Source organism: Vipera berus, assembly GCF_964194415.1.
Source record: "Vipera berus genome assembly, chromosome: 4".
NCBI lineage: Eukaryota > Metazoa > Chordata > Lepidosauria > Squamata > Viperidae > Vipera > Vipera berus.
The window spans coordinates 121,735,514-121,857,619 of record NC_138206.1 but is presented as its reverse complement, the minus strand read 5'-3'; the positions used below and the strand labels follow the sequence as shown (position 1 = coordinate 121,857,619).

At 45.1% G+C, this 122,106-nt stretch overlaps 4 protein-coding genes across 7 annotated transcripts; 2 read left to right on the top strand and 2 right to left on the bottom strand.

The window, feature by feature from the left end:
* Positions 1–7,833: 7,833 nt before the first annotated feature.
* On the top strand, positions 7,834–40,619 carry ATOH8 (atonal bHLH transcription factor 8; the record flags this gene model as incomplete). The annotated part of the gene is made up of 3 exons (XM_081328026.1): positions 7,834–8,334; positions 22,725–22,916; positions 38,861–40,619. 3 exons carry the CDS (start codon positions 7,834–7,836, stop codon positions 38,864–38,866), a joined length of 699 nt encoding a protein of 232 aa, XP_081184152.1. The 3' UTR covers positions 38,867–40,619.
* Positions 40,620–49,862: 9,243 nt separating this feature from the next.
* Positions 49,863–74,320, bottom strand: ST3GAL5 (ST3 beta-galactoside alpha-2,3-sialyltransferase 5). 2 transcript variants are annotated; one of them, XM_081328016.1, is made up of 7 exons: positions 74,243–74,320; positions 65,942–66,063; positions 59,020–59,134; positions 57,833–58,176; positions 56,374–56,560; positions 53,663–53,821; positions 49,863–51,900 (listed from the first exon to the last, which is right to left on the bottom strand). In XM_081328016.1, exons 2-7 carry the CDS (start codon positions 65,983–65,985, stop codon positions 51,637–51,639), a joined length of 1,113 nt encoding a protein of 370 aa, XP_081184142.1. In that variant the 5' UTR covers positions 65,986–66,063; positions 74,243–74,320; the 3' UTR covers positions 49,863–51,636. The 2 variants fall into 2 exon arrangements, with proteins under 2 accessions (XP_081184142.1, XP_081184141.1); XM_081328015.1 differs by lacking the exons at positions 65,942–66,063; positions 74,243–74,320 and adding an exon at positions 59,517–59,671.
* An 8,141-nt stretch (positions 74,321–82,461) lies between these two features.
* Positions 82,462–110,534, bottom strand: SLC25A30 (solute carrier family 25 member 30). Of its 3 annotated transcripts, XM_081328021.1 has the most exons (11): positions 109,526–110,534; positions 107,255–107,350; positions 102,080–102,167; positions 99,529–99,676; positions 97,244–97,338; positions 95,910–95,995; positions 88,707–88,806; positions 87,786–87,906; positions 86,718–86,856; positions 85,918–85,998; positions 82,462–85,255 (listed from the first exon to the last, which is right to left on the bottom strand). In XM_081328021.1, exons 3-11 carry the CDS (start codon positions 102,141–102,143, stop codon positions 85,214–85,216), a joined length of 876 nt encoding a protein of 291 aa, XP_081184147.1. In that variant the 5' UTR covers positions 102,144–102,167; positions 107,255–107,350; positions 109,526–110,534; the 3' UTR covers positions 82,462–85,213. The 3 variants fall into 3 exon arrangements, with proteins under 3 accessions (XP_081184147.1, XP_081184148.1, XP_081184149.1); XM_081328022.1 differs by lacking the exon at positions 107,255–107,350; XM_081328023.1 differs by lacking the exons at positions 107,255–107,350; positions 109,526–110,534 and adding an exon at positions 106,311–106,375.
* On the top strand, positions 109,162–116,498 carry TPT1 (tumor protein, translationally-controlled 1). The gene is made up of 6 exons (XM_081328029.1): positions 109,162–109,389; positions 111,103–111,176; positions 112,568–112,758; positions 113,384–113,489; positions 114,648–114,764; positions 116,191–116,498. The coding sequence occupies exons 1-6, from the start codon at positions 109,362–109,364 to the stop codon at positions 116,191–116,193; spliced, it is 519 nt and encodes a 172-aa protein (XP_081184155.1). The 5' UTR covers positions 109,162–109,361; the 3' UTR covers positions 116,194–116,498.
* The last annotated feature ends 5,608 nt before the right edge of the window (positions 116,499–122,106 follow it).

Genomic DNA, 122,106 nt, shown 5'->3' with positions numbered 1-122,106 from the left:
GGCCCCTTCCAACTCTGTTATTCTGCAATTCTGCACATGATAGCAGTCCTCCGATATTTGAGGGGCTGCCCCAAAGAAGAGGGGGGTCACCCTATCCTCCAAAGCACCAGAAGGCAGAACAAGAAACAACGGATAGAAAGGACTCAAGGAGAGAAGCAACCTGGAACTAAGGAGAAACTTCCTGACAGGGAGGACAATCAACCAGTGGAACAGCTTTGCCTTCAGAAATCGTGGCCGCTCCATCACTGGAGGTTTTTAAGCAGAGACTGCACAGCTGTTTGTCTGACATGGTAGAGGGTCTCCTGCTTGAGCACGGGGCTGGACTAGAAGACCTCCAGGGTCCCTTCCAGCTCTATTCTGATTTATGGATTCCCTGAAGGAATTCCACACAAAAAATAACCAGCCCTGACACTTCAATTCCAGACAAGGTCAGCCTAATGGTGTCACCTGCTGAGACGTTGTCCAGTTGCTGCCTGCTAAAGACCCATTCCCCAGTTCCTCTTGTGCGGCTACGACAGTATGTCTCTTCTGGGTACTAATCAATGGAGCCGTCTTTGTGCACAAAAGAAGAGACCTCACACTGTGCAAGGCTGAGAATGGAGGGAGGAAAAACAGCCGTCACCTTATCCCAGCAACTCTGTCCATGGCCCAGCTTCCCAGTTTCAAGTAGCTTTTCAACCATTCATTTTCCAGTTTCTAGCAACATTTCCTGTAAGTGTTGTTTTTTTTTATGAGCGTCAAAGCAAGACTACAGAGCTCTTCCTAATGCAGGAAAACTTTTATTTTCACTCATAGCAGACACGGTTTTCCCTGATTCTTTATACGTACGATATGCTTGTTTTTTAAAATAAAGTTTTTATGGAACATCGCTGGCCCTGAGGCTGAGAAATTATTCATACCCTGAGCTGCCAATTTTTTTAAAGGTTGCCTCTCCGTGGTGCTGTAAAACTGCTCTTACAAGAATGAAAGGCTTCCTCTATCGCATGTGGTTTCCACCGCATGCCTTTGCACAGCGCAATATCCATACGCAAGTTACATTTGGAAGGTAATGGTGAACAAGACAGACTGTACTGTACAGCGTGTCTTTTATATGCTTAGATAAACACAAAAAAGCCAACATGTAGGCTGGGTCTTTAATCTTTCCCATGGATGTGTTACACACTGATGTACTAAGAGAAGAGAAAAATTGTAGCTCAGAGTTGAACCATGGGGTCCTTGGTGCTCTCCGAGCTGGGTGGTTTCCCTGCAGACGTTTCATGACCTAACTAGGTAACATCATCAGTGCTAGAAGGGAGTGGAGTTGGAGGAGGAGGAGGGAGGGAGGGAGGGAGGAGGAGGAGGGGGAGGGAGGAGGAAGGGGGAGGGGGAGGGAGGAGGAAGGAGGAGGGGAAGGGAGGAGGAAGGAGGAGGGGGAGGACTGAAGGTCCTTGGTGCTCTCCAAGCTGGGTGTTTTCCCTGCAGACATTTCATGACCTAACTAGGTAACATCATCAGTGCTAGAAGGGAGTGGAGTTGGAGGAGGAGGAGGAGGGGGAGGGAGGGAGGGAGGGAGGAGGAGGAGGGGGAGGAGGAAGGAGGAGGGGGAGGGAGGAGGGAGGAGGAGGAGGAGGACTGAGAGGTCCTTGGTGCTTTCTGAGCTGGGCGTTTTCCTTGCAGACATTTAATTACCCATGAACAATATTTAAGTCCAACTGGACTGAACCATAGTTTCAACTGAGAAAGTGCACATCCTAGACCAAGCCAGGTTTAAAAACACTGGAGAAGTCCTGGAAGCCTGGCATTCAGACAAATTGGCCGTCCACAGGCACACAGAGATAAACAGCATCTACACACCATTCAAAGTTGTAGCAAATGACCAGGCTGAGCCCAAGGGTGGGAACAAACACATCAACTCCGGCAATAGTTTAGAAAAAAGATTTACAACCTTCAAAGTTTCTAAGGTGGAAAGAAAAACAACGAAAAATAATGACACACAAGAAATAATTAATTAGAGCAGGGAACTGGTGACCCTCTTGGTCTTAACCAAACCAAGCCTCTCTCCTCCTCATCTTTACCTCCTTTGAGTAGACCCAACCTCTTCATCTTCATTGACTAAGGCTTGTTTCCAGGCTCCCAAGCAACCCAGGGCCACCTCATCCATCGCCTCCCCTAAGGAGCACAAGAGTGGCAGAAATTCCCAGAAGGCAATGCTGCTTGGAAGGGACCAATCAATCAATCCACATTTCAAGAACCCACCAGGTGGATTGAGAGGAGACGTTACGCCATCACTGCCAATCTATGGCTGTTCCTAAGAGGCTGCATTCAACCCATTATTTCTCAACATTGCTTCTTGTCTGCCTTCGGGTGCTTTGGAGAAAAGGTTGACCAGTTTTTCCAGAGCCATCTTTCTGTCTGGCTCTCCTCTTCAATAAACTGCAACTTTTTTTCTAAAGCAGCCTCCATTTTGTTTATTCCCAGTTTGGACTGGACCCTGATGAAGATTTTTCTTTCAACAGTAGAAGGGGGAAAGACGCAGTGTCAGATAAGGAATTTTGAAAACGGACAACTCTGCAAAAGGGCAAAAATAGGGGGGGGGTTTCATCTGATCCCCATTAGCTCACCTGATGCTTTTTTCTCCTGCTATGTATCCTCCTGCTGTATATCCTCCCAGCCCCCTGAAGCTTTTTGGTCATATTTCCCAAGAAAGGAGAGAGAGAGAGAGAGAGAGAGAGAGAGAGAGAGAGAGAGAGAGAGAGAGAGAGAGAGAGAGAGAGGATAGATAGATGATAGATAGATAGATAGATAGATAGATAGATAGATAGATAGATAGATAGATAGATAGATAGATGATAGATAGATAGATAAATAGATAGATAAACAGAGACACAAACATAAAGACAGAGGAAAGAAAGAAAGAAAGAAAGAAAGAAAGAAAGAAAGAAAGAAAGAAAGAAAGAAAGAAAGAAAGAAAGAAAGAAAGAAAGAAAGAAAGAAAGAAAGAAAGGCAAATGTTCTTACTCCCCCACCCCCTTGGAATTTAACCAAAACGAGGAAGCTACTTCAGCAGCAGCAGCAGCAGCCGACTACACAATGCAAGGAAGGAGAAATCCCTCCCGTCCCTCCCTCCAGCTGATAAGCCAGATAAGAACAGGAGCTCCACAGTCTGACTCTGTGCATCTGGAGGAGGGGGTTGCTGGGGGGGTTCAACGGGGAGGAAAATGTTGAAAATTTCTTAGGGCAAGAAAAAAAAGTGGTGGTTTTTTTTTGCTCAGGAGAAAACTTTTGGGGAAATTGAAAACAGACTTTCGCGTTGTGTCACTTTAATGCATGGAGTAGAGATCGGAAAAGGAAAGCATCTGATGGAGTACATAAGAAGGAAAGGGAAGGCAGAATCTGAAGCCACTGGGCCTGTTTCCTTTCCTTTCCTTTCTCCACCAGGAGAACTTTCTGCCAGCCCAAAACCAGGCTGGAGAAACCTGGGCACGGCCCTCCCACCATCTCCAGCGGACACCCAGGGCCACAAACAGGCTGCCCAAATGTTGGGCGTTTGTTTCGAATGGTTGACACGAGTTAGCCAAAGTGTTCCCCGCAATCTGCCAGCCAAACCAGGAAGACCCCAGGCAGAATGTGATGGAAATGAAGAACCTCGGAAGAACCGGCTGGCTTGCAAAGATCTCATTAGTTAGGAGAAGCAAGGTTTCCACAGAAGCCTCTCTCTCTCTCTCTCTCTCTCTCTCTCTCTCCCTTTTTTCTCTCTCTCATTCTCTCTCTCTCTCCCTCTCTCCCTTTTTTCTCTCTCTCATTCTCTCTCTCCCCCTTTCTCATTCTCTCTCCCACTCTCTTCTCTTTCTTTCTCCCTCCCTCTTTCTCTCTCCCTCTTCCCCTTTCTCTCTCTCCATCTTTCTTTTTCTCTCATTCTCTCTCTCTCCCTCTCCCTCTCTCCCTTTTTTCTCTCTCGCATTCTCTCTCTCCCCCTTTCTCATTCTCTCTCCCACTCTCTTCTCTTTCTTTCTCTCTCCCTCCCTCTTTCTCTCTCCCTCTTCCCCTTTCTCTCTCTCCATCTTTCTTTTTCTCTCATTCTCTCTCTCTCCCTCTCCCTCTCTCTCCCTCTCTCCCTTTTTTCTCTCTCTCATTCTCTCTCTCCCCCCTTTCTCATTCTCTCTCCCACTCTCTTCTCTTTCTTTCTCTCTCCCTCCCTTTTTCTTTCTCCCTCTCTTCCCCTTTCTCTCTCTCCATCTTACTTTTTCTCTCATTCTCTCTCTCTCTCTCTCTCTCTCTCTCTCTCTCTCTCTCTCTCATTCTCTCTCTCTCTCTCTCTCTCTCTCTCTCTCTCTCTCTCTCTCTCTCTCTCTCTCTCTCTCTCCAAGAAGACCTCACTACAGCCTGCCCCAATCCTGGAGTCCACGTTGAGGTGTATCTGTTTGACATTGTCCCCTAAGAACCTTGCAAACCTTGCCAGCAGCTAACTGTTCCAGCTCCACCCCACCTTTTTGGCAAAGAAGATAGGCAAGAATGAAAAACAAGGCTAGCCGATTATATTTCCGCCGTAATGAGAGCGGAGGAATGTCTTCTGCCTCTCTTTCCTTCACCACAGCGAAATAATCTCCAAGTGCTCAGCCGGGCTTCACCTCCCACGTTTCTCTCCTGCTGCTTCAACGGCTGTCCATTTGTCTTCCTTCTTCTCCATTCCTGATGCATCCTAGCAACCTCGGGAGGGAGGCAGGGATTTAACAATTTTTGGTGAAGGTGGGTAGAAGGGGAACCCATCAAATTCGCAAACAACACCAAGGTGGCGGGAATAGCCAACCTTTTAGAACAGGGCTCTTCCAACTGGACTTCAACTCCCAGAATTCCTCAGCCAGCGTGAGGGAACTGTGACCCTTTGATGACTCGTGGACTTCAACTCCCAGAATTCCTCAGCCAGTGTGAGGGAACTGACCCTTTTATGATGTGGACTTCAACTCCCAGAATTCCTCAGCCAGCGTGAGGGAACTGTGATCCTTTGATGACTCGTGGACTTCAACTCCCAGAATTCCTCAGCCAGCATGAGGGAACTAAGATCCTTTTATGACTTGTGGACTTCAACTCCCAGAATTCCTCAGCCAGCATGAGGGAACTAAGATCCTTTTATGACCTGTGGACTTCAACTCCCAGAATTCCTCAGCCAGCATGAGGGAACTAAGATCCTTTTATGACTTGTGGACTTCAACTCCCAGAATTCCTCAGCCAGTGTGAGGGAACTGTGACCCTTTGATGACTCGTGGACTTCAACTCCCAGAATTCCTCAGCCAGTGTGAGGGAAATGTGACCCGTTGATGACTCGTGGACTTCAACTCCCAGAATTCCTCAGCCAGTGTGAGGGAACTGTGACCCTTTGATGACTCATGGACTTCAACTCCCAGAATTCCTCAGCCAGCGTGAGGGAACTGTGACCCTTTGATGACTCGTGGACCAACTCCCAGAATTCTTCAGCCAGTGTGAGGGAACTGTGACCCTTTTATGACTTGTGAACTTCAACTCCCAGAATTCGTGCCTGGCTGAGGAATTCTGGGAGTTGAAGTCCACAAGTCATCAAAGGGCCAAGTTGGAAGACCCCTGGTTTAGAAGATAGACGGAAGATCCAGAAGGATCCTGAATCCTGGAAAGGCAGTTCAGTGGGGAGAAAAATAAGGTCCTGCACTTGGGCGGGAAGAACCAAATCCACCAGTGGAGAATAGGTGGGGTCTTGCTGACGCCTGTCAGGGGGATCTAGGAGTCCTGGTGGACCACCGCTTAAATAGGAGCTGCCAGCGTGCTTCAGCTGCCAGAAAGGCCAACGCGATCCAAGGCTGCAGAGGGATAGTATCAAGATGATCAGAAGCGACAGTATCACTTTCTACTGCATTGGTGAAGTCACGTTTTGAATATTGTGTCCAGTTTCGGTCATCATAATACGAAAAAGATGTTTGGACTCTAGAAAGAGCTCAGAGAAGAGCAACGAAGATGACCAGGGGCCTGAAAGCTAAAAGCACATACTGAACGGTTGCTGGAATTCAGTATGTCCAGTTTAATGAAAATGAGGATTAGGCTGGGACATGACAGCAGTCTTCCAGTAAACCATATGATGAACAATTTACAGGAACGTCTAGTCTAGTGAAGAGAAGGACCAGGGGTGACAGGATAGCCGTCTTCCAATATCTGAGGGGCTGCCACAAAGAAGGGGGGTGGGTCAAGCTATTCTCCAGAGCACCTGAAGGCAGGGCAAGAAGCAACGGAGGGAAACTTACCAAGGAGAGAAGCAATCTGGTTGAGCAGGGGGCTGGACTAGAAGACCTCCAAGGTCCCTTCCAACTCTGATATTCTATGATTCCGTAATTGTCTCCTGTTTGAGCAGGGGGCTGGACAAGAAGACCTCCAAGGTCCCTTCCCAATATTCTTCTATGATTTTGTAAGGCTCTCCTGCTTGAGCAGGGGGTTGGACTAGAAGACCTCCAGGGTCCCTTTCCATTGATTCTCTAACTGTCTCGTGCTTGACCAGGGGGCTGGACTAGAAGACCTCCAAGGTCCCTTTCCCGATTCTCTGTCTTGTGCTTGAGCAGGGGGTTGGACTAGAAGACCTCCAGGGTCCCTTTCCATTGATTCTCTAACTGTCTCGTGCTTGAGCAGGGGGCTGGACTGGAAGACCTCCAAGGTCCCTTTCCTGATTCTCTGTCTTGTGCTTGAGCAGGGGGCTGGACTAGAAGACCTCCAAGGTCCCTTTCCTGATTCTCTCTCTTGTGCTTGAGCAGGGGGTTGGACTAGAAGACCTCCAAGGTCCCTTTCCCAATTCTCTAACTGTCTCGTGCTTGAGCAGAGGGCTGGACTAGAAGACCTCCAAGGTCCCTTCCAACTCTGTTATTTTATGATTCTGAAAGGATCTGCTTTTTGAGCAGGGGGTTGGACAAGAAGACCTCCAAGGTCCCTTCCCACTATTCTTCTATGATTTTGTAAGGCTCTCCTGCTTGAGCAGGCGGTTGGACTAGAAGACCTCCAGGGTCCCTTTCCCGATTCTCTGTCTTGTGCTTGAGCAGGGAGTTGGACTAGAAGACCTCCAGGGTCCCTTTCCACTGATTCTCTAACTGTCTCGTGCTTGAGCAGGGGGTTGGACTAGAAGACCTCCAAGGTCCCTTCCCAATCTGTATTCTCAACCGCTTCGCCTCTCAGGATGAGCCCAGAGGCGCGCAGCAGGAGGTGGCCGGGAAGAGGCTGCCAAAAAAAAAGCCCCTTGGCAGTCGGCGCCTGCGGGACGACCCCCGAGTGGGCCCTAAGACCGTAGACCCCCCCCTTCCCTCTCCCTTCCCCTCCTTCTCGGGATGGGGGCTGATTGCCCAGCCAAGGCAAGCCGGGCGGGGTGCTGGGCAGGGGGGCGGTTGTGTGTGTGTGTGTGTGTGTGTGTGTGTGTGTGTGTGGGGGGGTCGACCCAGCAGCTGCGCCAAGGCTTCCGCCGCGCGCTCTGCAGAAGCGCCTACCCGGCGGATCGCGCCCCAAGGGGCGGGGGGGGGGGTCCTGGGCCAAACGGCGGCTTAAGCAAACCCAGATGGCTGGCTGGGCTGGGCTGGGCGCCCCCCCTTTCCCCCCCCCGCTCTGCCGCAGCGGCAACAGCAGCAGCAGCGGCGCTTCAGCTGACAGCCTCCCCCGCCCGTCCGCGCCGCTTGCGCGAAGCGGGGCTTGGCCAGGCGAGCGGCGGCAGCTGCTCCTCCGCAAAGGCGCCGCCAAAGCAGCAGCCGCCGCCGCCGGGGGGTGGGAGGCGCCGCGTCCGGGTGTGTGTGTGTGTGTGTGTGGTGTGTGTGTTGGGGGGGTGGAAAGCTGGCCAGCCCAGCCCGCCCGGCGCCCGGCATGAAGAACTTGCAGCTGATGGAGGCGGAGGCGCGCTGGAAGCGCTTCTGCCTGAAGGAGCTGCGCGGCATCCAGAAGCTGAAGCGCAGGAGCCGGGCGGGGCTGCGCGGCGGCGGCGGCGGGGGGCAGCCGGGGCTCCCGGAGCACGTGCGCCCGCCGGGCTTCCCGCAGGCCGGCCGCCGGGCGCGGGGGGCTCCGGCCGGGGCCGAGGGTCCCTTGCCGGCGCTGCGCTGCCCGGGGCCGCCCTGCCCGGAGGAGGCGCCGGCCGGGGGGGACCCCGAGAGCCCCTCGGCCCCCCTCCCGCCCCGGCTCCTCTACGCCGGCCCCGGACACCCCGAGGCCGACGCTTCGCCTCGCAGGCGGCCCGGCGACCCGGCCGGCGGTGGCGGCGCCGGCTCGGAGATCAAAGCGCTGCAGCAAACCCGGCGCCTGCTGGCCAACGCCCGCGAGCGGACCCGGGTGCACACCATCAGCGCCGCCTTCGAGGCGCTCCGCAAGCAGGTAAGCCGGAGCCCCTCGCCCTCCCCCCCCGGCCCCGTGGGGAAGGGGCTTGCCGAGGTCGGAAACCCCCTCCCCCTATCCCGCACGCGGACCCCAGAGTAGCGCATTCCCACCACCACCACCACCGCGGATCAAAAATAGACTGGACAGCTTGAGGGGGTGGAATCGGGTCTCTTCTTTTCAGCAGGGAGGGCGGGGTGGACTAGAAGACCTCCCGAGGTCCCTTCCGGCTCTGTTATTCTGTATAAGGCTCCTGCCTCGAGCAGCGGGGTGGACTAGAAGACCTCCCCAGGTCCCTCCCAGCTCTGTCATTCTGTATAAGGCTCTTGCCTTGAGCAGCGGGGTGGACTAGAAGACCTCCCCAGGTCCCTTCTGGCTCTGTCATCCTGTATATGGCTTCTGCCTCGAGCAGCGGGGTGGACTAGAAGACCTCCCCAGGTCCCTCCCAGCTCTGTCATCCTGTATACGGCTCCATCCTCGAGCAGCGGGGTGGACTAGAAGACCTCCGGAGGTCCCTTCCGGCTCTGTTATTCTGTATACGGCTCCATCCTCGAGCAGCGGGGTGGACTAGAAGACCTCCGGAGGTCCCTTCCGGCTCTGTCATCCTGTATACGGCTCCATCCTCGAGCAGCGGGGTGGACTAGAAGACCTCCGGAGGTCCCTTCCGGCTCTGTCATTCTGCATAAGGCTCCTGCCTCAAGCAGCGGGGTGGACTAGAGGGCCTCCGAGGTCCCTCCCAACTCAATTACAGGTAGTCCTCAACGTACGGCCACAATTGAGCCCAAAATTTATCTTGCTACATGAGACATTTGTTAAGTGGGCTTTGCCCTGTTTTATGACCTTTCCCACCACAGTTGTTAAGTGAAACATTGCGGTTGTTAAGTGAGTAACGTAGGCACAGAGAGGGGGACCCATGAAGAGGCCAATTAAACGATGCACAGCAGGGGGCTAATGGCTTGACACTGTGTGATTTGGGTGGGGGGGGCTATCAGCCCTGTACACACACACACACACACACACACACACACACACACACACACACACAGACGAAGAAGGGACTCTGCATGAATCACCCTGTTATCTGGAAAGTTCACACGGATCTCTCTCGCGGGGTGTAAATTATACCTTCCTGTTAATCAAGGGCGCTTTCCTGCCGGCTATCCGGCGGCTTTGCGCTGCTGGCACGTTTTCCCAGACCTGCTCCGTGCGTGAGAAGCACAGGCTACGAAGTTGAACCGTTTGTCCAGAAATTAATCGCAGTTGCACGTGTTGCTATCCGGGTTTATGCCTTGTTATAAACACGGTTATACCAAGGTAGGACTGGATCAGAGGCCCGGCAGGTTTAGCTTCCGCTCTGAAAGGGCTGCGAGCACCCCAGTGGCTTCCAACTCCCAGTTGAGAGCGACTGGAAGTTTGCTTTGGTCCAAGCTAAGTTAGATTGCTTTAAACGGAACAAACTAGGATTGCTTAAAGATGGCTTTAATCCTAAAGTTTAAACCTTGCAAATAATTCCGAGAAGCGTCATTCAGAATCTCCCATCGGTGACTCCGGGCCACCAAAAATGCCAGGCTGGGGGAGGGTGTTGATTGAGAAGAAATAATAACAAGAGCAAGAATACAGGTAGTCCTCTACTTATGACTTTGCCCCATTAAACGACCTTTCTTGACGTGGACGTTAAGTGAATCACAGCACTTCTTACATTAGTAACACGGTTGTTAAGCGAATCCGGCTTTCCCCCATTGACTTTGCTTGTAAGACGGTCACAAAAGGGGATCATGTGTCCCCGGGGCACCGCAACCGTCATAAACACGAGTCAGTTGCCAAGGGTCCAGATTTTAACCACATGGCCCACGGGGGGAGGCTGCAACGGTCATAAGTGTGGAAAACAGTCATAAGTCACTTTTCCCAGTGCCGTTGCAACTTCGAACCATTACTAAATGAACTGCTGTAAGTCGAGGACTAACCTGCATTGCATCTAAGCAACATTCCCATGACATACAAGCCACAAGCTAGCCAACCCACATTTTAATGGTGGTCTAGCTAAGGGGTTTAGTGTGAACCTGGAAAACTGGAATTACTGTAGTAAGGTTATCGTGATACGCATAACCATGAATTTGGATAAATCAATTCCTAACGTAAGATGTTGGTCTCCTGGTAACATGGTTATTCTCAATATGACTGGACTCATCTGTCAGAAATAATGTAGGGTGTCCTGCTTGGCTGTGGGGTTGGACTAGAAGACCTCCAAGGTCCCTTCCAACTCTGCTATTCTATTCTGTTCTGTTCTATATTCTATATTCTGTTCTATTCTACATTCTCCTCTATTCTATTCTATTTTCTATTCTATTCTATTCTGTTCTATTCTATTCTATTTTCTATTCTACTTTTTTCTATTCTATTCTGTTCTGTTCTATTCTACATTCTACATTCTCTATTCTATTTTCTATTCTATTCTATTGTATTCTATTGTATTCTGTATTTTATTATTCTATTCTATTCTATTCTATTCTATTCTATTCTATTCTATTCTATTCTGTATTTTACTATTCTATTCTGTTTTTCACTATTCTCTTCTATATTATGTTCTCCTATTCTATTCTACTCTACTCTACTCTACTCTACTCTACTCTACTCTACTCTACTCTACTCTATTCTATTCTATTCTATTCTATTCTATTCTATTCTATTCTATTCTATTCTATTCTATTCTATTCTATTCTATTCTATTCTATTCTATTCTATTCTATTCTATTCTATTGTAATATTGAGGGTTTGCTATTTGGGGATATTTAATTCCGAACCCCTGGAGATGTTAAATGGCAGGACATGTCTGGAAGGGTCCTCTGAGCCGTCTTTCCTGGCCTCGCCTGGGTTGCAATTCCAGCATCTTCAGGCCACAAGCTCATAGATGCACTTCCAGGAGTTTACCTTCATGCATCTCATTGAGAAGGGCTGATATAAGCCATACTTGCTGCTTCTTCTAGAAATAGGAGGATATAAATAGAAACAATTAAAGCTAGCAACATGGCATCATTTGGTGGCATCATTTGTCCTTATTCAGCCATTAGCTGGAGACTAGGAAGAAATTATAGCAAAATGCATTATGAAACATAAAAGGCCACAGAAGTAAACAGCTCAAGATCCCCCTCTACCCTTCCCCCCCCCCTTTTTTTGCATTTTGGGCGAACTGGGTTGTGTTAAGAAATCACACCGCACACTTTTTCAGTTCAGATGTGGCAGTGTTAATGTAATTAGTGTTTGTTCTCTAGGGAGACTCTCCATCATCCAGGTCACGGTTGTCCCAAAAAGGTGCTTTTTCAAGAGGCACCTTTGTTTGTTTGTTTTTCTCTGAAGACATTTTGCTTCTCATCCAAGAAGCTTCTTCAGTTCTGACTGAATAGTGAGGAATGGAAAGATTTATGGGTTTTTTTTTTCATAGTCATCTGGTCGTTAGCGCTCTCTCTGAGAGTCATTGAGAAGAAAGCCCAGTTGCCTCTTGAAAAAGCACCTGGTTAGCTGGTTGGTTAGTTGGCTGGCTGGCTACCTATTTGGTTAGTTGGTTGATAAGGTTCCCTCAAGCCATGTTCAACTCCCAGTGATCCAGTTGATCAATTTAATCCGTAGTGATCTGCACTAACCTGGCCCCCTAACAGATCCAATGTAGGTAGCCCTCAGCGTGCCACCACAAGGGAGCCCAAAATTTACACACAGAGACACACACACACATCTGTGTTTGTGGAAAGTTGCAACTGTTCTGGCATTTTGGTCATTTCACTGAATCGAATTGATTCCCTGCGGTCTTTTCCCCAGGGCAAAATATAATATATTTGGCAGAGCTACGGAATGTCAGTTGGTCTTTTTTCAGCGCTCGGCCACATTGGGGGGGGGAGAGGGGGGGAAATAGCTTTGTATGTGAAAGCAATGTTATAAAGTTTTTATGAGTCTCCAGATATTTCAAGCAGTTGGTGAAAAAGCCAACACTGAAGTTGGCCGACTTTTTCCTACCCATTACGTATGGCCGAGGTCAGGTCAGCCCGCCATCAGCTGAGATACTTTGGTACAATACAAAGGTGTGACGCCTCCCAGAAATAACTTTACAGGATAACAGAATTAGAAGGGACTTTCTGAAAATGGATAAAATCTTAGCTCAATCTGCGACAGGTTTATCAAATCCCGATCAGCGATGTGATTTCACTTAGCAGTTTATATGTCCTTCCTGGTCTTTATTGTATACTTGTTTGAAGATCTGTTTTTCAACATATTCAGCCTGGCTAGAAAAAAGCGCTGCAAAGTCTTCCAAAGCTTCTGTGGAGAAAGTTCTCTTTGCCAAAATAATCCCAGGCTGCTCCTCATACTCAGAATGAAATGTACTTAATGCACATATTGCAAACGAAACTCCGGCGTTGTGCATGTCTTCCTTGAAGTGGTTAGTAAAAATAGCAATATTGAGAAAACCTCTGCAAAAGAAGTTGGATTATTACAATCTAAGTAATAATTTGAATTGGTTTTTTCTCTCTTTCATCGTGCAAAAAAAAAAAAGGAAGAATGCAGATCCGAGCGATGAGATGCCAATTTTGGCTTTGCTTTATTAGCTTCTGCAGTATTGTGTGATTGTTGGTCCGGTTGGTTTAAGTACTGGACTAGGGGCCAGGAAACCTGAGATCTAACTCTGCCTTAGACAAGTAAGCTGGTTAAGTAACAGAATAAGAGAGTTGGAAGGGACCTTGGAGGTCTTCTAGTCCAACCCACTGCTCAGGCAGGAAACCCTATACCATTTCAGACAAATGACTGTCCAGTCTCTTCTTAAAAACTTCCAGCGTTGGAGCTTTCACAACTTCTGGAGGCAGGCTGTTCCACTGGTGAATTGTTCTCACTGTCGGGAAGTTTCTCCTTAGTTCCAGGTTGCTTCTTTCCTTGATGAGTTTCCATCCGTTGCTCCTTGTCCTGCCTTCGGGCGCTTTGGAGAATAGCTTGGCTCCCTCTTCTTTGGGGCAGCCCCTCAAATATTGGAAGGCTGCTATCATGTCCCCCCTCGTCCTTCTCTTCATTAAACTAGACATCCCCAATTCCAGCAACCGTTCTTCGTATGTTTTAGCCTCCAGTCCCCTAATCATCTTTGTTGCTTTTTTCTGCACTCTTTCCAGAATCTCCACATCTTTTTTTTAATATGGTGACCAAAGCTGGAAAAAAACGGGTCCTTCTCTCTCTTTCTCTCTTTTCTCTCTTCTCTTCTCTCTTTCTCTCTTTTCTCTCTTCCTCTCTCTCTCTCTCTCTCTTCTCTCTTCTCTCTTTCTCTCTCTCTTTTCTCTCCTCTCTCCTCTCAATCTCTCTTCTCTCTCTTTTCTCTCTTCTCTCCTCTCATTCTCTCTCTCTTTTTTCTCTTCTCTCTTTCTCTCTCTCTTTTCTCTCTTCTCTCCTCTCATTCTCTCTCTCTTTTTTTCTTCTCTCTTTTCTCTCCTCTCCTCTCATTCTCTCTTCTCTCTCCTCTCTCTCTCTCTTCTCTCTTCTCTCATTCTCTCTTCTCTCTCTTCTCTCTTCTCTCTTTCTCTCTCTCTCTTCTCTCTTCTCTCTTTCTCTCTTTTCTCTCTTCCTCTCTCTCTCTCTCTTCTCTCTTTCTCTCTTTTCTCTCCTCTCTCCTCTCATTCTCTCTTCTCTCTCTTTTCTCTCTTCTCTCCTCTCATTCTCTCTCTCTTTTTTCTTCTCTCTTTCTCTCTCTTTTCTCTCTCTCTTTTCTCTTCTCTCCTCTCATTCTCTCTTCTCTCTCCTCTCTCTCCTCTCTCTCTTCTCTCATTCTCTCTTCTCTCTCTTCTCTTCCTCTCTTTCTTCTCTCTCTCTCTTCTCTCTCCTCTCTCTCTCTTCTCTCTTCTCTCATTCTCTCATTCTCTCTTCCCTCTCTTTCTTCTCTCTCTCTCTCTCTCTCTGCCAAATCTAGTCCCACGTCTGGCACAATGCCAGTTGGGTGACACTGGGGCAGTGCTTCATCTGCAGTCCTGGGACAATGGCAAAGGCAAACCTCTTTTTAAAACCCCCCTGTGGTTGCCAGGATTAAAATCTGATCAAAGGAAAAAAGCATGGGTGCTCTTTCCCCAAACGATTTGCATATTATAGTGGTACATCCTGTAACTAATTAAAAATAAACACAAGAAATGTATTTATGAGCAAGGAAGATAAGTAGGGTCGGTCCTGATCAGTTTTTGGATGGGAGTCCATCAGGAATCTCAGTTTCATAAATCGCTGAAGGAAACAAAATGGGAAGCCATTTCTGCATTTTCAGGAAGAAAATTACACGAACCTCTCCATGAAGTCACCAAAAGTTGAGTTTGACTCCAAGAAACCAAAGTCTTTGGTTGGACACAACTGGTTCTTAACATCATCCTTGCCATTATCTCTCTCCTTTGATTACCACCATGAAGAATTTGGAAAATATACTGAAATCATGCCTGCAATGATTTTTCCATAACAAATGGAGAGATTGGACAATCGCCATGAATCCCTACTGTGTGAATTATTACCCATCCATTCCGAATTATTGATTGGGGATCAAGGTTACTGAAAACAATGAAAAGTTTGCATTTCAATGGTGTGTTTTTTAAACTTTTGTTGCAGGGCAGTTCCCAGTGGATCCTTAAACTATTATAGCTCCTAGTAAAAACGATAAAGCAGTTTCCATAAACCGTCAGGATGTGGGTTTGGTTAGTCTAGAGAAAAGAAGGACTAGGTGGGACATGATAGCAGTCTTCCAGTATTTATAATAATAATAATAATAAGTTGGAAGGGACCTTGGAGGTCATCCAGTCCAACCCCCTGCTCAGGCAGGAAACCCTATACCATTTCAGACAAATGGCTGTCCAGTCTCTTCTTAAAAACTTCCAGTGTTGGAGCATTCACCGCTTCTGGAGGCAGGTTGTTCCACTGGTTAATTGTTCTAACTGTCAGGAAGTTTCTCCTTAGTTCTAGGTTGCTTCTCTCCTTTATTAGTTTCCATCTGTTGCTTCTTGTCCTGCTTTCAGGTGCTTTGGAGAATAGATTGACTCCCTCTTCTTTGGGGCAGCCCCTGAGATATTGGAAGGCTGCTATCATGTCACCCCTCTCCCTTCTCTTTGTTAAACTACACATACCAATTCCAGCAACCATTCCGTATATGTTTTAGCCTCCAGTCCCCCAATCATCTTTGTTGCTCTTCTCTGTACTCTTTCTAGAGTCTCAACATCTTTTTTACATCGTGGTGACCAAAACTGGATGCTGTATTCCAGATGTGGCCTTACCAAGGCATTGTAAAGTGGTATTAGTACTTCACGTGATCTTGATTCTATCCCTCTGTTAATGCAGCCTAGCACTGTGTTGGCTTTTTTGGCAGCTGCAGCACATGGCTGGCTCGTATTTAAGTGATTGTCTACTAGGACTCCGAGATCCCTCTCACAGTTACTACTATCGAGCAAGGTACCACCTATACTATACCTGTGCATTTGATTTTCCCTGCCTAAATGCAGAACCTTACTTTTTTCACCATTGAATTTCATTTTGTTAGATAGCGCCCAGTGTTCGGATCTGTCCAGATCCTCCTGTATCTTGTATTTCAGGGGCTGCCACAAAGAAGAGGGGGGTCAATTTATTTTCCAAAGCACCAGAAGGCTAGATGAGAAACAGCGGGTGGAAACTAATCAAGGAGACAAGCAACCTGGATTTAAGGAGCAACTTCCTGATAGGGAGGACAGTTAACCAGTGGAACAACCTGCCTCCAGAAGCGGTGGATGCTCCAACGCTGGAAGTTTTTAAGAAGAGACTGGACAGCCGTTTGTCTGAAATGGTATAGGGTTTCCTGCCCGAGCAGGGGGTTGGACTAGAAGATCTCCAAGGCCCCTTCCAACTCTATTCTGATGGATTGATTGAATGAATTGGCATGGTAGGAGTCCACCGGTGGCTTTCAGTTTGAGCACCTGTTTTAATCCGTGCACTGGGAATCTCACCTTTGCTTGGCTTAGTACTCCTCAACAAGCTGTGCGAAAGACAGCAGGTGGGCGCCCGACTAGTTCAAAGGATGGGGATCAAGTGATGCCCTTTGCTGAAACGCCGGGTGATCTGTGGCTTCAGCTTTCAGGGTTGTTGATCTTCCACTTTGGAGGAAAGGCTGAGCAGATGTGTGTCTGAAGTTCCACCTGTCTCTGTAGGAGCACTCTGATCTGCAGAGAACCCCTTTGGCAGATGTTCCCTAGTCAGAAGCGCATCCTTCTCAAATACAGAAGACGTCTTCTCTGCCCTGCGTTGCTCCTGGCAAGGAAATCTACTGTCTTGGAAGCTTCATTTCTCTGCCACCTTCTCCATGACTGAACTATCTGTAAAGGCGTCGTCTCTTTTAACCAGCTTCGAATTACCAATGGTAGAAAATATTTGTTTCCCAGGGTTGAACTGTGGGGTCCTTGGTGCTCTCTGAGGCTGGTTGTTTTCTTGCAGACGTTTCATGACCCAGCTAGGTAACGTCTTCCATATTTGAGCACTGAAGATGTTACCTAGTTAGGTAATGAAACATCTGCAAGAAAACAACCAGCCTCAGAGCGCAGCCAGGAGCTCCACAAGCTTTGAATTGCTCGTCGGTTTTAGCATCAATCTGAATGTTTTTATTTTTAAGGTTGCGTTAGCCATCTTCAATAGCTCCATGAGGGAAAAGTGGGACACAAATGGAATCAATCAATTAATCAATCAATCAATCAGTCAGAGGTGTACAGTCTGTAACCTCATCCATTCTCTTTGCGGCTCCTGGAATCCCTTTAGATCTTGATTTAGTCTAATTCAACAAAACATGATAATAGAATTACAGAGTTGGGAGGGACCTTGGAGGTCTTCTAGTCCAACCCCCTGCTCAGGCAGGAAACCCTACACCATTTCAGAGCAATGGCTGTCCAATCTCTTCTTAAAAACCTCCAGGGATGGAGCATATGCAAATTCTGGAGGGAAGCTGTTCCGCTGGTTAATTGTTCTCACTGTTTGGAAATGTCTCCTTTGTTCTAGATCAGGGGTCTTCAAACTTGGCCCTTTTATGACTTGTGGACTTCAACTCCCAGAATTCCTCAGCCAGCTTCGCTGGCTGAGGAATTCTGGGAATTGAAGTCCACAAGTCATAAAAGGGCCAAGTTTGAAGACCCCTGTCCTAGATTTTTGACAGTCTCTCTGTCTCTCCTTGTGAGTGTCTCTAAGGAGAAGCGTGAATCATGACAGCTTCGTTAAACTTCCTCCAGGCTTAATTATCTAGAAAAATCAAGGGCACTTCTGACAATGTGACGACACCTTAGCCTCCTTTCCAGACAATGGAGATTTCCTACAGGTCTACCGTCCCATTGGAATAGCTGTTTAATGCATTTTCTCAGACTAAATAATCAAGTGGACGTAATCCCTCCTGTTGCAGAATCAAGCAATTCCTTTCCTACCCTAGTTTAGCAAGACTTGACTCGGGCCTAAGCCTATTAAGCAACCAGGCCTGGAATGTTAAGTGTACCTCTGCCTGTAAAGGTCAGAATACAATAAATGGGATTGTAATCCAGCTTTCACTGCAATCACAAATGTTTTTTATACCTAGAGAAGGAAGGATAGGCTAGCATACTAGAATCCATGCCTTCTCAGCCTAAAGCTAGGATCCTAGTTTTCACCTGAGAAAAGAGCAAGCCGTAGAATGGTAAAGGAGATATTTAAGTCATCCTGTTTATTCCCAGCTTAGAGAAGGAAATCACTGGAGCATCCCAGCATATCCACAGCTCCTGGAGGGCAGGACAAGAAGTAATGGGTAGAAGATCATTAAAGAGAGTTGTCTGTGGAGATTCTCCATCATCCAGGTCACGGCTGTCCTGAAAGTGCTTCTTCAAGAGGCAACTAGGATTTCCTTGGTTTTTCCTTGAAGACGTTTCGCTTCTCATCCAAGAAGCTTCTTCAGTTTGTCTTCAGAACTGAAGAAGCTACTTGGATGAGAAGCAAAACGTTTCCAAAGGAGTGTCGGTGGAGATTCTCCATCATCCAGGTCATGGTTCTCCCAAAGATGTTTTTTTTTTCAAGAGGCAACAGAGATTTTCTTGGTTTTTCCTTGAAGACATTTCGCTTCTCATCCAAGAAGCTTCTTCAGTTCTTCAGCAGTTCCAAGAAGCTTCCACACCCATTTGCACTATTCAGGTGACACCCCCTTGCCCCCCCCCCCCCGAGGGCACAGATAAACCTCCAAGTGACCTCAGCGACTCTGAGAGAGAGGACAAAAGAGCAGATGACTGCAAGGAATATAAATCCTTCCATCCTCTCACCATTCAGTCGGAACTGAAGAAGCTTCTTGGATGAGAAGTGAAATGTCTTCCAAGAAAGACAAGAAAGTCTAGTTCGCTCTTGGGGGGAAAAGAAAGCACCTTGGGACATTAAAGAGAGACGCAGCCTAGAGCTAAGGAGAAGTTTCCTGACATCATTAAATGAACCGTTGTAAATTGAACACTTCTATGGATTAATAATAATAATAGTAATAATAACAACAAACAACAATAACAATAACAATAATAATAATAAAAGTTGGAAGGTACCTTGGAGGTCATCTAGTCCAACCCCCTGCTCAGGCAGGAAACCTTATACCATTTCAGGCAAATGGCTGTCCAGTCTCTTCTTAAAAACTTCCAGTGTTGGAGCATTCACCGCTTCTGGAGGCAGGTTGTTCCACTGGTTAGTTGTTCTAACTGTCAGGAAAATTTCTCCTTAGTTCTAGGTTGCTTCTCTCCTTGACTAGTTTCCATCCGTTGCTTCTTGTCCTGCTTTCAGGGGCTTTGGAGAATAGCTTGACTCCCTCTTCTTTGGGGCAGCCCCTGAGATATTGGAAGACTGCTATCATGTCACTGTCATGGTTCTGACAGATGAAACTCTTCAAAGAACATCGGATGTTCTTGCTTTGACAGTCACCCCTCGTCCTTCTCTTCATTAAACTAGACACACCCAGTTCCAGCAACCGTTCCTTATTTTAACCAATCTCAAAACTCAGGAAGATGGGGACTTTCAAACAGCTGAGTCCAACACATACAGGATCGTTGCCGGAAAAGTAGCATTTCCAAGTTCAGCTTTGCTCCTGTACACCACTGTCCTCTTGTGAGATTTTTTTTTAACTTCCCAATCTAGGCTATAGTTTTGAGGGTCCTTGATGGTCTTCCATCCATGTACAGTAGGCGAACAAGCCTGTTTACTTCTGAGTCCAGAAATATCTACCAGATACTATTTACCTTCTGAGGCCAAACCAGAACTGCAGACAGAACACCAAACAGAACACCAGAACACAAAACAGATGCAGAGATCCTAGAAAGTGTGCAGAGAAGAGCAACACAGATATTCAAGGATCTGGAGCAGAGGTCCCCGACCTTTTGGGCACCAGGGACCGGTTTCAAGGAAAACAATTTTTCCATGGACCCAGGGGTGGGTAGGGGGTGTTTCAGGATGATTCAAGCGCATTATTACATTGATTGAAAATTTCTAAATAAATAAATAACCAAAGAAATAAATAAATAATGCACAAATAAATAAGGCACTTAATTTCTATCATTCTTACGCTGTAATATAGAGTGAAATAATTACGCAGCTCACCATAACGCAGCATCCACGGGAGCCCTGAGCTTGCAACTGGAAGGTCCCATCTGGGGGCGATGGGAGACAGTGACACCCGAAGTGTGTAGTTTAACGTCCAATCTACTCCGTAACTGTGTTTCGGTTGCTGTCACTGCAGAAAACCCTGCTTCGCAAAGGTAGGAGGGTGGGTGTGGTGGCAGGCTTTTCAGTGCTTTTGTGGCCATCTCAGAATGTTCTGTCTTGACTTGAATCCAGAATGTATGGAGATTTTAAGTTGTCTCAAATAAGGCTTTTAAGGTCACCATCGTTGGCAATCTCAAGCAGTTGATCCTCTTCTAGGTGGAAGAATTGCCTTCATTGCACCTCCAACTGCGTGGCCCAGTTCCTAACTAGCCATGGACCGGTACCGGACCATAGCCCAGGGGTTGGTGACCCCCGGTCTGGAGGAGGATGAATGGTTGAAGGAACCAGGTTATGGCTGATCTAATGAAGAGAAGGACTAGGCCAAGGCAACCTTGGCACTTTTATGACAGGTGGACTTCATGGCTTGTGGACTTCAACTGCCAGAATTCCTGAGCCAACATGGGGGAAGTATGGCCCCCTCATGACTTGTGGACTTCAACTCCCAGAATTCCTGAGCCAGCATGGAGGAAACTTTGGCCCCTTCATGACTCGACTTCAACTCCCAGAATGCCTGAGCTAGCATGGGGAAAATATGGGCCCTTCATGACTCGTGGACGTCAACTCCCAGAATTCCTGAGCCAGCGTGGCTCAGCTTGGAAACCTCTCCCTTTCCCCTCAGCATGGCTGGCTGAGGAATTCTGGGAGTTGAAGTCCACAAGTCCTAAAAGAGCCAAGGTTGCCTACCCCTGGACTAGGGGTAGTATGATAGCTGCTTTCCAGTACTTAAAATCATAATCACAGAGCTGGAAGGGACCTCAAGAGGTCTTCTAGTCCAACCCCCTGCTCAAAGAAGATGCCTTAAATAGAATGAAAGAGGTGGAAGGGAACTCAGAGGCCTTCTAGTCCAACCCCCTTGGGGGGCTGTCACAGCGAAGGGGAGGGTCAACTTATTCTCCTTCTAAGTTGCTTTTTCTAGCCCTCAGGAATGGGTTACTTCAAGGCTCTGGCCTTGACATGAACCACTCTGAGCTCAAAAGTTGGAACCGTCCACTTTGAAGTTGGGCCATTTCCTGCACGTTCAGAACCGCCCTTTGAAACATTTGGCAAATCTCTTTTTAACGACCTGCATTCTGAATTCTGTCTGGAAGTGGATGAGCAGCCAGCAAGACCAGAAAAAAAAAGAGAAAGAGAGAGAGAGGGGGGGGGGCTAAAGTCTGCAGGATGATGCCCCCCCCCCATTCAGGTCTGCCTCATTTTGACTTACTGGATGCTTGGCACAGAAAAGCGCAGCATACAAAGCCCGCTCGCAGTTCAGTAGGTTTACTCTTATCGAGATCCGTATCAGTGCAAAGGGGCGCAGATTAGCTTCCAAGCGGGGGATATTCTGGATATTCAGAAGTGAGTTTAGGGAGAGGCTGAAATTGTAAACCTGAGTTTTCAGGGAATACGTAATTTTATCCGGTGCAAGTTGCATGCTTGTTTCCTGATTTTTTTCCAAGTTCCTCCTTTGATCTGGTTATAGGGGTAGGCAACCTTGGCTCTTTTATGACGCGTGGACTTCAACTCCCAGAATTCCTGAGCTCAGGAATTCTGGGAGTTGAAGTCCACGCGTCATAAAACAGCCGGGTTTGCCTAGTAACAGAAACCCACCTGACCAGGTTGGGCTGAAACAAGCTCAGCCCTGAATTTCTGAGTCCATCCAGGACTTCTAGTTGGCTATTCTTATATACAGGTAGTCCTCAACGTATAACAATCGAGACCAAAATTTAACTTGCGATGTGAGAAGTTCGTTAAGTGAGTTTGGGCCCCATTTTACGTCCTTCCTCACCACAGTTGTTAATCGCTGCGGTTGCTAAGTTAGTGACTCGGTTGTTAAGGGAATCTGGCTTGATTTTGCTTGTCAGGTGGTCGCAAAAGGGGGTCACGTGACCCCGGGACGCTGAAACTGCCATGAGTACATGCCAGTTGCCAAGCCTTTGGATTCTAATCACGTTACCCAAGGGGATGCTGCAACGGTCGTTAAGTGTGAAACATGATCCTGAGACACTTTTTTCAGTGCCATTGTAACTTGGAACAGCCGCTAAATGAACCGATGTCAGCTGAGGACTAGCTGCACTGCCATTTTAAATCTACCAGCTCTTTACTACAGGGCCTTTATTGTACACAATGCCTCTTCGTAACCTGGAGAACAATATGGGAAGGGATCTTGTGACAGGTGCAGGAATTGGGCATGTCTAGAGCTTAATGAGAAGGATGACTGGGGGTGGTGTGTGTGTGTGTGTGTGTGACATGATAGCAGTCTCGGGGGCTGCCCCAAAGAAGAGGGAGTCAAGCTATTCTCCAAAGCGCCCGAAGGCAGGACAAGAAGCAATGGATGGAAACTAGTCAAGGAGAGAAGCAACCTGGAACTAAGGAGGAATCTCCTGACAGTTAGAACAATCAACCAGTGGAACTACCTGCCTCCAGAAGCGGTGAATGCTCCAACCCTGGAGGTTTTTAAGAAGAGACTGGACAGCCATTGGTCTGAAATGGTTATAGGGTCTCCTGCCTGAGCAGGGGGTTGGACTAGATGGCCTCCCAGGTCCCTCCCAGCTCTGTTCTCGGACATTTGGGCCCCTGGACCTGGGCGGCTTCAGCTGGCTGTTCAAGGGGGGGCTGGGAAGATCTGACCTCCTGTGTCCGGCTGTCCTTTGCAGGTTCCCTGTTATTCCTACGGACAGAAGCTCTCCAAGCTGGCCATCCTGAGGATAGCCTGCAACTATATCCTCTCCTTGGCCAGGCTGGCCGACCTGGATTACAGCGCGGACCACAGCAACCTGAGCTTCTCCGAGTGCGTGGAGCAATGCACCAGGACCCTGCAGGCCGAAGGCCGGTCCAAAAAAAGGAAGGTACGTTTGGGATGGGAGGAGGGGACAGCCTCCTTCCTCCTTCCTTCCTTCCTTCCTTCCTTCCTTCCTTCCTTCCTTCCTTCCTTCCTTCCTTCCTTCCATTCTTTCTTTCTTTTTCTATCTCTCCCTCGTTTCCTTCCTTCCTCTTCCTCTCTTTCTTTTCTTTCTCTCCCTCTCCCTCCCTCCCCTCCTTTCTCTTCCTTCCATTCTTCCTCCCTTCTTCCCTTTCTCTTCCTCCTTCCTTTTCTTTCTCTCCCTTCCTTTCTTCCCCTCCCTCCTTTCTCTTCCTTGCTTCCTCCCTCCCTCTCCTTCTCTTCCTCCCTTCCTCCCTCCCTCTCTCCCTCCCTCCCTCTTTCTTTCTTTCTTTTTCTCTTTCTTTCTTTCTCTCCCTTCCTTCCCCTCCCTCCTTCCCTTTTCTCTTCCTTCCTTCCTTCCTTCCTCTTTCTTTCTTTCTTTCTTTCTTTCTTTCTTTCTTTCTTTCTTTCTTTCTTTCTTTCTTTCTTTCTTTCTTCATGGCACAACAGATATTGTGTGGAATACTGGTCTTCCCATGGTGACTTCCTAGGTCAGGGAAGATGGCCGCTCGGCAAATGCGGAGGGTCCTTCAAAGATAGGGAACATATAGGGAACGGTTGCTGGAATTGGGTATGTGTAGTTTAACGAAGAGAAGGACGAGGGGTGACATGATAGCAGCCTTCCAATATCTCAGGGGCTGCCCCAAAGAAGAGGGAGTCAAGCTTTTCTCCAAAGAAACCTGAAGGCAGGACAAGAAGCAACGGATGGAAACTAACCAAGGAGAGAAGCAACCTGGAACTAAGGAGAAACTTCCTGACAGTGAGAACAATTAACCAGTGGAACAACCTGCCTCCAGAAGCTGTGAATGCTCCAACACTGATGGTTTTGAAGAAGAGACTGGACAGCCATTTGCCTGAAATGGTATAGGGTTTCCTGCCTGAGCAGGGGGTTGGACTAGATGACCTCCAAGGTCCCTTCCAACTTATATTATTATTATTATTATTATTATTATTATTATTATTATTATTATTATTATTATTATTATTATTATTATTATTATTATTATTATTGATCAGCAGGATGTTCCCTCGCTCCTCTAGACTTTCTCACCGGAAGCTGTGGACAGAGGACACATCGTCCTCGACTTATGACCACAGTTAAGCCAAAAAATTCTGTTGCTCAGCCGAACCGTTGTTAAATGAGTTTTATCCCATTTTAGGACCGTTCTTGCCACCGCTGTTAAGTGAATGGCTGCAGCTGTTAAGTTCGCAACATAGTCGTATAACCATTTGTTACACATTTGTTATCCCCATTTGTTCAACACCTCCTCCTCCACCACCAACACCTGAGGAACCCCCGGCTCAGTAGTGGTTGTAAATGGAGGAGGTCAATCAAAATAGAACTGGAAGGGACCTTGGAGGTCTTCTAGTCCAGCCTCCTGCTCAAGCAGGAGTCCTTATACCATCTCAGACAAGTGGCTATCCAAATTCTTCTTAAAAACCTCCAGTGATGAAGCACCCACAACTTCTAGTGGCAAGCTGTTCCACTGGTTGATTGTTCTCAGTGTCAGGAAATTTATCCTTAGTTCTAGGTTGCTTCTCTCCTTGGATAGAACAGAACAGAACAGAATAGAATAGAAAATATGGAATGGAATAGAGTAGAGTAGAGTAGAGTAGAGTAGAGTAGAGTAGAGTAGAGTAGAATAGAGTAGAATAGAAATAGAAATAGAATAGAATAATAGAATAATAGAATAGAATAGAATAGAATAGAATAGAATAGAATAGAATAGAATAGAATAGGAATAGGAATAGGAATAGGAATAGGAATAGGAATAGAAATAGAAATAGAATAGAACTGGAAGGGACCCCGGAGGTCTTCTAGTCCAGCCCCCTGCTTGAGCAGGAGTCCTTATACCGCTTCAGACAAGTAGCTGTCCAGTCTCTTCTTGAAAACCTCCAGTGACGGAGCACCCACAACTTCTGGAGGCAGCTTCTGTTCCACTGGACTATCTGTATGCTTGTGTGAACCCTGTAACTCGCCTGTAAACTTGGTTTTTCAGCTGCAAGTCCGTTCAGGGCAGACTGAGCTCCTGGCTTTTCCTTCTGTCTTTTGAAGGATTCTGCGAAGCTGGTGCCCTGGGGGGGGTGTTCCGTGTGTCTCTCTCTCTCTCTCTTCCCCCCCCCCAGCCTTGTCCTTTCACCCCTGTGGCAAATGACTTTCCCCAGCCGTTGTGACTTTGTCCACCCATCCCCCAAATGGCTGGCTAGGGCCCTGTCCTGGCAAGCAGAGGCTCCAGATGTTACATTTTGCTGGCTTGTGACTCAGCGTTCGTTTGCCTTGCCTGACTTGCTATCTCCTTTTTGCTGCATGGAATTTGAGGTTTCGTTTTTTCCCCCTTCCCTTCCCATCTTCTATTTGTTTTTACAATAGGAAAGGAAGGAAGAATGTTGCCTGCCCAATTTCCTTTGATAAAATGCTGGATTCCTTCACGCTCTGGAAGGGGCCAGGAACGATTTAAGGAACGACAATAACCTCATCAACGTCTTAATTGCCCTCAATATGCTTTTAAAATAAACCTTTTTCTTTTAAGGAAGATATTTGACGTTTTCAGTGGGTCGTTTAGTGACTTTGACAAGTATAATTCTGCCTGAGAAGGAAAATGTTGCATTCCTCTCGCCTCCCCTAGTAACAGGGCCGTTCGTGAAAGCTGCCCAACTTAGCTTTTCTTATAATATGCATTTTTATTTACAGCCCAAAGGACCCCAAAATTAGTCTTTTATCTGTGAATTAAAATCAGATCTTCACTTAGTTAAGGCACCAGGCTAGAAAGCAGGAGACGGCGAGTTCTAGTCCTGCCTTAGGCATGAAAGCCAGCTGTGTTACTTTGGGCCAATCACTAGGAGGCTGGGAGTTCTAGTCCCACCTTAGCCATGAAAGGCGGTTGGGTCACTTTGAACCTATCACTAGGAGGCTGGGAGTTCTAGTCCTGCCTTAGCCATAAAAGGTGGCTGGGTGAATTTGGGCCAATCACTAGGAGGCTGGGAGTTCTAGTCCCACCTTAGCCGTGAAAGGCAGCTGGGTTACTTTGGGCCAATCACCAGGAGGCTGGGAGTTCTAGTCCTGCCCTAGCCGTGAAAGGCAGCCAGTTGTGAGTTAAGCCACACACATCCTGGGTGTTTACCGAAGCAAGGACACCTCTTTGCTACGTCTGTTCTTCGTTGTCTGGCCATGGAAATGAAACTTTTCCTACAGCCACACAGAGGTTGGATGTTTGCTGTCCAGCAAGGACAGTTAATCTTCCACTTACGACCATTCATTTAGGGACCGTTCGAAGTTACGATGTCACTGAGAAAATGACTTACGACCATTTTTCACAGGTGATCCAAATTCAGAGGCTTGGCAACTGGCATGTACTTATGACAGTTGCAGTGTCCCGGACCTTCCGACAAGCAAAGTCAGTGGGGAAAGCCAGATTCACTTCACAGCCGTGTTTAACAACTTAAGTCAAGGACTATCTGTATGGGCTTTTCTCTGCGGCCTTCCCAGTGTGACGGCTCTATCAGATTTTGAGCTTAGAGCAGGATCCAGAGATTTCCTATTGGGATCCCCGGGGGATGCTTGCTAATCTTTCCCTGGATTCCTGGATTCTTTCCAAGTGCTCCCTTAAGAGTGGTCCACTTGACCACCACCCTGTTATAAAAAAGATGTTGAGACTCTTGAAAGAGTGCAGAGAAGAGCAATAAAGATGATCAGGGGACTGGAGGCTAAAACATGTACAGTAAAGCAAGGGTCTTCAAACGTGTCCCTTTCATGACTTGTGAACTTCAACTCCCAGAATTCCTCAGCCAGGCACGTGTGCCTGGCTGAGGAATTCTGGGAGTTGAAGTCCACAAGTCATAAAAGGGCCACGTTTGAAGACCCCTGCAGTAAAGAAAGGTTGCAGGAATTGGGCAGGTCTAGTCTAATGCAAAGAGGGGTTAGGGGTGACATGATAGCAGCCTCCCAATATTTGAGGGGCTGCCCCAAAGAGGAGGAAGGAGTCAATTTATTCTCCAAAGCCCCTGAAAGCAGGACAAGAAACGAAGGATGGAAGCTAATCAAGGAGAGAAGCAACCTGGAACTGAGGACAGATTTCCTGACAGTGAGGACAATTAAGCAGTGGAAGAGAAGTCGCCTCCAGAGGTTGCGGGCGCTCCATCGCCGGAGCTTTTTTTTTTTTTAAAGAAGAGACTGGACGCTCACTTGTCTGAAATATTACAGGGTTGAGCAGGGGGTGGACTAGAAGACCTCCGAGGTCTCTCCCGACTCTGTTATTCTATTACCTCCACGTCCTACAGCCTTGCAGGCCCAGAACACAGAAGCCTAGTGTGGTCCTTCAAGACAGCCTCTCACGCAATTCCTTTTTTATCAGCTGGGAAATACCTCCAGAAGCACCGGGACACCCAGTTTCCCCCCCCCCACCCGTCCTCCTTCCCCTCCTCCGTACCCACCCCGCCACTCTGTCTCCAGCATTTGAAAGATAATATTCTTTGCTTCATTAGTTTTCCAAATGTAACAAGCCCTCCTCTCTTTCTCTCTCTCTCTCTCTCTCTCTCTCTCTCTCACACACACACACACACACACACACACACACACACACACCGTCATTGGTGGGGATGGGCGGCCGTCGACCTGTAGCTGGTTAGCTTGCAAGCCTCTTCGTGCAGCGGTGCGTATGCGGGGTCCGTGCACAGAGGCCTATTTGGTTTTGATTAGTTGTTTTGCTGGCGAGCAATTTTGTGGAAGCTGAGCTGTGCAGGGCGGGCTTCCCTCCTCCTCCTCCTCCTCCTCCTCCTCCCCCCTTTGGTCTTCTGGCAGTCCCAGACTCCAGATGTTCGGAGTGCTGGTTGGGAAGTCCTACTGGCGCCAGTCGGGGCAGAGGGCAGGAGAAAGGCACGCGAGTTGGAACCAAAAGCACTCAGTCACTGCAGGATTTGGCACATCCCCAGCTCTCTGCTGGCACATTCCCCAGCATACTCCTAGCCATCTGTTCCAAAAAAACACTTTCAGGACCTCATCATCACTCAATATGCAACACGGAGAGCAGCTGCTAGAGGAGGAGAAGGAACAGGAGGAGGAGGAGGAGGAAGGGGGAGGGTGGGGGGGTGCAGAATCCTGCAAAAGGACTCTTTGTGAGCGAGGAAGCCGGGAGAGTCATAAATAACAGCAGAAGAGTTGCTATAAAAGCTCCAATTTGTTTCTGGTTTTTAATTGTCCTTCCCCTTCGCAGCAGACACCTTTGGGGGAAAGAAATGATAATAAGAAGTTCATGGTAAGACCACACCTGGATGGAAGACTGCATCCAGTTTTGGTCAAAAAAGAGAAAGAAAGAAAGAAAGAAAGAAAGAAAGAAAGAAAGAAAGAAAGAAAGAAAGAAAGAAAGAAAGAAAGAAAGAAAGAAAGAAAGAAAGAAAGAAAGAAGAAAAAAGAAAGAGAAAAAGAAAAAGAAAGAAAGAAAGAAAGAAAGAAAGAAAGAAAGAAAGAAAGAAAGAAAGAAAGAAAGAAAAAGAAAGGGAAAGGAAAGAAAGGAAGAAAGGAAGGAAGGAAGGAAGGGAGGGAGGGAAAGGAAAGGAAAGAAAGAAAAAGAAAGAAAGAAAGGAAGGAAGGAAGGGAAAGGAAAGAAAAAGAAAGAAAGAAAGAAAGAAAGAAAGAAAGAAAGAAAGAAAGAAAGAAAGAAAGAAAGAAAGAAAGAAAGAAAGAGGAAGGAAGGAAGGAAGGAAGGAAGGAAGGAAGGAAGGAAGGAAGGAAGGAAGGAAGGGAAAGGAAAGGAAAGGAAAGAAAGAAAAAGAAAAAGAAAAAGGAAGAAAGAAAGGGAAAGGAAAGAAAGAAAGAAAGAGAAAGGAAGGAAGGAAGGGAAAGGAAAAGAAAGAAAGAAAGAAAGAAAGAAAAAGAAAGAAAGAAAGAAAGAAAAAGAAAGAAAGAAAGGAAGGAAGGGAAAGGAAAGAAAGAAAGAAAGAAAGAAAGAAAGAAAGAAAGAAAGAAAGAAAGAAAGAAAGAAAGAAAGAAAAAGAGAAAGAAAGAAAGGAAGGAAGGAAGGAAGGAAGGAAGGAAGGAAGTCGAGGCTTTGGAAAAAGTGCAGAGAAGAGCAACTAAGATGATCAAAGACCTGGAGATTGAAACATACGAAGAGCGGTGGCAGGAATTTGGGTTTGGCCAGTCGAGAGAACAGAAGGGGGGGGGGGAGGTGATAGCAGGATTCCAGGATTTGAGGGGCTGCCCCAAAGAAGAGGAGGGGGTCAAATTGTTTCTCCAGAAACAACGGATGGCAACTCATCAAGGAGAGAAGCAACTCAGAATTGAGGAGAAACTTCCTGACAGTGAGGACAATTAATCAGGGGAACAGAAGCTGCCTCCGGAAATTGTGGCTGTTCCGTGTCTGGAGGCTTTTAAGAAGAGCCTGGAATCAGAATCAAGCTGGAAGGGACCTTGGAGGTCTTCTAGTCCATCCCCCTGCTCAAGCAGGAGACCCTACGAGTGAGTATCCAGTCTCTTCTTAAAAACCTCCAGTGATGAAGCACCCACAACCTCTGGCAGCAGAAGCGGTGGATGCTCCAACACTGGAATTTTTAAGGAAGAGACTGGACAACCATTTTTCTGAAATGGTATAGGGTGTCCTGCCTGAGCAGGGGGTTGGACTAGATGACCTCCAAGGTCCCTCCCAACTCTGTTTTTCTATTCTGTTCTATTCTTACTTCAGAACCGGTTGGATGTACTCGTTAAAGGCATTAGGCTGTGAATTCTAATCCTATCCTAGGTGCAAATAGCTAGCTGGGCGACCTTGGGTCAGTCCTCCTAGGAAGGGGGGGGCAACAATTCCCAAAAGTCTTGCCAAACCCCCCCCCCTCCTTGTATAGACTGCTGTGAAGTGGAGGAGGAGGAAAAAAATTCTAGTCCCTCTCAGTATTATTCGAGATTTTTCTCTGGGATGGCCACCCAATTTAACCAAAACTTAACTCGACGGCGAAAGAATTCTTGTTTTTGCTTTCCAGTTTTAAATGTCCCACGGAGATTCTCAATCATCCAGGTCACGGCTGCCCCCAAAGTCTTTTTTTTTTCTTCCAAAAGTCAACTGAACTTTCTTAGGTTTTTTTGTTTTAGTCTTTGAAAAATGTTTCGCTTCTCATCCCAGAAGCTACTTCGCTTCGTCAAGATTTGATTCTTTAAATCAGGGGTCTTCAAACTTGGCCCTTTTAGGACTTGTGGACTTCAACTCCCAGAATTCCTCAGCCAGGCATGATGGCTGAGGAATTCTGGGAGTTGAAGTCCACAAGTCATAAAAGGGCCAAGTTTGAAGACCCCCTACATGCTGGCTGAGGAATTCTGGGAATTGAAGTCCACAAATCATAAAAGGGCCAAGTTTGAAGACCCCTGCTTTAAATCCTTCCATTCCCCTCCTGTCAGTTAGAACCGAAGAAGCTTCTTTGCATGAGAAGCGAAACATTTTCAAAGGAAAAAAAAATAACATCAAGTCCACTTGCTTTTTAAAAATTTTTTTAAATAGGCAAGGGTAGAAGGTTCTATGAACGATGGAGTGGAAATGCTAGGATATATATTCTGGTACTGTCCTTTGATGCTTTAGGGATTGAAACAGGTGCTGAAGCTCAGCAAGAGCTGGTGAAATGAATGCATTTGCTCCTCCCTTTGATTTTAATGTTCCTGACCGTCCCTTGTGCAGCTGGGTGTGAAAAACTAAAACAATAAAAATACAAATCTTGATTTCCCCCCACACACACACTGTTTATTTTAATTTTCCCCGGGACAGCTGAAAAATCCATGCCCTTGGCCATCTCCTGTGACTTCTTTCAGCAAACTCCTTTAAAATGCATGCGTTGACTTCCCCAAAGAAATTAAAACAAGTGGTTTGCATACTCAGATCAGCTCTCTTGGGGTGGAATGTCTCACAAATGTAGGATTTTTAAGACATATTTTTTTCCCTAGCAGAGGCATTTCTTTTGCAGGGTTGGTTTGTTGGTTTTTTTTTTCCTTCTAGCATAGAATAACAGAGTTGGAAGGGACCTTGGAGGTCTTCTAGTCTAACCCCCTGCTCAAGCAGGAGATCTTTACAGAATCGTAGAATCACAGGGTGGGAAGGGACCTTGGAGGTCTTCTAGTCCATCCCCCTGCTTCTACATCTGTGGTACACTGAGGATGTGTTTGTGAGTACACAGGTATGTGGATAATAAGATTGTTTCCATAGTCAGGTTATTTTCCACAGTTGTGGTACCAGTGGCAACTCTGCTGCGTTCACACAAAAGTACAAGGAGATAAAGACCTGACAGGTGGACGGGTACAAAGGATGGGGGTGGGGTGGGGAGAAACCTCTAGGGCAGGGGTCGGCAACCTCGGCTCTTTTATGACTCGTGGACTTCAACTCCCAGAATTCCTGAGCCAGCATAGCTGGCTCAGGAATTCTGGGAGTTGAAGTCCACGAGTCATAAAAGAGCCGAGGTTGCCTACCCCTGCCCTAGGCCTAGACCACTTTATGACTCGTGGACTTCAACTCCCAGAATCCCTGAGCCAGCCACGCTGAGGGGAAAGGGAAAGGTTTCCAAGCTGAGCCATGCTGGCTGAGGAATTCTGGGAGTTGAAGTCCACGAGTCATAAAAGAGCCGAGGTTGCCGACCCCTGCTCTAGGGAGATGAAAAAGTCTCAGATATCTTTCATATGATGAAAACTCCTCCCCTTTTCTCTGTCCATCAAAGCACGTCAAAAAAAAACCCCTTCCATGGGACAGTTGTGGTGGCCGTAATGACTTTATTTGACCAGCCCATCCTTGGAACCTTCAGCTACAAGACTCGACCTTTCTCAGGAAGAAACTTGAGTTTCTGAAGGAAGTCTATTCCTTTGGCCCCATTTGATTTACGCCTTTAATCAAAAGCCCCAATTCCATCGTTCTAGCTACTTTCTTCGTGGTCTGCCTTCCAAGCTGAACGACACGGGTCTCCTTACTTTATTGTGAAGAAAATCAAGAAATGTGTATTTTTAGTCCTCCGTTATGTGCCACGCCTAATGTGCTAAACTTTCCAAGTCCTTGACTTACAGCCGCAATTGAGCCCAAATTTTATGTCGCTAAGCAAGGCAGTTGTTAAATGGGTTTTGCCCCATTTTACCATCTTTTTTGCCCCGGGTTGTTAAGCGAATCACTGCAGGAGGTAAGTTAGCAACCTGGTTGTTCCGTGAATCCGGCTCTCCCCCACTGACTTTGTTTGTCAGAAGGTCGCAGAAGGGGGGTCACGTGACCCCAGGATATTGGTGACCGTCATAAATAGGAGTCAGTTGCCAAGCGGCTGAATTTTTATCACGTGACCCTGGGGATGCTGCAACGGTCGTTAAGTGTGAAAAACGGTCATAAGTCACTTTTTTCAGTGCCACTGTAACTCTGAATGGTCACTAAATAAAAGGTTGTAAGGCAAGGACTATTTGTACCTCAGACTTCTGTTATTCCAGAGAATCGCCTCATCTTCTGTCCAAGACAAGCTCAGTCCTCCATCCCATTAACCTGCCTTGGTCATGTATGTAGACACATGATAGATAGATAGATAGACATAGATAGATAGATAGATAGATAGATAGATAGATAGATAGATAGATAGATAGATAGATAGATAGATAGATAGATAGACATGATAGATAGATAGACATGATAGATAGATAGACATGATAGATAGATAGATAGATAGACATGATAGATAGATAGATAGATAGATAGATAGATAGATAGATAGATAGATAGACAGACATGATAGATAGATAGATAGATAGACATGATAGATAGACATGATAGATAGATAGACATGATAGATAGATAGATAGATAGATAGACATGATAGATAGATAGATAGATAGATAGATAGATAGATAGATAGATAGATAGATAGATAGATAGATAGATAGATAGATAGATAGACATGATAGATAGATAGATAGATAGATAGACATGATAGATAGACATGATAGATAGATAGACATGATAGATAGATAGATAGATAGACATGATAGATAGATAGATAGATAGATAGATAGATAGATAGATAGATAGATAGATAGATAGACATGATAGATAGATAGACATGATAGATAGATAGACATGATAGATAGATAGATAGATAGACATGATAGATAGATAGATAGATAGATAGATAGATAGATAGATAGATAGACAGACAGACATGATAGATAGACATGATAGATAGATAGACATGATAGATAGATAGATAGATAGATAGATAGATAGATAGACATGATAGATAGATAGATAGATAGATAGACATGATAGATAGACATGATAGATAGATAGACATGATAGATAGATAGACATGATAGATAGATAGATAGATAGATAGATAGACATGATAGATAGATAGATAGATAGATAGATAGATAGATAGATAGATAGACATGATAGATAGATAGATAGATAGATAGACATGATAGATAGACATGATAGATAGACATGATAGATAGATAGACATGATAGATAGATAGATAGATAGATAGATAGACATGATAGATAGATAGATAGATAGATAGATAGATAGATAGATAGACATGATAGATAGACATGATAGATAGATAGACATGATAGATAGATAGATAGATAGATAGACATGATAGATAGACATGATAGATAGATAGACATGATAGATAGATAGATAGATAGATAGATAGATAGATAGACATGATAGATAGATAGATAGATAGATAGATAGATAGATAGATAGATAGATAGATAGATAGACAGACATGATAGATAGACATGATAGATAGATAGACATGATAGATAGATAGATAGATAGATAGACATGATAGATAGATAGATAGATAGATAGATAGATAGATAGATAGATAGATAGATAGATAGATAGATAGACATGATAGATAGATAGATAGATAGATAGATAGATAGATAGATAGATAGATAGATAGATAGATAGATAGACAGACATGATAGATAGACATGATAGATAGATAGACATGATAGATAGATAGACATGATAGATAGATAGATAGATAGATAGATAGACATGATAGATAGATAGATAGATAGATAGATAGATAGATAGATAGATAGATAGACATGATAGACATGATAGATAGATAGATAGATAGATAGATAGATAGATAGATAGACATGATAGATAGACATGATAGATAGACATGATAGATAGACATGATAGATAGATAGATAGACATGATAGATAGATAGATAGATAGATAGATAGATAGATAGATAGATAGATAGATAGACATGATAGATAGATAGATAGATAGATAGATAGATAGATAGATAGATAGATAGATAGATAGATGATAGATAGTTATAGTTATAGTTTATTGGATTTCTATACCGCCCTTCTCCCTAGGGACTCAGGGCGGTTCACAGGGCATATATAAATAGGTATACAAAAATTAAAAGAAAATTAAACCATGCCCAATTAAAATATAACCATAATGAAATAATAAAACCAATTAAAAACCCAAATTCCCCTTCAGGCCAGACCAGCTAACTCAAACAAGTGGGTCTTCAACCCGCGACGGAAGGATCGGAAGTCCGATGCCATCCGGAGCTCAACCGGCAGTTGGTTCCATAGTGCCGGGGCACCCACAGAGAAGGCCCTCCCCCTGGGGGCCACCAGTCGACATTCCTTGACTGGAGGCACCCTGAGGAGGCCCTCTCTGTGGGCACGCACAGGGCGGAGGGGAGTTGACGCCGGCAGCAGGTGGTCCTCGAGGTATCCCGGACCCATGCCATGTAAAGACTTAAAGATCATAACCAAGACCTTGAACCTCACCCGGAAGACAACTGGTAACCAATGCAGCTCGCAGAGCAAAGGTGTAACATGGGAGTACCGGGAAACTCCCAGGACAACTCTCGCGGCCGCATTCTGTACCAGTTGGAGCCTCCGAGTGGTCTTCAAGGGAAGCCCCATGTAGAGAGCATTACAATAGTCTAGGCGAGAGGTCACGAGCGCATGAGTGACCGTACACAAGGCATCCCGGTCCAGATAGGGCCGCAACTGGCGCACCAGGCGAACCTGGGCGAAGGCCCCCCTAGTCACGGCTACTATATGGTCTTCTAGGGTAAGTCGTGAATCTAGGAGGACTCCCAAGTTGCGAGCCCTGTCCACGGGGGGTAAAACTCACCCCCCCATAGAAAGTGATGGAACGTTTTGAATGTCCCGGGATGCCGGAATGTACAGCCACTCAGTCTTGTCAGGGTTGAGTTGAAGTCTGTTCCTCCCCATCCAGACCCAAACCGCCTCCAGGCAACGGGACATCACAGCGAGGGCATCACTGGGGTGGTTTGGGGTCGAAATGAAAAGTTGGGTATCATCAGCATATTGATGATACCCAACTCCAAAACCACGAATGATCTCACCCAGCGGTTTCATGTAGATGTTGAACAGGAGAGGCGAGAGAACCGACCCCTGAGGAACTCCACAAACGAGAGACCTAGGGGCCGATCTCTGCCCCCCTGCCAACACCGACTGCGAGCGTCCCAGGAGATAGGAGGAGAACCACTGAAGAACCGTGCCTCCCACTCCTAATCCCCTGAGACGCCGCAGCAAGATACCATGGTCGATGGTATCGAAAGCCGCCGAGAGGTCTAATAGGACTAGGACAGAGGAATATCCCCTATCCCGAGCCCTCCAGAGATCATTCACCAGAGCGACCAATGCCGTCTCCGTGCTGTACCCGGTCCTGAAACCCGATTGGTAAGGGTCCAGATAATCCGCTTCCTCCAGGACCAGAGGGAGCTGATGCGCCACCACACTCTCAACAACCTTCGCAAGAAAGCGAAGGTTGTAGACTGGACGAAAGTTGTTCAATACAGCTGGGTCCAAGGCAGGCTTCTTGAGGAGAGGTCTCACCACCGCCTCCTTCAAGACGGTGGGGAAATAACCCTCACTCAAAGAAGCAGATATGACCGCCTGGAGCCAGCCTCGTGTCCTCTTCCTAGCTGCATAAACCAGCCAGGAAGGGCACGGATCCAATAAACATGTGGTGGAGCTCAGCCTCCCCATAATCCTGTCCACTTCATCAGGGGTCACAGAATCAAACTCCTCCCAGATAACATTGACAAGACTGCCCGTGTCCTGATCGCCAGACTCTGCCCAGCTGGAGTCCAAACCGGTCCGAATCCGAGCGATTTTATCTGACAGATGTTGACTAAATTCCTCGGCACGACCCTGCAAGGGATCCTCCCTCACCTCCTGATTAAGAAGGGAGCGAGATAGATAGATAGATAGATAGACATGATAGACATGATAGATAGATATAGATAGATAGATAGATAGATAGATAGATAGATAGATAGATAGATAGACATGATAGATAGATAGATAGATAGATAGATAGATAGATAGATAGATAGATAGATAGATAGATAGATAGATAGATAGATAGATAGATAGATAGATAGATAGATAGATAGATAGATAGATAGAAGCAGTTCAAAGAATAAACTCCAGTTAAGGGTTCCATAGCAGAAGAGGGACTAACCAAAGGTCACTGTAGGAGAGTCCAAGGCAATCTTTGAACCCCAAGAAATGATGGAACCTGGAAAAGGTTAACCAGCTGAGGTTATTGTGATGCCCCTGACCCACAACTGTCCTTGAAAGAGGAGTTGGTGTGGATGGCAGTAATCTGAATGTGGTATATACAGTAGGTTTTCCTCAACTTTCCCAACTTTAGCCATTTTAAGACTTGTGGACTTCAACTCCCAGAATTCCCCAGCCAGCATGCTGGGAGTTGAAGTCCATGTAACTTGAAATGGCCGAGGTTGAGAAACATTGATCTGGAACCCAATTTCTCTTTATTTTACCCTGATTCTTGGATTCTACCCAGTTCAGACATTGTAAGGTCCTAAACAGGGGCAGACCAAATAAAAGGAATTATGATAAATTAATCTTGGCACCCCAATCAACCCAACTCCTGAGGTTCCTTAATTAAGAATTTTATGAAAATGTATTCAGTATTCAGGGGGCAAAGGATATATTAGTGATCTTAAAATATTAGCATTAAGTTGTTCATTTTAGATCATTCAATCAGAACGTCTTGGCGATGTGAAAAAGAGAAGCTTGGAATGCATTTATTGTAAGAACTAAATCAGGGTTTTGTCTCTCTAAAGATAAATGTTTTGACTGTATTATTTCTCCTGACTCTGCATATCTGCACCACAGGAAGATAATTTTCACAGTTAGAGGCAAGGAAATACGTCCCTTGGTATAACCTCGATTAATGCATCTGGCAGTTCAGAATAGATTGTATTTGTATCTGTTGCTGATGCGTAGAAGCTGACATCAAAAAGTTAATTTGTTGGGTCAAGGTTGCATTTAAAAGAAATGTTCTATCAGTCGACATGAGTCTACTACAGTTTTACTTTCTTAAAAGATCTGATACATGTAAGAAGTTAGAACTATTTAAATTAAGCTGGATCATGAAGGTTTGCTAACTAAGGCATAAAGTGCTGTAGCAAGGGTCTGTTGAATCTATCTCAAGGTTGCAAAGATAGCAAAGCGTTTTGGAAGTGCAGAGTAGGCCACCCAGTGCCCCTGTCCTACTATCAATATCTCAATGCCAAGTTCCCCATCCTTTTTTGCCTGATTTATTTACCTAAAAAACAGGCCAGCCCTGCTTAAAAAATGCACCTTAGCTTTGACTAAATATGCTAAGATGTCTAAGATGTAGCGTAGCAAACACGCCGTGTTCCCTTTTGGATCACAAAATGTGAGGCAGGAAAATTGAAGGTAGTTTTCTCACTCCTAAACGTGGTGTCCGTGTTAATAAAGTCCTGGGTTTATTTTCAGCTCGTCTCCTCACCATTTAAGCCATTTCCCATCATCTACAAAACTCTGTTGCTTGGGAGAGAATAGGATAAGGATAAGGATAAGGATAAGGATAAGGATAAGGATAAGAATAGAATAGAATAGAATAGAATAGAATAGAATAGAATAGAATAGAATAGAATAGAATAGAATAGAATAGAATAGAATAGAATAGAATAGAATAGAATAGAATAGAATAGAATAGAATGACAGAGTTGCAAGGGACATTGGAGGTCATGTAGTCCAACCCCTGCTCAGGCAGGCAACCCTATACCATTTCAGACAAATGGCTGTCCAGTCTCTTCTTTAAAACATCCAGTGTTGGAGCACCCACAACTTCTGGAGGCAGGTTGTTCCACTGATTAATTGTTCTCACTGTCAGGAAATTCCTCCTTAGTTCTAAGGTTGCTTCTCTCCTTGGTTAGTTCCCATCCGTTGCTTCTTGTTCTGCCTTCAAGAGTTTTGGGGAACAGGTTGACCCCCCCCTTCTCCGTGACAGCCCCTGAGATATTGGAACACTGCTATCATGTGTTGAAAAAGGCTCCACACTTGCTTAAGTACAGACAGTCCTCAACTTACATTTTGTGACCATTAGAAGTTACAACAGGACTGAAAAAAAGTGCCTTATGACCGTTTTTCATACTTACATCTTGCTAAGTTGCCTGCTTTTCTCAGATAATAATCCTCTAAAGTACGAGTGGTGGTGATGAAAGAAACTGGTTACTCTTTCCTTATGCTATCCTGGTTAGAGTTAACCACAACTTGATGAGCTGAAGTGCGTGTAATCGAGCCCGAAGGAGAAGACTTGCTCCTAAACAATTGGGATTGTTAGTTGTGTCCATCCAACTAGCTTATCTCCAGCTGACATTCCATAGATGCAAAGTTGAGGACCATGGCAACAAGTGTTTCTACTTTTAGTTGACTGCATCATCATGGTGAAGAACGTAATGTTCTTCACAGATCTTATTTATGGAGTGCAGGGACACCATGCCAAAAAAAAAGGCTGTCAAATGACCAGGATTCCACATTCCATTTCTTTGATTCTGTCACCTTTTATTTCAGGAATGACAACCGAAGGGTGAAGAAGAACCAAGCAGATATTTCATCCTATCTTCTCAAACGTTCCCATTGGAGAGAGCAGAAAGCATCTGTCATTTGAAGAACGACTTATGGGAACACTCTTGAGTGTGACCTCCTTTTGGAGAAGATGGAGGCCTGTTCTTTTGTTGTTTTCTTCTTCAGCCAATTTCATGATAGGATCTGCGAGGTATGGAGAAACTTCTCCCGCTGCTCCCTAGGAAAGACCATCCCCTTTGCAATGACATTGCTAGTGCCAAAGAACTGGTTGTGTTTCTGTGTAATCTCAGACCCAGAGATTATGATCTGTACGTTCTGTACATTTCAGTAGCCAGCAATATAAATCAGGGGTCTATTGAGAGGTGGAAGAAGTCGTGGTTGCTTTTGGTGGGCTACACATTCAAAACGTGCAGGTGTTATGTAAAGGAAAGGGGTGGCAAAGCCTGATTAAAGTGATGGCTACGGAGCTGGCCAAGCTTTCTGTAAATAAAACAGCAAAGTTTTCTGTAAATAAATAACAGTGCGACATATTTGAAAACTGGAGCCCTAAAGATCATCAAGAAGCAATCTGCATGCCACGTGTGAAAGACCAGATCCACTTGGGAAAGTCCAATCAAATTGATTTATTGCTAAAAAGTCAATGCACAGGGATTTTTTTTAACCTGCTTGGAGTTAGATCAGGATCAGTGGAATTCAAGGGAGATTGGATTAAGTCCATTTGTGGCTACGTAGAGATTCTAGGCTGATTCCTTTTTTGACTGCACCCCCACGTTCTGCCACTCCTTTTCCTACACTGCGCTGTTGTTACACACGTTTTTCTTTCCTTCACCATTACCAAATTTGGCTTACTTAAAAGAGCCAGCTTTTTACAAGGGGTGATTTCTTTCTTTTTTTCTTTTTTTCTTTAAAAAAAAAGCCATTTAACCTGATCGATTACAATGTACATTATCAAAGAAAAGGACGGTTGAATTGCCAAAGTGTCAATTAGCAGAATATTCCAGAAAGCTTTATAATGTCACGTTTTGAATTTCAGAAATGCTCGCGCCTGTGTAATGCAAAAGCATTTGAACACTATGTTGTATATTTCACTTCAAATTGAAGTTAAAAATGAAAGAAAAAATGTATGGACAAACTCGCTCGGCGTACGCAAGTTTTATAAATAATGCATGTCGTGCGTGAGACATCTGCTTGTAATGAAGAATATAATGCAGTGAGACGGTAAAGTAAGGCGGCCTTTTGAAGACAAGATTGCTGTATTTTAGGCAAAAGGACAAAGCACAATGGCTGTGCACTGCAGCTACATTTAACCTTCTCTTTAACCTTTTAGCATAAAGTATTTGTGCTTCGTTTTCATTAATGAAATTGAGCTGAAGAGAGATTGTTGTCAGATCTTACAAACCTATAACTCTTTTTCCCATTCGGAGCAGCAAAATCTCCCACTCTTGAATTTTAGTCTTAAATACAGGTTGTTCTAGACTTGCAAGGGCACGGAAAAAAAATGTGACTTACAACTGGTTCCTCACACTTAAATCCATCTCAGAGTTTCTACGATGATCAAAATTCAAGTGCCTAGCAACTGGCACGTGTTAACAATGGTTGCAGCTTCCTGCGGGCAGTCCTGTGATCCCCATTTGCAACCTTCCCAGACATCTTCCGATAAGGGGGGGGGGGAAGCTAGATTCGTTTAATGACCATGTGATTCCCTCTTAATGACCGCATGGAATCGCTTAGCAATAGTGGCAAAAACAATGCTCAAAAATTGGGTGCAACCCATGCACCACGGACGGCCTTGCACAGCCGTGGAAAGTCTGGTTTTCAGTCATGACCATAAATTGAGGATTACTGCATTTAATGGTGGGCTGGTAGCTGCTCATTCTGCACTGAAAGGTTTCTACACAACTTCAGTCTTCCAGCTCAGAGGTCCCCAACCTTTTGGGTGCCAGGGACCGGTTCCGTGGAGAGAGGTTTTTCCGCGGACTGGAGAGTGCGTGGTTTAGTGTGCTGCCTGCATCCCGCGGATGGGGCTTTGCTTGTTTGTGCGGACCGGTTGCTGGCGTGCTGTGGCCCGGTACCGGTCCACGGACCAGGGGTTGGGGACCCCTGTTCCAGCTCACATTGGGTTTACATTTAAAAATATATAAATCTTCTTCCTTGGTCCTCGTATCGGCACCCAGAGCAATCCAACATGGAAATGAAGGTGAGACAGACTTTGGATCTGAAATATTTTTAACAGCTGGAAAGGTGATCAACAAACAGGTTAAACCATACAATGAACAGTTGTAGGAACTAGGAATGTCTAGACTAGCAAAGAGAAGGACTACAAGTGACATGATAGCATTCTTCCAATATTTGAGAGGCCGTCAAATAAGGGAGAGGTAAAAGGTAAAGGTTCCCCCGCACATGCGTGCTAGTCGTTTCCAACTCTAGGGGCCGGTGCTCATCTCCGTTTCAAAGCCGAAGAGCCAGCGCTGGACGTCTCCGTGGTCATGTAGCCGGCATGACTAGACACCAAAGGTGCACGGAACTCTGTTACCTTCCCACCGTAGTGGTCCCTATTTTTCTACTTGCATTTTTACATGCTTTCGAACTGCTAGGTTGGCAGAAGCTGGGACGAGTAAGAGGCGCTCACTCTGTTACGCGGCACTTGGGATTCGACCCGCCAAACTGCCGACCTTCTGATCGACAAGCTCAGCGTCCTAACCCACTGAGCCACCGCGTCCCTTTTTAAGGGAGAGGAGGCTCCAGCTATTCTCCAAAGCACCCGAAGGCAGGACAAGAAGTAACGGATGGAAGCTCATCGGAGGAAGATTCAACCTGGAACTAAGGAGACATTTCCTGACAGTGGGAACAATTAACGCGATGGCTTGCCTCCTGGAGTTGTGGGTAGCAGTGGTTGAACTAGCCGTGAGGGACACAGATTTAAGTCCTCCTTCACCCATAGAACGTCCTCAGATGATTTTATGATTGCTCATCTTAATACCTCTTACAGGGCAAGTGCTGCATTATGGAGAAATTGGATAAAGCAGCCTTATGCCCTGCGTATTTTTTCCCTGAACAAAAAGTACAATCTAAGTGTACCCAAAAAACGTAATTTCGCTTTAATTTTCTGTAGAGAGGGAGATTTACACACATTCCCACTAAGTGTTCTTCCCTACGCCAAGCACCCTACCAGAATCTAGGAAAGGCAATACTTATTCTTTCAATATACTTTAAATGGAGTAACTATAACCTAAAATCAATTTATTATGAATTACCAATATACCACAAAGACATATATTCCAACCTTAAATTGGTTTCTATGCACAAAGTGGCCAGTCACAGACTAGATACACAACCCCAATCCATAATCTGGGTTTTAGTTGTAGACTCATTGCAGACTATCTGTACAGGCTTTTCTCTGTGGCAACCCGGAGTTAAGGAGAAACTTCCTAACAGTGAGGATAATTAACCAGTGGAACAGCTTGCCACCAGAAGTTGCAGATACTCCATCCCTGGAGGTTTTTAAGAAAAGACTGGACAGACATTTGTCTGAAATGTTATAGGGTCTCCTGCTTGAACAGGGGGCTGGACTAGAAGACCTCCAAGGTCCCTTCCAGCTCTACTCTAAATACTTTTTATTAAGAATGTGGTGAATCCCTAGAGCATATGGTCAAAGCAAGCACAACACTGAGGTCTATTTGTATCTTAATTTTTGCTTTTCTAGGCAATGTAGTATCCAAACCTATGGGCAACATCTGACTGGATGCATGAATTGACCTCCAAGGTCCCTTCCAACTTTTTATTATTATTATTATTATTATTATTATTATTATTATTATTATTATTATTATTATTATTATTATTATCATCATCATCATCATCATCATCATCATCATCATCATCTAGAAAGAAGGGATAAATTGCTCTCCTTACATTCTGAGGCTGGTGGACAGCTCTGGACTAAATTCTTCCCCCTTTTTTTTATATCCTATTCAATATTTTCAGATGGCATTTCAACGCCATGCATGCTTACAAAATGCAAATGCTCTTCTTCAAAACCTGGCTTGCAAGCTTTTCTGCAGCAATTGCTTTCCCTCTGTAAACCACCGCTACTGGAATCCAATCAAAGTTTTACGGTCCTTCAAATTGAGGTTGGAGCCAGGGAGGAAATACTAAAATACAAGTATATACAACTTCTGTCCGTGAGAGGCAGAGAAATTGCATGAAAATTAGCAGCTCAACAGTGGAATAAAAGTTATCTCTGATTCGAAGGTTGGGGTTTCTTATTCCTTGCAAGAAACAATGGCATTGTTATGCGAGAAGATTTTAGGAACTTTAAATAATGTTGAAGGTTTCCTTACCGGCCAAGTATTTAATTAACAACAGATCATAATTTCAAAAGGTTATGCACTCTAAGGAGTTTATGCTAGCAAGAAGGGGGGGGGCGGGAAATCCATGCCTGTTTTCAAATGTTAAGTGTTGCGTTTATGTGTCCTGTTAACATTCTGGAATCACCATGTCAAGTGTTTATCTTTTCGTTTTTAAAATTATATGTATGCCAACATTAGGAAGGAAGTTCCAAATATTTTCAAAGCACAATCCATCAGTAAGTTTCATTGCCCCGTTTCCAGGGATTTCTCCCCCTCCCCACTCAAGCATGAAAGGTCAGGTCCACATGTGAAAGTCCAATTAAACTGATTTATTGCCCAGAATAGGGACGCTGAGCTTGTTGATCAGAAGGTCGGCAGTTTGGCGGGTCGAATCCCACGTAACAGAGTGAGCGCCTGTTACTCGTCCCAGCTTCTGCCAACCTAGCAGTTCGAAAGCATGTAAAAATGCAAGTAGAAAAATAGGGACCGCTACGGTGGGAAGGTAACAGCGTTCCGTGCGCCTTTGGCGTTTAGTCATGCCGGCCACATGACCATGGAGACGTCCTCGGACAAATGCTGGCTCTTCGGCTTTGAAACGGAGATGAGCACCGGCCCCTAGAGTTGGAAACGACTAGCACGCATGTGCGGGGGAACCTTTACCTTTATTGCCCAGAATATATTGCTCAGAAATCTTCTAAACTAATGGTGGGCACCTGCTTGGAGTTAGATCAGAATCAATGGAATTTAAGAGGGGTTCATTTACTGCTGCGTAGGGATTCTAGGTTGCTTCCTCTTTTGACTCCGCCCCTTCTGCCCCCCCAGGTTCTGCCACTGCTTCTCCTACACCCCATTGGTTAAATAATTCCAGTTGGTGGGGGTCTAAAGAATTCAAGGAACAATTTATTGTGCAACACCACAAGCCACCTGGGTGTTTAATAAAAAACATATGATATTTCCAGTTCAGGCATTGAAAAATCAGAATGCTAAGCCGGGGAGTCTTCCGATTAAATCCCACCCTCTCCTGATTTAGCCAGGGGCTGGGGCAAAAACAGCAAGATGGCGGCCCCAACTGTGAGCTTGAAACTCATCCTTTCTCCTTCCAAATGTTCCTGGAACGTTTTAAGTCAGGGGTCTTCAAACTTGGCAACTTTAAGCCTTGTGGACTTCAACTCCCAGAATTCCTCAGCCATTTCCTCCAGATAATGAGGTTCCACAGCTAAGAATGACTTTTCTTAGACCTAAGCCAGGGGTAGGCAATCTTGGCTCTTTTATGAGTCGTGGACTTCAACTCCCAGAATTCCTGAGCCAGCCAAGCTGGCTCAGGAATTCTGGGAGTTGAAGTCAAGAAGTCTTAAAGTTGCCAAGTTTGAAAAGGCCCCTGTTTTTTAAGTGTTCAATGCCCTAGTGTTGAACAGTGAAACCAAATGCTAAAATTCATAACAATCTGGCTGGCTTAAAGAAAAGGGCTGAAGGTTAAAAAAAAAAAAGACACACACACACACACACACACAGAGAGAGAGAGAGAGAGAGAGAGAGAGAGAGAGAGAGAGAGAGAGAGAGAGAGAGAGAGAGAGAGAGAGAGAGATTCAAGGTCCTTCGTTTAGGAAATGTCCTACAGGCAGTCCTTGGCTTATGACCAGAATTGAGCCAAAATTACTGTTGCTAAGTGAGACACTTGTTAAGTGAACATTTGTTCCAGAAAAAATAAAATATAAGAATAACAGAGCTGGAAGGGACCTTGGAGGTCTTCTAGTCCAACCCTCTGCTCAAGCAGGAGACCCTAACCCTGCACCATTCCAGACAAGGGGCTGTCCAATTCCTTCTTGAAAAGCTCCAGTGATGGAGCACCCACAACTTCTGGTGGCCAGCCGTTCCACTGAGCTTCAAGGAGTTAGATGTGCAGTAGGGGTAGCCCTGTTCCAATCATTGACAAGGGTGATATGGAAGAAATTCAAGAGCAGCCAGGACAGATCTGGATAACCATCTGCCCAAAATGTTGTAGAGGTCCTGCACCCAGTTAAAAACCGAGGATTTTAAGAAGAGACTACCAGGGGTAGGCCACCTTGGCTCTTTTATGACTGGTGGACTTCAACTCCCAGAATTCCTGAGCCATGGAGCCATGCTGAGGGGAAAGGGAGAGGTTTCCATGCTGAGCCATGTTGGCTCAGGAATTCTGGGAGTTGAAGTCCACGAGTCATAAAAGAGCCAAGGTTGCCCACCCCTGGACTAAACAGTCACTTATCTGAAATGGTATGGGTTCTCCTGCTTGAGCGGGGGGCTGGACTAGAAGACCTCCACGGTCCCTTCCAGCTCCTATTCTCTTCTAATGTAGGGTTCTGATTTTCTGAAGTCTACCCTTCTCCTTCATTTCATACTGAAGGGTGTGGAAGAATCCGCTTAAGCTGAGGAGCGCACTTCCAACAGGGAGGTAGAGAAAGAAAAACCTAAGAAATTGGGCTTTGCGCTCTCCTGCCTTGGGCAGGGTGTTGGACTAGAACATCTCTTAAGGTCCCTTCCAGCCCTAGGATGCTAGGATTCTATCTTGTATGCATCAAACTCTGTCCAAAATATTAAAGCATCCCCTGCCGTGGTTCTCTTGTTTGCAATTGTTTTTCTCTAACCCAAACCTGCTGGCCCAGATTGTGCCCAAGTGAGTGCTCTTTGGTCTATGAAAGTCCGAGGAGTTTTTCCTTTGTTGTTGTTTTTTCTCCTGCGCATATTTAGGAAGAGAGAGGAAAGGGGAAATATTTTTTGAAGAAACCGTGGGCCCTCCATCACGGAAGGTTTTTGCTTGAGCAGGGGGCTGGACTAGAAGACCTCCAAGGTCCCTTCCAGCTCTATTCTCTTCTATTCCCTATTCTATTCTACTCTACTCTGTTCCGTATTATACTTGATTCGACTCTACTCTATTTCCTACTCTGCTCTGTTCTATTATTCTTCATTTATTCTATTCTATTCTAAAATATTTTAACTTTGCAAATGTTACAATCCAGAAACCTGAAGACCTCGGAGTCAACAACTCAACTGCGCCACCTGGTGTCTGTTTTGCCTTACAGACACCTGGTGTCTGTTACACCTTTGCTCCGCGAGCTGCATTGGTTACCAGATGTCTTCCGGGTGAGATTCAAGGTTCTGGTAATGGTTTTTAAGTCCCTACATGGCATGGGTCCAGAGTACCTCAGGGACCACCTGCTGCCGGCGTCAACTTCCCTCCGCCCTGTGCGCTCCCACAGAGAGGGCCTCCTCAGGGTGCCTCCGGTCAGGGAATGTCGACTGGTGGCCCCCAGGGGGAGGGCCTTCTCTGTGGGCTTTATGGAACCAGCTGCCGGTTGAGCTTTGGACGGCACCGGACCTGCGCTCCTTCCGACGTGGTCTGAAGACCCATTTATTTGAACAAGCTGGCCTGGCCTGATGGGGGAAGTTAGGGTTTTTAATTGGGTTTTTATATTGTTACAGTTTTATCTGGGCAATTATTTAATTCTTTTTTAATTTTTGTATGCTTTATTTATATGTGCCCTGTTCACCGCCCTGAGTCCCTCAGGAGAAGGGCGGTATACAAATTTAATAAATAGAAATACATAAGCGAAGAGAGAACATGAGATAAGAGGAATAGCAGAGTTGGAAGGGACCTTGGACATCTTCTAGTCCAACCCCCCTACTAAGGCTCAAGACTTTACCAAATGGTTGTCCAATCTCTTCTTTAAAACCTCCAGCGATAGAGCACCCACAGCCTCTGGAGGTATTAACTTCTGAAGTATGTAAAGCACGTTTGAGCGATCTGTCTGCTGAGATAATGTTAGTGCGGGGGGGGGGGGGAACGTTTTCATCTGCTCCAAATCTACCTTCTTCTTGAAGAAGCTGAAAGTGCAGGAGGCGGTGATAGCTTCTGCTTCTTAAGAGGTCCTCATCTTACTCAAGCCTCTTCTTCCTACTGTTCCACCAGAATCCTGGAAATACTAGTCTGGGTTTTCTCTCTTCGGGGAGGGAAACGGAACCTTTGACGGTCTTCCTCACTGGAGGATCTCACACTTGGATATGGGCCACCGAGCCATGCCCTGACCCGTAGCCTAAAGCTTAGATGCCAGAAAATGGCAGCTCGGTAGTCCACTGGATGAACTGGCTGGTCACAGGGTTCCAGGCATGAACTGGGGGTGCGACTTCAGCCGTTTGGGGTACCAGACACCCTGACTTTTAGCATAAATAGTGGGGGGAGGAGGAGGAGAAGGGAAGGAGGAGGAGCAGATGAAGATCTTCTTCCAAGGTGATCTATTGAGAGAAGACAAAAATGGATTGTTTTGCCCAGACATGGAAATGGTGCTCTTGAAGAACTGGAAACAAGATGATGATGGTGAAATTCGAGAAGGGAAGGAGGAGGAAGAGGAGGAGATGAAGATCTTCCAGGGTGATCACCATAACTATTGAGAGAAGACAAATGTGGATTGTTTTCCCCAGACATGGAAACGGTGCTCTTGAAGAATTGGAAACAAGATGGTGAAATTCAAGGAGGAGGAATTTTAGAGGAACAGAGCACCTTTCCTGGGAAACCAACCACGTCCACTTCAACCAAGCCAACGTCTGGACTCTGCCACGGTCATTTTCTTTCCCCGAGCCCCAATTTGGGACATCCAAGTTCTCACCTGCCTGGGGTGGGAAAGGAAGACAGGATAGCGCTAACTCAGCATTCACGTGCCAAAGCACCTGCTTTGAGGGGCGAAATAAGAAATAAATGTGGGCACTTTTGAGGTTTGATGGTAGCTCTCCAGCCTTGCCCCGGCCCGGCCCCTGCTCTCTGCCTTTTTCTCAGGAAAGGAACTCTCGTCTGTGGTTATTTTTCTATTTCCTCCTTCATGTCTGTATTGTAGTTAATTCAGTCGACACTTTTTCTTGCTTATTGGTCCTGATAAAAGTTTAAATTTATGTTGTTCTGAAAGGCAGGATGTGTACTGTAGCTCTGACCTAACCTACGCGTTGCTCTTATTTTTCTCCAAGGGGTTGGTCTCTGGGAAGCTGTTTGTTTAAAAAGAAAATCAGGAAAGAATCCTGGTGGAAATGGACTTTCAAAACGTTTTATGCCTACCATTTGTCAGGCCCGAAGCGTTGGGCATTAAGTTGCAGTTCAGAAGATTTTACACTTTAATTAGCTGGTTAGCAAAAAGTTCCTCTATATTTCTTCTGCTCCGTTGGGTGGCCTGCTAGAGTCTCCACCTACAATGTCGCTTTTTTTTCCTTGTACATTAACCCAAATGGATTCAAGGAGGCTTTTGTCCTTGTTCTGATGTGTTTCTGTAGAGACATCGTGGTCTCTTACAAGGAGAGCAATTCTGCCCTTTTGAACAATTTGTATCTTTCTACCAGTACATTGCAGTCATGGCTTTCATCCCACACAACAATATCACACCTCTCCTCATGTACTAGGACTTCTAAGTTCACCCTGTTTGTTCCTCCTATTTTGAGCATCAGGTGCTTATCTGAGACCTTTATAGCCAGTCCTTGTATTTATATATAAAGTTTTATTAAAAATCAAGCTTTCGTTGGCTAACTACCAATGTTGCCAGGATGAAATCATCGGAGTGGGGAGACTGCACTTATATCATCAGCGTTTCTGCGCCCCACTCATAGTGTGTGTCACTGCTCTCTTCGTTTCAACAGGCCACATTCTTTCGAGTCACCTAGCATTCTGCTGTCGGAAGGGGATTATTGTCAGTCCTATTAGCTATAGTCATTGCTTTTGTCATTGCCCGTGTTTTCATGCCAGAGGCTCTAAATAGTTGTTCTTCCTTTTTTTACATTCCGTGGTGGGGGGGGGGGGGTGATTGTGTAATTATGGAGTTCTGGTCTTGGTTTGACAGAGCGCTCTGAGTCCTCACGTTGTCTGCATTTGCGTTGTGCGTGCTGCTCCTCTTCCCAGCTCCTGACAGCTTGATACGCGGGGGGGAGGGGGGAGATCAATATGCCAATTGATCAAGGAGTGGTCAGAGAACCAAGCTTCCTTGAATAACCATCCACCCTTGGTATTATCACAGGCGATCACCTCAGCCCCCGCCAGATTGAAGGTGTGATTGTGTGTGGCCATGTGTGCCCACACCTGTGAGTGTTGTTCTTGTCTTTTAATGGCGAGCTCGTGTTCATGTACCCTGGTCCTCAAGTCATTTTGCAGTCTCCCCACAGCTCTGCCTACAGAGCCACCAAAGCTGTAGCTCAGGGTTCCTCAAACTATGGCACGACCTGTCTTTTTATCTGGCCCGCCTCAACCTCCAGGGCAAGCCGTCCAATCACAAGGGTGGGGGATGGTGGTGAGAGCCCCAGCCAAAGGCAGGACAGCAAGTTGGTGGGAGAAATGATTTTTTCCCAGTTTCTCCCACATGCAAAAGGGCACGCTGACACTTTGGCCACGCCCCCTTCTCCTCCTCTTGCCTATTCGCGTTTTTACCTCAGGGCCAGGCTGAGGGGTTTAGGCCTCACCTGGTGATGATGCCGCTGCTGCTTCTAAGGCAGGTCCCTCGCTAGGCGCTACGGAATGTGATCCCCAGCCTCCTCCAGTGCTGCCACCATATATATAAAAGGAAACGTGCCACTGGCCCTCAACATCATTCCCCCATTGCCGAGGGACCCAGCCCCGCCGGCGGTTGGAGTGGGGCTGCTGGAACAGGTCACCGATTATGGGACTGAGGGGAGCGGGCAAAGTATTTGTGAGGGGTGGCCAGGGTGAGCAAGAAAAAAGGAGAATTTGCTCCTGGAAGTTTATTTCGGGATTGTGTGGAGCTGAGGCGATGAAAGGTCAGGGTAGCCACTGGGAGGGAGGATGTGCTCGGCCTTTGGAGGAGTATCCCGATCCACGAACGGGGATGGTGGTGCCGCGTCCAGGTGAAGCCCTGAGGTAGGCAAAGCTGGAGGTGGTGCTGGTGCTCGTGGTCGAAAGAAACTTCATTGGCCTTTAGGGTCCAGGAAATGGTGGAGGAAGGATAGGGGCATTGGGATGCGTCCCATGGGAAAGAGGAATGAGGTCCTGTCTGGCAGGTTCTTCTGCCCCGAGATGGTCCGGAATGACAATCAAGGAAAATATTTCTGGCTCAGAGTTAAAATGAAAGGTCCTTGGGAGGGGTTGTCTCTGAGGATGGTGGTTTTCTTGCAGACGTTTCAGTACCCAAAGTGGGATAATAAGTGAAGTAATGATGTTACCTAGTTTGGGTCATGAGACATCTGCAAGAAAGCCACAAAGCTCAGAGAGCAGCAAGGACTCCACAACCGCCCTCCTCCTCCACTTCACAAACCCCATTCTCTTCTGGCACTGCTGATGTGACCTAGTTTGGGTCATGAGACATCTGCAAGAAATGCTGAATGGAAATGGCACCCGTGCCCTGCCCCCTGCCTCGCCTCGCCTCACCACGCAGGACGAGCCTCCTGCCCACCATCCCACCTGCCAGAGACCCCCTGGATCTCTCCCAACCGTGCCCGGCCCCAACAGACGTCCCTCCCCATGAGCAAATATATATATATATTCGTAGATTTTCACGGGTACAGGTATGTAGATCTTGGCGTATTCGGGTCTTTTCCCGTGTAAGAGTGAGTGTCTTGGTGACGTTTTGACGAGGTCCCACTCGTCATCTTCAGGGTGGTGTCTTCGGCTTTGTGCTTGTGCGATCAAAGCGTGATCAGAGCTGCCGTCTCTCTATAAATATTGGTGGGGTTGTGTGTGGTGCTGGCTTTGTTGCTGCAAGCGGGTTGGTTGGCTGTGTTGTTACATCCTGATTGGATGATGGCAGTTATTGTTTGCAGCTGAGTTGGTTGTTTTGTAACATCCTGTGTGGCTGAGGTGATGGCTGTGTGCCTATTAGTCTTTTGTGCTGTAACGACTTGAGTGATCGGCTGTTTGGTGACATCCTGAGCTCTAGTGTAGTGATATCCTGAGTTCTGGGCTGCAACATCCTGGGTGGTTGGCTGTGTTGTGACATCCCGAGTCTTCGTATTTTAACCTCTTGAGTTTTGTGATGTGATGTCCTCGGCAGACGGCTGCGGTGTAACATCCTGGGCTCTGGTTTGGCTCCGGGTTTGCGGTCTGGCTTTGTGTTTATGGTGTGTGTCAGTTTGCTTTGTGTGGGGGTCGGGAGGGGTGCAGCAGTTGGAGATGCCGCCGTGGTTTGGCTTCTGGATATTACCCCAAACAAAAACATTCAAGAAGTGCTGTGCATTAAAATGACCTATACAACTCCGGCTGAGGCACAGTCCAAGGAGCAAATGACCCATCTTTGCGAAACATCTGTCAAATATTAAATAAACAATGAACTCCCAAAAGCGATTGTCCCCTTCATACAGCAGCTGCCTCGGTTGGTCTGCCTGGAAAAGGGACACGGCTTTTTTTCAACCGAGGGAAGCTCGCGGGAATGTGCGAACATCCCATCTCTGCTTCCTCCCTTAGCCTGCTTTTTCGCAGAACTGACAGTAGATTCCTCCACTGAGGTCAGTGATGGCGCCTTCTTTGACCAGCTTTTGCAGAAATTGCCTCTCGTGGGTCACGTTGTGCATGATTTGCCTGTTCATATCCGTCATGCAAACGCTGTCATAATAATGCAGAGGTGTCTCGGGTTGACTCAAGTCGTATCCAAAGCCAGCTAAGCTGACTTGGTCACATAAATGTGTAGCTAGAAGCACAGCGACCATTCCAGTCGTGGCTACGTTCTACAGGGGATTAAAAAAAAAGGCATTTATTGCTTTTGCAAGAATGCAGTGTTATTGTGGTACAATTGTTAACCAGACGAATTAAGTGTCGATGGGGACTCTCTGTCATCCGGGTTGCGGTTGTCCCGAAGGCTCTTTTTCAAAAGGCAACTGGACTTTCTTGGTTTTTCCTTGAAGATGCTTCGCTTCTCATCCAAGAAGCTTCTTAGGTTCTGACTGGGGGGTGGAGAATGGAAGGATTGATATTCCTAAACAATCATAGGATCGTTGGCACTCCCTCTGAGAGTTGTTGATGCCATTCTCCACTGTTCGGTCAGAACTAAAGAAGCTTCTTGGATGAGAAGTGAGACGTCTTCAAGGAAAAACAAAGTCAGCCCCATTGCCTTTTGAAAAAGCGCCTTTGGGACAAATTGATTAAGATATAATTCACTGTAAGCAGTTTCTTTTAAAAAAGGCTGGACTTTTTTAGTTTGAAAGTAAAACGGAAGGGGGATTCAGGTTGGACCTTTGATTGGGCCAGCCTCTGTGGAAAAGCTTTCCCACACACACAGTTAATGCTATTTCTCCTGAAATTTGGGCTGGACTAGAAGACCTCCATGGTTCCTTCCTATTATTCCATGTTCTATGAAAAGAGTATTCTACCATTAAATGGCAAAAAAGGAGGCGAAGAGATTTGTGGGGGGGAACTAGCAAAAACTGGAAATGCAATCTGAATGTGACACCCATTCGAGTGCACTTCCCCCCCCAGAATAACAATACTCAGCATATTTTTTAATGATCTTAATATAATATACAGCTTGGTCCCATGACAAGAAGGAACTGAAACTGGAAGAAAACACAGCATATTTATGGAGAAAAGTGTCATCCAGAGAGAACTTAAATATCCTGGAACAGATTTCAATCTCTACTGTACTTTTAGCTTAAAAACCTCTTTTCCCACCTTCGGAGCAGAGGGAGAAACAAAAGCAAAATTCTAAATGGTTGACAATATTAGCATTTCACGTAGCAGTCATGCGCAGCTCAGAGGCCTGTCGTTTTTTATGTTAATATAGGGCAGGGGTAGGGAACCTTGGCCCCTTCATGACTTGTGGACTTCAACTCCCAGAATTCCTGAGCCAGGATGGAGGAAACGTTGGCCCCTTCATGACTTGTGGACTTCAACTCCCAGAATTCCTGAGCCACCATGGCTCAGCTTGGAAACCTCTCCCTTTCCCCTCAGCATGGCTGGCTCAGGAATTCTGGGAGTTGAAGTCCACGAGTCATAAAAGAGCCAAGGTGGCCTACCTCTGGTATAGGGAGTCCTAGAGTTACGATCACAGCTGAGCCCAATAGTTCTGTTGCTAAGTGGGACAATTAAATGAGCGTTACCCCATTTAACGACCTTTCTTGCCACCGTTCTTAAGTGGAACACTGCAGTTTTTAAGCTAGTCACACGGTTCTTAAGTGGATCTGGCTTCCCCATGGACTTTGCTCGTCAGAAATGTCGCCAAAGGGGGAGAACCACGTGACCCCGCAACCGTCACAAGTACATGTCAGTTGCCAAGCATCTGAATTTCTGATCATGTGACTGCGGAGATGCTGCAATGGTTGCAAGTGTGAAAATGGTCATAAGTTGCTTTTTTCAGGGAGGGCCCTTGTAACTTTGAACAGGCATTAAATGTACTGTTGTAAGTCAAGGATTGCCTATATTTTACTCTTGAGGCCCAGATAAAAGCAGAGAGAAATGTGACACATTTTCCTTCTTTCGCAAAGGGTACGCTACCTGATCCCCAAAAAAGAGTTTCTCTTGAGGTTCGGGGTACTGCAGAATATCCAACGCTGTCTCCTTAACGACGGCTGGGTTCAAAATCCGAAACTTCCTGGGCGCCAAGGGTATTTTCATAGCCACGTTCTTCCAAAAGAAGAGGTGCATCCAGAGCGGCTGAACAACAGCGCACAAAAACATCCAAATTACGACAGGGTTTCAAAACCGCCCTAATGTGAAACAATTACTCCAATGAAGTATTTAATTATGGGGGGGAGGGATAATAATAAGTCTCACTTAGTGACCACTGCTGAGACTAAATTGCTCATCAAAAAACCCCAGGATGGCGATCGTCAGAAGCTGCATCGGTCATAAATGGAGGATTGGTCGCAAAGTTACTTTTCAGCGCTGCCATAATTTGGAGAAGTCACTAAGCTGGGGAGTCGTTAAGCGAGGTTTACTTGTAATCCCTCCTTTCCCAGGGGTTACTAGGTCTTCCAAAATGTAAGGCCACAGCGAAATTTTCAAAATGGCTGAATTTGGTATCTCCAGCCAGAGATGGGAAGAAGGCCTAACTATCTAACTAACCTAACTAACCTAACAAATGAACTAACCTAACTAAATTGACTAACCGAATTAAACTAAATAAACCAACTAATGAATTAACCTAACTAACCTAATTAACTAATCTAACTAAACCAATGAATTAACCTAATTAAACTAATGAACTAACCTAACTAAACTAATGAACTAATGAACTAACCTAATTAACTAATCTAACTAAACCAATTAATGAACTAACAACTAAACTAAACTAACTAAACCAATTAATGAATTAACCTAATTAAACTAATGAGCTAACCTAACTAAACTAACCAAACAAAACTAAATTGACTATTCTAACTGAACTAAACTGAACCAACTAATGAACTAACCTAACTAACCTAATTAACTAATTACCTAGCCTAATTAACTAACTAACCTAACTAAACCAATTAATGAACTAACCTAACCTAACTAAACAAACTAACTAAGCCAGACATGTCAAACACAAGGCCCGGGGGCCAGATCCGGCCCGCGAAGTGGTTTCATGTGGCCCGCAAAGCCATCCTGGAAACAGTGAGGGAACGGCCCCCACTGCCTTGGCCCTGGCCCAGAGACCCTCCTTCTGCCAGAGACCCTCAGATCTGTCCCACTCCTGCCCAGGCCCCCCTAGGCACCCTTGATGCGAACGATGTAGAGCTGGCCACGCCCACCCAGTAGGCCATACGCACTCTAGCCACGCCCACCCAGTAGGCCACGCCCACCCAGGCCACACCCACCCGGCCCCCTGAGGGCAACCGCCATGTTGATGCGGCCCTCAATGAAATTGAGTTTGACACCCCTGAACTAAACTAATTGACCTAACTACCGTAACTTAAACTAAACTTACTAACGGGAGCACGTGAGACAAATTAAAATGAGATGGTGGTTTAAGGCATCCTTCCATTCTCACCCATTCCACAGAGGAGGCAATGAATTAAGGAATTTGTTGGGCATTTTTAAACAAGGAAAAAAAAGTCATAAAAATCAAATACAACAGGAGAAAAAAATAATAATGTAAAAATTGGGATTGTGTGCCTATGGACGGATATGTAGCCTTAAGGAGAAGTACAAATATTTTTCTAAAACATCTCTATTCAACAGGAACTCAATACATTTCCTATGGTTAGATTTAGTTTCGGATGGATTGAGTTTTAGTCTATTTCTAATTTTTCACTGTATACTCCTTAAGAGTGGCTTAAAGGGTGCCAATACATTTAATGCTCATAGCAATTTATTTAATTTTCACATCAATATAACTTACACAGTAATAATACATTTGGCATATAATAATAAATAATAAACCTTTATTTTCAAAGTACAACATGTGTACATTGAGATTAGCTGAGCCTCCCCCCATGCTCCCTCCCCCCAACACACAGTGACGACAAACCCTCCATCCTACCACACCATGTGAACCCACTAAACCACACACCGGCCTCTCCCAAGTCAATTCTGCGTAAGTTCACAGAGATTATATCCCATTCAAAAGCCTAACAGCCCACGGATAAAAGCTGTTTTTCAGCCTGTTGGTACGGCTGGCTATACTCCTATATCTCCTACCCGATGGTAGGAGAGTAAAGAGATACCGTCCAGGGTGTGAGTCATCCCTGAGAATCTTCCTCACTCTTCCAAGGCAACGAGCCCTGGCGAGGTCATCCAGTGGTGTCAGGGGACAGCCCACAATGTCTTCTGCTGTGCTCACTACCCTCTGTAATACTTTCCTGTCCACGGCTGTCAGACCAGCATACCAGACCACAATACCATACGAGAGGACGCTCTCTATAGTAGACCGGTAAAAGAGGGTCATAAGCCGTTGTTCTACCCTGTTCTTCCGCAAGACCCTAAGAAAGTGAAGCCTCTGTTGGGCCTTTGTAGCCACCTGGGTTGTATTAACTTTCCAGGTCAGATCTTCACAGAGGTAGACTCCCAAAAATTTAAAGGAGGAAACTCTCTCCACACAGCCCTCCCCGATGTAAAGTGGGGCAGGTTCCTCCTCACTTCCACTAAAGCCAAAATCTTTAGGCAATGCTAGCAGTGGGCCAGCTAAAAAAAATATATTAAAAATTGGAAACTGGCTATAGTAAACAATACAATTCCGGTATCTCTTATTACATACAAATGCAATATTTAACACCATTACTTACTAATGTTTCATTTTTCAGCACCGCTTTTATCCATGCAAAATCAGCAGTTTTAAATAATACTATCACTAACAAGCTATTTGGAAAATATTCATCTTGAGATAAAGGGGCTCCTTCAGGATACGTCATTCTTATTGTAGTTTTGTTACCGACATCATTTGTGTACCCCCGAACGGGTGCATCATTTAACCTATAAAACAAAATGTACCATGGAACTGAACATATAACTTTAATGCATGGATCATACAAAAAAAATGCATGGATAACAGAATAACATAGTTGGAAGGGACCTTGGAGGTCATCTAATCCAGCTCCCTGCTCAGACAGGAAACCCTGCAACATTTCAGACATGTGGCTGTCCCGTTTCTTTAAAAACCTCGTGTTGGAGCACCCACAACTTCTGGTGGCAGGTTGTTCCCCTGGTTAACTTCCATGTCAGGAAGTTTCTGCTTAGTTGATCCATGGCAACCATCAAATTAAGATTCACTGTGAAACAGAACATCTTTCATTGAGAGCTGCCCGGAATTTTACATTAGATGGGCGGCGTTATAAATGTTTTAAATGCATTTTAAAAAAGAGATAAAATCAAAGGCTTAGCCAACCAGAAAACAAAAGTTGAACTGTCTTAATTGGAAATATTCCTCGCCACACAGTTTGAACAAAATCCACGTGCTTCAGAAGCTGTGGATGCTGCATCCCTGGAGGTTTTAAGAAGAAACTGGAAAGCCACTTGTCTGGAATGGTATAATCAGGGGTCTTCAAACTTGGCCCTCTTTGGACTTGTGGACTTCAACTCCCAGAATTCCTCAGCCAGCCTCCATTTTGTTTGGTAGATTTAAGACGGGGGTCTTCAAACTTGGCCCTTTTATGACTTGTGGACTTCAACTCCCAGAATACCTGAGCTAGCATGGGGGAAATATGGGCCCTTCATGACTCGTGGACTTCAATTCCCAGAATTCCTGAGCCAGCATGGCTCAGCTTGGAAACCTCTCCCTTTCCCCTAAGCATGGCTGGCTCAGGAATTCTGGGAGTTGAAGTCCACCAGTCATGAAGGAGCCATAGTTCCCCCATGCTGGCTCAGGAATTCTGGGAGTTGAAGTCCACCAGTCATGAAGGAGCTATAATTCCCCATGCTGGCTCAGGAATTCTGGGAGTTGAACTCTATTGCCCTAATTCAGGGGTAGGCAACCTTGGCACTTTTTTGACTCGTGGACTTCAACTCCCAGAATTCCTGAGCCAGCCATGCTGAGGGGAAAGGGAGAGGTTTCCAAGCTGAGCCATCCTGGCTCAGGAATTCTGGGAGTTGAAGTCCACGAGTCGTAAAAGAGCCCAGGTTGCCTACCCCTGGTCTAGTCCCTAGAAGACCTCCAGGGTCCTTTTGGTCTTATTCTGTTAATTGACACCCTTTCCACGCAGGCTAATTTGTGACCTTAGGCCAAAAAATAAAAATAAAAATCCCTACCTTATCACAATATCAAAGTGGTTCAGGGAGGATCCCAGCTTCAATCCTCGCAATACGCTGCTGCTCCCCACAACTACACAACGTTTACACTGCTTAGACTGCAGGTCTGCTGGCAAACCGTCTTCGGGTAGAAGTTGGACCAAGTCCCGAAGTTTCTCCCCCAAATTCCGGAACCCAAACGGAGGCCGGTATTTGAAAAGATCAGGTTCAGATTCGGTATCTTTCGTTACGAAGGGAAGCAGCTCCTCGTTGTATCTGTCCAGAAACAGATGGCTCAACCGGTTCCTTGCAAAAGATGGCCGACACGTGGCTTGCGAAATTTCCTCGGCGTATTTTTGAGCTCTCTAGAACAGCAAAGTGGGCCAGCCGGTTAGGAAACCTTCTTTGTGATTAAGAATGTGCAGTCAACGCAACCTGGTAATGTGGCATGCATGTTTTGCTTTGATGCCTGATCTTGAACGCAATTAACGTAAGTCTTCTCCACACGCCCCGCTCCCAAAAAGCCGTCCGTAAAAATAATGATAAAAAAAATTGTATTCTCCAGAATTACTTGAATTGTCTATTTAAAAAAAGGCAATGTTTTATAAAGCAGTTCCTCTAATTGCAATGTGGAGAGGGCAGGCAATGAAATTTGAGGATATTGCAAAAGACACTAAATAACAGATTAAGTCATTGATCTCTTTTCAGAAAGAGAAATGCTTGCCAAATTAAACAAAAACAACAGAAAAATATTGTGAAATTCAATTTCTTTCTTCCTGGCCTTTTATGCAACAAGAGTCCCTGTTGTTCTGCAGCAAAAGGGACCCAAAAGATGAGGAGGAGGAGGAGGAGGAGGAAGAGAAGAGGAGGAGGAGGCGGAGAATAAGGAGAAGAGGAGGAGGAGGAGGAGGAGAACTGTGGGGTCCCTGGTGCTCTGAACTTGTTTTTTCCTTGCAGACGTATCATGACCCAACTAGGTAACATCATCAGGAGTAGAAGGGAATGGGAATTGCAGGGAGGAGGAAGAAGCGGAGAAGAAGAAAAAGAGGGGAGGAGGAGGTAGAGGAGGAGGAGGAGGAGGAGGAGGAGGAGAAAAAGAAAAAGGAGAAAAAGGAGAAGGACAAGAAACAGTACTATATCTGCTTCATGACCCCTTCCTACAGCACCATCTATGACTGTGGTACCTCTATTTACTGCACGGGGCTGACCTTGGCGTGATCAGGGTCGACCTTAGGAATCCTTCCTGTCCGGCATGTTTTGTCATCGTAAATCGTCTTGACCAGGTAAAGAAAGCAAAGTCCAGTCACAACGATCACGATATGTCTAAAAAGGGTAAACAGAAGAGGAGGCGTTCATGGACTGATCCCGTTCCTACAACCGATGCCCCAGAGTAGGCAATGCACACAACCTACTCGGTCCTGCGTTCAGCCCAGCCCACTCAGTGGGGTGCAATTAAACCACGCAGAGGGCACCATAAATGGGGTAATAAATTATGAACCCAACTTTTAAAAGGTAAAGAAGAGGAGCGCGTCTGAGACCAGATGCTCCGGAAGACCCAAAGGTCAACTCAAGAGGTGGGTCGCTCCTCAGGAGCAGAGTCCCATCCACGCTGCCTGCTTCTGGACGTCCCCACTCGCCCTCGTATCGCCTAGTGGGAGGAGACTTTCAGCATGTCATTTCCCAAATGACCTTGATTAATACTCACTGGCAATCCAAACTGGACCCAAAATTTTTGGTTGCTAAGCAGGGGTTTTGCCCCATTTTACAAACTTTCTTCCCACCGTCGTTAAGCAGATCACTGCGGTTGTTACATCAGCAGCACAGAAATCATAACACAAAAATAAAACAAGGTTGGTGGGCTTTGGTTTCAGAGCACAAGCCTCTAAATGCCCCTCTGGGTAGTAGAAATTAGCCGGAAGGATAAAACAAGAAAAATCTGTGGCTCACATTCCTGCCACAGTCTACTCGTGAGTAGGTCAGTATTGCCTGGAAATCTGACATGCTGACTTGATTCCAAGTGAAAGTACCTAGAAATGTAAAGCTAGTGCACCATATGCCTTAAATCTGGAAACACCAATGACGTTTTAAAATGGAGGGACAGAATAATAACAACAACAACAACAACAACCTTGGAACGGACCTTAGAGGTCATCTCTCTACATGGGGCTGCCCCTGAGGACCACTCGGAGGCTCCAACTGGTGCAGAATGCAGCCGCGCAAGTTGTAATGGGAGTCTCCCGATACTCCCATGTAACACCTCTTCTCCGCGAGCTGCATTGGCTTCCAGTTGCCCTCCGGGTGAGATTCAAGGTGCTGGTGATGACCTATAAAGCCCTACATGGCTTGGGTCCGGGATATCTGAGGGAACACCTGCTGCCAGCATCCACTTCCCATCGTCCTGTGCGCTCCCACAGGGAGGGCCTCCTTAGGGTGCCGCTGGTTAGGGAGTGCCGGCGGGTGATCCCCAGAGGGAGGGCATTTTCTGTGGGCGCGCCTGCCCTTTGGAATAACCTACCTGTGGAACTCCGGACTGCCCCCGATCTGCGTTCATTTCGCCGGGACCTGAAAACCTGGCTTTTCGATCTATCAGGCCTGGACTGAAGGGGTTTTAGCTTTTTAATATTGTTTTAATTGTTGGGCTTTAATTAATTTAATTCATTTTAATTTTATATTATCTTTTTATATTGTCTTTTATATGCTGCCCTGTAAACCGCCCTGAGTCCTTTGGGAATAGGGTGGTATAGAAAACTAATTAAATAAATAAATAAATAAATAAATCTAGTCCAACCCCCTGCTCAGGCAGGATAAGATCTGATTAAAGGAGCCAGTTTAGTCTAGTAGTTAAGGGGCTGGCCTAGGAACCAGGAGGTGGTGAGTTCTAGTCCTGCCTTAGGCATGGTTTGTGCCCGTAGCGCATGGCCGCGTGAGAGCAGACCTCCGCTCCCCACAGCTAATTTCGCCCTGCCAGGGAGACCCTAAATGGGTCTGAAGTCGCCCCGGAGAGGTGACTGCGAAGGAGGGGTGCTTGTTGATCACGAAGCGATGACAATCGCTTCGTTTGATCCGGGGAAAACCCTCCAAACCCAACAGGAGAAAGGCTAGCCGCATGCCAGCATTTAGCCCAAGCTGCTGCAGCTGAAGTCCAAGAGCGCTACCAAGAACAACGGTGAACAGCGTGCTTGGACCTGGTGAGAGTATTTAATCTTCTCTCCCTTATTTTACAACTAGTCCCTGGGAAAGATCCCCAAAGCAAACAACCTCCGAAAGTGAGGGGAGGGGACTACATTCCCATTCCCCCTAGACGGAAGCGGCGAATTAACCTTAAGGAGGAAAGAACATTATTGAAATTAAATTCAAAATACTACAATCTGATCAAACTTAGAAACTAAAAGAAACTGCTAAGATTATATTCTAAAGGATTTTGATTACATAAAAAAGAAAAATAATAAGAACTTTTTGTCTGAAAGAGCTGGAAAATAAATATTGTCAAGTGGACAATGAGAATATAGCACATTAAAGACAATGCCCAGAAACAAAGAAAAAAAAACCCGTCCCCATGAACTCTAATAACCTTTAAGAAGATAGTTGCTAAGGAACAGAAAAGAGATTGCATACTGGGCCGGCTATAAGATTGGAAAGTGTTTGAAGGAAAAGAAATATTTTGATTGTGGTTTAAATTTATGAACTGTTTAAAAACTTTGATCTATGATAAATCATTGAGAAGGGGAGTTACAGGAAGGATTTAAGCTGCCTAAATATACTGAATTAATAGTTGACTCCTGAAAGAAATAATTTTTATAAAACATTGATTTTACTGAAACCTTGTCAACTGAAAATTACAGTGGATTACAAAAAACAAATATAAAAACAATAACTATACAAAATTGGATTGTATAGATTTTGAGTTTTGGTTAGCTTGACAAGGCTAATTACAGAGACTATGGCATTTATGATGAACTACTTGAAAGGGGGAGACAACATGGATATGACATACTCAGCAAAAAATGACAGAAAACCACACTTAATATCTACTCCTGAAAGATTTAGCCTGAAAGATCAAAGACCTTTAGATACACTTCAAGACAAGACAAATACTTTCCAAGACGAAATTTATACAATGCTACGACAGGTACAAACTACAATAGACTTAAACCATGAGGAGATTAAACATAACTTTGATACTATAAGTGAATATACTTATAACTTAAATCTACGATCAAAAAACATCCAAAGGATGATGGTAAAGAATGAACAAAAAATCCAGACAACAGAATGTGAACAAGAAAAAATGATTCAACTTGTGAAGTTACAAATGAAGGGAATTATAACAATACAAACAAGAAAAAACATACAACACTTGGATACCACAATAAATATGGTGAATCAATAAGATGACTCTTACGAAAATAACATAAGCTGATAAGAAAAAAAATGCTACATATGGACGCTACTATTGTTGGTATAATTATAGAAGAAAATGTTTTTATTTAATCATTTAAATATGGAAAATATCAAATATTTGTTGTTGTTGTTAGCTGCGAAGTCGTGTCCGACCCATCGCGACCCCATGGACAACGTTCCTCCAGGCTTTCCTGTCCTCTACCATCTTCTGGAGTCCATTTAGGCTCATGCCTCCTGCTTCAGTGACTCCATCCAGCCACCTCCTTCTCTGTCGTCCCCTTCTTCTATTGCCCTCAACCTTTCCCAGCATTAGGCTCTTCTCCAGTGAGTCCTTCCTTCTCATTAGGTGGCCAAAGTATTTGAGTTTTAGCTTCAGGATCTGGCCTTCTAAAGAGCAGTCAGGTTTGATCTCCTCCAGGACTGACTGGTTTGATCGCCTTGCAGTCCAAGGGACTCGCAGGAGTCTTCTCCAGCTCCATAGTTCAAGGGCCTCGATTCTTTGGCGCTCAGCCTTTCTTATAGTCCAGCTTTCACTGCCATACATTGCAACTGGGAAGACCATAGCCTTGACTATACGGATTTTTGTTGACAGGGTGATATCTCTGCTTTTTACTGTGTGGTCTAGATTTGCCACTGCTTTCCTCCCCAGGAGCATGCATCTTTTAATTTCTTGGCTACAGTCCCCATCTGCAGTGATCTTGGAGCCCAGGAAAATAAAATATGTCACTACCTCCATTTCTTCCCCATCTATTTGCCAGGAATTGAGAGGGCCGGATGCCATGATCTTGGTTTTCTTAATGTTAAGTTTCAATCCAACTTTTGCACTCTCCTTCTTCACCCGCAACAAGAGGCTCTTTAGTTCTTCGCTTTCTGCCATTAGAGTGGTATCATCTGCATATCTTAGGTTGTTGATATTTCTCCCGGGAATCTTAATTCCAACTTTTGATTCATCTAGCCCTGCCTTTCTCATGATGTGCTCTGCATATAAGTTAAATAGGCAGGGCGACAGTATACAGCCTTGCCGGACTCCTTTCCCAATTTTGAACCAATCATTGGTTCCATGTCCAGTTCTCACTATTGCTTCTTGACCCGCATATGTTTCTCAAGAGACAAATAAGATGGTCTGGTATGCCCATCTCTTTAAGAACTTGCCAGAGTTTGTTGTGATCCACACAATCAAAGGCTTTAGCACAGTCAATGAAGCAGAAGTAGATGTTTTTCTGGAACTCCCTAGCTTGCTCCATGATCCAGCATATGTTAGCAATTTGATCTCTAGTTCCTCTGCCTCTTTGAAATCCTGCCTGTACTTCTGGTAGTTCTCGATCCACATACTGCTGGAGTCTAGCTTGTAGGATTTTAAGCATAACTTTACTAGCATGTGAAATGAGTGCAATGGTGTGATAGTTTGAACATTCTTTGGCACTGCCTTCTTTGGAATTGGAATATAAACTGATCTTTTCCAATCCTGTGGCCACTGTTGAGTTTTCCAAATTTGCTGGCAAATTGAGTGTAGCACTTTTACTGCATCGTCTTTTAAGATTTTGAATAGCTCAGCTGGAATACTGTCACCTCTACTAGCTTTGTTGTTGCTCAGCTTTTCTAAGGCCCACTTCACTTCACATTCTAGGATGTCTGGCTCGAGGTCAGTGACCACCTCATTGTAATTATCAGGGATGTTAAGCTCATTCTTGTATAGTTTTTCTGTGTAATTTTGTCACCTCTTCTTAATCTCTTCTGCCTCTGTTAGGTCCCTGCCATTTTGGTCCTTTATCATGCCCATTTTTGCATTAAACGTTCCCTTCATCTCTCCAATTTTCTTGAAAAGATCTCTGGTCCTCCCTATTCTATTGTTTTCTTCTATTTCTTTGCACTGTTCCTTTAAGAAGGCATTCTTATCTCTTCTAGCTATTCTCTGGAATTCTGCATTCAATTGGGCGTATCTTTCTTTTTCTCCCTTGCCTTTCGCTTCCCTCCTTTCCTCAGCTATTTGCAAAGCTTCTTCAGACAGCCATTTTGCTTTCTTGCATTTCTTTTTCTTTGGGATGGTTTTGGTTGCTACCTCTTGTACAATGTTGCGAACCTCCATCCATAGTTCTTCAGGCACTCTGTCTTTCAGATCTAACTCCTTAAATCTATTTGTCACCTCTACTGTATATTCAACAGGGATATGATTTAATTCATACCTGAGTAGCCTAGTGCTTTTCCCTACTTTCTTCAGTTTAAGCCTAAACTTTGCAATGAGAAGCTCATGGTCTGAGCCACAGTCAGCTCCTGGTCTTGTTTTTACTGACTGTATAGAGCTTCTCCATCTTGGCTGCAGAGCACATAGTCAATCTGATTTCTGTGTTGACCGTCTGGTGATGTCCATGGTAGAGCTGTCTCTTGGGATGTTGGAAAAGAGTGTTTGCTATGACCATCATATTCTCTTGACAAAATTCTATCAGCCTGTGCCCTGCTTCATTTTGCACTCCAAGGCCAAACTTGCCTGTTATTCCGGTTATCTTTTGGCTTCCTACTTTAGCATTCCAATCCCTCATGATGACAAGGACATCATTTTTTGGTGTTACTTCTATAAGGTGCTGTAGGGCTTCATAGAACTGGTCAATTTCATCGTCTTCAGCACCGGTGGTTGGGGCATAGACTTGGACTACTGTGATATTGAATGGTTTGCCTTGGATTCGAACTGAGATCATTCTGTCATTTTGAGGATTATATCCCAGTATTGCTTTTCCTACTCTTTTATTGACTATGAAGGCTACTCCATTTCTTCTGAGGGATTCTTGCCCGCAGTAGTATACCTGATGGTCATCTGAATTAAATTCACCCATTCCTGTCCATTTTAGTTCGCTGATACCTAAGATGTCGATGTTTAGTTTTGTCATCTCTTGTTTGACCACGTCCAGCTTTCCTTGATTCATGGATCTTACATTCCAGGTTCCTATGGAGAAAAAATCTTTACAGCATCAGACTTTCCTTTCACCACCAGACATATCCACAGCTGAGCGTCCTTTCGGCTTTGGCCCAGTCGCTTCATTCTTTCTGGCGCTACTAGCACTAGCCCTCTGCTCTTCCCCAGTAGCATACTGGACGCCTTCCGACCTGAGGGGCTCATCTTCCATCTTTTTTCCTTTTGGTACTGTCCATAGGGTTTTCATGGCAAAGATACCGGAGTGGGTTGCCATTTCCTTCTCCAGTGGATCACGTTTTGTCAGAACTCTCTGCTATGACCTGTCCGTCTTGGGCGGCCCTGCACAGCTCATAGCTTCATTGAATTACGCAAGCCCCTTCGCCACGACAAGGCAGTAATCCATGAAGGGGATCAAATATTAGAAATTATATTTGTTTAATCTTGTAAAAGGAGAATACTACTGGGTGAAGAGAAGATCAAGGAATATATCATAAATTGATATATTAATTGTGGAAATATAAAAATTAATTATTATTGTTTATTAACTATTATTAATTGTATATTCTTTTCTAAAAGAATTATGAACCAAGACAACACACTGTACACCAGGCACTAAGGCTGTTATCGTAAAAAAAAAACCAATAAAACTTTTACCAAAAAAAAAAAGAATTTTAGTTATTTAAGTCACTGTCTGCTACAATTCAAGAATAAAGTAAAAAGACTGATATTCTGGTCCTTTCAATGTTTTGGCCCAGTTTTTTAAAAGCAAATCCTCAAAAAGATCAATAGTGATTTTCATCCTCCTGGACAGAGACACTTACTTGAAACGACCTTTCAGATTCCAGGGTAATCTTTTCATCTTCATGTGTAACAAACGCAGAACATGGTCCAAAAAACCAGCAGCTCCTTTCTGGGTGAAATGCCTTTTAATCCTTCAGCATTGCTTGCAAAGAAAAATAGACAAAATGATTTATATTTAGCATCTCCAAACAAAACCCCAGGGCCAGACAGTAAATAACGATGCGACACAAAGGCATTACGGTTAGTTCCCAACTTACAACAATTCATTAATTGTCTGTTCAAAGTTACAGCGGCACTAGAAAAGGGGAGTTATGACCGTTTTTCATAAGCATTCTGGCCAATAATGAAAGACATTATTGGGCAGTTTCGCTTATACAATAACAATAACAATAATAAGTTGGAAGGGACCTTGGAGGTCATCTAGTCCAACCCCCTGCTCAGGCAGGAAACCCTACACCATTTCAGGCAAATGGCTGTCCAGTCTCTTCTTAAAATCTTCCAGGGTTGGAGCATTCACAGCTTCTGGAGGCAAGCAGTTCCACTGGCTGATTATTCTCACTGTCAGGAAGTTTCTCCTTAGTTCCAGGTTGCTTCTCTCCTTGGTTAGTTTCCATCTGTTGCTTCTTGTCCTGCCTTCGGGTGCTTTGGAGAATAGCTTGACTCCCTCTTCTTTGGGGCAGCCCCTGAGATATTGGAAGGCTGCTATCATGTCACCCCTCACTCTTCTCTTCGTTAAACTACACATACCCACTTCCAGCAACCGTTCCCTATATGTTTTAGCCTCCAGCCCCCTAATCATCTTTGTTGCTCTTCTCTGTACCCTTTCTAGAGTCTCGATATCTTTTTTACATCGTGGTGACCAAAACTGGATGCATACAAGCATTTTAGTCCTCATTTTAAGAGATACAATGTGCAAAGCCGGGCTCGAGCAGGAGGGTTGGACTAGAAGACCTCCAAAGCCCCTTCAAACTCTGTTATTCTACTTCCAAGATAATGTGAAATCCAATGTCTTTTTGCCCGTTGTTCTGCAGCAAAAGAGGAGATTGTGAATGGAAGAAACATATTACTAACTTGCTGAGAAACCGCCAAAGGCATTTTTGTTTTCAGACAGAAATACAGAAGTCCTATTCGTACATTTTTTAAAATCTGAAAAGCATTATTATACCGGAATGTCTGGTGAGTTTCAAGTTGTTTTCACCTTCTTCAGAACACAGCAGCACTGAAGCAACTGGGGTTAAACTCTGCCAGACCAGCCATGTTTAAAAATAGCTAGCTAAATTCTTCTCTCAAGAATCATACACGTTCAAATTCACGCCTGTGACTTAAGCCATTTATTTTTGAACTGGTACATTTTTGCATGTTTTTAATCCCACCGTAAGCCAGCTCAGGATCGCCTCGAACTGTGAGATGGGTAGCAAATAAATTCAATCATCATCATCATCATCATCATAAGTTGGAAGGGACCTTGGAGGTCATCTAGTCCAACCCCCTGCTCAGGCAGGAAACCTTATACCATTTCAGGCAAATGGCTGTCCAGTCTCTTCTTAAAAACCTCCAGTGTTGGAGCATTCACCACTTCTGGAGGCAGGTTGTTCCACTGATCGATTGTTCTAACTGCCAGGAAGTTTCTCCTTAGTTCTAGGTTGCTTCTCTCCTTGACTAGTTTCCATCCGTTGCTTCTTGTCCTGCTTTCAGGACATCATCATCCCGTGGCTGGGCCTGGACAGCTACCGGGTGCAGTCCCTATGCCAACAACGATCAAACCTTTTACAAGAATACTGGCAAATTCAGTATTCAATCATCTGATGGAAAACAATTTGTACCCAGCAGAACAAAAAGGAAATTATAAAAAATCAAGAGGAACAAAAGATCAGCTGCTCATTGACAAAATGGTACTTAAAAATGCAAAACGATGAAAAACAAATTTAAATATGGCGTGGATTGATTACAATCATAAAAAATGAAGAGGCTAAATTGCTCTGGGAGTTTAGAATTGAAACAGACAAAAACCTGCTGTGTAACACACCAAACTTAACAACTGTCAATAAGAAAGACAAAAAAGTCTGAACAGTGGACCTGGCAGTATCCAGAGACAGCAGAATAGAACAGAAAAAAAACCTAGAAAAAGGTAATGAAGGGATTTTATTATGCTTAAGGTTGATGATGATGTTGTTAGCTGCAAAGTCATGTCCGACCCATCATGACCCCATGGACAATGTTCCTCCAGGCCTTCCTGTCCTCTACCATCTTCTGGAGTCCATTTAGGCTCACGCCTACTGCTTCAGTGACTCCATCCAGCCACCTCATTCTCTCTCGTCCCCTTCTTCTATTGCCCTCGATCTTTCCCAGCATTAGGCTCTTCTCCAGTGAGTCCTTCCTTCTCATTAGGTGGCCAAAGTATTTGAGTTTTAGCTTCAGGATCTGTCCTTCCAAAGAGCAGTCGGGGTGGATCTCCTCTAGGACTGACCGGTTTGATCGCCTTGCAGTCCGAGGGACTCGCAGGAGTCTCTTCCAACACCAGAGTTCAAAGGCCTCAATCCTTTGGCGCTCAACCAAAGATTGATGTTAGCAATATTGATATTAGTAGTGATACTTTGTAATCATCTTTGTTTATGTGCAAGCAGTTTTGTAGGTGCTTTCTATTGGGAAATTAGTTATATAAAAGCAAACGTTTCATGCTTCTGGTACAGGTAATTGCTTACATGAAAAAAAATCATGGTAAGGGGAGGGGGAAAAAGGAGTTATGGTGGAGCCTGGGTTGCTGTGTATGAGTCATCATCTAGGAATTATTTTTCTGTACCTTTTGGTTCCTAGTACCAAGACCAGATCTCTTTGTTCTGAAGGGGTATAAAAGGTGGAAGGCATCTTTCCTGGTTGTTGCCTTCATCTCTCTACCAGCCGCGAAGAGAGATGTGGCCACCCGACTCATTTTGATCAAAATAAAAGTTGTTTGCTTGCTGAAACCTCGGCTCGGGAGTTTCTTTGCCTCTTTTAAATTCCTGAGTAATGCTGGGGCGATTGTGAGGCTAAGTGGAAAACCATACAGTAACAAAATGCAAAGACCTACTCAGTTCTCAACTTACAACGATTTGCTTAGTGTCAGATTCAAAGTTATAGCAACCCTGACCATTTTTCACACTTAAAACCGTTGCAGCATCCCCCGTGATCAAAATTCAGGCGCTTGGTAACTGACTCACATTTACGACGGTCGCTGCGTCCCGGGAGGGGGGGGGGTCACATGATCCCCTTTTGTGACTTTCCAACAAGCAAAGTCTATGGGGGAAGCCAGATTCCCTTAACGACCGTGTCCCTCGTTTAACGACTGCAATGATTCGCTCAACAAAGATGGCAAGAAAGTGACATGGTGCAAAACTCACTTCACCAATGTTTCGCTTAGAAACAAAATGCTGGGCTCAATTGTGTCGTACGTTGAGGACTACCAATAGAACCGTGGCAAAGGAAAGCCAAGGTAGCATCAATGGTGACAGGAGCCTGGGGTGCAATCCCCAAACATCTGGAGCATGGCTAGAACACCTTCGGCACTGACACATTCGCCATCGGTCAATTGCAAAAGGCGGCTTTATTCAAAACAACTTAAATCCTGCAGCAATCAATATCTGTAACAGCATCAAACATCTGCCTATCCCAGGCCTTTGGGAAGGACTCGATAGGTGGATAAAAATGCGAAATCCAGTCTAAACATCTGGCTGTCCGTGGGACGAATCACAGGCTGCCTCTTTTAAAGTCCCAGCACTTTTTTTGAGCATTGGAAACCCTTTAACTAATGACTGATGCTTGACATTTACATATTCCCGCTGGTCACCGGTAGTTTTTTTTTCCTGTAAGATTTCTGTCAGAATCCATTTATATCATATTCATAAATGTATGTTTAAAACGTTGTTCCTGGATTCTGCCATCTCCGAAGAGAGCAATAAACATAAAAGGTCCTAAGTTCCTTTTTCCCACGATGGGGGGCTGACCAAATGGGGTTAAGGGGGGGTTGAACCGGGAACTCTTTATAAGGTTTTAGCTTGTAGAACAATATTAAGTCCTGTCTTGTATTCCTACAACCAAACATGTCATAGTAAAGATTCCTTTTGGACTAGATTTGGCTCCAAGAGTTTTGTCTTCCTAAGATGTGGTTTGGGGTGGGTCCTGACAATTTCATTTTTATCACACTCCGATCTGATTATGAAGGGTAAATCTCTGCATGTCTATATGGATATTCTCAGTCTTTTTTTTTTTAGCTTTTGTCCTTGTCGTAGAGAACAGGAGTCCAAAAGATGCTTTTTCAGGAGGCAACTGGACTTTCTGCTTTTTCCTTGAAGAGGTTTCCCTTCTCATCCGGGAGGCTTCTTCAGCTCTGACTGGATGGTGGGGAAGGGAAGGATTTACAGCAGTGGCCCAAATTGTGGAAACCTTCTGGGAAAACTGTACAGGAGAAATGCCACCTTTGGTTAAGTTTCCACCCATTTTTCTTCTAATTTCTTTAATAACTGCAGCCCTGTTCACTTAATAATACTATTTTACATCGCTTTCTGGGCAACCGGTCAACTCTTCGCACCATTACTTTAATTTTATTATGTTTTACAAGCTCACTCAATGAAAGAACACAAAAAACCCCAACCAACTGGACAGCAATCACATAACACACTGACATCAATAATTGAATCCTACTGTGATCTGATTGGTTCATTGCCAAAACAAGATGACACCCGATTGGCTTTCTAAACACTCGTGCTCATTGGCTGCAATCGGATGAAGGAAAGCTACCTGATATCAACCTGATATCAAGCTGTGCTTGCTTTTTCTGGTTGTTTGGCTATAACTTTTCATAGGATACAGTACAGATAAATTGAACAAACTACGCTGCGTCGCACTCTTGATTAAATTATCTTTCCATTGATGTATAATTTTATGGTACTACTCCAAAAAAAAGTGGTGTTATTAGCCATCAAACCGCAAAAATACACTTTTTCCCAAAAGGTTTCCACGATTTTGGCCACTACTGTATACTACTCCTTGCAGGCAGCTGGTCATTTGCCTTCTTTTAGAGAGTCATTGAGGTTTATCTGTGTCCTCAGGGTCAACTGGGTAGTGCAAATGGGTGTGGATCCTTCTTGCACCTGCTAAAAGAACTGTGTTGTAGACTGGAGATAGATGATGTCAACAACTCTCTGCAAGGACTATCAATCTTTCCATTCTCCCCACCATCCCCTGTCAGAGCCGAAGAAGCTTCTTGGATGCGAAGCGAAACGTCTTCAAAGAAATACAAGGACAGTCCAGTTGCCTCCTGAAAAAAGCCATTTTGGGACTCCTGCTTTCTACCACACGGACAAAAGCTAAAAAAAATAGTAAAGAAAAAGTAAAACCAGGATAATAACGCTGTCAAACAGGACCAGCAGTGAAGAACAACCTTGGTGACCGTCCCAGGATGGATCCTGCAAGACCAACTGTTTAACAGAAAAAGGGAAGGGCAACCTCAGCATAAAAATATTCCCAAGCATGTTTTTGCATCAGGAGGAAACAGAATAAGGGGTGCAGGAGATATATCACCTGACGTTTGCAACCCGAGCTACTAATCTGCTACTCCCCGGTGGAGGCTTATATTATGCCCCACTTTCTGTCAGCTGTCCTACTGATCATTGTTCCTGGACAGCCAGCAAAATTATCTCCTCCTTCCTCAAGGAAGCAGAATTACATTTTCTAGCACGGAAAGCTGTTTTGCTTGATAAGAGTTTGCCTCCTGCAAGGAACAGAGCTAGTCCCTGACTTACGACAGTCTGTTTAGTGACCGTCTGAAGTTACAACGGCAGTGGGGAAAAATGACCGATGACCGTTTTTCACACTTACGACCGTTGTAGCATCCCGGTGGGTCACGTGATCAAAATTCGGACGCTTGGCAACTGGCATGTACGTACGAGGGTTGCAGCGACCCGGGGTCACGTGATCCCCTTTTGTGGCCTTCTGACCAGCAAAGCCGGATTCACTTCACAGCCGTGTTACTGACTTAACAACTGCAGTGTTTTACTTAACAACTGTGGCAAGGGCAGTCGTAAAATGGGGCAAAACTCATGTAACAAACCTCTCGCTTAATGACAGGAATGTTAGTCTCAGTTGAGGTTGTAAGTTGAGGTCTACTTGTATTAATTGTGGCCCACAAAAGATTTACGCCACATTAAATGGAAAGTTGGTCTGTAGTTAACTGTTCGGCCTAGGTCAAGGGTACGCAATCTTGGCTCTTTTATGACTCTTGGACTTCAGCCAGCTTGGCTAGCTCAGGAATTCTGGGAGTTGAAGTCCACGAGTCATAAAAGAGCCAAGGTTGCCTACCCCTGGCCTAGGTCCAAGAAAAGTCATTCTTAGCTGTGGAACCTCATTGTCTGGAGGAAATGGACGGTTACATACATACATACATACTACAGTACATCTGACAGCCATTTGTCTGGAAGCAGGGGGTTGGACTAGCCGCAGACAATAGATAAGATTCATGTAACCTTGAGATATCAGCTGTGAGAAGCTCAGCTGTGTTCCACATTCAGTGACTATTTTTTTTTGCATTCTCTGATTGTAAAGCTTTTAGTCTAATACACTACTAAGAAAATATGGATGAAGATGAGGAACAGATTCTCTCTATGCTGAAAGCAATTCATCAGACTATTCTTACAGACACTGATGAAATAAGAGGCTACAGAAAAGAACAAGAAGTCAGCCCAGATACACGAACTCAAGCTTTGATTACAACTAAAAATTCAACTACACAGAATATAACAGAAAAAGTGGAACAATTAAATATTATGACAGAAGATTTAACTGATCAACAAACACAGTCAATGGAAAACTCAGAAAAGGGACTGATAATATGGAAAAAGGAAAAGATTTTCTACATAAATCAGAAGGAACCTGAGAATCAAGAATAAGAACAGACTGAAGAGAAGATAAACAGTTCAGGACAACTACGTTGAGATGGGAGATACGATTTGTTAATCCTCTCAAAAAAATGGTGACCAGATGGTTTTTTCTATGTCAATAACAATACAGGGAATTTGTTTCATGACTCAAAAACACAGACATGGAAGACGATTTGGCAAAGAAAGAAAGCTAGAACAAGCCTGAAGAAAATTGGGGGTTTGACTTACTCATGAGAATTAAAATAGAATACACTCAAATAGATAAGATGTGTACTTTGAATATTAGATATTGTTATGAGTTGAGATAAAAAAACTTTGATTATTTAAAAACTTAGAAGTATAAATATTAAGAGTTAAATTTGAACACTGATTTGCTTATAAAGGTCAAATGTAAAGGTAATTAAGATATCTATATATGCTAAAAACCTATCGATGAATGTAACAAATATGTTTTTACTTAGCGGTAATAATAAAAATTATTAGCTTAAATATGAGATAGTAGATATAAAGAGAAAAAGAGAGGAAGTATTAAATGTTGAAATATGAGAAATTTGGGTTACTAAATTTAAGGTATTTGGAAATTACTAGAAAATAAGAATATTATATTGTATTATTAATTAGTTGATGTAGATGGTGAGAATTCAAATAGATAAGCCGTGTATCCCAAACATTAGATGTTGTGATAAACTGTGATAAAAGGAATTGGGGTTATTTAAAATTTGGAAATTATAAATATCAAACGTTAAATTTAAATATTAATGGGACATTTTTAAAAAATGGGAAAAACTAACCAGGACATTGATTGTCTAAAAAGATTGAATGTTAAAACAACAAGTTATGTATAAACTAAAAATTATCAATAAATCTAAGAAAGTTATTTTTTTATTTATTTGATATAATAAGAATTGTATTAATTTAAATACGAGGGAGGAAATACTAAGGGGAAAAAGAGAGGAAACATCAGCGACCAACCAACCCAGCCGCCACGCTGCTTTTCAAACATTTAAGTGTAAAACTAGAAAATCAATAAAACCGTCTTTAAAAAATAAATAAAATGACTACAAAGCCTACCCTCCCCAGCCAACGCATCAACGGAGTCCCGGCATTCTTCCAAAGCGGTGAAAAGAGGCGCAAATCGACCACCCCCCCCCCCAAATTCCCCCAAAACCCGAAGAAGCCCCCTCCCCCGCCCTATTTTGCAATGCTTAGACAAGGCGCGCGCCGGATTTTTGCACGGTGCAAACCCTCCCCCCTTCTCTTTTTTGCAAAAAGCGCCCCCTCCCCAGGATTTCTCTCCCACCCACCCCAATTTTGCAAAACTGACCACGAACCCCGCTGCAAAGCCGCCCCCCACAAGGGAAGCAATCTGTCCCACTGCGCCCCCCCACCCCACCCCAAAAAACAAGCTACCTCCAACCTGGAGGACGCCCAGCATCCGCGAGCGGAGCACACGATGAGTCCCCGGGTTGCGCGCGAGATGCTCCACACCTCGGGACCGGAACGAGCGTGCGGCTCGGCCAATGGGCAGCCAGCAAAGAGAGGGCGGGACCGTCTGGATCACAGACTTAGAAAGGGGTAGAGAAGCCCTCCGTTTCCTCTTCGAAAAGAAAAAAGAGGAGAGAGGGTTTTTGTTGTTGTTGTTGTTATTGTTATTATTGTTGTTGTTGTTATTATTATTATTATTATTATTATTATTATTATTATTATTATTATTATTATTGTTGTTGTTAGCTGCGAAGTCGTGTCCGACCCATCGCGACCCTATGGACAACATTCCTCCAGGCCTTCCTGTCCTCCACCATCTTCTGGAGTCCATTCAAGCTCACGCCCACTGCTTCAGTGACTCCATCCAGCCACCTCATTCTCTGTCGTCCCCTTCTTCTATTGCCCTCGATCTTTCCCAGCATTAGGCTCTTCTCCAGTGAGTCCTTCCTTCTCATTAGGTGGCCAAAGTACTTGAGTTTTAGCTTCAGGATCTGGCCTTCTAAAGAGCAGTCAGGATTGATCTCCTCTAGGACTGACCGGTTTGATCGCCTTGCAGTCCAAGGGACTCGCAGGAGTCTTCTCCAGCACCATAGTTCAAAGGCCTCAATTCTTTGGCGCTCAGCCTTTCTTATGGTCCAACTTTCACTGCCATACATTGCAACTGGGAAGACCATAGCCTTGACTATACGCACTTTTGTTGACAGGGTGATGTCTCTGCTTTTTAGTGTGCTGTCTAGATTTGCCATGGCTTTCCTCCCCAGGAGCAAGCGTCTTTTAATTTCTTGGCTACAGTCCCCATCTGCAGTGATCTTGGAGCCCAGGAAAACAAAATCTGTCACTACCTCCATTTCTTCCCCATCTATTTGCCAGGAATTGAGAGGGCCAGTTGCCATGATCTTGGTTTTCTTAATGTTAAGTTTCAACCCAACTTTTGCACTCTCCTTCTTCACCCGCAACAAGAGGCTCTTTAGTTCTTCTTCACTTTCTGCCATTAGAGTGGTATCATCTGCGTATCTTAGGTTGTTGATATTTCTTCCGGCAATCTTAATTCCAACTTTTGATTCATCTAGCCCTGCCTTTCTCATGATGTGCTCTGCATATAAGTTAAATAGGCAGGGCGACAGTATACAGCCTTGCCGGACTCCTTTCCCAATTTTGAACCAATCAGTGGTTCCGTGTCCAGTTCTCACTGTTGCTTCTTGACCCGCATATAGGTTTCTCAAGAGACAAATAAGATGGTCTGGTACTCCCATCTCTTTAAGAACTTGCCACAGTTTGTTATGATCCACACAATCAAAGGCTTTAGCATAGTCAATGAAGCAGAAGTAGATGTTTTTCTGGAACTCCCTAGCTTTCTCCATGATCCAGCGTATGTTGGCAATTTGATCTCTAGTTCCTCTGCCTCTTCGAAATCCTGCCTGTACTTCTGGTAGTTCTCGATCCACATACTGCTGAAGTCTAGCTTGTAGGATTTTAAGCATGACTTTACTAGCATGAGAAATGAGTGCAATGGTGCGGTAGTTTGAACATTCTTTGGCACTGCCTTTCTTTGGAATTGGAATGTAAACTGATCTTTTCCAATCCTGTGGCCACTGTTGAGTTTTCCAAATTTGCTGGCAAATTGAGTGTAGCACTTTTACTGCACTGTCTTTTAAGATTTTGAATAGCTCAGCTGGAATACTGTCACCTCCACTAGCTTTGTTTTTGCTCAGCTTTTCTAAGGCCCACTTCACCTCACATTCTAGGATGTCTGGCTCGAGGTCAGTGACCACATCATTGTGATTATCTGGGACGTTAAGCTCATTCTTGTATAGTTCTTCTGTGTAATTTTGCCACCTCTTCTTAATCTCTTCTGCCTCTGTTAGGTCCCTGCCATTTTGGTCCTTTATCATGCCCATTTTTGCATTAAACGTTCCCTTCATCTCTCCAATTTTCTTGAAAAGATCTCTGGTCCTCCCTATTCTATTGTTTTCTTCTATTTCTTTGCACTGTTCATTTAAGAAGGCATTCTTATCTCTTCTAGCTATTCTCTGGAATTCTGCATTCAATTGGGCATATCTATGTTTTTCTCCCTTGCCTTTCGCTTCCCTCCTTTCCTCAGCTATTTGCAAAGCTTCCTCAGACAGCCATTTTGCTTTCTTGCATTTCTTTTTCTTTGGGATAGTTTTGGTTGCTACCTGTTGTACAATGTCGCGAACCTCTGTCCATAGTTCTTCAGGCACTCTGTCTATCAGATCTAATTCCTTAAATCTATTTGTCACCTCTACTGTATATTCAACAGGGATATGATTTAATTCATACCTGACTGGCCTAGTGCTTTTCCCTACTTTCTTCAGTTTAAGCCTAAACTTTGCAAGGAGAAGCTCATGGTCTGAGCCACAGTCAGCTCCTGGTCTTGTTTTTACCGACTGTATAGAGCTTCTCCATCTTTGGCTGCAGAGCATATAGTCAATCTGATTTCTGTGTTGACCGTCTGGTGATGTCCATGTGTAGAGCCGTCTCTTGGGTTGTTGGAAAAGAGTGTTTGCTATGACCATCGTATTCTCTTGACAAAATTCTATCAGCCTGTGCCCTGCTTCATTTTGTACTCCAAGGCCAAACTTGCCTGTTATTCCAGTTATCTTTTGGCTTCCTACTTTAGCATTCCAATCCCCCATGATGATAAGGACATCATTTTTTGGTGTTACTTCTATAAGGTGCTGTAGGGCTTCATAGAACCGGTCAATTTCATCCTCTTCAGCACTGGTGGTTGGGGCATAGACTTGGACTACTGTGATATTGAATGGTTTGCCTTGGATTCGAACTGAGATCATTCTGTCATTTTGAGGATTGTATCCCAGTATTGATTTTCCTACTCTTTTATTGACTATGAAGGCTACTCCATTTCTTCTGAGGGATTCTTGCCCGCAGTAGTATACCTGATGGTCATCTGAATTAAATTCACCCATTCCTGTCCATTTTAGTTCGCTGATACCTAAGATGTCGATGTTCAGTCTTGTCATCTCTTGTTTGACCACGTCCAGCTTTCCTTGATTCATGGATCTTACATTCCAGGTTCCTATGGAGAAAAAATCTTTACAGCATCGGACTTTCCTTTCACCACCAGACATATCCACAGCTGAGCGTCCTTTCGGCTTTGGCCCAGTCGCTTCATTCTTTCTGGCGCTACTAGTACTAGCCCTCTGCTCTTCCCCAGTAGCATATTGGACGCCTTCCGACCTGAGGGGCTCATCTTCCAGCGTCATATCGTTTTGCCTTTTGGTACTGTCCATAGGGTTTTCATGGCAAAGATACTGGAGTGGGTTGCCATTTCCTTCTCCAGTGGATCACGTTTTGTCAGAACTCTCAGCTATGACCTGTCCGTCTTGGGTGGCCCTGCACGGCATAGCTCATAGCTTCATTGAATTACGCAAGCCCCTTCGCCACGACAAGGCAGTAATCCATGAAGGGGATTATTATTATTATTATTATTATTATTATTATTATTATTATTATTATTATTATTATTATTATTATTATTATTATTATCATCAAAGCACCTGGCCAAGGTCACAGGGGTAGGCAATCTTGGCTCTTTGATGACTCGTTGGACTTCAACTCCCAGAATTCCTGAGGCAGCATGGGGGAAACTTCGGCCCCTTTTATGACTGGCTGGACTTCAACGCCCAGAATTCCAGAATCAGCGTGGCTGGCTCAGGAATTCTGGGAGTTGAAGTCCACCAGTCATAAAAAGAGCCAAGGTTGCCTAGCCCTGCTCTAAGCAGACATTATAGGACCAGAAGGGAGCCCAGGATTTATGTTACTAAGTGAGAAATTGGTGAAGTAGGTTTTGCCCCGTTTGGTGACCTTTCTTGCCACGGTTGTTAAGTGAATCACTGCAGTTGTTAAACGAGTAGCCCGGTTGTTAAAAGAGAATCTGGCTTCCCCCTTGTTTGGAACTGGCTCAAGATCCAAAACAAAACAAACTCACTTGGAATTCCAGCAACAAAGTTTTATTTCCAAAGAAGCGTTTGCAAAGGCTTGGTGGACTGAAACACACACAGGAGTTCAGCCACACCTTACAGAGCTGTTTGACACATTTTTATATCCTATCCCCCACGCAGATGCCCCCTCCCCTATCGCACTCAACGCCCCTTCCCTAATCATCCGAGAAACTTTCCGGACCGCCTAAAACCACTGTCCTTCCCACGTTCCAGGAAGCCCCTTTGTCCAAATCCCATCTTTCACCATCTGATTTTCTGTTAGCCCAGTTCATCCCCTACAGTTATTTCGATATTTCCTCTGCTTGCAATTTTGGTTAGCTAGTAACTTCTGCTTTTCCCATTTGTGGCCGTCAATACTTAGATGAGACATATATTATTATTTCTGATCTTCAGCTGGCTTCTGCTTCAACCTTTAGACTCATTAGAAATTTCTGAATTAACTGGTTTTTCAATGATTGATGAAAATTTGGTAAAGCAAATTAGAGATCAAGGTCAAGCACATATAAAAAGGATATATCTTGCATTGATAGAAATTGATTCAGAGACGGAACTTGTTAAAGATTGTATGATAAAGTGGGCTCAGAATTTTCAAGAAGTTATTACAATGGATACTTGGAAAAAGATCTGGGTGAGAAATGTAAAATTTACACAGGCCCAAAATTTAAGAGAGAACTTTTACAAAATGTTTTATAGGTGGCACTTAGATCCTAAAAAAGTAGCAAGTATGTATCCGAACTGCCAGCCCAAATGTTGGAGGTGTGGTTGTGAGGATGCAACGTATTTTCATATATGGTGGACTTGTAAAAGGGTTAAAGCTTTTTGGATTAAAATTTGGTGGAATTTGCAAAAAATATTCAAGAAAAGGATAAAGTTTTGTCCGCAACTGTTTTTATTGGGTATTATCACAGATACTACCGTTGTGGACACTAAGTTGATGTTGAATTTAATTACGGCAGTGAGACTTTTAGTAGCGCAATATTGGAAGAAGGAAGAACTGCCGACTATAGAAGAATGGACTTTAAACGTTTTCAACTTGGCGGAAATGGTAAAGATCTCAGCGTATTTGAAAGACCAATCGCAACAGAGATACATTGTGGAGTGGAGAAGATGGATTGATTATATCCAGAATAAATATGGGACTAAAAAGTTTCATTTAGCATTTGAATAAGTAGTGGATATAATGTATAACTAGCTTGTAGTCATTTTATTAAGAGTTAAAGTGCGATAGAGTTTAATATTTTATAGTTATTTGCATATTTTAGATTATGTTTGTTTGTATTTTTATACCCTGTATTTTGCTCTGGGAAGTTGGGGAGGAGGGAGGGGAGGGGTTGGGGAGAGGGGAGGGGGAGGGGGGTTGTATTTAAAAATGTATTGTAAAACTTTTCAATAAAAAAAAGAAATTTCTGAATAATACTTTTATTCCTTTCACCCTTGACTTTGCTGGTCAGGAGGTTGCAAAAAGGGACACCGGGACAATCATAAACGTGAGTCGGTTATCAAGCATCTGAATATAAATCACAAGACCCTGGAGATGCTGCAAGGATTGTAAGTGTGTAAAACGGTCACAAGTCACTTTTTCCAGCGCTGTTGTAACTTCAGTCACTAAATGAACTGTGGTAAGTCAGGGACCCCTTACAAGTCATAAAAGGGCCACGTTTGAAGACTCCTGCCTTATACTATATTAACCTTTCAAATAGGAGTTCTTCTCTTTTAATTATAATCTTTGGCTCCCTCTTGTGTTCCATCTTATCACTTTTTCCCCCAGAAGTCAGAACATAAAACCGTTTTCCCGGTGAGGGAAGCATTCATTCCATTATTTTAAAAATCCCATTTCAAATCCATCGAAACCCACCGCAACCCATTTCCAAGTTTCCAGACCTAACGCTCGCCCACCCACAGCCTGGCTTCCCTAAGCACATCGCAACGGTCCTGCGTCTCTTTCCGGTCACGTCTCCAGTCTTCCATCTTCAAAGGCTTGCCTTTTGAAACTCAAAACACATAAAATGCTCGTTTGTGTGTGTGTGTATTTTACCTGTCCTTTTGAAATAAAGGTGGGGCTTTCCCCCCCCCCCCCAAATTTGCCTATCTCCCAGGAGGGAAAGGAATTGCTGAATCCAGTCTAGAGTCCCTCCAGGACACAGCAAGAAAGCAGCTTTGTTGAAAATGGGTTTTATTTTTCCCCCCATTTTTTATCTTTTAGGACTAGAAAGGCAGCCCAGGGGTTTCTCTCGTATTCTTAGGTTTAGGGGCTAGATGCCAGGTGTGGAGGCCTGAAATAGCAATAGCCCTTAGACTTATATACTGCTTCCCCGCTTTACAGCCCTCTCTAAGTGGTTTACAGAGTCAGCATATATTGCCCCCAACAATCTGGGTCCTCATTTTACCGACCATGGAAGGACAGAATGCCCAGTCAACTTTGAGCCGGTCAGAATCGAACAATTGGCAGGTGGCAGAATTAGCCTGCAATAAGGCATTCTAGCAGGAAGGGAGGGAGGAGAGGGAGGAAGAAGAAAATGAAGGAGGCAGGAAGAAGGCAGGAAGGAAAGACAGAAAGGAAGAGAAGGAAAGAGGCAGGAAGGAGGGAGGGAGGGAGGAAGGAATGGAAGAAGAAAAGGAAGGAGGGAGGGAGGAAAGAAAGGCAAGAGAGCAACAGCACTTAAGAGTTACTGTATATACTAAAAAAAAAGTGTTACTGTATATACCACTTCACCGTGCTTTACAGCCCTAAGCGGTTTACATAGTGATGATGGCCCCCAACTATCTGGGTCCTCATTTTACCGACCTTGGAAGGACAGAAGGCTGAGTCAACCTCGAGCCCCGTCAGAATCGAACTCCTGGCGCTGGGCAGGTTTTGCCTGCAATACCGCATTCTCACCACTGCGCCAGCACAGCTCACACAGGTTATTCTACATTTGTTCCAAGAATTGTCTCCAGAAGTTGTAGCTGCTCCATCACTGGAGGTTTTTAGGAAGAGATTGGACAATCATTTGTCTGAAATGGTCTAGGGGTTTCCTGCCTGAGCAGGGGGTTGGACTAGAAGACCTCCAAGATCCCTTCCAACTCTGTTATTCTGTTAATTTTGTGCGTCTGGTTGCATATGCAAAAATATTTCTCAGATGAATCTGGCAAACAACATTAAGTAAAACAAAATAATGAGGTTTATTTTTTTGCAAACAAAGGTACATCCAAGTCAAAAGTTCCCTGATAGGAAGGCATTAACAAACATACACACTCCAGCAATTTCAATGTTCGTCTGTATGATCTTTTTTAAAAAATTAGACGATCTTCTTACCGAAATAAAATCTGAACATTCAAAACAATGAAAGCTTATTAACAAACAGTGAAGAATGTGCACAAATAAATAGTATCACTGCAACAACTATTAACAGTCTGGCAAATAAACATTTAAAATGGGCATTAACAGAATAATAATAGCTGTCATGGACGTATTAACAATTTTGAGGGGGGGAAATGTGGCATTGAACCAACTGCTTTCATTTTAATACGCCCTTCTAACAATTCGATGGAGCAGTTAAGAGAAGGAATTAACATTTTCATTCAGCAAGAATGTGGTTTAATGGAACACACAGTACCTTTTAGGCAGAAATCTCCCAAAAGTAATTTGGAGAAACAGTTCTGAAGAGCTAGCTTGCGTTGTTTATAAAACCAAATGCCTAGATCACTTGTTCACTCAGAAAGTAATATTTTGGCCCGATTTCCAGAAGAGGCTTCCGTACTTTACATTCCCTATGTGCTGAATCTTAGATCTTCTTGGTTCTTTTCATGGGTGTGTGGCGACTTCTGCATGAAGGACGTTGCTAAACACACAACGGTTTGAAGCTGCCTGGAATGTTGAGCCCAGGATAAACTGCCCTGTGACACTCAAACGATCCCTTGGACATTTATTGCAAGGTTCATCCAGTTCAATAGACTAAACCTTGGCTGTCCAATCTTGGCAACTTCTTTAAGACCTATGGACTTCAACTCCCATAATCCCCCAGCCAGCACAGGTCTTAAAGTTGCCAAGGATGGATACCCTTGCACTAAACCAGGGGTCTTCCAACTTGGCCCTTTGATGACTTGTGGACTTCAACTCCCAGAATACCTCAGCCAGGCACGCGTGCCTGGCTGAGGAATTCTGGGAGTTGAAGTCCACAAGTCATCAAAGGGCCAGGTTTGAAGACCTTTGTATTAAACTACAGAGTACAGAGTACTCTGAGTACAGAGTACAGAGAAGAGCAACAAAGATGATTGGGGGACTGGAGGCTAAAACATATAGGGAACGGTTGCTGGAATTGGGTATGTGTAGTTTAATGAAGAGAAGGGTGAGGGGTGACATGATAGCAGTGTTCCAATATCTCAGGGGCTGCCACAAAGAAGAGGGAGTCAAGCTATTCTCCAAAACACCTGAAAGCAGGACAAGAAGCAACGGATGGAAACCAATCGAGGAGAGAAGCAACCTAGAACTAAGGAGAAACTTCCTGACAGTGAGAACAATCAACCAGTGGAACAACCTGCCTCCAGAAGTGGTGAATGCTCCAACACTGGAGGTTTTTAAGAAGAGACTGGACAGCCATTTGTCTGAAATGGTATAGGGTTTCCTGCCTTAGCAGGGGGTTGGACTAGATGACCTCCAAGGTCCCTTCCAACTTATTATTATTATTATAAACTATTCCTTCTGATATAGGTGGGAACCGTAGAGCTGAACTTACTGCATACACACCATTGAAAAATCAGGTATTTTTGAAAAAAACAATTTCATTTTGGTACGGAAGAACCAGGGAAGTTTTTTATAGAAGGAGGGCTAAGTAACATATGTGACTTGCATCAGACATCTACTGCACATCTATTATTAATAAAAACATGTGACATTTTTCTTTGCTGGTAAAACAAAAATGAAGAACATGTAACTCCGTTCAAGCCGTTTGTGCCCTTGAAGATGTAATATGAATTCAGTATAGACTTATTAACAATAAAACTAGCTTGCTTTCTAATTTTTTTAAAAAAAGATTGTTCTAGTTTTGCCTCAATGTGTTCTGTGGAACAATTTATGAAAAGCATTTGAACCATTTAAAAATTGGTCTGAACCTTAGAATTCAAAATCCACGCACCGTCCGCATGGATTAAAACCTCGACTCGTTTTGCAATTCAGACAAACATATTGTACCCGTATGTGCACATACTTCTAATAAAGTGACCAAAATCGGTCACTTTAACCTTTAAAAGCCTATAATGGAAGACACTGTGCACCTTCAACACTGCATAGAAAACCAACATTCCTTAAACTGTGTATTGCTGGAATTTACAAACAATTTCAACCGCTTCCATATAAATAGTTAAATCTTTGTTTCTACTTACAAACCATTATTACATTCAATATCCTATAAAATACTCCCTGGAAACAGAATCTAAAAACATAACGTAACTAACACATTATTGAACTTTGCTTTTAATAAGTTTAATAAGTTTGACTTGGTCAGCATACAGATTTCCAAAAAGATGCAACATTGTCCTTTGTGTGTCATATATAAATAAGTTGATTCTCTAATCTCTTCTCCTAACAAAAAGTCTCTTGGAGCAAAACGGAGCAATCTCAAACTATCGCTGCCGGCTCAAACTTTACGATCATGTATGAAAACTATTTTTAATGCTGAAATGAAAATGTACATAAAATTCCTATTTGGTTGGAACAACTCTATGTTATCCATTGGTGAAATTAAGACAGGCAAAAGCTTCCCCAAAGCAGTGGTCCCACGTACGTCCATAACCGTGACAATCCTATTTCTAAATATTTTGGGGAAGACTTGCTTAGACATAAGGCACTGTCTTTGGGAAGTGAGGACTTTGTGTACTCCCCACAACAAGCACTAACAACTATCTGTGCTTAAGGTGTTATTGCATTCTCTGAGCACAGTCCAAGGAAATAGAAGAAAAAATAGGTTTATTCAGGCACAGAATGTACCTGTAATAACTTGACATATATGAATGAGCCTTCATAATGTCAACATTGCTTGTAATGACTTATATTATTATCGTCCCAAACATAGAGAAGAGCAGCGATACAACTCTTTCCCAGAAAGCACAGTCAAGTAGTATTTATGGAAGAGTTCATCTATTTCCCATAACTGTTTTTAAAATATATAAGATTAGGTCTATTCAAATAGTCAGATAGGGGCAAAATATCAAAGACACTGCTGAAACCTCACAGTGGTGAATTTAATTTAATTTAATTCAGCATTAAATTCAGGCTGAGAATTTTAACTGAGGTTTTATTTTCAGGGATAATTTAATCTTTTAATTCTCTTTTAACTTTGTATTTTATATTGATGTGATTTTAAAATGCCCTGTAAACCGCCCTGAGTCCTTCGGGAAAGGGCGGTATATAAATCTAATAAAATCTAAATCTAAAAAATCTAATGTCATGCTAATTTTTTTCTAAAAGAAAAAATGCCACTGAGGGGTTTCAAGAGAAAAACGATTTTCAACATTATTTTGCAAATAATGTTTTGCACATTATTTATGCAATGCTATTCCGTACAACAGGATGCTTTGTAAAATGTGCTTTAAGTCATACCTTTGGCATGAAATACTGTACAGATTCTCAAGGTTGTGAACTGGCTGCTGGAAAGAGCTTGTTTTTAAAGGAACAAAAACTGACAGAACTATTAAGGTCACTTGCTCCCATTCAGACAGGTCAATAGTGAAATGTTCGTAATATTTATGAAAGATGAAATTCGGGACCAATGCTAAGATCTGTTTCAATTTCAAGTTACACGCTGTAATGCTTGAGAACTTCCAACATTCTTTGCACCAATTTAATTCCATCAATTCTGCAAGCTTGAATACCTGAAAGACCACATGAGGTTTAAGATCACCAGCAGAAGAACTGACCTCTTCAATTTTCAGGCTGTCAGAAATCCAACTTCTTCAGCTGTTCATAAGTCAGAAAGAACTAGTGCTTGTTGTTAAGAGAAAAACAGGCAGTGTTGAATCTTACTATGAAATGAAAAAGGGTCCGTAATTACATTTACCTGCTTTTCCTCCAGTTTTTCCAGCAAACCTGCTCTCTCCTCTTGTGGTGACTCGACCAGATTAGCTTTGTAGAGTATATTTAGATAGAATTTTGCTTCCTTTTTATAAAAGAAAAGACTTTTTACAAATTAAGAAATCAGAATAAATTTTAGGAAAAGGAAGAACAGACTGAATAGAAAAAAAGGTATCAGGACAATTGTGGGAAATTGGAGTAATAGGGAGGAGATTTAATGAATACCAAAGGGCTCATTCTTCCAAAAAAAAAATCAACTAAATGGTCTTTCTTATTCCAAATAATATATATAAAAATAGAGGGAGAACTATTTGATGGTTCAAAGGCACTGACATGGAAGGTTATCTGGCAAAGGAAGAAAGCCAGAGTAAGGCTGAAGAAAATAATGGCTTTGATTTATTAGAGGGGATGTTCTATTACTAATTAGATGATTGAATATGGTGGAAAAGAGATAACTTTTAGAAAACAGAGCAATACTATAATCAAACAGGTAAGATGTGTAACTAAACTATTACACTTTGGTATGAAAAGGGAAAAAGGGAGAAGTTGAGAAGTTGAAAAAAGGATACAATGATATTCCAAGGCCCAAGTCTTAACCAGTTGGGCCAGAATCCTTTGTACAAGGCGAAAAAACCTTCGTTCTTCCAGGTCTATGAAAAATAAAGAGAAAATCCCTGAATATTCCATCATCCACGCTCAGTACAGGAGACGCCGTCTCTTTCCCGCTCTGCAAACGGAAGCATATCCCATCCCACCCTGCATCACAGATGAAGGACGGATGAAGACTGGACAGTGGACCTTGCACTAACGGTCAGGAGTCTCCCTTCAAAGCCAACTAGCCAGAGTGTCTACAAGCCGGCTCCATCAGGTGTTCTTAAGGATCTCCTGCTGAAAAGTTCTCCACGAATTAATTCCTAGGGAAGAACTAGCCTGAAATCAGGGACTCTCTTTGTGCACAAGGCAGGAACGTCTTCCCCACTGAGATCAATCCGTAGGAGTTGAAACCGAGGCCTGGAGAGGCTTTTTTCCAATGGAGAACTGAATTTTGATTTAAAACAAAAGCAGGAATCTTCCCCTTCCCTTAGAGGCACCAAGGGTGGAGGCAAAGAGAGTCTGTCTAATGGTCAGTTTACAATAATGAACAAATAAAGAGGTTATCCAGATGTTTTGGACCACGTGTTTCCATCGTCCCTTGCCTCTGAACGTTGGGACTCGTGATGGCTGAACTACATTGTGATTTCAGTCACGGCACAAAACAGACCCCACCCCACCCCACCCCTTATTGTCCAACAGCGGACCCTGCAAATTGTGTTTGGGATAAAAGTCTTTTATCTAATGTTGTTCTTGCCACGGAAGGGAGTCTACGTACCTGGAGCAAGCAGTCTAGAGTGCCCTTGTAGCCAGGCTGGGGCCCAGTCCGTAAGCTTCTCTGGTTCATCATCCGTGTCCTCATCACATCGATGGGGTTGGACGCCAGAGCTCCCGCCAAGCCGCAGGTGAAGCTGGCTCTGAGGGAAGGGATACAGAGCGTCATCCAAATGGCCGTCTCGGAAAAGGAGAAAGCACAACGGCAACTGTGACTGTTTGGTTTCCCCAAAGGATGCCCTAGGGCGGCGTTTCCCATACTTCAGACGTGTCAAACTCATGACGTCACGTGACATATCGGAACTTCCCCCCCCCATTACCGGCAATGGGGTGGGCGCGGTTTCCTCGTGACGCATCTGGCCCGTGGGCCGGTAGTTTGACACCCCTGCCATACTTGATCACTTTGACATGGGGGGGGAGGGGAGGAGAGGGAAGGAAGAGGAAGAAGAGGAGGAGGAGGAGAAAGAAAGAGGAAGAAGAGGAGAAGGAGAAGATCTTCCAGGATGATCACGATAATTACTGAGAGAAGATAAACATGGATTGTTTTCCCCAGACATGGAAATGGTGCTCTTGAAGAACTGAAAACAAGGAGATGATGGTGATATTGGAGGAGGAGGAGGAGGAGAAAGAAAGAGGAAGAAGAGGAGGAGGAGAAGATCTTCCAGGATGATCACGATAATTACTGAGAGAAGATAAACATGGATTGTTTTCCCCAGACATGGAAATGGTGCTCTTGAAGAACTGAAAACAAGGAGATGATGGTGATATTGGAGGAGGAGGAGGAGGAGGAGGAGGAGGAGATGATCATCTTCTTCCAGGATGATCACGATAATTACTGAGAGAAGATAAACATGGATTGTTTTCCCCAGACATGGAAACGGTGCTCTTGAAAAACTAAAAACAAGGAGATGATGGTGATATTGGAGGAGGAGGAAAGATGTCATTGAAAATGTCTCGACGTTTCCCTTCTGGCGATAATTATACAGACTGATTGAAGCAGGAACACTGGAAACCCTCAGGCCAATTCTCTCTATTCCTTCTCTTAAAACATGGCTGCCCGTCTCCGACTTACAGCAGGTGGGTGCACACCGTGTCTCCCAAGAAGCCACTGAGGATGATGTGCTTTTTGGTGAGGTCATAAACGGGCAGCTCCACACCGACCACCACAGCTGCTCTCTGGGCAGTAAGTGAGACTCCCTGGGGAAAGAAGAACACAGCCACACAGTTAAAACAAAACAACTCGTCCTTTAACAAATAATTTACAGCTTTATTTTGCGATATCAGCTTCTTTATTGAGCTATACTACTCTGGGACAACCCTTACGGTGATTCTGAAAATATGGGATCGATGTTTTTATAAATCAACCTTGAAAGAAACTGAATTAGTTTTATTTCCCTAAGAGAAAGTCCAAAGTAGAATCTGACAAAATACCAGAAATTCTCCATCCATCAATCTTCCTGTCAATAATTCTTAGAATTCTCCCACCTACCCAGTTTTCCCGTTAATAATTCTACTTAGCAAAAAAAAAAAACAACTGCAAGTATTCTCCCAAATACTTCAGAATCATAGGGATGGACGCTAATGAGGAACAAACCGGAGTTTCTCTCCCCCGTCTTACAGATTCAACGTGTTTTCTACAATCTGCAGGTCTTGCTTTGGGTTTTCTGTTGGCAGAATAAAAATAATTCAGATTCTTTCACGATGAGGAGTTTCGCTTTGCTGATTCCCAGGCGTGTGGTGCTCTTTGCAGCGTTAGAAACTTTCAGCACAAAAGAATACCATAAATCCACAAATTAAGGAACATTTCTCCCTATCGATAAACACGATAGGAGCAACTTCTCAATTTTAAATTCAAAAAAAAACCCTAGGTTTTGCCCAGTCTGGGGAAAAACATCCACAATCCTGATGGGAGTTCCTTTGCAGTGCTTGTCCTGGGAACTTTCTCCGCTGCAACCAGAAGAATTTGGCAGGTGTCTGAAATGCATTGAGTAACTTGCCTTCCACAAGCCTCGGGTGCCTTCCTTCTGATAAATATTCATGAAGTTCCCAAACATTCCACCTGCTACGAGGCTTCCTTGAACTTGCATCCTGATCTAGGATTTATCGGGTACAGGAAAGAAGAGAAGAGAACAGAAAAGGTGTCATTTATTGATCGGGGTGCAGTTTTTCCCTGATGAAATGAAGGCATCTTTTCGTACCAATCAAAACCGCCTTGCCGACATCCGTTCGGATCAGATGTAACCCTAAACCAGAGACGGGCAGCTTAATTTCAAAGGGCATCTTTGAGAGATCATGTAGGTCTCTTGCCCTTTTCAGGGGGGGGGGAGGGAAGAGTGAGTACATGTTCCAAAAAAAAAAACAACCCACAAGAAAAGAACTTGTTTTTTTCTGCCAACTTTTGGCTACGGCTCAACTTACTCAGTCCTACCTAAGGTGGGAACCTGTGTATAATGTATAATGTGTTTTACACCCAACATTTTGGGGGAGCAACCTTTCTCATTGGCTAGAAAGGAAAATGCAGCACAAAGACGCTGCTGGGCACCAATCCGATTCCAAAGGGAACGCTGAACGAAATATAAAAGGCAAAATCCACCTCCAAAATGTAAAACACTTAAAAATGAGCATAAATGGAAAGGCAGTTTGGTCTAGTGGTTAAAGCAGCAGGCTAGGAACCAGGAGACTGTGAGTTCTAGTCCCACTTTAGGCATAAAAGCCGCTGGAAGACTTTGGGCCAATCACCAGGAGACGGTGAGTTCTAGTCCTGCCTAAGGCATGAAAGCTGTCTGGATAACTTTGGGCCAATCACTAGGAGACGGTGAGTTCTAGTCCCAACGTTAGGCATGAAAACCGGCCAGGTGACCTTGGGCCAGTTTGTCTCTGCCCAACTCACCTCAGAGGTTTGTTGTTGAAAAGAAAATAGGAGTAATAAAGAGCATTAGATCCTGTACGTTCGCTGTCCTGAGTTGTTTATAAGAAATAATAAAGGTGGGATAAACAAACACTCATTCTACATCTTTCTTTGGGGAATGGTATGAGGACTCTCATTCAGAAGTGGGAATGTAAAGTCTCATAGCTTAGAAAAGCAAAAAGAAATTGCATTTTAAACAATGCAATAATTATAACCTTGAGTATCCATGGATCTCAAGATCCCCCGTTTTCAAGGGGCGTCACGTGGGAAGCAGAACCCGGTGGCTATCGGTGAAAGAAGCAGTGGATCACCCAGAGCCGAGTCTCAAGACAGATCCCCCCTTTTTTAACACCTGTTCCCTCACCCCAAACACTTCCCTATTTCTCTATTCCTCCTGGTTAAACAGTAGATGGCTAGGAAAGCGGCAAACAGCTCTTGCCAAAGCCTTCCGAGATTAACCCAAGGAAGCATGAAATTCAGCGGTGAGATATTTTCCAATTCCTCAAGAATAACTCCGAGAGTGCGGGGGGGCAAAAATGGAAAAGATAAAAATAAACTGAAACTTTTTTTTACTGATTAGACCTATTTGTTGTCATAGAAATGACTAGTTCAATGGTCTTCCAACTTGGCCCTCCTTTGATGACTTGTGGACTTCTGGGAGTTGAAGTCCACAAGTCATCAAAGGGCCAAGTTGGAAGACCCCTGCCTTAAATCTAACAAACAAAATGGAGGCTGGCTGAGGAATTCTGGGAGTTGAAGTCCACAAGTCATCAAAGGGCCAAGTTGGAAGACCTGTCTTAAATCTAACAAACAAAATGGAGGCTGGCTGAGGAATTCTGGGAGTTGAAGTCCACAAGTCTTCAAAGGGCCAAGTTGGAAGACCCCTGCCTTAAATCTAACAAACAAAATGGAGGCTGGCTGAGGAATTCTGGGCGTTGAAGTCCACAAGTCATCAAAGGGCCAAGTTGGAAGACCTGTCTTAAATCTAACAAACAAAATGGAGGCTGGCTGAGGAATTCTGGGAGTTGAAGTCCACAAGTCTTCAAAGGGCCAAGTTGGAAGACCCCTTGGGCTAGTTTATACTATTATGGAAAAGAAAAGAGTTGAGACTCACTGTTAATGCTTCATTCTCCTGCAACAGAGGAAGCCAGAAGTCAATGCCTTTTCTCTTCCCCTTCCCCTCCTCGCTTTTCTTTCCCTTTTCCTTCCCCACTGTATCCTATCGTTTGCTTTTGTACTTTTGTATTTTATTCTACAATCTCATGAAATGCTATTTTTTTTAAAAGAAAAAAAAGAATGCTGGAGGCCCTTTAAGAAATGCATTGACCTCAAAGCTGGTATAATAGAAAGCCAGAGGAATGAAAATGTAGCCCGGGTCTTAAATTAGATACTATTAACATGCTCAAATATTTTCTTCTTGTGACAGCGCTGTAGTACAGATAGCTTTTATTTCCCTGTGTGACCCCAACAGAGTGTTCCTTGGGGACATATTAACAACACAAGAAAAGAGGAAAAGAGAAGATGCCTTCTCTGGCTTAATAATGTGAAAGAGATTTCAGTCACCAAACAGACGTTAAGTTGAGGACTTCCTGTTTACCGTATATACTTGAGTATAAGCCGAATTTTTCAGCCCACTTTTTAGGCTGAAAAATTCCACTTCGGCTTATACTCCAGTCAACAAAAAAAACTTACCGAGGACTTGTGCGCGGCCGAGGCTTTGGTGCTTCCGGGATCGCCCGCACCTCTCCCAAGCCACCGCCGTCCGAGACCTGCCGAAGTTTGGGGAGGTTTGGGGAGGTGCGCGCGCACCTCCCCAAACTCCGCGCCTTGCCTGCCTGCTTCTTTCCGCAGCGGAAAGAAGCAGGCAGGCAGGGCGCGGAGGAACGGAGACTTGCCGACGTTTGGGGAGGTTTGGGCGCCTCCCCAAACCTCGGCAGGTCTCCGTTCCTCCGCGCAGACCTGCCGACGTTTGGGGAGGTTTGGGCGCCTCCCCAAACCTCCCCAAACCTCGGCAGGTCTCCGTTCCTCCTGCCGACCTTTGGGGAGGTTTGGGCGCCTCCCCAAACCTCCCCAGGTCTCCGTTCCTCCTGCCGACCTTTGGGGAGGTTTGGGCGCCTCCCCAAACCTCGGCAGGTCTCCGTTCCTCCTGCCGACCTTTGGGGAGGTTTGGGCGCCTCCCCAAACCTCCCCAAAACTCGGCAGGTCTCCGTTCCTGTTTGGGGAGGTTTGGGCGCCTCCCCAAACCTCGGCAGGTCTCCGTTCCTCCGCGCAGACCTGCCGACCTTTGGGGAGGTTTGGGCGCCTCCCCAAACGTCCCCAAACCTCGGCAGGTCTCCGTTCCTGTTTGGGGAGGTTTGGGCGCCTCCCCAAACCTCCCCAAACCTCGGCAGGTCTCCGTTCCTCCTGCCGACCTTTGGGGAGGTTTGGGCGCCTCCCCAAACCTCCCCAGGTCTCCGTTCCTCCTGCCGACCTTTGGGGAGGTTTGGGCGCCTCCCCAAACCTCGGCAGGTCTCCGTTCCTCCTGCCGACCTTTGGGGAGGTTTGGGCGCCTCCCCAAACCTCGGCAGGTCTCCGTTCCTCCTGCCGACCTTTGGGGAGGTTTGGGCGCCTCCCCAAACCTCCCCAAACCTCGGCAGGTCTCCGTTCCTGTTTGGGGAGGTTTGGGCGCCTCCCCAAACCTCGGCAGGTCTCCGTTCCTCCGCGCAGACCTGCCGACCTTTGGGGAGGTTTGGGCGCCTCCCCAAACGTCCCCAAACCTCGGCAGGTCTCCGTTCCTGTTTGGGGAGGTTTGGGCGCCTCCCCAAACCTCCCCAAACCTCGGCAGGTCGCCGTTCCTCCGCGCAGACCTGCCGACCTTTGGGGAGGTTTGGGCACCTCCCCAAACGTCCCCAAACCTCGGCAGGTCTCCGTTCCTGTTTGGGGAGGTTTGGGCGCCTCCCCAAACCTCCCCAAACCTCGGCAGGTCTCCGTTCCTCCGCGCAGACCTGCCGACCTTTGGGGAGGTTTGGGCGCCTCCCCAAACGTCCCCAAACCTCGGCAGGTCTCCGTTCCTGTTTGGGGAGGTTTGGGCGCCTCCCCAAACCTCCCCAAACCTCGGCAGGTCTCCGTTCCTCCGCGCAGACCTGCCGACCTTTGGGGAGGTTTGGGCGCCTCCCCAAACGTCCCCAAACCTCGGCAGGTCTCCGTTCCTGTTTGGGGAGGTTTGGGCGCCTCCCCAAACGTCCCCAAACCTCGGCAGGTCTCCGTTCCTCCGCGCAGACCTGCCGACGTTTGGGGAGGTTTGGGCGCCTCCCCAAACCTCCCCAAACCTCGGCAGGTCTCCGTTCCTGTTTGGGGAGGTTTGGGCGCCTCCCCAAACCTCCCCAAACCTCGGCAGGTCTCCGTTCCTCCGCGCAGACCTGCCGACCTTTGGGGAGGTTTGGGCGCCTCCCCAAACCTCCCCAAACCTCGGCAGGTCTCCGTTCTTCCTGCCGACCTTTGGGGAGGTTTGGGCGCCTCCCCAAACCTCCCCAAAGGTCGGCAGGTCTGCGCGGAGGAACGGAGACCTGCCGAGGTTTGGGGAGGTTTGGGGAGGCGCCCAAACCTCCCCAAACAGGAACGGAGACCTGCCGAGGTTTGGGGACGTTTGGGGAGGCGCCCAAACCTCCCCAAAGGTCGGCAGGTCTGCGCGGAGGAACGGAGACCTGCCGAGGTTTGGGGAGGTTTGGGGAGGCGCCCAAACCTCCCCAAACAGGAACGGAGACCTGCCGAGGTTTGGGGAGGTTTGGGGAGGCGCCCAAACCTCCCCAAAGGTCGGCAGGTCTGCGCGGAGGAACGGAGACCTGCCGAGGTTTGGGGAGGTTTGGGGAGGCGCCCAAACCTCCCCAAACAGGAACGGAGACCTGCCGAGGTTTGGGGACGTTTGGGGAGGCGCCCAAACCTCCCCAAAGGTCGGCAGGTCTGCGCGGAGGAACGGAGACCTGCCGAGGTTTGGGGAGGTTTGGGGAGGCGCCCAAACCTCCCCAAACAGGAACGGAGACCTGCCGAGGTTTGGGGAGGTTTGGGGAGGCGCCCAAACCTCCCCAAACGTCGGCAGGTCTGCGCGGAGGAACGGAGACCTGCCGAGGTTTGGGGAGGTTTGGGGAGGCGCCCAAACCTCCCCAAACAGGAACGGAGACCTGCCGAGGTTTGGGGACGTTTGGGGAGGCGCCCAAACCTCCCCAAAGGTCGGCAGGTCTGCGCGGAGGAACGGAGACCTGCCGAGGTTTGGGGAGGCGCCCAAACCTCCCCAAAGGTCGGCAGGAGGAACGGAGACCTGCCGAGGTTTGGGGAGGTTTGGGGAGGCGCCCAAACCTCCCCAAAGGTCGGCAGGTCTGCGCGGAGGAACGGAGACCTGCAGAGGTTTGGGGAGGCGCCCAAACCTCCCCAAAGGTCGGCAGGAGGAACGGAGACCTGCCGAGGTTTGGGGAGGCGCCCAAACCTCCCCAAAGGTCGGCAGGAGGAACGGAGACCTGCCGAGGTTTGGGGAGGTTTGGGGAGGCGCCCAAACCTCCCCAAAGGTCGGCAGGAGGAACGGAGACCTGCCGACGAGCCGCGGCCACACAGGGTATTCCTGTGTATTCAGGCTTGCAGAACGGCGGATCGGCTTATACTCGAGTCAATAACTTTTTCCAGTTTTTGGGGGTGAAATTGGGGGTCTCGGCTTATACTCGAGTCGGCTTATACTCAAGTATATACGGTAAGTTGTTAAGTCGAGGACTTCCTGAACAGGAAGTCCTCTGCTTAAGAGTCCAAAATTTCTGTTGCTAAGCGAGACAGCTGTTAAATGGGTTCTGGCCCATTTTGTAACCTTCCTTGCCACAGGTGCTAAGCGAATCCCTGCGGTTGTTAAATGAGTCACCCGGTTGTTAAGTGAAGCTGGCTTCCCACATTGACTCTGCTTGTCAGAAGGTTGCAAAAGGGGAATCACAGGACCCCGTGGGACATTGCGACCGTCATAAATGTGAGCCAGTTGCCAAGCATCTGAATTTTGAACACGTGGGGATGCCGCAACGGTCTAAGTGTGAAAAAGGGTCAAAAGTAAATTTGTTCAGTGCCGTTGCAATTCTGAAGGGTCACTAAAAGAGTCGAGGACAACCAGCATACAGAAAGTCCCGACTGCTGCTCCACACTTAAAAGGACCAAGGCTGGTTTATGGGGAGATACAGAAAACTACAACCAGGTGGAATAATTAATATTGGATTCCACGAGATATAGGTAGGACTATTAGCCAGTGGAACAGCTTTCCACCAGAAATTGTGGGCGCTCCATCACTGGAGGTTTTTAAGAAGATGCTAGACAGTCCCTTGTCTGAAATGGTATAGGTTCTCCTTCTTGAGCAGGGGGCTGGACTAGAAGACCTCCAAGGTCCCTTCCAGCACTATTCAGATTGTGAAGCTGGATTCCACTTTAATAGGAAGTGATATTTTCTCCTTACTCGAAGCAGAGACGAAATTTTACAGCATCCATCAGTCAACCGGTGTTACAGGGTCTCCCCTCCCCCCCCCGCCTCACTTCTTGGGCCAAAATCTGAGACATGTCTGGAACCTCCATTCTCATTCCAGAGAGGTGACTCAGAAAGTCGTGAATGGCTCATGATATCAAATGCCAGACGGTGACATTTAAGAACGAGCTTAGCTATTTGGCCCTTGTAAGGTCCTGGGGAAACGTCTAACAAGGAGCTGAGGCTGGCTGGGCTTTAAAAGCAGGCAGGTGGTCCTCAACTGAGCTCCAACATTTCCGTTGTTAAGGGAGACATTTGTCGAGTGAGTTTTGTCCCTTTTTACGACCTTCCTTGCCACAGTTGTTGGGTGAATCACTGCAGTTGATCAATTAGTAACACGGTTGTTAAGTGAATCTGGCTTTCCCCATTGATTTTGCTGGTCAAAAGGTCTCACAGAAAAAAAAGAGATCGCGTGACTTTGGGACACAGCAACGGTCGTAAGTACGAACCGGTGGCCAAGCTTCTGAATTTCCATCACGTGATCATGGGGATGCTGCAAAGGTCGTCAGTGTGAAAAACGGTCATAAGTCACTTTTTTCTGTGATGTTGTAACTTCGAACCGTTACTAAATGAACTGCGGTTCAGTCGGAGTCAGAATCCCCAACCTTCCTTGGTTTATGACATCGAAAGCAGTTTTGGTTTTGTGTTTTATACCTTACAAGTTTTCTGGTTACTCCGCAAATTCACCATCAACTAGCTGCCTCCTGCGTTCTCTGAAACACCGTCGGCCCTTGGACGCAAAATAAGACAGAAGGCTGAGAACTTACCTTCAGGACATCAGTGGGGTTAGCAATGGAAGACGAAATGACCCCAGACAAGATCCCACAGAATACACTGACAGCCAACGTTTCATCTGTTTCAGGGGGAAAAAAAATATGTTATCATTACACTCAAAGTTCATCTTTGGGGGCCCAAATCGGTTCTGATTAAACTCTGCAGTTTTCTCGGCAACATTTTTTTTGAAGCGTCTTAGTACAGCTAAGTCACCCTGTCAACAAAAGTGCGTATAGTCAAGGCTATGGTCTTCCCACTTGCAATGTATGGCTGTGAAAGCTGGACCATAAGAAAGGCCGAGCACCAAAGAATTGAGGCCTTTGAACTCTGGTGCTGGAGAAGACTCCTGCGAGTCCCTTGGACTGCAAGGCGATCAAACCAGTCAGTCCCAGAGGAGATCAACCCTGACTGCTCTTTGGAAGGCCAGATCCTGAAGCTAAAACTCAGATACTTTGGCCACCTAATGAGAAGGAAGGACTCACTGGAGAAGAGCCTAATGCTGGGAAAGGTTGAGGGCAAGAGAAGAAGGGACGACAGAGAATGAGGTGGCTGGATGGAGTCACTGAAGCAGTAGGCGTGAGCTTAGATGGACTCCAGAAGATGGTAGAGGACAGGAAGGCCTGGAGGAACGTTGTCCGTGGGGTCGCAATGGGTCAGACACGACTTCGCAACAACAAGATATCCCAGAATCTGGTCAATTAAAATTCAGATCAAATTGGCGCCAGATAAGGGTGAATGGAGTTGAAGAGGGATTGGATTTGAAGCATTTGTGACAATGTAAAGGATTCTAAGCTGATGCTGCATTTAACTCCAGCCCCAGCTCTTCTCGCCCTGCTCTTCTCCTACGGGAAGAAAGATAGGAAGAAGAAGACTCTTTTAGGAGAAAGACATAGGATACAATTTCTGAGATTAAGCTTTCTGAGCATTATTTATTTTTGGAATTTTGATACAGCATTGCGATTCTTTCACTGCCACTGCTACCGGTAAGGAAATCTGATTGCATTACTAACGGACTGTGTTAATTGTGGTGTTGGAACTGGGAAAGGTTGAGGGCAAGAGAAGAAGGGGACGACCGAGAATGAGGTGGCTGGATGGAGTCACTGAAGCAGCAGGCTTGAGCTTAAATGGACTCCAGAAGATGGAAGAGGACAGGAAGGCCTGGAGGAACGTCGTCTATGGGGTTGCGATGGGTCGGACATGACTTCGCAGCTAACAACAACAACAACAGTACAGCTGACCCCTGCATTAAAACTCTCCCAGCTCCCTTCATCCTCTGCTCTAAGAAATGCAGCTCAAATTATCTGGGAGGGGGAAAAAATTGCTTTACCTTCTGGCCGTTCGATAAATATTCTTTTCAAGCTATGGTAAGTGCCTATTTTTATGGTTCCATAAGAAGCTTGGCGTAACATAGCCGGGGCAATGCTGCAAGGGGAAAAAAATGGGCATAAAATCAGGGGTCTGGCTTTCCTGCAGTCTGCTAAACAGCTAATACGTGAGGTGAGGAATCCCAAAGGTGCTTTTTTTTTTCCAGGAGGCAACTGGACTTTCTGTTTTCTCTTTGAAGACGTTTCGCTTCTCAGCCAAGAAGCTTCTTCAGCTCTGATCCCGCACCCTTCGAAGGGGGTTCATCCCAAAGTGGATGACTAAATGTCTCTGGAGATTCTCCGTCCTCCAGGTTGTCCCAAAGGTGCTTTTTCAGGAGGCAGGTGGGCTGAAGAAGCTTCTTGGAAGAGAAGAGAAACATTTTCAAAGAGAAAAAAAGGAAGTCCAGCTGCCTCCTGAAAAAGCACCTTTGGCAGAAACGTGGCCTGGATGACGGAGAATCTCCAGAGGCATTGAGGGGAGGAAGTTATGACCACCTGGGTGGCAGCAAAAGTGCTCAGGGTCTCCAAGGAGGGTTGAGACTTATATTTGTTTATTTGGTACCCTTGATATTGTCTTAGGTCATTCTTTGGTCATTCTTTGGACTAGGACAGGGCTAGGCAACCTTGCCTCTTTTACGACTCATGGACTTCAATTCCCAGAATTCCTGAGCCAGCCTGGCTCAGCTTGGAAACTTCTCCTTTTCCCCTCAGCGTGGCTGGCTCAGGAATTCTGGGAGTTGAAGTCCACCAGTCATGAAGGGGCTATAATTCCCCATGCTGGCTCAGGATTTCTGGGAGATGAAGTCTATTGCCCTAATTCAGGGGTAGGCAACCTTGGCTCTTTTACGACTCGTGGACTTGAACTCCCAGAATTCCTCAGCCAGCATGGCTCAGCTTGGAAACCTCTCCTTTTCCCCTCAGCGTGGCTGGCTCAGGAATTCTGGGAGTTGAAGTCCACCAGTCATGAAGGGGCTATAATTCCCCATGCTGGCTCAGGAATTCTGGGAGTTGAAGTCTATTGCCCTAATTCAGGGGTAGGCAACCTTGGCTCTTTTACGACTCGTGGACTTCAACTCCCAGAATTCCTGAGCCAGCCAGGCTGAGGGGAAAGGGAGACTTTCCAAGCTGAGCCATGCTGGCTCAGGAATTCTGGGAGTTGAAGTCCACGAGTCATAAAAGAGCCAAGGTGGCCTAGCCCTGGTATAGGAACTGCTGTTTTCTTGGCAAGGTTTTTCCAAAATGATGTCTCCCCCTCCTCCTCCTCCTCTTCTTCTTCCTTCTGCAAGGTAGTAATTGACCCCAAGTTACCCAGTTGATTTCATGTCCAAGGCAGGACTAGAACTCACAGTCTCCTGATTTCTTGTATGGGGTCTTCAGCCCTACGCCAAACTGGCCCCCTTCTATCCATTATTACTGTTTGAATTAGCTATTGCCGGAAAAAGTTCTCGACTAGGAAGATGGACTTCTATCAACTTAGACCCAAGTTTGACTCCCAGGAGAAGTTAATGAAGAATCTATAAATGCAGAAATCACTAGCAGTTGTGTGCAAAGCAGGAGAGGCAGGAATGCACTTTTCCCAAAAGGTTTTATTTTAGAACTTTGGGCTTAGATGTTCCAGAGGGAGAAAAAAAAAGAGAATACCAAGCTTTTTTTTTAAAGAATTGTTCAGGACATTCCTAACCAATCTGATTGGGAATGTGTGTGTGTGTGTGTGTGTGTGTGTGTGTGTGTGTGTGTGTGTGTGTGTAAATGCACACAACAGGGGGAAACGATTTAAAACAGCCCAAACTTTAAAAGCAGTGGTCGCACCTAAAAAGGCGCACAATTTTGCTTACAATCCAGCAGTCTTTTTCCCTCAATAGGAAATGCCAGGTTAATGCAAATTACCCCATTAAGAAAATAAGCTAAGATGTGACCCAGAATTAGGTCAAAAAAATTAGGCCTAAGATAACCTAAAACCCCAGTTTGGAGTACTGGTTAAGGCATTAGATTGGAAACCAGGAGACTTGGGCCAGTCATTTTCTCTCAGCCCTAAGAAGGAAGCAATGGCAAACCACTTCTGGAAAAACTTGCCAAGAAATTTCCAAGGATTTGTCCAGGCAGTCTCCAAGAACTGGATACGATTAAATAGACAAAAACTAAAAATATAGCATATTACATACAGGTCTGTCACCCAACTGTTTAACTACATAGAAACACCTTTGCACGTTTCAACAATACACAAAACAGTCAAGATGAGAAATCTTACCCAGAGTATAAGGCCTTTAATCCTTCTTCCCTGAATATTTTCACTAAAGCGTGGAACATTCCACGATAACGAATTTCTTTATGTTTCACATCATTTTTTTGGCCTTGTACCTGCAGGCGCGTTTTTGTCAGATCAATTGGGAAAGTACCTTCACATCCAAGAAAAAAACTGGTTAGTTCATGAACTATAAATTTACAGAAATATATACATTCCAGAATTAAACAAACTTAAATTCTAACAGAGGGATAGAATCAAGATCAAGTGAAGTACTAATACCACTTTACAATGCTTTGGTAAGGCCACACCTGGAATACGGCATCCAGTTTTGGTCACCACGATGTAAAAAAGATGTCGAGACTCTAGAAAGGGTACAGAGAAGAGCAACCAAGATGATTAGGGGGCTGGAGGCTAAAACATATAGGGAACGGTTGCTGGAATTGGGTATGTCTAGTTTAATGAAGAGAAGGACAAGGGGTGACATGATAGCAGTGTTCCAATATCTCAGGGGCTACCACAAAGAAGAGGGAGTCAAGCTATTCTCCAAAGCACCTGAAAGCAGGACAAGAAGCAACAGATGGAAGCTAACCAAAGAGAGAAGCAACCTAGAACTAAGGAGAAACTTCCTGACAGTTAGAACAATTAACCAGTGGAACTACCTGCCTCCAGAGGTGGTGAGTGCTCCAACACTGGAGGTTTTTAAGAAGAGACTGGACAGCCATTTGCCTGAAATGGTATAGGGTTTCCTGCCTGAGCAGGGGGTTGGACTACATGACCTCCAAGGTCCCTTCCAACTTTATATTATTATTATTATTATTATAAGTTTCCAACATAAATTGGGTAGAATATACATTCTGTGTTTCTGCATGTGTCTGTCTGTGTGTGGTGCGTGCATGTGTGCCTGTTTAAAAAACAGGTGTACCCAGGATAGACGGGGCCTTAAATTTTTAAAATCAGCTAATTTCATTAAAAATAACTGTTACATTTTTATCAAACCTTTCAACTTATCCATAACAATTCATATTTTAATCTGCTAGTCCACATTCCGCTATTAGAATATCCAAATATTACTATATATATGCCACAGTTTTGTCCAAAGTACCGTGAATAATTAAAGTGTAAAATTAAAAAAAACCAAACTCTTAGCAACACAACACAGCACAAGTTAAGATAATACAAATCCTGTTGAATATATAGGAGCCATAATTGCATTCCACAGGCTGGGAGCAAGCTTCAAATTATAGAAAAGTACATTCCTAGCAAGATACAATAATATTCTGACTGCTTTTGCAAACATCTAGTTACGCTGGAGGCATAAAGAAATTTTGCTTTTGTGCTAAAGTATTAATTTCCTGCATTTTTTAAAAACAAAAACAAAAACAAAACTGGACACTTCTTCACTTTTTCCTTTCCCCACTTTATACTGTATCAAAATCCGGTCACAATGTAGATTTATTTCGAAAGAAACATAGTTTTCAAGAAGTAAAAAATTCCCTTTTCTCAAAAATGAAGTCTTCCTTTTTTTAAAAAAAAATTCAAAATGTATAGCTTGGCTGTTTCAAGCAGGCCTCAAGAGTCAAATTCCTGGTATTGAAAAGGAAGCGCATTTAATGCAAGTAGTGAATTCACCCTGATCAAGTTATACTTCTATTTTAAGGTGGCCACCGCAATTCCATCCGTGACTTTTTTGCAATGTAAATTGCCTGTGCTTTTAAAATAAGATTTATCTCCAGGAAACCTTAAGAAGAAGACCACGTTTCATTACCCAGCTAAGTAATTTCATCCCTGGTTTGCAAAGTACCAGCTTCCAACGTCCTCTTCAAGATTGAGTTACAGCTACTGGATATTTTGCTGGTTCCAAAACAGAAAATGAAAACCTGTCGCCTTTTTGTTTTAAAAAAAAAGGGAGACGGGCACAATGCAGGCGGTCCTCCACTTACAACAGTTCATTTAGTGACCATTCAGATTTACAACATCACTGGAAATAGTGACTTACGGCTGTTTTTCACACGGACAACCGTTGTTGCATCCGGGTGGTCACGCGATCAAAATTCAGACGTTTGGCAGCTGACTCACACTTATGACGGTCGCAGGCTATCGGGGGGGGGGGAGAGGGGATCATCTTTTGCGACCTTCCGATGAGCAAAATCAACAGGGAAGTCCGATTCACTTAACAACCGGGTGACTAACTTATCAGCTGCAGTGATTTACTTAACGACTGTGGCGAGAGAAGTAAACCGGGGGAAAACCCACTTAACAAAAGTTGCACTTAGCCACAGAATTTTGGGGCTCGCTTGTCGTAAGTTAAAGACTACTTGAAATAATAATTTTAAAAATGAACAGGTTGCAACAGCATTAAATTGGGTTATGGGCCCTCTCTGTAAGAGTCCAGGCTCAGCCACCACCCTTGGTTAGAGATCTTGCAAAGACATTAGTGCCAAGGCACGTTGGCCTGCAAGGGTCATTTGCAAGTTAATTAAGCAACTGCGCCGGGCAGTTTTTTAAAAATGAGCAGCAAACATTCACCCGATTCTTTCAGGGTCCAGATACCCACCACATTCTGCGGTGATGGAAGCCAGACCTCCGTACACAAAGGGCTTCCAGTTCAAAGCCGCCATTCTCCTCCTGCCTGCCTCTTCCCTCTGCAAGGCAACAAAGCAACGTAAGAAATTTCCTGACAGCGACAACAATTAATCGGTGGAACAACCTGCCTCCAGAAGTTGTGGGTGCTCCAGCACTGGAGGTTTTTAAGAGACTGGACAGCCATTTGTCTGAAATGGTATAGGGTTTCCTGCCTGAGCAGGGGGTTGGACTAGATGACCTCCAGGTCCCTTCCAACTCTGTTATTCTATTCTATTCTGTTCTAATTTTACAGTATTGTGTTGTGTTCTATTCTGTTCTATTCTAATTCTACAGTATTGTGTTGTTGTGTTCTATTGTTCTAGTTTTACAGTATTGTGTTGTGTTCTAATTCTACAGTATCACGTTGTGTTCTGTTCTATTCTAATTCTACAGTATTGTGTTGTTGTGTTCTATTCTGTTCTAATTCTACAGTATTGTGTTGTGTTCTATTCTAATTCTACAGTATTGTGTTGTGTTCTGTTCTATTCTAATTCTACAGTATTGTGTTGTGTTCTGTTCTATTCTAATTCTACAGTATTGTGTTGTTGTGTTCTATTCTGTTCTAATTCTACAGTATTGCCTTCTAATCTATTCTGTTCTGCTCTATTCCTATTCCTATCCGTATTCCATTCTTAAACACATTTTCCTGATAGGGCAGGGATGGGCCCCAGGTTCAGCCCCCCAGCCCCTTTGAACACGCCCAAAGTAGGTGGTAATCCTCAACTTACTTTAGTTCCTTTAGTGACCATTCCAAATGACAATAGCACTGGAAGAGATACTTGTGACCATTTTTCACACTTACGACCGTTGCAGCATCCCCAGGGTCACATGATCAAAATTCAGAGGCTTGGCAACTGGCATGTACTTATGACGGTTGCCGAGTCCCGGGGGGGATCACGTGACCCCCTTTTGCGGCCTTCTGACAAGCACAGTCCATGGGGGAGCCAGATTCATTTAAGAACCGTGTTACTGACTTAACAACTGAACTGATTTACTTAACCACCATGGCAAGGGCAGTCATAAAATGGGGCAAAGCTCATTTAACAAATGTCTCGCTTAACAACAGAAATTTTGGGCTCAGTTGTGGTTGAGGTCTACTAGACTCCACTGATATTCAGCAGCAAAAAGGCTGAATTTGAGAAGGCTATTCTTTTCATCGTTTTCGCCCCAAAGGTGGAAAAAAAATCCATGTGTTTTATTTAAACCTCACCAAGGCTTGAAAGATTTCTGCTACCTCTGGAAAACTTTTAGCTCAGCCTCTGGTGGCAACTGGCTGGCCTTGACTGGGCCTTAGAGCAAAACATAAATCCGGCCAGGTTAGTAGCAGGCTGGGAGACCATTAAGGGATCAGCTAAACTGGGAAATTAATTGGGATCTAATTAAGGGGATGATAGCCAGCAACTTAAATAACAGAATAACAGAGTTGGAAGGGATAGTCCAGGGGTAGGCAACCTTGGCTCTTTTATGACTCGTGGACTTCAACTCCCAGAATTCCTGAGCCAGCATGGCTCAGCTTGGAAACCTTTCCCTTTCCCCTCAGCGTGGCTGGCTCAGGGATTCTGGGAGTTGAAGTCCACGAGTCATAAAAGAACCAAGGTTGCTTACCCATGGGATTGTCCAACCCCCCCCCCCCCCCCGCTCAAACAGGAGACCATGTACCACTCCACACAACTTCAGCACTGCGGGCAGAAAAACATCACAAAGTCTTGACATGACCTGGCTAACAGGACATTTTCCTGAAACCCCAAAATGTGAATAAAATAAGAAACACGAACCAGAAAAATGGCTCCCTCTGACAATAACATTTCAATGTATTTTCCCCCCATAATTTTGTTTAGGCTTTAAAAAAAAAACAACCTGAAACTGAATATCAGTTTTCTTTCTTTTTTTTTTACCCCTCTTTCTTTCTCCTGCAAATGTGTATGACTGCTGACAGTGAAAACAATTAATCGGAGGAACAGCTTGCCCTTGGGAAGCTGTGAATGCTCCAACACTGGAGGTTTTCAAGAAGACACTGGCCAGCTGTCTGTCTGAAATGGTATAGGGTTGCCTGCCTGAGCAAGGGGTTAGACTAGATGACCTCCAGGGTCCCTTCCAACTCTTGTTATTCTGTTATTCTGAACTGCTTGCCTCCGGAAGTTGTGAATGCTGCAACACTGGAGGTTTTCGAGAAGAGACTGGCCAGCCGTTTCGTCTGAAATGGTATAGGCCAAGGTCTCCTGCCTGAGCAGGGGGGTTGGACTAGATGACCTCCAGGGTCCCTTCCAACTCTTGTTATTCTGTATTCTATTTTGTATGCTGTGTTCTCTTTTTCTGTTGCTGTTCCTAAAAAAAAAAAGGAAGAAAAAAGCCTTGTCCTGGGAAACTTTTCCGGGGTCACACCGCTGTGAGAACAAGCAGCAGGGAAAGATTGGGTTAGCTCATTTCAAAACCAGTCTGTGACCTTTACCTTTCCTCCTGACAGCTTTTGATCACGCAGTTCCCGCCCGGCTCTCTCTGAATATTTCTCCAGATCCTCACGTCCCGTGCAGCCCCCTTGTTCACTCCACCCCTTTCCCATTGCTGCAACTTTATCTTCCAGCCCCCATTTGCAAAACCCAGGTCAAGGAGAAGTAGCCCAGCCCCCAGGTGTCTGCATTTATGATGGTGGGATCACGTGCAACTAGGTGGGGAGGGGGGGTTACACAACACACAGTGCAAACCAAACAAACCACATTCCCCCTTCCTAGCCCTGCCTTATTTTCGTATCAGCCGCCCAATCTTAGCTAGTGCCACTATCTCCTGTTCATTAAAAGAGAGAGAAACTCTCCATGGGTCAATTTTAATCTTTCTATGAGATCAGACTAAGCTCAGGGTTACAGTGACCCCACTTCCTTTATTTTAAAGGACACTCCTTTATTTAACAAAAAACACTTGTCCTTTAGCTGTAGTTCTTTTTCAAAAATTTATCTTTGCCCTTTATTTTGGTCACTTAACTTTTTAAAGCACCAATGGCACCACTTGAGGCACAGGGATTTTTTTTTCACATTCCTGGGAAAAATATGGAAATGGAATTATCATTTTAACATAAGCTTACATATACTCTTTTGAGTTTAGGTATTTGTATTAGGATGTGCACTCTTTCCTGGTTTTCCTCCTTAATTTTCATTTTTAAAGCAAAGTTCTAAATACAAGCAATTATTATTTTTTTAATCTCTTTTCAGATTTGTCCTTTATTCCCCCCCCCCCAAGAAAATACAGTTTGTGTCTTTAAGAAAACTTCTTCTGGAATATAAAATACCTCTATGATTATATTTATTGTCTTCAATTCATGCCTAATGTTCTTTTCCAGAATATTTCATGGACCAGTCTATTTTTATCCAACTATGCCTATCATCTGACAATGAGCTTAACCATATCCGTAAAAGACTTAAAGGCATCAAACCGTAAACCCTGTTAGGGTTAAGCTTGGTTTAGTTCTTTAGAGGCTTAGCCAGCCAAAAGACGCAAGCTTGTTTGGCTACTTTGTTTGGCTCAGATTGCTCTATGAATCTCCTTTGCTTATAAAATAGACCAAATCTTCAAAAGACGTTTAAGCACAAATAAAAGCCAAACTTTGTTGAGTCAGACTGGATTCCTGGTGAACAGCACAATCCCAGAAGCCTCCAGAAGCTGTGAAAGCTCCAACCCTGGAAGTTCTTAAGAAGACAGCCATTTCTCTGAAGTGGTATAGGGTTTCCTGCCTGAGCAGGGGGTTGGACTAGATGACCTCCAAGGTCCCTTCCCCAAGATTTAAGCTGCTAAACATGAGTTCTGCCCCGTTTAAGGATCTTTCTTTCCACAGTTCTCAAGTGAAACCCCCCCTCCCAATTAAGTTAGGAACACGGACGTTAAGCGAATCCGGCTTCCTCATGGGCTGAAGGTCACAAAGAGGGGATCGCAGCCCCGGGATGCCGCAACCGTCCTAAGTCCCTGCCAGTTGCCAAGCCTCTGAATTTCGCTCAGGTGACTGTAGGTCTGCAAGAGTCACAAATATGGAAAAAAAATGCTGCTAAGTCCCTTTTTTCCAGTTCGGTCACTAACGACCAACTGAATGGATGGGAAGCCGGAGACGGTTGCGCTTTGGAGCTTCCCCGGGATTTCCTCGTGGTCTCCCATTCCCCCACCCCACCCCCGGAGCTCACCTTTTCCCCCCAGCCACCGCAAGAGCCAGGTGGAGCTCAGCATACGGGCCAGGCGCCACCTCCGCGCCGGAGCCCCCGCTCGCCTCTCCGCTCCGGGCTGCTGCCGGCCAAGGCAAGGACCGGGCGGGCGGGCGAGCCGGCTCTCCTCCCGGCAGGCGTCTCCCGAGTGCGCCGGGGAGGCGGGGAGGCCGGGAGCCAGCCGCGGGGCGGGGCGGGCGGGCAGGTGGGGCGGGCTTTGCAAGCGGGCGCCCGCGGGCGCCGCTGCTCCCTCCCAGGCCGGGGCTCGGCGAAAGGCTGTCCGGCGCCCCCCCCGCCCCTCCCCGCCGAAGCGCCCCCGGGAGCCCGAGCGGGCAGCGTCCAGGAGAGGGGGAGGCCAGCCGGGAAGGGGCCGGAGGTCCGGGCCCCTTGCAGAGCCGCCTGTGCCTTTTCCTCCCGCCGGCCTTGGCTGGCAGTCCCGGTACCCCGCCAGGGAGGGAGGTCACGCGGTGGCAGCTGAAAAAGTCCGGAGGGAAAGAAAGGAGGGAGAGAGAGAGGGAAAGAGAAAGAGGAAGAAAGAGGAGACAGAAAGAGAAAGAGACGGAAAGAGAAAGAGAAAAAGAGAAAGACAAAGAGAAACTAAAAGAGAAAGAAAAGAAAGAAAAAGAGAGAAAGACAAAGAGAAACTAAAAGAGAAAGAAGAAAGAGAAAGAGAAAAGAAAGAAAAAGAGACAGAGAAAGACAAAGAGAAACTAAAAGAGAAAGAAGAAAAAGAAAGAGAAAAGAAAGAAAAAGAAAAAAGAGAAAGACAAAGAGAAACTAAAAGAGAAAGAAGAAAGGCAGAGAGAAAGGAAAAAGAAAGAGAAATTGACAAAGGAACAAAAAAGAGAAAGAAAGAGAGAGAAAGAGAGAGGGAATCTCCAGGGGCACTGAACTAATAGAGTTTATTTCTCCAGCGTTCTCCTTACCTCCCAAAGTTCCTGCTATCTGATCATGATGTTATTTTCGAAGAGCCCGTAAAAATCCAGCTTTTCTGGAAAAGAGCAGTCAGATGATGCTACCCACTGCAAATTAAATGCAAAATTATACATATCAGCACTGTAAGCTACTCAAAGTCTGCATGATTTCTCCAGATTGTTCCTGATGAGTTTTGTGTGTGTGTGTGTGTGTGTGTGTGTGTGAGTGAGTGAGTGAGAGAGAGAGAGAGAGAGAGAGAGAGAGAAGCTTTGAAAGCTTGTTTGGTTTTAAACAAAGAGTCTTTCAACTTTGTTAATTCTTTTCTTAGGAGGTTTTTCCAAGATACAATTTCTCATTGGAAATCAAGTTGGATCAAACAATTATTTTAAATTTGTATCTATTTCTTTGCCATTTGTACATATAAATACAAGCAGTCCTTGAACTTTCCAGCCATTTGTTTAGTGATCGTCACTGGAAAAAAAAGTGACTTATGACCATTTTTCACACGACCATTGCAAAATCCCTGTGATCGCGTGGTCGAAATTCGGACGCTTGGCAACCGACTCACATTTATGACGGTCACAGCGATCCCCTTTTGCGACCTTCTGACAAGCAAAGCCGATGGGGGAAGCCAGATTCACTTAACGACTGTGTGACTAACTTAACGACTGTGGCGATTCGCTTAACAACTGTGGCCAGGGAGGTCGTAACATGGGACAAAACTCACTTAACAACCGCCTTGCTTAGCAACAATAATTTTGAGCTCAGTTGTAGCTGTAAGTCGAGGGCTACCTGAATTTGTCTCTATACTGGCCGTCTTGAAAGATTTCAGGAGTGTTGCGCGCAATGAATAATTTAAATTTAAAATTCTCTGCAGCGTGGCCAGATTTAAGAAGAAAAAAAAACTAATAATAATGCAAGTGTATAGAATTGCAATCTGCTCTACAAGATCCTTAAGGGCAGGGCTTTTCAACCAGTGGTACAAGTACCACTGGTGGTACATTGGCACCTGGCAGGTGGTATATGACCATCATAGAAAAGTGGTAGTGGGGGCGGGGAATGAGCTAAACCGCACAAGCGCCGCACCGCACAAGCCTGAGCGAGAGACGGCTGGAGCTGCAGGGCTGTCAGGGTTCAGTAGAAGCTCCAGGATCAGCGCCAGGCTCCAGCTGAGCCCAGAAGAAGCGCCGATCAGCTGGAACGTTGCAGCATCTCCAGGGTCTTGTGATTTACATTCAGATGCTTGGCAACTCATTCATATTTATGACGGTCACAGTGTCCCAGGGTCATGGGAAGTGACCAAAACCTGCTGCAACCACCCAGCAGACGGGGGGGGGGGGAAATAAAAACCAAACACCCCACCCCCCCACCCCCGCTGCCAATCCTCAACAGAAATGCTCACAACAATGAAAACCTCGGACGGGAGGAAGAGCGCCGCTGGGCAGGCAGGTGTCTTCCTCACCTGTGGCTTGGGGGGCACTTTTTTCAGTGCCATTGTAACTTCAAACAGTCACTAAGCGAACTGTTGTAAGTCGAGGACTACCAGTACTTCATCACTTTCCTTTTTTTTTTTTGGTCATCAAGTTTTTGACCCCTTGCTAGGCGACTGGTGGTCCTCGGATGGTACAATGGGTGAAAAGGTTGAAAAGCCCTGCTTAAGGGCACCCATCCCAGGGAATCTCTTTTCCAGACAGATAACATCACCCTAATTTGGGGGAGGGGGGACTACACAAACAACTCCAGAGGATGGGCTTCCCTTCCCTCGGGCGTTTGCTCTTCAATGGGCTCAAATCTTCACAAACGAACCCGGAAGTTGCTCATTCTCCCCCTCCTCCTGCGCTGGGGCGAGTCTACCTTCTTGCTTCTAGGGCGCGAGAAAGAGGTCGGCGACGGCGGAGCGCGTGTGACGTCACAGTTTCGTGCGTCATGAGGAGCGCGGCGATTGGCGACGCACGGATGGCAGGGACGTGCCCTGCTGGCTATATGAGCTCCGCGGAGGCGCCTCCTCGGCCTTTTTCCGCCTCGTTCTTCGCTCGCGCCGGGGGCTGCCGCCACTAGCGCTCTTCCAGCCGACACCGCCGGCCCGCCGCCGACGCCTGCCAGCCCGCCGCCTCAGCCATGATCATCTACCGCGACTGCATCAGCCGTGAGCCGAAGCCCCCCGCCGCTATTTTGCCCCCCTCTGAATCGCACGGGGGGGAGGGAGGGAGGGGGAAGGAGGGGGCGCCGAGTGCGCCTGCGCGGCTTGGCATACCAGGCCGGGGTTCGCGCGCCGGACTCACCTCCAACTGCGCCTGCGCCCTTTCGCCCGGCTAGTGCCTGGACAGGGGAGAGAGAGAGAGAGAGAGAGGGAAAAAAAAGAAGCCGGCGCGGGGTCGACGGTCCTTCTTCCCCCCTCCCCCTCAAAGACGGCGCTCCATTGTCTGCGCATGTGTGTCGCCAAGGCGCCTGCCGGCCGCCGGCCACAGTGCGCTTGCGCGAGAGGCCGGGAGCGGGGAGGGCAGGAAGGACGAGTCTGCTGCGGCGGGTAAAAGCCGCCGGCCGCCGATAGAGGGCGACAAAAGGGGCCGCAGGGAGCTCTCGCTCCCCCTGGTGGCCGTGTGGGGTATTGCAGGCGGCTTTTAGTAGGTTTTCTCCATCCCTGGAGGTTTTTAAGAGGCGGTTGGGCCACCACGTGCCTGGAACGGCGTGTTCAAGCAGGGGGCTGGACTAGAAGACCTCTAAGAACCCTTCCAAGCCTGTTAATTTTACGTTTCTCCCCCATCTGGGCCCGGGAAACACCTGCTCGGGTAGGGGCTGGCACGCAGTTTGATGCCCTGGAATAGTGGCCGTTCACAGCCCAGGTTAGGTATTGGGAACAGCTGTTGGCCTTCCTGGCTGGCTTGAAGCTTCCTATTTGCAACTCCTGGGGTTTCAGACTCCCATTGCGTGATTTCTTGGGAGCTCTTGGGCCTCCTTACCCCGATGGTAAGTCCCAAAGATGCTTTTTTTTCCAGGAGGCAACTGGACTTTCCCGTTTCTTTTCGAAGACGTTTCGTTTCTCATCCCCAGAAGCTTCTTGGGCTCTGACCGGATGGTGGAGGATGGAAGGATTTATATTCCTCGCAGTCATCTGGTCTTTTGCCCTCCTCTTTTAGAGAGCCGTTGAGGCCACCTGGAGGTCGGTCCATGTCCTGAGTGGTGCAAATGGGTGGGGAGCCTTCTCCCCACCCATTTGCACCACTCAGGTGATTCTGAGGACGCAGGTAAAATTCCAGGTGGCCTTAAGGGCTCTCTAAAAGAAGGCAAATCACCAGCTCCCATTCCCCACCATCCAGTCAGAACCTGAAGAAGCTTCTTGGATGGGAAGCGAAACATCTTCAAAGAAAAAAACAGTCCAGTCGCCACCTGAAAAAAGCACCTTTGGGACAACCATGACCGATGACAGAGTCTCCATAGACATTTACTGTTGGTAAGATGGATCTTAGGTCTGTCGGGGTGGGAGAAGGACACTCTGCCCCATGTGGTAGGAATATGGGTGGTCCTTACAGGGGAAGAGCAGAGGGGTAGGTTTCAGATCTACATTGCCTCCAGAAATCGTGGGCACTCCATCCCTGGAGGTTTTTAAGAAGAGACTGGACAGCCACTTGTCTGAGATGGTATAGGTTCTCCTGCTTGAGCAGGGGGCTGGACTACAAGACCTCCAAGGTGCCTTCCAGCTCTATTCTATTTTCTCCCAAGAAAAAGGCAGGGGGAGAATGAGCTGCAAAGAGCGGAAGTTTTGCCCCCTTTCCAAGCTGCCCCTGGGAATCTGCGTGGGCCAAGTTTGAGCGAAGGATGGTGGGGAAAAAACGCTTTGTGTTATTTCTTCCTCTCACAGAAGATGAGATGTTCTCGGATATCTACAAAATCACAGAAGTTGCCAACGGCCTCTGCCTGGAAGTGGAAGGGAAGGTAGGTCTGAACTGGGCCTGGGTGGATCTGAAAAGAGGGGTGTCAGTAAGATTTTTCCACCAGGAATTCTTACTTAGAATAGAATGGAATTCTCTATGGGCCAAGTGCGATTGAACGCACAACGAATTTCCATTTATTAATCAATTTCTTTCCCTGACCCTTTTCTGTGCAGAGGTTGAATCTATTTTGAGTAGCTCTTCAGAGGTGAATGCACAACTAGTGTTACCGGCGTAGGACAACTGGCCCTCCCCCCCCCCAAGATCACAGTACAATTACTATCTTAATTTTGATGGCACAGGTTCCCCCCCCCTCCAATACACACACACACACCTTAAATACAGGAATAGAAGTGGGATTTCTGAGAAAGATGCTCTTCTTGTTTTATTCTGAATCCCACACGTCTCACTGCTCAAAACTGCAGTGCTGAAAGGGGGGGTGTTGGTCAAGGGTTTGTGACTGGTGGGTTGAGGGTTTCGAGGTTAAAAGCAGACTGTTGTCCCCTACATGTGTCTTTTTTCCAACCCTAAAATTGCAGAAAAGCAGCCCTAACATGGACAATAATCACTCTATTACGTTGCCAGCCTTTTGATGTCGCCACCTCCAGCTCATCTGGGAGCAATTGATCATGGCCCTTTTACGGGAATAAGATAGAAACCAGAAAGTCATAATAAAATTTCCAGAACGTTGTGTATACATCTTTCAATAATTATCAGCTACTCCAATTGATAATATTTTGAATAATGGAACGGGTGTCTTGGGTGCTTTTGAAAGCTAAAAAAATCCCCCAAATTCTGGGCTTGATTTGGAGATGTGGAGAGAGTATAGGCAACACTTGTTACCTGATTCGGAATAGAGGTAGTCCTTGATTTACAACTGCAATTGGAGCCCAAAATTTCAGTTGCTAAGTGAGACATTTGTCGGTGCGATTTTTGCCCCATTTTACAAGCTTTCTTGCCACAGTTGTAAAGTGAATTACCACAGCAACATGGTGGTTAAGCGGATCCGGCTTCTCCGTGGACTTTGTCAGAAGATCACCAAATGGGGACACTGCAAATGTCATAAATACGAGTCAGTCTGAGTTTTGATCACGTGACCATGAGGCCGCAGAGGTCATAAGCGTGAAAAACGCTTTTGGTGTCTTTGTAACTTTGAATCGGGTCTTCCAACTTGGCCCTTTGATGACTTATGGACTTTTAACTCCCAGCGTGCCTGGCTGAGGAATTCTGGGAGTTGCAGTCCACAAGTCATCAAAGGGCCAAGTTGGAAGACTGCTGCTTCGGATGGAGAAAAAGCACGCGGGTTCGCGATATATAGATATGTACATATATACGTATATGCATACACACACACACACACATAATCGGGGTTTCTCGCTTACGTCCACATCCCAGATGGTCAGCCGGAAAGAGGGCGAAATTGACGACGCTCTGATTGGTGGAAATGCCTCTGCCGAAGGCCCCGAGGGAGACGGCACGGAGGCCACGGTCATCACCGGGGTTGACATCGTCATGAATCACCACCTCCAGGAAACCTCTTTCACCAAGGAGAGTTACAAAAAGTACATCAAGGACTACATGAAGTCGTAAGTGGACCCTCCTTTGGTAGCTGACGGGAAGCTTGCCCAGGCTTGATCTTCGGAGCTTTTGGAAAGGCTTGTTGAGCACAGCCACCCGTCCCTCTTCGTGGATCAAACCTTCAGTCTACACTCGGCCTATATGGAGGGAGGGGGGATCTATACCTTGTAGATCACGTTGCACTAGGAGGCTTGGAGAGTTGCTAAGCGCAAGCACTCCTCGACTTCACCACTGCTGTGGATGACAGTGCCTGGCTGAGGAATTCTGGGAGTTAGTCCACAAGTCATCAAAGGGGGCCGTGTTTGAACACCCCCCTCCCCCGTGTTAGGTAAATCCAGCTTCCCCCTTTGGCTTGCACCTGGAAAGGTTGCAAATGGTGATCAGGTGATCCCCAGAATCATTGTTAAAATACGTGACAGTGGCCGTAGTGTTGCTGCCAGCCGTTGTAAACGCACGGACCAGTCACTTCGGTACTACTAGAACTGTAGTTTAAGTAGAGGACTTTCCATATTGTCCAGCCCACGGAGGTCGCTTTAGTTACAGCCTTTGTTGTCTCGTACAATTTCCGTCTCGAGTTTTACTTAGGGAGAAGAGAGGGCGTGTAAGTGTTGAGGAATTGTTTTCTGTCTCTAGTATCAAAGCCAGACTTGAGGAGACCAAGCCAGAGAGAGTAAAGCCTTTTATGACAGGGGCAGCTGAACAAGTCAAGCACATCCTGGGAAACTTCAAAAATTATCAGGTGAGTTCACAGCCCCTTTGTTTTCCCTCCGAAAATATATCGAGTCTTACGTGATCCCGGCGTTACTGTAAACTGGTTAGCTTTTTGCTCCAGACCTACAAACACATTTCGTTAAATATCTGGATTTTATTTTGAAATGATTTGGGGAGTGGGGGCAGCTTTTTAACTTCAAGTTCGGCTGTCTGGAGATTCTCAGTCATCCAGGTCATAGTTGCCCCAAAGATGCATTTATCTCCCAGTCTACAACACAGTCCTTTCAACAGCTCCAAGGTGGTTCCCCACCCATTTGCTCTAATCAGGTGACCCTCCAAGTGGCCTCAACGACTCTCTAGAGGAATGCAAATGACCAGCGGTCTGCAAGGAGTATAAATCCATCCATCCCCAACCATCCAGTCAGAACCTGAAGAAGCTTCTTGGATGAGAAGCAAAACATCGCCAAAGAAAAACAAAGTCCAGTTGCCTCCTGAAAAAAAGCCTCTTTGATTCAAGTCTGACTGAATTGAGTAGATTCTCTAAATTTGAGGAATCGACACAGTTTAATGTTCTGGGGAACCACACCAATCTGGCCATTCCATCTCTAAACTATTAAATTAGGTCACCATACTGCAAAAAAGATGTTGAGAGTTTGGGGGGGGGAAAGTCAGAGAAGAGCAACTAAGATGATCCAAGGCCTGGAGGCTTAAAACCTACGAAGAACGGCTGCGGGACTTGGGTTTGGCTAGTCCAGAGAAAAGAAGAAAGAGGGGAGACATTCTTAGCAGCGTTCCAGCAATTGAGGGGCTGCCACGAAGAAGAGGGGGCCAGCTTGTTCAAAGCACCAGAGGGCAGGAGGAGAAACCATGGTGATCCAACCTGGAATTAAGGAGAAACTTCCTGACGGTGAGGACAATTAACCAGTGGAACAACCTGCCTCCAGAAGTTGTGATGCTCCATGACTGGAGTTTTTTAAGAAGAGACTGGACAGTCACTTGTCTTGAGATGGTACAGGTTCTCCTGCTTGAGCAGGGGGCTGGACTAGAAGACCTCCAAGGTCCCTTCCAGCTCTATTCTACTCCAAATGCTCTTTTAAGAGATTTATTTCCGGGGGAAGGAAAAACCACCTTGCTTAGAAGCAGATGGAGCAAGAGCCCTCTAACAGGCGATATTTCTTCCTCCTAGTTTTTTGTAGGAGAGAACATGAATCCAGACGGCATGGTGGGGCTACTGGACTTCCGCGAAGATGGCGTGACCCCCTATATGATTTTCTTTAAGGATGGATTAGAGATGGAGAAATGCGTAAGTGTTGATATTTACAGGATGCTGGGGATAAAATTGCAGAGAGGCAGGAGACAGTCTTAGCTGAGTCAGGCTGTTAAAAAGTAGGGCAGTTGTAACAGCAGCCAGCTCGACGTTTACACTGAGTCCTCGGCTTACGACCAGAATTTCTGTCACATTTGTTAAGCGAACTTTGCCCCCTTTTGACGACCTTCCCTGCCCCGGTTGTTAAGTGAATTGCTGCCATTGTTAAGCTAGTCAACACGGCCGTTAAGAGAATCTGGCCTCCCCATTGACTTTGCTTATCAGGAGGTCGCAAAAGGGGGGGGGGAATTACGTGACACCCCCCCCCCTGCCAGGACACACCGCTGCGACCGTCATAAATACAAGCCAGCTGCCAAGCCTCCAAATTTCAGTCTGCAGACCGTGAGGTAGGCCCTAAGTCCCTTTCTCCAGTGCCGCTGTAACTATGAATGGTCACTAGATGAACTGTTGTAAGTTAAGGACTAGCTGTATAAGAAATGGAGAGAAAAGATAAGAGCAATCTTATCTGACATGAACTTCAAACTTCACAGTAACTCCGACCCATCACAGCTATCGTGCTGTGCTCTCCCACCTTTGAGTGAACTTCAGTAACATGGCTAGTTCCCAACATAGGATCACAGTTTCTGGCGCTAAGTGAGGCATTTCTTAAGTGAACTTTGCCCCATTTCACCAGCTCTCTTGCCGCACTTAAGCGAATCCCTGCGGTTGTTAAAACTTAGCAACACTCGTTAAGCCAATCCAGCTGCGCGCTCCCCCCCCCCCTTGGCTTTGTCAGAAGGTTGCAAAAGGGGATCACGTCGTGCGCACGCACACACAAAGGACGCCACGACCATCACACATGTGAGCCAGTTGCCAAGCGTGTGAATTTGGATCAGGGGTGCCGCAGCAGTTGTAGGCGCAAACCTGGTGTAAGTGTGAGGACTATCCTGTGATTTTAAAAGAATGCGGGAAGCCTGGCTGATGAGCTCCGTTATTTCTAAAAAAATACTGTGAATCCGTTTGCTGTCGAGGCCATTCCAGTTGGCCTTTTGTGTCTCTCCCCCCCCCCCCAAAAAAAGTGGTGCCTGGTGGAGAAGCTCTCCGTCCCATTTTCCTCCTTTCAAACCCCCCCCCCTGCCCTCCTCTCCCAGAAATCAGGGAGCGAGATCTCTCCTTCCTTAACTGCCAAGCATCGACTGATAGGCCTGGAGGTCTTTTGATTTCCTCCCTGGCTTGCATTCAGATGCAACAGCAACTTTTTCCTTGCGCTTTCTGACTGCCCTGTGGCAGCTCAGATTGAATAAAGGAGAACATCGTTATTTTTATTTTTATTTTATATTTTTTTGTTTTTAAAGCAGGGAAACGGCTGGTTTGATGTGGTGCCCAAAGTTCCTGGCTTAACTTTCCTTCCTTTTCTTAACAGTAACGAGAAACCAATCATTCTGAATCATTTGTCATCATAATTGGCTGCTGCTCTTTATTCATCCAACAACAACAAACAAAAAAAACAACAACCATCATGACTCAACAAAACATCTGCAAACCTGGACTGATTTCATCTCCAGCTTAATTTGATTTATTTTGAACCCACCCACCCCCCCCCCGAATTAATTGGAAGTGTGGAGGCGTTGGGTTTTTTTGTTGGGTTTTTTTTTTGTTTTTTTAAAAAAAAGAGGGAAAAAAACTTGTCTTGTAGGCTGTCTGAAATAAAAAAAAACTCATTTAAACCCAGCATTAGGTGATGCCTCTTGGTTTAATATGTTGAGCAGGATTCTCGTAGCTGTTGTGCGTTTGGATTGCTTGATGTCTCCATAGCTGTAGTGTGGCGTTAGCGGTTGCGTCTGCAAACACTGGGACCTTGAAACTGGAAGATCAGTTGGCCACAAACCGAACTGTTGTTTAGACAACTTGGGGGGAAAAAATCAAAACTTCTAATAAATAAAGAAGACGGCCGAAGCGGACTTCACATCATGTCACGCAACGAATCGCAATAACTACTCAGAGGACAAGGTTGGAGGCCTGGATGTGGCGTAGCCCCCCCCCGCACACGCTAATCTGAGTATTTCGCCCGCAAAGGAGGAGAGATGGCGTGTTTTGTTTCGTTTTTTTTCCAACAAACACATGGCAGATGCCGATTTGAGCAGAAAGCGGGAACGAGAATGCTTGGCAGCGGGAACGAGAATATTGGGCAAAGAATCTACACATTCTCGAGGCATTGCTGACGACGTCATAACGAAATCACTGTAATTTAAATACATAAGTATAATACCAATTTAATCACAGGTTACTAATTTGCTGTGTGGTGTATCAATTCCTAAGCCTGAAGCCCTTAGTGGCAGTTTGGTAGCAAACTACACGGATCAAAGGGAACGGCTCTACGCAGCAAGCATTGTGTGCTTCCAGTTTGAATTGTGCAAAGTTTGAAGTACTGGAATGGTTATTTCTCTTTCCCACCCCTGAAGTAGTTGTAATCGGGGAGGTGGGGGCAGGGATCTATATCACGTTACTTGAGAATTATTATACCTTGTTTACTACAGTTAGACGCAGTTACTTCTACCAGGGTTCTGGACAATAATACACGATCTGGGCAGTTGCAGATGACGGGAGAGAGGCCAGTCTGCGCTCTCCATTTGGAGGGGAAGGGGGTGCCTGCAACAGAGATTCCTCGGCTGACAAACTAGGAAATGGGGGTCAACAAAATGGCTTTCCAGCACGATAGATAGGAAGGGAGCCTGGTGTGGTGCCATAACAGGACTAAAAGTCTTGAATGCTAATTTGGAGAGTTCAGTTACCCACAGGACTCTCTGTCCGCGTTTCTCTTGAGCAGAAAGAAATGCTTAAAAAATTTTTTTTCCATCAAACCTCTCTTGGCTGTAAACGAGGATAGATGAATCTTTCCACCTGGCTAGCAAGAGCTGTTTAGCTCAGCACTGGTAGTTAAAATATGCATAAATTTAGGAATTACGGAGCGCAGATCGAGTTTCTCTGGATTCTGCGTATAAAGAGCTGGTAGATCTTAAGCAGACATGATAATTTTGTAAATGAAAGTGCGTTATTTTAGGGAATGGCAGGTTTAGCTGATCGTTGAATCGGTTTTACTTTTTATCGTGGCCTTATTTTTCTATAAAGCTTAACCGTTGACTGGTGTGTAGATAGATGATAGACGGATGTACAGATAGAGACATATAGAGAGAGACAGATTAGAGATGGATAGATATAGATGATAGATGTAGAGACAGAGATGCAGTGCTTTTTTTGTAAAAGAAAAAGGTGCCGGAACTCACACATGTCATACAACCCGCCTTGCCTACCCTACAAGGTTCCATCCAGAAAAGGTGCCGGAACTCCGTTCTGGGCATTCTATGAGAAAAAAAGCCCTGCAGAGATGGATAGATACAGATATGTAGAGAGATTGGAGATGATAGATGTAGAGATGGATAGATATAGATGTAGAGATAGATTAGAGATGCATAGGTAAATGTAGAGACAGATGGGTAGATAATAGGTAGAGATAGAGACAGATTAGATGGCCAGATGACAGGCAGACATGATGTAGAGATGAGGTGGATAGATGCACTCCTATTTAAATCTTAAATATGCAAGTTAAACTATTAAAATTATTTTCAGCATTGGTTTTAATGGGGATTGCCAGCTGTAATTGACAAGATCGGAAAGCTGAGTGCTCTCTGGATATTTTGTGTGGTTCTAGTATTTGCGCTTGTGAGGCACGGATCCTTTTGTGTTTCAATGATGTTGTGCAGGTTATTCTAAATAGACAGACAAAGTGGAGTTCTTCATAGAGTCCCAACACCTGAAACCTTTTGCTGTTCGGCATGGTGCCACGGGGTTTTTAAGTGATGCTTAAAACAGTTGCCTATTAGGGTTTCCTGCCTGAGCAGGGGGTTGGACTAGATGATCTCCAAGGTCCCTTCCAACTTTATTATTATTATTATAGAAAATAAATTGGTCATTAGGAGCACAGGTGTTTTGCTTTATTAAGCAAGAGCAAATATGCGTATAGCACAACCAGACGTGTTCCCGACACGTGCAGCAGAGGAGAACTGGAGGAAATTTTCTTCAGATAGAAGTGAGTGCATGATAGCTTTTATCTGTAGCTTTTCTTTCCTTGGGTCTTTCATAACCTCTTTCAAAAGGGTCACGTGAAAGGAGCCAAACAGTGTTATCGAAACTGTATTGTTGGAAACCGCTTAATGTTTCTGTGACTTGCGTGGACTTTTTTTTTGTTTTTGGCTCAGCTGTGCTGCTTCATTGCCCTTGAAATGGCTAATTCTCAGGACTTTGGGTTGATCTTTTAAACATTTCACTTCCTAGCTTAAATGTTGAGGGTGGTGTGTTTTTGTTTTTTTAAGTCACTATTTCCTTTCCACTCTTATTTTCTACAAACCCTGGGTGCTTGACTCAAGGGGAGCTTAATTACTAAGAAAAAGGTCTTTTGTATGCATGGCGTCAGCGTTTTCAATCTTAAGTCTTTTGAACTAGAAGCGATCCTTGGCAGACTGTATTCAAGCAAGCATTGATTAAGGACTATGCCGGGATAACAGAAAAACGCCAGAGTGAGATCTATTCACTGCCCTGGCAGACTTCCTATTTTGGGGCTTATGTTCAAAATGTTCAAGAAAAAAAAACCCAGAATACTGAAATATTAGTCACATATTGCTGGGCAAAACTATATAGTCTTTTGCTAAATATTAGTCACATATTGCTGGGCAAAGCTATAGTCTCTTGCTATTTCCCGGGCATGAAGAGCCACATCCTGTTGCTCACCAGATTGTGTGACTGCAACTGGGCTATTTATTCAGTATATAAAACCGGGCACGTTTATTCTCTTTGTAAGAAAGTTTTCAAGAAGACCAGGCTTAAAACAGCTAGGTGGGGGGGAAAAAACGTTTATGTCTATAAAGACTGCAATAGGCCTGAGGCAGCAAAGCATTAAGGTTTTTTGTTTTTGAAAAAAGGTTTGTTCCTATAGTATAGAGGAACTAGCCTAAGAGTATTCAGGTTCTTTTCGTGCGAAACATGGATTGTTTTAGTGGGTCTTGCTGGCAGGTCCAAATGCAAAACTTTCATAAGACGTATAATCTTTTGGTCTAAGAGCCGGAGGAATGTTACGTTTGCCCTTGAGTCCACCTTAAAAGACAAAACTTTTTTAAAAAATTGTTGGTTGTTAAATTCGTGGAGCTGATTTTAACTCTTCCATTATTTATTCTGAGCGCTTCCAATAGGCATGTTTTAATAATCCCCTTGGCGATCTCTCTCTAAATTGTTGACATTCAATCCTTTCCGTGTTCAATCTGTAATGCTTGCTTTGGACAAAAAGTTGAAGCGCTTGCAATTTTAAGGGAATTCGGACCGCCACATTTTATAAAACGCTTTTATGGAAATTTATAGACCTTTTCTGCACGTCTGGGGGCATGATTCAAAGAGGTTTTTGCAGTTGCGATTATTGCTGTGCTTAATAAGCTTTGGTAGATAAAGTATAGGGCGTCAAATATTAGAGAGTCACAAGCACATCTGGACTCTTCCGTTGCAAGGAAAATTGAATCTCCAGACTTTCACTAATGCAGCTTGAGATCCCGTTTCCTGAAAATTGCTACCCAATCCCACACAATATCCCAGATAAGTTTACCCACGTTAGGCTTAATACACTCTTGTGAGAAGGTCTCTTATTTATACACAAGCACCCCTTTCCATAAAAGGTACTGAGATGGTTTACAACAATTTAAAAATGTGACAAAATCGAAAAGCATCGGAGGCCAGCACCGATCAGTGTTAGAAAGCCAACTGGCAAATCTTAGGCAGGTTTGAATTAGCCATCATTAAGGCAGAGTTGAGAACAGACCTGGGGGGGAAAGCTACGTGTTCGTAAGCACCTTTTCCACTTCCTTTGGTCGCTGGAACGGAAAATAATGCTTCCAAATAGGATGCAACGGGGTATCCTATGCTTTAGTCAGAAATCACTCCATAAAGCTACCTCATTAGAAGCGGAGTCCTTAATCCATCTTACTCTTGGCTGGTGGGATAAGCACTATGGAACAAAATTTTAGATGCTGTGACAATAACGTTAGTACAAACCTACCACCAACAGAGGATAGAGTTACTACCGCCTACCACCAATAGAAAAGATAGTGTTACTACAACCCTGCCACCAATGAATAGAACAACAGAACAGATGGAGTGTAGAATAGAGTAGAATAGAATAGATGGAATGGAATACAGAATGGAATAGAATAGAACAGAATGGAATAGATGGAATGGAATGTAGAATAGAATCTAGAAGGGACCTTGGAGGTCTTCTAGTCCGGCCCCCTGCTCAAGCAGGATTTGATCTATTTATTAGCCATTCATTCTGGCTGAATATTTTGCTATGATGTCCACCACCCATCGTTTTGCCTTCAGTTCATCTCACAGTGGAAGCCAAGGTAGCTCACAAACGGGGAAGCAGCAACTCAAATGGTGGTAGCCCTTCTGAGGCCAGGCTGAAGCTGCCATTGCCAAAGATGAAGCAGGCATGTAAGCAAGATGGATGCAAGCCAGGAATCGAGTCTAAAAGATCCCTTTTAGATGGGAGAGAGAGAGAGAGAGATAAGAAGGAACCAAGTGATTAAAGACAGCAGGCTTGTAAATCCACAAAGCAAGATAAGCTGCCAGCAAAGGAAGCAGGGACTTTTTGGGGGTATGAAAGGTTCTTGAAGCCCACCCACTCTTGGGATCCAAACGTGGTGGCTTCCGTCCTTCTGGCTAGATTCTGCCAACCTAGTTGAGAAGGACGCGGGTAAGGGTGGATTGGATTGGATTGAATCTTATTCGTCCAAGTGCGATTGGACACACAATGAATTTGTCTCCCGTACAGCAGCTTACTTCAGCTTGCAAAACAACAGAAGAAGAAGAAGACCAAAAAAGGGGAGAAGAAGATAATAAAAAGGATAAATAATACTGCTACAGCCAAACGTGTTGTGGAGATCCTCCGTCATCCAGGTCATGGTAGTCCTAAAGGTGTTTTTCCCAGGAGGCAACTGGACTTTAATTTTTTCTCTGAAGATGTTTCGCTTCTCATCCAGGAAAGAAACTTCTTCAGCTCTGACTGGACAGCTCTCAATGAATCCTTCCATTCTCCCACTGTCCAGTCAGAGCTGAAGAAGCTTCTTGGATGAGAAGCGAAACGTCTTCAAAGAGAAACAAAGGAAGTGTAGGCCCGCTAAAGAGAGAAGATAGCAAGGAAATTACAAACAGGGAGAAAGCAGAGCTGCTTAACTCATACTTTGCATCAGTCTTGACACGCGCACAAAAAAACCATAGCCCAACACACCAAAAAAAAAAA

Coding starts and splice junctions, on each gene's coding strand:
- TPT1 (XM_081328029.1), top strand. CDS start 109,362: ATGATCATCTACCGCGACTGCATCAGCC. Junction 109,390..111,102: donor CTACCGCGACTGCATCAGCC/GTGAGCCGAAGC, acceptor TTCCTCTCACAG/AAGATGAGATGTTCTCGGAT. Junction 111,177..112,567: donor GCCTGGAAGTGGAAGGGAAG/GTAGGTCTGAAC, acceptor TCCACATCCCAG/ATGGTCAGCCGGAAAGAGGG.
- ST3GAL5 (XM_081328015.1), bottom strand. CDS start 59,572: ATGGGGCAAAACCCCTGCTTAGCAACCAAAAATTTTGGGTCCAGTTTG. Junction 59,135..59,516: donor GGGTCCAGTTTGGATTGCCA/GTGAGTATTAAT, acceptor TACCCTTTTTAG/ACATATCGTGATCGTTGTGA. Junction 56,561..57,832: donor CACTTTGATATTGTGATAAG/GTAGGGATTTTT, acceptor TTTGTTTTATAG/GTTAAATGATGCACCCGTTC.
- SLC25A30 (XM_081328021.1), bottom strand. CDS start 102,143: ATGGCGGCTTTGAACTGGAAGCCCTTTGTGTACGGAGGTCTGGCTTCC. Junction 97,339..99,528: donor TTAAAGGCCTTATACTCTGG/GTAAGATTTCTC, acceptor TTCCCCTTGCAG/CATTGCCCCGGCTATGTTAC. Junction 85,256..85,917: donor TTGGGCCTTGGAATATCATT/GTATCCTTTTTT, acceptor AACAAGCACTAG/TTCTTTCTGACTTATGAACA.